General features: G+C 54.3%; 7 protein-coding genes and 1 pseudogene across 34 annotated transcripts; 4 read left to right on the top strand and 4 right to left on the bottom strand.

The window, feature by feature from the left end:
• Positions 1 to 4,275: 4,275 nt before the first annotated feature.
• BCL2L12 (BCL2 like 12) lies at positions 4,276 to 13,658 on the bottom strand. Of its 10 annotated transcripts, XR_008478485.2 has the most exons (8): positions 13,524 to 13,658; positions 12,812 to 12,926; positions 12,453 to 12,595; positions 10,638 to 10,724; positions 10,460 to 10,551; positions 9,141 to 9,413; positions 6,423 to 6,564; positions 4,359 to 4,574 (listed from the first exon to the last, which is right to left on the bottom strand). XR_008478485.2 is itself a non-coding variant. In XM_078359435.1 (7 exons), exons 3-7 carry the CDS (start codon positions 12,916 to 12,918, stop codon positions 4,291 to 4,293), a joined length of 894 nt encoding a protein of 297 aa, XP_078215561.1. In that variant the 5' UTR covers positions 12,919 to 12,926; positions 13,323 to 13,415; positions 13,524 to 13,658; the 3' UTR covers positions 4,276 to 4,290. The 10 variants fall into 10 exon arrangements, 8 of the variants coding, with proteins under 8 accessions (XP_078215561.1, XP_078215563.1, XP_078215560.1 ...); XM_078359435.1 differs by lacking the exons at positions 6,423 to 6,564; positions 10,460 to 10,551 and adding an exon at positions 13,323 to 13,415 and having other exon boundaries at positions 4,276 to 4,574; XM_078359437.1 differs by lacking the exons at positions 6,423 to 6,564; positions 10,460 to 10,551 and adding an exon at positions 13,323 to 13,415 and having other exon boundaries at positions 4,276 to 4,574; positions 12,453 to 12,592.
• Positions 13,659 to 13,735: 77 nt separating this feature from the next.
• IRF3 (interferon regulatory factor 3) lies at positions 13,736 to 19,550 on the top strand. Of its 10 annotated transcripts, none has more exons than XM_078359432.1 (8): positions 13,736 to 13,960; positions 14,732 to 14,904; positions 15,790 to 15,961; positions 16,049 to 16,116; positions 16,711 to 16,903; positions 17,005 to 17,385; positions 18,197 to 18,312; positions 19,287 to 19,550. In XM_078359432.1, exons 2-8 carry the CDS (start codon positions 14,740 to 14,742, stop codon positions 19,470 to 19,472), a joined length of 1,281 nt encoding a protein of 426 aa, XP_078215558.1. In that variant the 5' UTR covers positions 13,736 to 13,960; positions 14,732 to 14,739; the 3' UTR covers positions 19,473 to 19,550. The 10 variants fall into 10 exon arrangements, with proteins under 10 accessions (XP_078215558.1, XP_078215557.1, XP_008986667.1 ...); XM_078359431.1 differs by having other exon boundaries at positions 16,046 to 16,116; XM_008988419.5 differs by having other exon boundaries at positions 13,736 to 13,964.
• Positions 19,551 to 20,452: 902 nt separating this feature from the next.
• SCAF1 (SR-related CTD associated factor 1) lies at positions 20,453 to 37,100 on the bottom strand. Of its 4 annotated transcripts, none has more exons than XM_035287114.3 (11): positions 36,602 to 37,100; positions 33,898 to 34,011; positions 33,634 to 33,691; positions 32,849 to 32,943; positions 32,461 to 32,561; positions 32,257 to 32,372; positions 26,139 to 28,970; positions 25,090 to 25,172; positions 24,651 to 24,869; positions 21,193 to 21,321; positions 20,453 to 20,886 (listed from the first exon to the last, which is right to left on the bottom strand). In XM_035287114.3, the coding sequence occupies exons 2-11, from the start codon at positions 34,003 to 34,005 to the stop codon at positions 20,695 to 20,697; spliced, it is 3,933 nt and encodes a 1,310-aa protein (XP_035143005.1). In that variant the 5' UTR covers positions 34,006 to 34,011; positions 36,602 to 37,100; the 3' UTR covers positions 20,453 to 20,694. The 4 variants fall into 4 exon arrangements, with proteins under 4 accessions (XP_035143005.1, XP_035143006.1, XP_017823074.2 ...); XM_035287115.3 differs by having other exon boundaries at positions 32,845 to 32,943; positions 37,067 to 37,100; XM_017967585.3 differs by having other exon boundaries at positions 37,067 to 37,100.
• A 2,028-nt stretch (positions 37,101 to 39,128) lies between these two features.
• RRAS (RAS related) lies at positions 39,129 to 44,426 on the top strand. The gene is made up of 6 exons (XM_002762376.7): positions 39,129 to 39,326; positions 42,607 to 42,694; positions 42,809 to 42,911; positions 43,008 to 43,116; positions 43,866 to 43,984; positions 44,058 to 44,426. Exons 1-6 carry the CDS (start codon positions 39,174 to 39,176, stop codon positions 44,140 to 44,142), a joined length of 657 nt encoding a protein of 218 aa, XP_002762422.1. The 5' UTR covers positions 39,129 to 39,173; the 3' UTR covers positions 44,143 to 44,426.
• An 8,871-nt stretch (positions 44,427 to 53,297) lies between these two features.
• Positions 53,298 to 89,804, bottom strand: PRR12 (proline rich 12). The gene is made up of 14 exons (XM_035284003.3): positions 89,242 to 89,804; positions 87,586 to 87,698; positions 86,412 to 86,573; positions 83,023 to 86,330; positions 81,032 to 81,698; positions 77,920 to 78,359; positions 63,170 to 63,286; positions 62,811 to 62,944; positions 61,806 to 62,287; positions 58,680 to 58,805; positions 58,066 to 58,163; positions 54,736 to 54,882; positions 54,527 to 54,622; positions 53,298 to 54,267 (listed from the first exon to the last, which is right to left on the bottom strand). Exons 1-14 carry the CDS (start codon positions 89,325 to 89,327, stop codon positions 54,121 to 54,123), a joined length of 6,123 nt encoding a protein of 2,040 aa, XP_035139894.1. The 5' UTR covers positions 89,328 to 89,804; the 3' UTR covers positions 53,298 to 54,120.
• A 192-nt stretch (positions 89,805 to 89,996) lies between these two features.
• On the bottom strand, positions 89,997 to 99,201 carry PRRG2 (proline rich and Gla domain 2). 5 transcript variants are annotated; one of them, XM_035284277.3, is made up of 8 exons: positions 99,057 to 99,201; positions 98,330 to 98,395; positions 97,330 to 97,427; positions 96,913 to 97,088; positions 96,687 to 96,726; positions 92,277 to 92,412; positions 90,921 to 91,067; positions 89,997 to 90,610 (listed from the first exon to the last, which is right to left on the bottom strand). In XM_035284277.3, the coding sequence occupies exons 3-8, from the start codon at positions 97,412 to 97,414 to the stop codon at positions 90,592 to 90,594; spliced, it is 603 nt and encodes a 200-aa protein (XP_035140168.1). In that variant the 5' UTR covers positions 97,415 to 97,427; positions 98,330 to 98,395; positions 99,057 to 99,201; the 3' UTR covers positions 89,997 to 90,591. The 5 variants fall into 5 exon arrangements, with proteins under 5 accessions (XP_035140168.1, XP_008986661.1, XP_008986663.1 ...); XM_008988413.6 differs by having other exon boundaries at positions 99,116 to 99,201; XM_008988415.6 differs by having other exon boundaries at positions 96,913 to 97,085; positions 99,116 to 99,201.
• Positions 99,202 to 99,267: 66 nt separating this feature from the next.
• On the top strand, positions 99,268 to 122,513 carry NOSIP (nitric oxide synthase interacting protein). Of its 3 annotated transcripts, XM_054249516.2 has the most exons (10): positions 99,268 to 99,309; positions 115,119 to 115,265; positions 116,248 to 116,318; positions 116,828 to 116,933; positions 118,138 to 118,219; positions 119,846 to 120,005; positions 120,104 to 120,222; positions 120,364 to 120,551; positions 120,685 to 120,793; positions 121,051 to 122,513. In XM_054249516.2, the coding sequence occupies exons 3-10, from the start codon at positions 116,249 to 116,251 to the stop codon at positions 121,120 to 121,122; spliced, it is 906 nt and encodes a 301-aa protein (XP_054105491.2). In that variant the 5' UTR covers positions 99,268 to 99,309; positions 115,119 to 115,265; position 116,248; the 3' UTR covers positions 121,123 to 122,513. The 3 variants fall into 3 exon arrangements, with proteins under 3 accessions (XP_054105491.2, XP_008986660.2, XP_035140167.2); XM_008988412.5 differs by lacking the exon at positions 115,119 to 115,265; XM_035284276.3 differs by lacking the exon at positions 115,119 to 115,265 and having other exon boundaries at positions 99,268 to 99,502.
• Positions 122,514 to 128,054: 5,541 nt separating this feature from the next.
• Positions 128,055 to 128,460, top strand: LOC100413052 (coiled-coil-helix-coiled-coil-helix domain-containing protein 10, mitochondrial-like; annotated as a pseudogene).
• Positions 128,461 to 129,153: the final 693 nt, after the last annotated feature.

The following is a 129,153-nucleotide window of genomic DNA, read 5'->3' as shown; positions in this document are numbered from 1 at the left end:
CGCCCCTTTACCCCAGCACCGCCTCAAAGCTTCCCGGCGAGCCCCGCGCTAAAGGGGCGTCTCGAAATGCCTGTCCATCACCAAAACGACCCGCCTCCTCATCGCTCCCATTGATTTATCCTAACATGACGTCACGCAGCCCTTGGCCCACCCTCGCCAAGCGGCCGGCTTCAAGGAGAACACGACGATTGGCCCAAGGGTAGTGAAGGAGGCGGGGTTTCAGGCACCACCGATTGGCTCAAAGGAACTCCCACTCCTCGAACACTCGGTGGATTTTCCCAGGCCGGGGAGGGTCTGGAGGAAAAAGGGGGCTTGTGCCCATTCTGGGGGGAAAAAAACTGAATCAGTGAGAGGAAGGGCCTGTCTGGGGTCCCTAAGCAAGTGAGGAATAGGTGTCCGCCTCAACACATTAAATCCTTATATCCTAGCCTTTGACATAATCATTCCAAGTTTGTTTTTTGTTTTTGTTTTTCTTTTCTTTTTTTTTTTTTGAGACAGAGTTTCGCTCTTGTTACCCAGGCTGGAGTGCAATGGCGCGATCTCGGCTCACTGCAACCTCCGCCTCCTGGGTTCAGGCAATTCTGCTTCAGCCTCCCGAGTAGCTGGGATTACAGGCACGCACCACCATGCCCAGCTAATTTTTTATATTTTTAGTAGAGACGGGGTTTCACCATGTTGACCAGGATGGTCTCGATCTCTTGACCTCGTGATCCACCCGCCTCGGCCTCCCAAAGTGCTGGGATTACAGGCTTGAGCCACCGCGCCCGGTCCTGTTTTTCGTTTTTTTGTGATGGAGTCTTGCTCTGTATCTCAGGCTGGAATGCAGTGGTGCGATCTCGGCTCACTGCTGTCTCCGCCTCCCAGGTTGGTTGAAACGATTCTCCTGCCTTAGCCTCCCGAGTAGCTGGGACTACAGGCGCGTGCCACCACACCCACCTAATTTTTGTATTTTCAGTAGAGACCGGGTTTCATTGTGTTGGCCAGGCTTGTCTTGAACTCCTGACCTCACGATCCACCCGCCTCAGCCTCCCAAAGTGCTGGGATTACAGGCCTGAGCCACCACACCAGGCCCATTCCAAGTTTTTTAAGCCCATCAACCCCTCTCCAGACTCTTGGTTTTTGCCAAGTCCCTACCACTGCCAGGAACTCCCACCTCTCTTTGTCTGGCCAGCTTCTCAACGTCAATTAGGGCGCAGTTTAGACACCACCTCCTCCGGGAAGCTTTCCTTGATCTGCAGAAATGGTTCCTAGTTGAATGAAGCTGAATGCAGAGAGCTGAATTCGTGGATCCTGCCCCTCCTCTCCGATCCCACCACTTCCCTCCGCTCACACTTTTCTCCAATCCCGAAATGAACTTGCTCTTTGGTCTCTGGGTGTCAGCGCAGGTGTGCCACTGGCAAACGCCTGAGACTTTAAAATTTCCAATAGGCTTCGGGCGCGGTGGCTCAAGCCTGTAATCCCGGCACTTTGGAAGGTCCAGGCGAGCCGATGACTTGAGAGAAGGTGTTGAAGACCAACCTGGGCAACATAGTGAAACCCCGTCTCTATTAGAAATACAAAAATTAGGCCGGGCGCGGTGGCTCAAGCCTGTAATCCCAGCACTTTGGAGGCCGAGGCGGGTGGATCACGAGGTCAACAGATCGGAACCATCCTGGTCAACATGGTGAAACCCCGTCTCTACTAAAAATACAAAAAATTAGCTGGGCATGGTGGCGTGTGCCTGTAATCCCAGCTACTCAGGAGGCTGAGGCAGAATTGTCTGAACCCAGGAGGCGGAGATTGCGGTGAGCCAAGATCGTGCCATTGCACTCCAGTCTGGGTAACAACAGCGAAACTCCGTCTCAAAAAAAAAAAAAAAAGAAAAAAATTAGCCAAGAGTGGTGGCGCGTGCCTCTAATCCCATATACTCGGGAGGCTGAGACAGGAGAATCACTTGAATCCAGGAGGCGGAGGTTGCAGTGAGCCAAGATCATGCCATTGCACTCCAGCCTGGGCAACAGAGCGATATTCTGTCTCATAAAATAAATAAATAAATTAATTAATTTTAAAAATTGAAAAACGTGACACCAAAGAGACCAAGAAAAGGCCACTTGTGGCCGGGCGTGGTGGCTCAAGCCTGTAATCACAGCACTTTGGGAGGCCGAGGCGGGTAGATCACGAGGTCAAGAGATCGAGACCATCCAGGTCAACATGGTGAAACCCCGTCTCTACTAAAAATACAAAAAATTAGCTGGGCATGGTGGCGCGTGCCTGCAATCTTAGCTACTCAGGAGGCTGAGGCAGGAGAATTGCCTGAACCCGGGAGGCGGAGGTTGCAGTGAGCCGATCACGCCATTGCACTCCAGCCTGGGTAACAAGAGTGAAACTCTGTCTCAAAAAAAAAAAAAAAAAAAAAAAAAAAAAAAAAAAAGACACTTGTTTAACTGTATTTTGGCTGAAACAAGAGGAGTCCAGCTGGAAATGTGCATAACAGGTATTAAGATTTTTGCAGCTCTGCGCACAACCATGCCCTCCAAAACACCACAAAAGCACTGCCTTCATCTTGGGGGATATATCAGTACGTTTTAGCAAGGAGGCAAATTCGCAGATACGGAATCTACAAATACTGAGGATGGACTGTAATTGGTTCGGTTTGTAATCCCGTACATTTCTCTTTATGTTTACAGACATTACTCTGTGAAGTGGGATATAGCCTAAAAAGGAGACAAACCAAGCAGGGCGCGGCGGCTCATGCTTGTAATCCCAGCACTTTGGGAGGCCGAGGTGGGCGGATCACCTGAGGTCGGGAGTTGGAAACCAGCCTGACCAACATGGAGAAACCCCATTTCTATTTAAAAAAAAAAATTTTAAAAAGAGAGACAAAGTGACTCTTTTTTTTTTTTTTTTTTTTTGAGACGGAGTTTCGTTCTTGTTACCCAGGCTGGAGTGCAATGGCGCAATCTCGGCTCACCGCAACCTCCGCCTCCTGGGTTCAGGCAATTCTCCTGCCTCAGCCACCTGAGTAGCTGGGATTACAGGCACACGCCACTATGCCCAGCTTATAATAATTTTTTAAAAAATGAGTCACGGCCAGGCACAGTGACTCATGCCTGTGATCCCAGCACTTTGGGAGGCCAAAATGGGAGGATCACTTGAGCCCAGGAGGTGTAGACCAGCCTGGGCAACATAGTGAGACCCCATTTCTACAATTGTTTGTTTTTGAAGTGGAGTCTTGCTCTGTTGCCCATGCTGGAGTGCAGTGGCATGATCTCAGCTAACTGCAGTCTCTACCTCTTGGATTCAAGTGAGTCTGGTGCCTCAGCCTCCCCAGTAGCTGGGATTACAGTCACTCACCAACATGCCCAGCTAATTTTTGTATGTTTAGTAGAGACAAGGTTTCACTACGTTGGCCAAGCTGGTCTAAAACTCCTGACCTCAAGTGATCCACCCGCCTTGGCCTCCCACAAAAATTCTTTTTTAAAAATTAGTATGGTGTCACATGCCTTTATACTAGCTACTAGAGAGACTGAGGTGGGAGGGTCACTTGAGCCCAGGAAGTTGAGGCTCCAGTAAGCCATGATAGTGCTACTGTATTCCAGTCTAGGAAACAGAACAAGACTCTGTATCTCAAAAAAAAGAGGGGGGGGATTGGGGGGGTGCGTGTGACAAACCACTGGTCTGTAGGCAGATGAGAAACCAGCAAAAAAAGACCCAAAAGGAGAAATGGGAGAAAAACAAGAAGAGGGTGGTGTCCTAGACACAGGTGAAATTAGACTATCCCTTCCTATGGAAATCACTGGAAAGACTCCACGGCCATTACACAGCATCAGCTAGAACAACCAGATCGTGCAATAGGAGGAAAAATCCAAATTGCTGGAATATTTACAGATATTCTCTCAGATACATGACATGTCCCGGAGACAGACTCTTGTAGGTGCCCCAAATAAATATTTGTAGAATGAACGAAGTGGTTCCTTCCTCAATGAGTGTAAGCCACGGAAATCTGACCCAAATCTTCTCTACTTAGAACTTCAGTTCTCTTTTTTTTTTTTTAATTGAGACGGAGTTTCGCTCTTGTTACCCAGGCTGGAGTGCAATGGCGCGATCTTAGCTCACCGCAACCTCCGCCTCCTGGGTTCAGGCAATTCTCCTGCCTCAGCCTCCTGAGTAGCTGGGATTACAAGCACGCGCCACCATGCCCAGCTAATTTTTTACATTTTTAGTAGAGACGGGGTTTCACCAAATTGACCAGGATGGTCTTGATCTCTTGACCTCGTGATCCACCCGCCTCAGCCTCCCAAAGTGCTGGGATTACAGGCTTGAGCCACTGCGCCCGGCCAGAACTTCAGTTCTCAAGTGAAAGAACAGACAATTGAATATTTGTAAAGCTTTTAATACGAAAAGTTTTAAACAATTTATTTTTGGCAAAAATAGGAATGGCAACCACCACCCCACAGTCCTGAGTGGAACAGGAAGGCTTGGAAAAGCACAGGCAGAGGGAAGGGACATGAGGTGTAATCTTGTAGCAGCTTCTGAGGCAGAGCTCAGTCCAATGGCAAGTTCAAGTCCACAGGTGAAACAGCCAGGATGCCCTCCTGGAAGGGAAAAGTGGCAGAGCCCTGTGAGCAGGTGAGCAGGGCAGGCACCCCATGCCCATAGCAGTGTGCACATCAGCCCAGTGAGATTAGAGTCAGGAAGGCGAGGAACCAGAGAGCAGAGAGCAACAGACACCCAGAGAAAGGGGCAGAGACCCAGACAGAAAGTCATAGAAATGAGGGGGACAGAGTCCTAGTGAGAGGAGGAAAGGCTGAGCACGAGGAGGGTCAGGATACTGGAGTGGGGTTAGACAGAGACCAAGAGAGAGTGAAGAGTTGGGGGACAGCATCAGAAAAGGGGAAGAGAGGGCCGGGCACGGTGGCTCAAGCCTGTAATCCCAGCACTTTGGGAGGCCGAGGCCATCCTGGTCAACTGGGTGAAACCCCGTCTCTACTAAAAATATAAATAATTAGCTGGGCATGGTGGCACGTGCCTGTAGTCCCAGCTACTAGGGAGGCTGAGGCAGGAGAATTGCTTGAACCCAAGAGGCGGAGGTTGCGGTGAGCCGAGATCGTGCCATTGCACTCCAGTCTGGGTAACAACAGTGAAACTCCCGTCTCAAAAAAAAAGAAAAGAAAAGGGGAAGAGAGTCCTGGGATTTGAACAATTCAGAGCTTCCTGTTCGTGTATAAATCCAGATTCCAGACCGGGTGCGGTGGCTCACACCTATAATCCCAGCATGTTGGGAGGCCGAGGTAGGTGGCTCATGAGGTCAGGAGTTCGAGACCAGCCTGGCCAACATGGTGAAACCCTGTCTCTGCTAAAAATACAAAAATTAGCTGGCATGGTGGTGTATGCCCATAATGCCAGCTTTACAGGCTATTCGGGAGGCTGAGGCAGGAGAATCGCTTGAACCTGGGAGGCAGAGGTTGCGCTGAGCCAAGATCGCACCAGTGCACTCCGGCCTGGGTGACAGAGCAAGACTCTGTCTCAAAAAAAAAAAATTCCAGATTCCAATACTCTGCATGATGGGGACCTTCCTTCTGTGCCCCCACAAGAGGATAATAAGAGCCCCATGGGGTTGTAGTGGGTTTAAATGGGATCATTCTATGGAAATCCCTGGCAGAGAACCTGACCCACCCACTGAGAAAGCTCACCTGCTATCAAGCCCATTAAATTTTTTTTTTTTTTTTAAGAAATTAGCTGGCCTGGTGGCTCACACCTGTAATCCCAGCACTTTGGGAGGCTGAGGTGGGTGGATCACTTGAGGCCAAGAGTTCTAGACTAGCCTGGCCAACATAGCAAAACCCCATCTCTGCTAAAAACACAAAATTAGCCAGTCACGGTGGTATGCGCCTGTAATCCCAGCTACTTGGGAGGCTGAGGCAGGAGAATCGCTTGAACCCGGAAGACGGAGGTTGCAGTGAGCTGAGATCACACCACTGCACTCCAGCCTGGGCGACAGAGTGACTCTGTCTCAGAAATACCATAAAATAAACGAGCTTCTTTGCTGAGCCTAACACTTATATCCAGTCCCCTAAACATGTGCTCTGAATTCTGATCTTACTCTGGACTGGACCATGTCCAGTCCTGCTCCCCACCCCCACTGCCTCCATCCCCACACCCTCCCCATCTCAGGGAACTCGGATGTCGCTTTGCAGCTGTTCGGGTCATCATCTTTTAGTCTATCCCTACATCTGGCCCATTAGCCACATCTGTCAGCACCACCGCTAAATTAAACCCAGCATTCTGCACTGCCCCAAACTTGGGCCTCATCAACTTGCCTCCTCCCTGCGCCCCTACTCCCACCCTCCCCGCTGCAGTCTGTCCCCAAGCGGCCGCAAGAGGGCGCCCGTTAGCACCGAAATCAGCGTCTGTCCCTCCGCTGCTGGGAGACCTTGGCTTACCCAGTCAAAGTCCAAGTTCTTAACGTGACCACAGGGTCCTGGCTGGCCCGGTGTCTCTCCTGCTGTCACCTCTCGCCTGCTCACCCTGCTCCAGCCCTACTGGCCTCCTCCTCCGTGTTCCTCAAACACACTTGGCCAGCTCCTGCCAGGGAAACCGGTTCCATGGAGAGCCTGGCCTGGGTCCCTCTCTTCATGAATACCCACAGCGACCCCCAGGCAGGTAAATGAGACGGTGCCCACTGCACCAGCTGGGAGAGTGTCACTCAGGGAGACTGGACAGTCACCAAGCCACAGGGCCTGCACACTGGAGCCCAGCCCAACTCTGAAACAGGCACTGGAGATCAAGTCAAGTGAACAAAATGCGGGGGGAAGACCTCTGGGTCTTCTGTGTTACAGGTGGGAGACGCTCCAACAAAGAAAAATGAACGGCCCAGCACAGTGGCTCACAGCTGTAATCCCGGGTACTTTGGGAGGCCGAGGGGGGTGAATCACAAGGTCAGGAGTTCAAGACTAGCCTGGCCAAGATGGTGAAACCCCGTCTCTACTAAAAATACAAAAATTAGCCGGGCGTGGTGATGGGCACCTGTAATCCCAGCTACTTGGGAGGCTGAGGCAGAGAATTGCTTGAACCCGGGAGGCGGAGGTTGCAGTGAGCCTAGACCATGCCACTGCACTCCAGCCTGGGCAACAGAGTGAGACTCTGTCTCAAAAAAAATAAATAAATAAAATAAAAATGAACAAGAAGATAAATAAAACAAGTCAATTTCACCATCTGTTAGAAGGCACAGAGTGCTATGAAAGGGAGAGTAAAGCAGGAAGGGGGAAGGAGGGCAGTGGAGGGTGTGGAGGTGGCTGTGATTGTCACTGGGGACCTGGGAAGGCCTCGCTGGGCGTGAAACCAGAACCCACCAGAAGGAGCAGAGGGAGGAGGTGGGGGGTTCCGGCGGCGAGGGGGGCATCCTGGCAGGCACTGTTGGAAAGGCAGTGGGTAGCCATGTGATCACACCACCAAATGCCTGCAGCATGCCAGCCAGTGCACAGAGGACTGACCAGGGTGACCTGCAACCCTGTGAGGCAGCACGGACTACTCTCCCTACGTTCTTTTTTTTTTTGAGACTGAGTCTTTCTCTAGCTCCAGGCTGGAGGGCAGTGGTGCGATCTTGGCTCACTGCAACCTCTGCTGCCCAGGTTCAAGCAATTCTCCTGCCTCAGCCTCCCAAGTAGCTGGGATTACAGGCACCCACCACCAAGACCAACTAATTTTGTATTTTTAGTAGAGATGGGGTTTCACCATGGTCAGGCTGGTCCCAAACTCCTGACCTCAAGTGATCCATCTGTCTCAGCCTCGCAAAGTGCTGGGATTACAGGCATGAACCACTGCACCCACCTTTTATATTATTTTTTGTTTGTTTGTTTGTTTTGAGATGTAGTTTCGCTCTTGTTACCCAGGCTGGAGTGCAATGGCACGATCTCGGCTCACCGCAACCTCCGCCTCCTGGGTTCAGGCAATTCTCCTGCCTCAGCCTCCTGAGTAGCCAGGATTACAGGCACACGCTACCATGCCCAGCTAATTTTTTTGTATTTTTAGTAGAGACGGGGTTTCACCATGTTGACCAGGATGGTCTCGATCTGTTGACCTCATGATCCACCCACCTCGGCCTCCCAAAGTGCTGGGATTACAGGCATGAGCCACCGCACCCCGCCTGTTTGTTTTTTTTCAGACAGAGTCTCACACTGTCGCCAGGGATGGAGTGCAGTGATGCAGTCTCAGCTCTCTGCAACCTCTGCCTCCCAAGTAGCTGGGATTACAGGGGCCCGCCACCATACCCAGCTAATTTATTTTTATTTTTATTTTTAATAGAGACAGGTTTTAGTAGAGACATTTCACTATGTTGGCCAGTCTGGTCTTGAACTCCTGACCTCGTGATCTGTTGGCCAGTCTGGTCTTGAACTCCTGACCTCGTGATCTGCCTGCCTTAGCCTCCCAAAGTGCTGGGATTACAGGCATGAGCCACTGCGCCCAGCCTATTATATTATTTTTTTGAGATAGAGTCTTGCTCTGTTGCCCACGCTGGAGTGCAATGGCACAACCTCAGCTCATTGCAACCTCTGCTTCCCAGGTTCAAGTGATTCTCCCGCCTCAGCCTCCCAAGTAGCTGGGATTACAGGCAACCACCACCAAGCCCCGCTAATTTATGTACAGTTTTAGGAGAGACTGGGTTTCACCATGTTGGCCAGGCTGGTCTGAAACTCCTGACCTCAGGTTACCCACCTGCCTCCTCCTCCCTGTTCCTCAAACACACTTGGCCAGCTCCTCCCAAAGTGCTGTGATTACAGAAGCTGGCCCCAGCTAATTATTTTCAATTTTTGTAGAGACGGGGTCTTACAAGCTGGTCTTGAACTCCTGGCCTCCAATGATTCTCCCGCCTTGGCCTCTGAAAGTGCCAGGATTATAGGCGCGAGCCACCTAACCCAGCCTCTCCCTGAGGAGAGGTTTCACATTCACAACGTTAGCGCACCCAGTGGTTGATTCCAGGCATAGCATCCGCACTCATCACTGCAGTCCTGGCACACAGCGAGAGCTCAACACAGAACCAACACAGTGGAGCTGGGCGAATACCTGAGCTCTGAGAGGAAATCTAAGAAGCCCCCACCCCTCCTCTATCTCATGACAGTTGGGTAAAGCGAGGCCCAGAGAGAGAGGCTTCAGTGGCTCACCCAGCCCCCCTGGGCCTGGATCCAGGGCGTGAAGCTGTGCACGTGCTCCACGCTGAGTCCGGCCAGGGTGCCCCCCAGCCCGGCCACGCGCCGGCTCAGCTCCATGGCCAGGGCCAGGCGGGCCAGGGGCTCCGGAGAAGGAGGCGGGGGCCCAGGGCATGCTGGGCTTGGGCGAGATCGGTCCTCCCGGCTGCAGAACAGCTCCACCAGGCGAGTGAAAGAGCCGGAGGACAGGCGGACCAGCTTGCTGCGCAGGGCGGGGTCCGAGGCCAGCTGTGGGGTGGAAGAGGCAGGGTCAGCGTCAGCTGCGCCCCAGGGACCAGCCAACATGGAGCTGGGAGGCGTGGTTCCCCGGTTCAGGACACTTCTAGATGCTAAAACTCTAGGCCATCCCTCATTCATATCAGCCAATCACGTCAGACTCTAGGGTCTCGGCCAAACTACCCCCAGGATACGGGCCGGGAACCTGAGTTGCTAAGCCACGCCCCTTTCCTTGCCGCCACAGCCGATCAGGGTCAATCTCTGCTGTAACTGAGTTAATCTAGTCACGCCCCCAGTGCCCTTTCCCAGGGGCCAACCTAGTGTCTACAACAACCTTGCCCTCTACCATTCAATTAATACGAGAGGTTCATGTATCCTGCCCAAGCTCCCGAGCCAATAGATTTCAAGACACAGCCACAAGCCACGCCTCCTAAGCCAGGCCACATCCTATGCTCAGTGAGATTTTAGACACTCCCCCAATCCCCACATTCATTCTTTCCCGACTTGGCCAATCTCTTCCAGACCATGACCACACCCTCTGCATTTAGGCCACGCCCCTCTAACGATCAAAACCCCTAATTTACAGTACAGCACTATCCTAACCACACTGCTGTCATTCAACCATTCTTTTTTCTTTCTTTGTTTTTGAGACAGAGTCTTGCTCTGTCGCCCAGGCTGGAGTGCAGTGGCAGTATCTTGGCTCATTGCAACCTCTGCCTCCTGGGCTCAAGTGACTCTCTCGCCTCAGCCAGCTGGGATTACAGGTGTGAGCCACTGCACCCGGCTAATTTTTGTATTTTTAGAAGAGACAGGGTTTCACCGTGTTGGCCGGGCTGGTCTTAAACTCCTGATCTCAGGTGTTCCGCCTATCCTGGCCTCCCAAAGTGCTGGGATTACAGGCGTGAGCCACCTCTCCTGGCCTCAACCCTTCATTAAACGTTGTCCTACCCTCTCTCCACTTGACCATCCAAAGAAAATACAGATCTAGCTTCTGATCCCAGTGCCCCACCATTCCGTAACTCCTGTCCTTGCCAAGGGGTGGGACAGACGCCCATCACCTTTTGGTTAATGACTTCTGCCTCCTCCTCCAGCAGGGCCACCAGCCTCCGCAGTAGGGCTTCCTTCTCTGTGAGCGGGGGACCCTGTAACTCTGCAGGCAGAAGAGAATTTGGCTGGGGGCCAAACCCTGACTATCCTCCTACCCCCATCCTTCTCTGGGGCCCCTCTGCGCCTCACCTGGGCTAGATGGAGATTTTAGTTGCTCTTCAACCAACTGTTCTAGCCGCTGGGCCACCAAGGCATAAAAGTCTGGAGTAGCTGGGCCTGGGTAAAGAGAGTTCATGACAGGATTCCAGGACACTGGAAACATAGATTCTCTCCTTCCCCCGACTACTTTGGCAGGTGGCAATGATTCTCATTTTATAATGGGGTAAACTGAGGCCCAGTGAGAAAACTTGGTAAAAAATGTCAAAACCCTTGCACTTTTCACTTTATCATATCCTCAGACTGGACTTAGAACGTCAGAGTTGGCCGGGTGCAGTGGCTCATGCCTGCAATCCCAGCACTTTGGGAGGCCAACATGGGAGGGTCACTTCAGGCCAGGAGTTTGAGGCCAGCCTGGCCAACATGGGAAACCCTGTGTCTACTAAAAATGCAAAAATCAACTGGTATGCTGGTGTGCACCTGTAATCCCAGGCACTTGGGAGGCTGAGACACAAGAATCGCTGGAATCCAGGAGGTGGGGGTTGCAGTGAGTCGAGATTGTACCACTGCTCTCCAGCCTGGGTGACAGAGCAAGATTCTGTCTCCAAAAGATGGTCAGAGCTGAACTAGACCTCGAAGATGATCTCATCCAAGGAAGGCAAACACAAGACACTACTGTTAGTATCCCCTTCCCTCACCCACTTCAGACATCACCAATTGATCACAGCACTTCCTCTCCCTAGCTGTGAACCGCTTTCAAGCTAGCACTCCCAGCAGCCATAACTAGTGCATCCAGGTTCACACCTACGAGGAAGCTTGTTGGTTACTCTTGATCAAGTCCAGTGATCTCCTCTCAATTCCTACACTGTTATGGAAAAACAGGGGAGCCGGGCAGCAAGCATTTTCCCTAGAGTCACACAACTAAAACAGCCAGGGTGACGTGATGGAAAACCTCTCCTGCCTCTCTATCAGGGGTATTCCTGGCTACAAAAGTCCTAGGGCAGGGAAGTAGTTATAGAAGCAAAGAGACAACAGCCAGAGCGACCAAATGCTCTCTGAAAACCAACCCACAGAACTGGCAGAAATCTGACTAGGGAGGGGAGAGGACAGGTTCCGTCCTGAAGGCTGGTGTCAAAGACTCCACAAAGCCACTCACTAGCTGAGTGATCTTCTATTTTTTTTTTTTTTTTTTTTGAGACAGAGTTTCGCTCTTGTTACCCAGACTGGAGTGCAATGGCGCGATCTTGGCTCACCGCAACCTCCGCCTCCCGGGTTCAGGCAATTCTCCTGCCTCAGCCTCCCGAGTAGCTGGGATTACAGGCACGTGCCACCATGCCCAGCTAACTTTTTGTATTTTTAGTAGAGATGGGGGTCTCACCATGTTGACCAGGATGGTCTCGATCTCTTGACCTCATGATCCACCCGCCTCGGCCTCCCAAAGTGCTGGGATTACAGACTTGAGCCACCGCGCCTGGCCTATTTTTTTTTTTTGAGACAGTCTTGCTCTTGTTGCTCAGGCTGGAGTGCAGTGGCACAATCTTGGCTCACTGTAACCCCCGCCTCCTGGGTTCAAGTGATTCTCCTGCCTCAGACTCCTGAGTAGCTGGGATTTCAGGCACCTGCCACTATCGCCAGGCTAATTTTTGTACTTTTAGTAGAGATGGGGTTTCATCATGTTGGCCAGGCTGGTCTTGAACTCCTGACCGCCTGTGATCCGCCCACTTTGGCCTCCCGAAGTGCTGGGATTACAGGCATGAGCCACCGTGCCTGGTCATAGTTAAATAATCTTAAACTACTACCTTATCCCATGTTCTGCCACTTTCACAGATGATCATGGAAATCTCTTACCAGGCTCTGAACCGTAGCAGGGGCGGATGGGCAGAGAGCAAGGCCGAGGGGACTCAGGGGGGGCTGCTCCTCGCCCCAGGGAGCAGGGAAGACATCTTCGAAGGCGGCTCAGGAAGTCTGTTGGCTCTTCTGGGGCAGGGCTTCTGGGGAGGAGGACTTCAGAGAGTGACCCCACCAGAGATCCTCTGTAAGTCACTTTTCTCAACTCACTCCCTCCCCCACTGAGGACCTCTCTCCAAAACCCCAAAGACAGAGAATAGAGTCAGATATAAAGAGAGGAGAGAGACTGAGACCAGGAGCAAGAGTTAGGAGGGGGCCTCAAATCCTGGCCCCTCGGGGAGAAGCACAACTCCTGTTACCTGGGTGAAGTTGCAACAGGAGACCCGGCAGTCTCACCACGCCTGAGGAAGGCAGCTAGGACCCTCAGCGTGTCTTCCCGGAGACCCAGCTCTTCTGAGCCTGCCATGGAGGCACCTATGAGAGAGGGGGCTAGGGACTGAACTCCAAGGATTTATCGAGAAGTGGAGGCTTGAGGACCGGGAGTTGTGAGTCCCAAGGAAGGTGATGAGGGCCCGGACTCCTGGGTCCTTTGGAGAGTGTGGGTCTGGGCGCTTAGACTCTTGAGTCCTCAGACAGAAGAGGGAACAGGACAGACTCATTAATCCAAGGAAAGCTAGGGGGTGGGTGCCCAGATTCGTGGACCTAAAGGAGGAGGGAGCTAGGGTCCTAGATTCCTGAGTCTTAGAGAGAAAGGAACTGGAGCCCCTGACCCTTATGTCTCCCAGGGAGAAGGGGCTTAGCGCCCCAACTCCTGGATTCTGAAAGAGGTATATGCCGAACTACTCAAACTCTTAAAGCATCGGGAACTACCAATCCCAGCAGGCTTTACGGCAAATCTTCTCCTCGGTCCCCGCTTCTTCGCCGCACAGCCTGCTGGGAGGTGTATTTCCAAATCTCCTGCTCCTGGAATATACACTTGGATGTCGGAGAAGCGGGACTGGGTTCTCACTCCTGCATCCCGGCCGCCTCCTCTTCCCTCCACACCCCGACCCTCGGCAACACTCCGCTGACCTGGTCCGGGGCCCCACCGCCGCCACCTCCACTCAACTTGCCGCCTTCTTCACTCAACTCGTACAAAACTTTCTAGGTCAACTTTCCCGCCCCTGCGCACTGGGCCGGGTGGGTAACCGGCCCAACGTAGAAAAGGCGGAACGCTGGCTGCACGCTCAATTTGCATTTGACGCTCCCAGCATGCCTCTGGCCGGAAAGCCGAAAAAGGGCATGGGGGCGGGGACAGCCCGGGCCCTACGGCCTGTCCCTTCGGCTCTGGGTTCTGTCACTCAAAGAATGATAAAGTTGTTTTTATTTCAAGAAGTCGTTGGAAAAGAAAGTCCCAGCGCTCTAGAACTCAGCTGACGGGAAAGCGGGTGTTCAGCCTCGAGTTTGAGAGCTACCCGGAGCCCCAAGACGGGTGGGCTCCAGCTCCCCGCACGCCCCGACCTTCCATCGTAGGTAACGCGGAAGAGCCCGGGAGAGCGTTGGTGGCGTTCGAGAACGAGGAGCGGGAAAGATGATGGGTCTGTACGGAAAGTGGAAAGGCAGGCTGTATAATCTGGGGAAAGTGGAGAAAGGAGGGAGTGGCCGGCGCTGGAGGTCTGTTGCAGAAAAACTAGAAAAAGTAGGGAGGGAAGAGAAAGAGGAGGCGTCTACACTGAGGGAGATCTAGAGAGGGAGGGGTGGACTCCGCAGATGCGGGCAGTTCGCTCTCGAAAGCTGAGGCGTGCTCTGGAGGAGGGAGGCTGGCAGTCGAGGGAGCATTGTGGATGGAGGTTCTGCGTTGGAAGTAGGTAGGGGATCTTCTCTAGGGGGACTGTGGAAGGGGGTCTACACTGGGCTAAGTGCAGGCGGTAGAGGCTTACAAGTGAATCGATTCTGCACTGACATAGCTAGGGAAAGAGATGTTACCCTGAAAGTGGGGTTACTTGCTTTCGATATGGGGAAAGAGGGGGTCTACACTGGCAGAATTGAGGGAGTGGAGGGTCTGTACTGAAGTCGCTGGGGAAGGGTGTGCCATGGATAGGGGAAGGAACCCTAGCTGATTAGGGAGCCTCTCTGGCGGATGGGAGGATGGGAAGAGGAGGTTTCCTGTTTGTACCCCCGAAAACATGGGTGAAGGACCTGTGCCGTAGCCCATGACAGGGAGTTCTGGGCGCGGAAACTCCAGGCCAGGTGGGTCCAGGAGAGGCCGGCCGCGCCCAGGAAATGCCCTGTACGCGCAGGCCGGACCATGGGAACCCCAAAGCCACGGATCCTGCCCTGGCTGGAGTTGCAGCTGAATCTGGGGCAGCTGGAGGGTGTGGCCTGGGTGAATGAGAGCCGCACGCGCTTCCGCATCCCTTGGAAACACGGTCTACGGCATGATGCACAGCAGGAGGATTTCGGAATCTTCCAGGTGCGTGCGACCAGGGACGCTGGAAACCAGGAGCTGCGCGCTGGGCGGGAAAGACTCCGAGAGGCAGGGTTGAGAAGGCGGCGGTAGCGCGCGAGGGGCGGGCTCGTGTCAACGCTGGTGGGTGGGGCCAGAACGGGAGGGGCGGGGCTAGCCGGATCAGCTGACTGATGGGGGCGCCGGGAGGGTCGGAGTTGCCGGTTCCGGGAATAGAACTAGAACTGGGAGAGCCGGGTTAGTACGCAATGAAAATGCATCCTATGGGTTTGGAGCTCTCTAGGGGCCGGGGTTCCTAGTAGTAGGATCCTGGGGGATTGTTCTTGAAACATCAGAGGTGAGACTTGGAGCCCCAAATCTGGGGTTCCTAACCACCGAATTAGTATAAGCCAGACGTGGTAAACAGTGTGAGGGACGAGGTTATCACCGAGGGTGTCCTGAGGCAGGTGGTGCACGGGGTTAGTAGGACTTGAAAGCCTGGCTTAGAAAGAAAAGGTTTTTGGGGGGCGCGGTGGTTCACATAGAATCCCAGTACTTTGGCAAGGCCGAGGCTAGAGGATCGCTTGAGCCCCGGAGTTTGAGACCAGCCTGGGCAACACAGGCCCCGTCTCGTTAAAAACAAAAGAGGTTTCAAAGGCTTTTGAAGAGGCGGGGCGCGGTAACTCACGCCTGTAATCCCAGCACGTTGGGAGGCTGAGGCAGGCAGATCATTCTAGAAAACTAGAGGTGGGGATGGAGGTAGGTGGGATGGGGGGATTTGGGGATGGACCTTGCAGAGTTACAACTTGCCAGGGAAAGAGGGTGGTGTTAGGATGCCGGAGACAGGGTTGGGGCTCCGGGACAGGATCTAGGTCGTCCTCTCTCACTATCCTCACACCACTGTTGCCCCAGGCCTGGGCTGAGGCCACTGGTGCATACGTTCCCGGGAGAGATAAGCCAGACCCGCCAACCTGGAAGAGGAATTTCCGTTCTGCCCTCAACCGCAAAGATGGATTGCGTTTAGCAGATGACCGAAGCAAGGACCCTCACGACCCACATAAGATCTACGAGTTTGTGAACTCAGGTCTGCCAGATCGGGGTCAGTGTGGGAGGCTGGGGTCCCAAGGGTTCCTGGCACCCCTAGCCACTTCAACACCTTTCTCAACAGCAGTTGGGAACTTTGCCCAGCCAGACACATCTCCAGACACCAGTGGCGGAGGCAGTACTTTTGATACCCAGGTAAGAATGTGCCCAACCTTCACGCCCCCACTGTCTGTCCTGTTCCCATGGACTCATCCTCTCCCTGTGGACCAGTGCGCCTCCCTCACCTCGTCTGCCCCTCACCTGAGCCAGTGCTGGCCCTGTCTGTCCCATGCTCCAGTCTCCTCAGGAGAAAATTCAGTCTTCACTTGGCATTGAAGGCACTCAATTTGCATTTGACACGCCTTCCCGGGATTTCCTGTAGATCCTTGATTGGCGGGGGGAGGGGGGGAGTGGGGGGACGGCTGTCTGTCAGCCTCTTGGGAACTGAAAACCTCCCTCCCTCCCCTTGATCCTGCCGCTGTCAGAGCCAGGGGAGCATCCCCTCTGAAATTCTGCCCAGGCCTTGCCTGCAGAAAGCCAGATCCTGGGGTTGGAATGGTAGCATGTGGCATTCATTAGAGTGTCTATTTGGCTATTGATGCCCGTGGCTGCCACTGTCCCCAGACTGGAAGCCCTCTGAAAGCAGAGCTCAAGCCTGACCTCCCTGCACTGCTGAGAACAGACCTGGTCCACATTTAGTCTCCAGAAAAGGCTGTGGAAATGCCTAATTCTCTTTTTGTTTCCCTCTAGGAAGACATTCTGGATGAGTTACTGGGTAACATGGTCTTGGCCCCACTCCCAGATTCGGGACCACCAGGCCTGGCTGTAGCCCCTGAGCCCTACCCTCAGCCCCTGCTGAGCCCCAGCTTGGATAATCCCACGCCCTTCCCAAACCCGGAGCCCTCTGAGAATCCACTGAGGCGGCTGCTGGTGCCGGGGGAAGGTGAGGGTCAGCTGCCGGATAGGAGGGGCTGAGGTCTGGGTAGCAGTCCCTGACACTCTCTCAATCCTTCTCCCCTTCACGCTGCTACTGCCGCTGCTCAGAGTGGGAGTTCGAGGTGACAGCCTTCTACCGGGGCCGCCAAGTCTTCCAGCAGACCATCTCCTGCCCAGGGGGCCTGCGGCTGGTGGGGTCGGAAGTGGCAGACAGGACGCTGCCTGGATGGCCCATCACACTGCCAGACCCTGGCGCATCCCTGACAGACAAGGGCGTGATGACCTATGTGAGGCACGTGCTGAGCCGCCTGGGTGGGGGACTGGCTCTGTGGCAGGCCGGACAGCAGCTCTGGGCCCAGCGGCTGGGGCAGTGCCACACGTACTGGGCAGTGAGCGAGGAGTTGCTCCCCAACAGTGGGAATGGGCCTGATGGCGAGGTTCCCAAGGACAAGGAAGGAGGCGTGCTCGACCTGGGACCCTTCATTGTAGGTAAGTGAGATGGGGGCTTTGCCCTGCCCAGGAGGAAGCAGCCCATTAGTGGTTAAGATCTCAGGATTAGGACTGAATTCAGACCCTGGCTGTGCTCCTCCGACTGTATAACCCGAGGGAAAGGACTTTGCCCTGAGCCCACGGAATCCGAGGACGGTCTCTTCTCTCTACTTGCCTGCCAGCGCTGGGGTGAGACCCAGGCCGAGTACGTAGAGCGTGCTCAGGAATTAGCTCCCACTGTCACCATCATCGTAACTAATGATGGTGGATAGAGCAAACAGCAGGAAAGCTGCGTGCCTTAGGGAGTCGCTCTGCGGCGGAGCGCTCCACGATGATGGAAATGGCCACCTACGCTGCCTGGTACAGCAGCCACTAGCTACAGGGCCCAAGCACTCAGGTGAGGCCCGTGCCACCAGGACGTGGTTCGCTTTAATTAGTTACAGTTTAAACTTAAGTGACCTCACATTGCCGATGGCTGCAATTAGTGCAGCCTTGGAGGAGACTAAATGGCAACCAGCTTCTCCAGATTCACTGAGCATCCTTGGGGGAATGGGCCCCTACTCTGGACCTGTCATGAATGCTGAGGCTTGGGGGCTGGGGGGGTTCAACCTTCCAACAATCCCACCCTGACGGGAGGGAGGGATTAAGTACAAAAACAGGATCATGGGGACTTTCCCCAAACAAGCATTCCCTGGTGGAGGTAGCAGAGGGCCTCAGGTCGGGGGAGGTAGGGGGTGCTATTTTCAAGTTTATGGGGAAGCAGGGGTAGAGGGACCTCTTCTCACCCCTGACTAGGCTTCTGGGTTCCCAGATCTGATTACCTTCACTGAAGGAAGCGGACGCTCACCACGCTATACCCTCTGGTTCTGTGTTGGGGAGCCATGGCCCCAGGACCAGCCATGGACCAAGAGGCTCGTGATGGTCAAGGTGCCTGTAGCCCTGAGTCCCTGGGGCTGAGAGGGGTGGCCTTACAGAGGGAAGAGGCTGCTCCCAGGAACTGCAACTCCCAGAAGGCCCTCCAAAAAGCTGCAACTTCCAAGAGCCCTGCAGTAACCAGCTGTTCATCCCCAGGAGCTCCTTCCCATGGCCCCACCAGCAGAGCCTGTTTTCAACTTTCTAAACCAGCAGTCCCCGAGCATTTTGGCACCAGGGACCAGTCTCATGGAACATAATTTTTCCACAGAAAGGGAGGGGGTGGCTTTGGGAAGAAACTGCCCCACTGCAGATCATCAGGCATTAGATTCTCATAAGGAACAATCTAGGTCCCTCTTGTGCACAGTTCACAAAGAGTTTGTGCTCCTGTGAGAATCTAATGCCACCGATCTGAGAGAAGACCGAGTTCAGGCAGTAATGTTCCCTCACCCACTGCTCATGCCCTGCTGTGCCCTGGTTCCTAGCAGGTGATGGGGTTGGGGACCCCTGCTCTAAACCATGTAGAAGCTGGTGGACACCAAGTCCTAGCTGCCATTGTGAGGCCATGGCTGTGGCTCCAGGAGTCAGGATCATAGATTGCTCAGCCTTGACTCCTGGGAGCACTCTGGCCTGGCACACGCACACGCGTGTGTGTGTAAAGAGGGGAAACTTGGCCGGGCGCGGTGGCTCAAGCCTGTAATCCCAGCTACTCAGGAGGCTGAGGCAGGAGGATTGCCTGAACCCAGGAGGCGGAGGTTGCAGTGAGCTGAGATCGTGCCATTGCACTCCAGCCTGGGTAACAAGAGCAAAACTCCATCTCAAAAAACAAAAAAAAGGGGAAACTACAACTCCCAGCAGCCCAGGGCCTATGGTTCATCCTGGCTTACAGCGGGGGCTGAAGGGAGTTGTAGTTCTCCCAGCCCTGACTCCTACCTCGGTGGACACTGGCTGGGTGTTTTCCCTGACTCCTGTCCCCACTTCCCCCACAGGTTGTGCCCACATGCCTCAGGGCCTTGGTAGAGCTGGCCCGGGCAGGGGGTGCCTCCTCCCTGGAGAACACAGTGGAACTGCACATTTCCAACAGCCACCCACTCTCCCTCACCTCTGACCAGTACAAGGCCTACCTGAAGGACTTGGTGGAGGACATGGATTTCCAGGGCCCTGGGGAGGCCTGAGCCCTCACTCCTCATAGTGTGGCCTCTAGCCCCCCCTCCCCGCCCACCACCCCAACCAATAAACTGGTTCCTGCTGTAGTCACTGCTTGTGTGTCTGGTGTTGGGTGCCCTCTGACCCAAGCTGCTTGATATTCCTGGTCAGGGTCTCAGTTTACCCATCTGTGCAGCTGTGCACAACTCAGGTGCTCAATGCATGAGGACCAAGCACTGCAGGGGACAGCTGACCCTCCTCACCTCTTCCCAGGGACCTGCTGGGTGATGGCTGCCCCCATTTTGTAGACCAAGACACAGGCTTCGAGAGGCACAAAGTTGAGGAAACACAAAGGCCGGCCAGAACTGAGGTCCCTGCCGTGCTATGAAGTTTGGGCAAACAGCCCTTCTCCTTCCAGGCCTCACGCCCCCCGTGTGGGGCTGGAGGGGAGCAGTGCTAGAGAGGCTCTGCTGCCACTCTGGGGCCTGCGAAGCCTGCCTGCCCTCTGAACCTGGGCACTGTCGTCTCTCCTGGCTGGGCCTCAGTTCTGGGTGATGAAAGTGGCAGAAGCCAGTATAGCCCTACTGCTCTGTGCCTCAGTTTCCCTCTCGAGAGGGTGGCTGAGAACACTCCAGCTTCACAGGGGCTGCTGAAAAGAGAAGCCCACTCGATGGGGAACACAGATCCTGCTTTTGGGAGCAATCCCAAGGCGGGCACATGGCACCCAGGGGCCCTGAGCTGGGAGGATGCTGATCAGGTGTGGCCCCAACCCCGCTACTGTGAGCCACTTGCTCCCTGCCAGAGACGATGCTAAGCACTCCACCTGTGTCTTGTTCAATCCTCACAACACCCACTGTACAGATAAGGAAAATGAAGCCCAGGGGAGGCAGCTACCCCAAGTCAGTCTGGTCTGTCTGTCTCCCACCCTTAGCCTCCTGGGAGTCCCGCCCCAACCCTCTGGCAAATTTGTCCCTGAAAACTAAGGGTTAGAACCATGGTGCTCCGGGGAGATGTTTCATGAAATCTTTAATGAAACTGGGGAGAGGGGCACGAACAGAAGGGAGGGGCACTGGGGACAGGCTTTGGGGCAAGGGATGTGGGCATGGGGCAGGGCAGGGCAGGGGGCTCTCCTCTTCCCTGCAGCATCCCTCCCCCAATCATCCCACTGATGGGGGAGGGAAGTGGGGAGGTGGAGCCATAAATATGTCCAGAATTTCAAAGAGATGAGGGGCGAAGAGCTGGCCAGGGCTCTCAGAGAGGGGGCAGGGGCAGACCCGGGCCACCCTTGTCCGGGGGCCCTGGCTCCTTAGGTGGCCGTGGGGGCCCCGGGGGGTCCCCTGGCTTGCGACCGTGCTTGCGGAAGTAGCGGTAGCGCTGGACGTAGGCCCGCACCAGGTTGCTCACCTTCACCGGGTTGATCTCCCCGCTTTTGCTGTGGCAGATCTGGGGGACCGGGGACAGCCAGAGTCACCACAAGGCTCCCGGGGCCCCATCCACCAGGGCTGCTGGGCACAGCTTGGGACAGGAGCGCTTCCCCAATAACAGGCCAAGATCCCTCTGTCCCCATTGACAATGGGTCCCCCAGGGCCAGTGGACCAGGCCCAGGTGGCCTTGAGAAAATCTCATCATCCCTTCACCTCCCAGGCTGACCTCCTCCCCATCTCCCATCCGCACCCATCTGCACACATCTGTCCCTCCAGCTCGTCCTCTCCCCGTCCTGTGTCTGCCCCTCTCTCTCCAGGTGCCCACCTTGTGGACAGCCTTCCTCAGAATGTCCTTGTACTCCTCCTTGGTGATGTCCTTCTTCTGGTAGTATGGCTTAATGGCCAGCTTCACCTCCTCCACCGCCCGCTCCTGCGTGTGCAGCTTCTTCAGATACTGGGGGTGGTGACAGCAGGGAGGAAGGGATGGCAAGGGCCAGTGAGTACCGGAACCTCCGCCTCCGCTGGCCTCTGCAGCCAGCTTGGCCCTCTGGCCGCCCTGCTGTGCTTGGGCTAGAAGTCCTGCTGAGGGTCTGTCCCAAGCGCTCTCTGCTGCAGCATCCCTCCCCCAATCATCCCACTAATGGGGGAGGGAAGTGGGGAGGTGGAGCCATAAATATGTCCAGAATTTCAAAGAGATGAGGGGTGAAGAGCAGGGACCTGAGACCAAGGGCCAGCCCTGGGCCACTGAATGTCACTGGACATCTCTAGGCCGAACCCTGCATACCCCAGGCCTGGCCATGCCAGGTGTTACCTGCCCTCACAAAGTTCTGTTTGACAAGGCAGGCATTGGCCAAGCGATTACAGCTGGTTTTGAATCAGACTACAGGCAAGGCTACTTCTAAGGACAGCAGGAAAACTGCACAGTGCTTTTCACCGCAGGACGGGAGGACACAGTTTAGGTTTTGTTTTTTGTGATGGAGTCTTGCTCCGCTGCCCAGGCTGCAATGGGGTGGTGCAATCTTGGCTCACTGCAACCTCCACCGCCCCCCCCTCCCCGGGGTTCAAGCAATTCTGCTGCCTCAGCCTCCTGAGTAGCTGGGATTGTAGGTGCACACCATCACACCCAGCTAATTTTTGTATCTTTAGTAGAGACAGGGTTTCACCATGTTGGTCAGGCAGGTCTCAAACTCCTGACCTCATGATCCACCTACCTCGGCCTCCCAGAGAGCTGGGATTACAGGTGTGAGCCACCACGCCTGGCCTCCAGTTCATGTTTTTATAATACTGCTCTGGTCACCAAGGCGGTAGACAGAATGGCTAGGGCTGAGGGGCACTGGGGAGTGAGGGTGAGGACTGTCCTCAGACCCATTTGCATTGGAAGCCTGGTCTGCCACTCCCCGGCTCCAAGCCCTGGGATGATCAGCCACATCTTTCTGTGGCTCATTTTGTATTTCTTTGTTTTTGAGACAGGGTCTTTCCCTGTCACACAGGCTGGAGTGCAGTGGCACAACCATGGCTCACTGCAGCCCCACACTCCTGGCCTCAAGTGATCCTCCCACCTCAGCCTCCTGAGTAGCTGGGACTAGAGGTACCACCACAACATGCGGCTAATTCTTGGATTTTTTGTGGCCTCACTATGTTGCCCAAGCTGATCTTGAACTCCTGGGCTCAAGCGATCCACCTGCCTGGGCCTTGCAAAGTGTCGGAATTACAGGCAGGAGCCACTGCACCTGGCCACCTTTGTGGCTCATTTGTAAGACAGGGACAGCACCTATGGGGAGGACTACACCGACACACGTGGAGGACATGGCACAGGCCAGGCACAGGACTCAATCCAGGGGAGCTGAGCCTCTTCCCAGAGGAACGGCCAAGTGGATGAAAAGGAGAGGACAGGGGCTGGGCTCATGCCTGTAATCCCAGCACTTTGGGAGGCCGAGGGGGCGGATCACGAGGTCAAGAGATCAAGACCATCCTGGCTATGGTGAAACCCCATCTCTACTAAAAATACAAAAATTAGCCGGGCGTGGTGGCATGCGCCTTTGGTCCCCAGCTACTCGGGAGGCTGAGGCGGAAGAATTGCTTGAACCCAGGCGGAGGTTGCAGTGAGCCGAGATTGCGCCACTGCACTCCAGCCTGGCAACAGAGTAAGACTCCGTCTCAAAACAAAAAAAAAAAAAAGGAGAGGACAGGACGGGGCAGGGCAGAGAGCCTCTGAGGCAAGGCTCTTCCCACCTGTGGCCAGCAAGCTAGGAGATCCAGCAGCCGCAGCTCTGGCCTCAGGCAGAATCTTTGTCAAAGCAGACAGGAAACCTCTAGCCAGAGCCACGTGGGACCAGAGAACAAGCCCAAGCCTTCTGCAGGCACAAGGGATAGTCCCTTGGCACCACCCTTCGGGGGAGGCTGCCTTCCCAAGCCAGGTGATTATTCCCCATAACCCAGGGCCAAGCCAAGTGGGGGCAAGTAAGCTGAGTCCTGGGAAGGCAGGGCACAATGGCTAACAGAGTCCAGGGACACTGTCTGATGAGCTGAACTGTGAGGGCAACTCTGTGGCCAGGAGAGACACAGGCCACCGGGAGGGACTCCTCAGGCTTGCCTGCTGCCACAGTAGGAGGGTCTCTAGAGAGACACCGCTCCCCAGCACCCATCTCAGATGTGGCAAAAACGGGCAAAGGGCAGAGCACAGACCAGGGCAGAGTAAGGGCCACTGCAGATGAGAAGGTCCTCACCGTGTCACCCTGCGGCACAGGGCATGAGCCACGGACAAGTGACGGGCTAAGCTGCAGCCCCGCCTCTGCGGCTCACAGAGGGATGTTTCATGGGGTTTATCCAGCTTTATCTGGCACCGTGAACAACTGCGTGAAGGTATCACACCATCGTCTGGCTATGGGCTGCTGGACTATAAGAAAAACCGTCCAGGCTGGGCACGGTGGCTCACGTCTGGAATCCCAGCACGTTGGAAGGCTGCGGTGGGAAAATCACTTGAGCCCAGGAGTTTCAGACCAGTCTGGGCAACATAGCAAGACCCCGACTTTACACATAATTAAGAAATTAGCTCCACCATCAAATGGAAGTAGTATAAAAGGTATAAAAAAAAAAAAAGGAAAAGAAATTAGCTAGGCACGGTGGCGCATGTCTGTCCAGCTACACAGGAGGGTGAGGCAGGAGGATCCCTTGAGCCCAAGAGATCAAGGTTGAGGCTACAGTGAGCTGTGATTGTGCCACTGCATGCCAGTCTGGATGACAGAGGGAGACCCTGTCTCAAAAACCAATCAACCAAAAAAAAAAGCAGCAAACCACACACAAAACCCTTATCAAGACCTGACCAAGAGAGAAACAGGCCCAGAGCCCAGGACAGGAGCCAGCCAGAGCCACTGAAAAAGAACCCGAGTTACTGCCTGACTGGCATCCATTCTCCCTCCCTTCATCTAGACACAGGGGCTTAACTTTTCATTCAAAAACCACCCTCCCCCACTGACACAGAGAGGGAGAGAGCGTGAGCAACAGGTAATCAAGGGGTGGACTGCAGTGCAGTGTGTGTCTATGTGGGGTATATGCACACCCCCCACATGCACAGACACAGTTTTCCTTTGGCCCCGCCCATCGCGCTTCCTGCTCCTCCCTTCCAGGGGAAGTTTAGTTCCTGACACCTTCCTGACTTTGGCCTGGAAGGCCCTGTCTGCCTGCCTCAGTCTCCCTTTCTCCTTGAGCCCCTGAATCTCAGTTCCTGTCTGTATTTTCTACAGAACTGTCACCATCAACCCACCTCTCCCTAGGCCAGCTCACCTTATCTGTGTCCCCACGTCCCTCGGAGCTGCTGCTGCCCTCTCTCTTGTCAGAAGTGGCAGCCAGCCCGGTGGGGGTAGGAGGGGTCGAGCCGCAGCCCCCCAGGGGGAGGCTGCCAGGAAGCAGGTAGCTGGAGGGGCCAGGGGGCAGACCCAGAGAGGTGGGCACAGGAGCTGGGGTCACCCCCAGACTTGAGGGTGGCTTTCTGTGGCTGAGGATCTGTGGGAAGAGGATGGAGGGATGGTGAGTAAAGGGAGGTGACAGGGAAGAGGGGACGTGCACCCCACTGTTCCCACGCTGACTTCCCCACAGCCGAGGCAACAGGCTCCTCTTCAGGCCGATACCTTGCCCCAGAGCTGCCGGGCCTGCGGTTCCTCTCCTAACCCGAGGCAATGGACAAAAGAAGGGGCGGCAGGGACTCTCCCCCAGGGGAGCCCACCTGGTTGGTGGCCTGGATCAGCTCCTGGGCCTTCGCTCGGCTCGCCAGGTTGGCTTCTTCCATCTTGAAGAGAAGTGCAGTCACTGCAGGAGGCAGAGAGGTGACAACATGGAGATGGTAGGAGGTGACAGGACAGGAGCTGGTGAACCTCACCTGAACACTCGCTACCATCTCCTGCCCTGGGCCCCAGGACAGCCACAAGGCCCCACACTTAGAACTAGGAAAGGGGACCGGGCGAGGTGGCTCACGCATGTAATCCCAGCATTTTGGGAGGCTGAGACAGACAGATCACCAGAGGTCAGGAGTTCGAGACCAGCCTGGCCAACATGGTGAAACCTCATCTCTACTAAAAATTAAAAATTAGCCAGGTGTGGTAGTGCATGCCTGTAGTACCAGCTACTTGGGAGGCTGAAGCAGGAGAACAGCTTGAACCTGGGAGGCAGAAGTTGCAGTGAGCCAAGATTGCACCATTACACTCAAGCCTGGGTGACAGACTGAGACTCTGTCTCAAAAAAAAAAAAAAAAAAAAAAACTGGGAAAAAGGGGGCCTCAGTCAATGAGAATGACCCCCATCCCGAATGTTCTTGGGACTCCAGGTGTGTGGGTGGGGGGGGCTGGCCAGGGTCATGCGGTGAAGAGATGGTTGCAGGAGTGAGATTCTGTCTCCTGACCCCCTGGAAGCCAGTCCCATCCTCTCTCCCCACCTCTGTAGTCTGGTTGAGGCAACTGCCATCTGCAAGGAGCACAGTGCCCTGCGCAAGTCATTCTTTCTCGTCCCTCTATCCTAGTTCCCTTCTAAGGAAGCCCTGAACCTAGCCCAGCACTCCACTCTGGGCTGGCTGCCCCTGCTGTGGCCAGCCCCTCTCTCAGTCCACCAAGGCACCTGGAACCTCTGGCCAGACCTCAGCTGGCCTCACCCACCCCACCCTCCCAGTCCATGTCCCCACAAACCTCCTGATCCAGAGCACCCCACCGCCTCCAAGTCTGTACTCTCCGGTCCCCATCCCGTCTTGCTCACCCCAGCACCCTCCTCCCCAGGGGACACTCACAGGCCAGGACGCCGCTGGTGGTGCAGTCCACACCAGCTGGCAGGTTCCAGGGCATGGGCGGGGGCAGCGTGGGCAGCTGGGAGACACGGGAAGCCGGCCCGTCCTCCGCCCCCGAGTCACCGGCTGTGGACCCCGCGCTGGGGGCAGTGCTTGGGGCGGCCGCAGCAGTGCTGGTGGCCGTGGTGGTGGCAGGCTGCTGCTCCTCCTCCTCCTCTTCTTCCTCCTCCTCTTCTTCCTCTTCCTCCTCCTCCTCTGCACCCCCTCGGACCCCAGCCTCCTCAGTGGCCTCCTCAGGCAGGAAGGAGACCTCGGGTGTCTTGCAGCTGCTGTCCACAGTCTGTGAGTCTGGAGTGAGGGCAGGGGGTGGTGGGGCTACCTTGGGGGGTGGGGTGCTAGGGACCTTGGCTGCCCGTTCCTCTCCGGACCACGAAGTCTCCTCTGTCCCCTTGGTGCCTGCCGCCTGGCTGCAGCTATCCGCCTTGGACTTCTTCAGTGACACCGGGCCACCACTGCCCCCGCTACCGCCTCCACTGCGGACCTTTTTCCTGGTCTTGGATGGCTTGGTCTTTCCCTTGGTCCCCTTGGCTTTCTTGGCCCCTGCCTTGGCCTTGACCTTGGTCTTTTTGGGCTTGGTGCTGCCCGGAGCTGCTTTGGCCATCTCAGTCGGGGCCCGCTCGTCGGGCTTGAGGAAAGGGGAGCGACTCTCCCGGTCGCGGCTGAATTTGACGCCGATGGAGCCCAGGCCGGCCGACGCGGCGTCCTTGGCCGGAGTGGTGCTGCTGACACCCTCGCGGATCAGCACCGCCACCTTGGACTGCAGCTTCACCTTCCGGGACGAAGAGGAGGAGGACGAGGATGAAGAGCCTGAGCCGCTGCTGACCGGTGGCTTTGGCTGGGGCCCTGAGGAAGGCGCCGACTCCTTGGGGGGCCGGGCCTTCTTGGATGACCTGTCCCTGTCCCTATCTCTGTCCCTGTCCCGATCCCGGTCCCCCCCGTCCAGAGCCTTCCGACGAGACCCCTTCTCCCGGGAGGAGGAGGAGGAGGAAGCAGCCCCCGAGCGGCGCCGGTCCTTCTGGCTGCTCTTGCCGCCCCGCTCCTCGCCGCTCAGTCCCTCAGAGTCGTACAGGACCTCCCGCTTAGGTGACGAGGCCGGGGCGGGAGAGGGTCCTCGGGGGTCGGACTTGTCAAGCCGGCCCACCGTGATGGTCCGCTTGATGGCGAAGAGGTCGTGGTCCGTGAGGTCCTGGATGGAGGGCGGCACGGCCCCCCGGCGGCGGCTGTCGCGGTCACCACCAGAGGTGGAGCCGGAGGGCGGCGGAGCAGGTGCCGGGGCCTTCTCGCTGCCATCCCCAGACCGCTTCTCGCCCCGGGACCGTGACCGCTTCTTCTTCTTCTTGCTGCCGCCACCGTCCCGGTGTTTCCCGCGGTGCCGCTCACGCCTCGAAGACGACGATGAAGAGGTGGCTGGGGGTGGGGAAGCTGAGCGCCTCCGCCGCCGCCGCTTTTCCCGGGACCGCGACCTGCGGCTGCCTCCGCGGCGGCGGTCGGTACTGCGCGAGCGGCGGCGGGTGGAGCGGGAGCGGGAGCGGGAGCGGCGGCGGGCAGACGACGAGGTGTGGGAGCCGGGCTTGCGGTCCCGCGAGCGGTGCTTCTTGGAGTCCCAGGGCGAGGCTGGGGCGGGCGGCGCAGGCTGGGTACCCGACGAGGACGAAGCCGCCTCCTTGGCCTCACCGCTGCGCTTGCGCTCCCGCCGGGACTTCTTGCGCGTGGGGGGACCCACCGCGGCTGCCGGAGCTGGCGCAGGTGCCGGGGAGGGCGAGCGCTGGCGGTAGCGCTCCCGCCGCTGGGTCAGGATCTTGCGGCGCAGGTCCAGGCCGCCCCAGCGTGAGTCAGCAGCAGGCGGCGCCGGGGCTGGCTCCCCCAGGTCCACCTGCAGGGCGCCCTCGCCATCCGACTCCGCGTGCAGGGACAAGAAGTCATCCCCCTCGGGGGCCCGGGGAGCAGGAGGCTGGGGTAGGGGCTGGGCCGCAGGTGTGGCCGAGGCGGCGGGCGGAGGCCGGGTGGCCCGGCCGCTGGGGCGGAAAAGGGACAGTGCCACCCTGGGCTCCTCCTCTGGCTGGACAATCTCGCCCTCCTCAATCTCCGAGTCGCCAGGCGGCAGCAGGGGCGGCGGGAGGGCGGCTCCACCAGCGGTCACCACCTCCACAGAGACCTTGCCTTCCCGACAGGCCTCCGCCTCGGTCCCCACGACGAAGACCCGCCGGCGCATGGCTCCATCAGCCCGGGTGGAGTCCACCTGGGGCGGTGTTCCAGGGGCTGGAGTCGGCTGTGCGGGCTGTGGGTCCGGGCGGGGGCTCTCGTCACCTGGGAAGTCCTGGCTCAGGCTGTTGTCATCGTAGATGCCTGCCAGGGTCTCCGAGATGCGGCTGATGCTCTGGGACAGGCCCTCCTCCTCCTCCTCCTCCTCTTCCTCCTCTTCTTCCTCTTCCTCCTCCTCCTCTTCCTCCTCGGGTGAGGGGGTCCCGGCTGATGAGCTGGGGTTGGAGCCAGTGGGCTCGAAGGGGTCGTACTTTTGCTCCGGAGCAGGTGGTGGAGAGTAGGCCTCGTCGGTGGGGTGGAAGGGGTCATAGATGTCGAATCGGGGGGCAGGTGGGGCTGGGGGTGCAGGGGGCGGTGGGGGTGGGGGAGGGGAAGGGGAGGAAGATGAGGGAGAAGGGGAAGGGGAGGAGGACGCAGAGGAGGGGGCAGGAGGTGGGGCAGGGCCCCCATCTCCCGTGCCCAAGGTGAGGTGACGGGCACAGGTGGGCCGAGAAGTGTTCGACTGTGGAGAAACTGCAAAAGATCAGTAAGAGAGAGGCGATCAGGGCCTGTGCCTCCCTCCTGGCGCCCACTCCCTGGCCCGGCCATGGACACTCCTTCCAGGAAGCTCCAAGTACTTCCCAGGGGCCAGCCGTAGAATGCTCCCGACAATTGAATACCATGATTCTTAACCCGAGGGTCACTGGAGGAAACTGAGGCAGAGGGCTGCAGTATCCTCCCCAAGGGCACAAACAGAGACAGCAGTCAGGGTATAAACTCAATGTGGCCCTGAACCCGCACTCCCATATCCTGAGACACAGCACTGGCCTGGGCACTGTACCCTGGCCACGAAACTAGGAACTACCTCTACCAGTGCTGGCGAGCAATCCCATGAGGTGGAGGCTACAGTGAACTATGACCACAACACTGCACTCCAGCCTGGGCCAAGAAGAAACAGGAAACAGGCCGGGACAGCAGAGCTGGGGTTCAAACCTAAGCCCCCCTCCAAGACAAAAACAAGCTCCGGCCTGCAGCACCAGCTGCCTCTCGTGGGAGTTTCTCCCACGTGGTAGAGGAAGAATGGGAGGCTTACAGGGCGAGATTCCGGTGCAGAGCCAGGAAGTGGAAGAGCTGGGGAGCCCAGGAAGCCTGGTCCTCACCCCAAGGTCTTCACTCTGCTGAGTCCCCACCCAAGGGATTACACCTGCTCAGGACTCAGAGACACCACTGACCAGTGACGGTGGCGACGACAAAGGTTTGCCACCTCTGTGGCATGGGGATCCTATGTTACCTCGTTCACCCCTCAAGGGCCCCACTATGTTGTGCTAACTACTACCGTCAAAATGCCACAGTCACACGATGGAGACAGAGGCCACACCACAGGCAAGGATGCCAGCGCAGTGGTGTGAGGACAGCACCAGGAAAGCAAAGGGGTCTAGAGGGCAGCACCGGAGCGACCCCTTGATCCAGAGGCCCTGGATCAAGGCCCTCACCAGACACATGACCACAGGCAAGTGGATCCATGCATCTGCCTGTTTCCTCATCTATAAAATGGGGGTTTCTTCATTCATTCAACACCATTTATGGCAGGGCGGGGTGGCTCATGCCTGTAATACCAGCACTTTGGGAGGCCAAGGTGGGAGGATCACTAGAGGTCAGGAGTTCAAGACAAACCTGACCAACATGGTAAAACCCATATCTACTAAAAAAATACAAAAATTAGCCAGGAGTGGTGGCGTGTACCTGTAATCCTAGCTACTCAGGAGGCTGAGGCAGGAGAATTACTTGAGCCTAGGAGGCAGAGGTTGCAGTGAACTGAGATCCCGCTACTGCAGTCCAGCCTGGGCAACAAGAGTGAAACTGCTTCTTAAAAAAAAAAGAGGCCAGGCGCAGTGGCTCACGTCTATAATCCCAGCACTTTGGGAGACTAAGGCAGGTGGATCATGAGGTCAAGAGATCGAGACCATCCTGGTCAACATGGTGAAACCCCGTCTCTACTAAAAATACAAAAATTAGCTGGGCGTGGTGGCGCATGCCTGTGGTCCCAGCTACTAGGGAGGCTGAGGCAGGAGAATCGCTTGAACCCAGGAGGCAGAGGTTGTGGTGAGCAGAGATCGCACCACTGCACTCCAGCCTGGGTAACAAAAGTGAAACTCCATCTCAAAAAAAACAAGAAAAAACATAACCTCAGAGTCCCTCTGAGAACAACTAGTATTAGCTTCTGGATACACCTATGTCCCTTTAAGGCCCAGGGGCCAAATCCAGCATACCACCTGTTTTCCGATATCAAGTTTTATAGGAACACTGCCCTGCCCATTCATTTACTTATCCTCTACAGCTTCTGATTTTAAAGAAACTGAAACACTTTTGTGGGCCCCTAAGAATGTCACAGGTCCTAGGACCATGTCTCTGTATTTAATGGATAAATAGATTCCAGCTGTTAAAAAAATAAGGCAGTGGGTTGGCAGTGGGGCTCACGCCTGTGATCCCAGCACTTTGAGAGCGAAGGCAAAAGGATTGCTTCAGCTCTGGAGTTCAAGACCAGCCTGGGCAACACAGCAAGACTGTAATCCCACCACTTTGGGAGGTTGAGGCAGGCTGATCACTTGAGGTCAGAAGTTTGAGACCAGCATGGCCAACACAGTGAAAGCCCCTCTCTACTGAAAGTACAAAAATTAGCTGAACGTGGTGGCACACATCTATAATCCCAGCTACTTGGAAGGCTGAGGCAGGAGAATCACTCGAACCCAGGAGGCGGAGGTTGCAGTGAGCTGAGATCGTGCCACTGCACTCCAGCCTGGGTGACAGACTCCATCTCAAAAAACGAAAACAAAAAACTAGCCAAGCACAGTGGCATGCACCTGTAGTCCCAGCTACTCCAGAGGCTGAGGCAACAGGATGGCCTGAGCCCGGGAATTTGAGGCTGCAGAGAGCCATGACTGTGCCACTGCACTCCAGCCTGGAAGACATAGTGAGACCCCGTCACACACATAAAAAAAGAGAGAAGGTAAACGTGACCTGGCACAGAGGGGTGCCTGCTCTACCACAGAACCGGTGCTCATAGCTCATGGCTGGTGCCCATAGCTGACTGCACCTTCCTCTCCTCTCCCTCCACCCCCTCCTCCAAATAGGTATGTTCATGCAGAAGGCAGGCCTAAGCCCAGGGTTCTCAACAGAGTCCAGGGCTCAGCAGCCTGTACTGTTTAAAATGCAAATTCACAGGCCCCACCCCAGACCTGCAGAATCAGAACCCCTGGGAGTGGGCCCAGCGAGCTGCACGTGAACAAGTCCTCCTGGCAATTCAAGCTTGGCCTAAACTGCTCACAGAGTTACTACTGTGTGCAGGGCTGGAGGAGGAGCAGACTCCTCCTTGGGCAGCACATATCTCAGAAGTCAAAACCTTGGGCTTCAGACTCAGACACACCAGGACTTGAGGCCCAGGCCCCTCATGAAGCATCTGGCTGTACGCCCTAAGCAAGCACCTTCCCTTTTTCAGACTGTCTGCGCCTATGGAAGATAGAGACTCGAAGAGTCCCCCTCCTGGGGAGATGAGTTCCCGATGCAGTGACACTAACACTGAGCGTGCAGAAACCAAGTGTCTCACACACGCTAACTGCTCCCCCGCGGGCCCGGCACATTGGTTTTCACTTTATATACATCTGTTTGCACCTATAGCCCTGATCACATCTAATACGAAAAAAGTGAAAGGTTTTGTCTAAATGACATGATGAACACGACGTCACTACCATCACTGCCACGAACAGCCGATCCCCACACAAGTCCAAGGCCACCTGCCCAGCTCCGCCCTGACCCCACATACCCGTTTTGCCCGTCCTCCACGCCCTGAGCCGGGGCAGCAGGCTGGGCACAGGCAGAGGGATGGGATCTCTGTCCCCGATTCGAACCTCGGCCACCAGCTCCAGCATGTCCTCACTTCTGCAAGGTGGAAGAGGTGGGTGAGCCTCAGGGGTGCTTTTGGGATTCACACCAGGGCCTTTCCCACTCCAGGTGCCAAACTACTCACTCGCCAGGCCGCAGGTCCAGGCGGCTGGGAACCCAGGTATCCGGGGGATCCAGGACACTCACCAGCCCTGCGAGGAAGCTGTCCGCAGCCATGTCCAGCACCTAGAAGAGGCCAGAGAGGCTCTATGCCGTCCCTGCTCACATGAAGATTGGCAAATCCTACTGCCCCACTCCCTAAGAAAACTGAGGACCTAATTCCTGTAGCCTGACTGCCATCAGCACTCAAAGCTTAGGCCCACAGATCAGCCCCCAGACTCTCCCACGTTGCCTCGGTCAGCATCGCAGAGCCAGGAGTTCAGTCCCAAAACCCCACCCCCACAGACTCAGGGCCCCACCCCTTCCTCCCTGATGCCCTGAGTCCGGCCCCCAGCCCCCTCCTTCTTACTCACAGTAGCCGTGTCAGTCCCCCCTGATTCCTGGGAACGGGGCTCTGACCGTGGACTCCGGCAGCGCCGCCATCGAAGGCCATGACACCGAGAGCCATCTGGAGAGAGATTTGCATGGGGGATTGGACACAAGGGACTCGCCGCAGAGACTTGTGGGGGGAGAGGAAAGAGGAGCTTGATCTAGTTCCTGACAGTGGAACCAGCCTCCGCCTGCTCTCCCGGCCTCCACTCACCACCTCCCAGGAGGACTTCCCAGCACCCGTTCTGAGTCACCGACGCTCTCAGCTATTCGTCCTCCTATCTGCCCTCAGACACCTCAGCCTGGCATTCTGGCCTTGCTGGGATCTGGTCCCCACAGACCTCTCCTGCCTCCGCCCACCCCACTCACACCCTCCTGCATGCCAGCCCCAAGGAACCTCAGCGCAGCCCCTCATCGCTGATGGGCTCTTTCACCTCGTGCTGCAGGCCTACTGTGGCCAATCAGGCTTCCCTCTCATCCAAAAACTAGTAGGTCCTCAGAGACCCCGTTCACCTGTCCCCACTCTGGGAAGGTACCCTGACCCGTCCCCTACCATGCTAGCTCAGGTGGGCCTTCTTCCCCCTCACAGCACGTGCCTGTCTCCCTTCCCCCAGATGACGGGCCCTTCCAAGGCGGCCACGGGGTGTCTGCCCCATCTTTAACTCCCCATACCAGCACAAGGGTAGCACCCAGGAGCTTCAGAAAAGCTTACAGAATGACAGGATAAAGAATGGAGAGGGGGCGGGGCCAAAAGGAACTGGGGCCATACCTTTGTCATTGGGCAGGTCTCCCTGCAGGGAGCTTCCCACGGCCTGCTGGATAGCTCGCTGCGGAAGGGGGTAAGAACCAAGTGTCAGGGGACCCAGGCAGATGCTTTACGACCTCTGCCCCTTGGGAGACAGACACCCCAAACACTGACAGCCAGACTCATGAGCTTCATGGGAGCCAAGAGTCCAGGGCCTCTGCCTCGGGCTCCTGGAGTGTGGAGGCCCAGCTCCTCCATCCCTCAGCGCCAGGAGCCCAGCAGCCTCACCAGGATAAAGGCAGAAGGAGAAAGCGTGGGATCTCTGTCTGGCGGCCCATCTCCCCGGTCCTCGCCCGACTCCTCCGTCTTCCCTCGAGACTCATCTTCTTCCTCCATGGTCACCTGGAGGTCCAGGGGCGAGAGTTTGGAGTGGAGGTTCCAGGAGAAAGGATGGAAGTCGAGGATAGACATGAAGACCTCAAGGGCCCCACGCTACCTCTCTCACCATCCTCTCTGGCACCCCTCCTCTCCTCCACCTCATCCCACTCTACCCCATGCTTGGGCGAGTGCTGGGCCCAACACAGTCACCCCAGGGACTAGGAGCCATTCTCCTCCTTTTCTCTGGATTTCAGGTGCTCTTCTGTCAAAGGGAGGCAGGCCTCCCCGGCTTCCACTTTTACCATCTCATTCCTCAATTCCCACAGCTTCCCTCACAACCCATCCAAACTTCAAGACCTCGTTCCCTGGCCTCCTAAGATGCAAAGCCAACAGCGAGATTTTTGTGTGTGTGCTGCACTGTGATTTCAAAGAGTGCATTCCACAACAGGCTCCCAAAGCCGGTGTGCTGGGCACCAGTCAACGCCACGCCTATAACGCCACACAGCTTCCTAAAGCATCAGCTGTCCTCGATGACTACCCCTCAATCTTATTTATATACCTAAGTTGCAACCTTCATAGAGTAATCTGCAAAACCAGTAAGCCATTTTTTTTTTTTTTTTGAGACAGTCTTGCTCTGTCATCAGGCTGGAGTGCACTGGCACGATCTCCTTGCAACCTCTGCCTCCTGGTTCAAGCGATTCCCCGCCTCGGCCTCCCAAGTAGCTGGGACTACAGGCGCGAGCTACCACCCCCGGCTAATTTTTGTATTCCAGTAGATATGGGGTTTCACCATGTTAGCCAGGATGGTCTTGATATCCCGACCTCGAGATCTGCCTGTCTCGGCCTCCCAAACTGCTGGGATTACAGGCGGGAGCTACCGTGCCTGGCCCAGTATGCCATTTTTAAAATGAAATCACTAAACTTTAGAAAGGCATGATGAAGAAAAACTTCCTAGGCGGCATTTACCTACAGCCATCTGCCCAGAGCCTTTGCAATATCATGGAAATTCTTTGATATGATTCCCCAGTCAGGCGGTTGAAAGATCATCCATCAAACAGGTGGATGTCTTGATTAGGGCTTCAGAAAAATATGAATATTTCAGCTGTAAGATTCCCCATGACTGTCAAATCTGCTACTCCTAAAACAACATCCAATCTCAAGATTCCTAGAAAGCTTCAAAATCCCTAACCTACAACTCAGTAGGCTTAAATGTAAATGCACAAGATAGGAGTATCTATCTCAGAGAGTGACTGTGAATACTGAAAGCCTGACTTCTGCCACACATTTAGAGCACATCAAGTGCTCAATACAGATGAACAGGAAGGACACTATTGGCCCTTAAGGCCCATGTTTCCCCTTCATCTGTCTCCCGGCTTCCCCCACAGCATGCTAGCAAAGACAACACCTGGGTCCTGTTCTACGTCCCTCCATAGATTTTCAAGCCAGGCTAAGCTTCCACATTCAGCCTCCCACTCCACCTAGTTCCTCACCTCCTATGACACACCCAACCCTGATAGTCTGTTACATCCCAGCCTCTTTCACCAATACTCCATACGTTCAGCCCTGTGGACAATTCCTGGCCCTGGGACTGCTCTCCAGCACCTCCCAGGAAAGCACATGGCTACCTAGAACAGTGACTGTCACATATTAGAAGCTTAATCAACATCAGCTGCCTAGACTCAGGGATCCCCAAGCCCTCTGCAGTGCATAAAGATGCTTGCTTGCTCATTTAGACAGCACCAGGCTTTGCAGACACACCCTCAGCTACTCAGATCATTTGGACAGAAGAATGCTCTGCAGATACTGCCAGGTCCTGTCTGGATCGCTGGTTTCCCCAACTACAGGGTCATATAGCAGTCTAGTGCTTCATAAATAACTTGTTATAAAAAGGAAATAGAACAAAACAGCTCTTCACAGCACATCACAAGTAGTAAGTGGAAATGTCAATTCATGGAAGGTGAGTTAATGTTAACACATTATGTTACATAATGTTAAATATATTATGTTGGTCTGCACTAGGTCGCATTGAAAAAAATGTATCTTAATGCAAATCACCGTCAAAATAGCTTGAAAAATACTGTAACAGTGGGTCCAGATGACCCTACAGACTCTTCCAGACTAATGTAGATTAATTTTAACTCTCTCAATAACCCTAGGGTAATGTAGAATTTTAAAACATTTTTCATTTGAATTACTTTCTGAAGGGCAAGTACATCTAAGATGGGCAAAATTTCCTCATTCTCTTCCTGTATTTTTCACCACAAGTTTACCTGTCCCCAAAGACATTCGAATTTGCTCCAGGCATAAAAACTGCATTCCTGCAGTCACATTAACGCCATCTAGATGGTTCCAAGTCCTTCTATCTGCCCCCAGCCTCCTGTCACCCATTTATTAGACACTACCCAAACCTTGGAGACCCATCCAAGACCCTTGGTACATCTCAATATTTGGCTCCCACCCCTGGTGGGCATATCCCAACCCCCTAGGTGGCCCTAAAAGATTTCCTAGTCCTTGAACAGTTCTTCCAGGCCTGATAAAGGACTCCAGACCTATGCAGACCAGTTGCATCCTCAGACCAGCCCATGTAGACACTTTCCAGCCCTAACAGACATACCCCAGGCGCTCTAGATGGCTCTGAAGATACTCCTCGGGTCGTGTAGACCCTACTTCACCCCTGGGACATATCTCAAGATCTCAAGATGGCCCCAGAACCCTCTAAGCAGACCCTAGACTCCGGTCAGCCCATAAAGACGATCTACAGTGTCTACAAACACAATCCAGGCCAGCTATGTGATGGAGGGCAGGCGTTACGCTCGGTCCAGGCCCAGGGACGCCCCCAGTCCTCTCGGAGATGCCCCATAGACGCCTCCAGGAACCCACGGATACGTCCCGGGGCCCTGAGAAGGCCCCCCTCTCGGCACCAGGTTTCGCCGCAGCTGCCGGGCCCAAGACCGCCCCGTTAAGCCCTCCAAGCCCCGTGGCTTGTGGGGAGGACCCCGGGACAACTAGCGACCCGACTCCGCCCCGCCCACCCCAATAGGCCCGAGCCCCGCGGCCCGGACCGCCGCCGCCATCTTACCCCGCCGCTCGGGCTGCGGCTCCGGCCCCGGCGCGGGGCGGGGCGGGCTGGGGCGGGGCTCGTGAGCAAAGGAGGAGAGAGGCGGAGCTAAAGTGCCGCCGAGCTTGCCGGGATTTCAAGTACCGAGCACGGCGCCGTGAAGGCTCGTGGGAAGGCAGCTGAACTCGGTTTCCCAGAAGTCAAAGGAACACATGGGGCGGGGCACGCGCGATGCACGCCGGGCGACGTAGTCCGCGCACCGCCTCTGTCGCGCGGGGACAGCGAGAGGGTGAGAGGTGAAGTGGGCGGGGCCGCGGAAGCCCGCGATGACGCCCCACAGTGCCCTGCGCGCGCGCGGAAAGGGTGGCGAAACAGGAGGTGACGTAAGAGGGGCTAGACCGAACAGATACAAGGGAATTGTAGTTCAGCGGAGTGAACACGACTTGCTGGATGTTGTCCTGCCCACATTCTGGGACTCAGAATCCAGATCCTCCAGGCCTCCCTAAATTTAGAACCAGACGGGATGCAGCAGCGCACACCAGTAGTCCCACTCCCGAGACTGAGGAGGATGGATCGCTTGAGCCTAGAAGTTGGAAGCCAGCCTGGGCAACATAGGGAGGGCCCGTCTCTAAAAAAATAAAAAATAAGCCAAACGCGGTGGTTCACGCCTGTAATCCCAGCACTTTGGGAGGCTGAGGCGGGTGGATCACCTGAGGTCAGGAGTTCGAGACCAGCCTGACAAACATGGTAAAACCCCGTCTCTACTAAAAATACAAAAATTAACCGGACATGGTGGCTAACGCCTATAATCCCCAGCGTTACTTGGGAGGCTGAGGCAGGATATTCGCTTGAACCCGGCAGGCGGAGGTTGCAGTGAGCCGAGATCGCGCCATGGCACTCCAGCCTGTGCGACAAGAACTAAACTCCGTCTCAAAAAATAAATAAATAAAAATAAACTTAGAACCCAGGAGCCCGACCCCATAGCCTCCTCGTTCAGTACAGAGAAGTCCAAATTCGGAATCCTCTCACTCAGGGCAGAATCCAGACTCCTCCCTCGGACTCGGGAGTCTGATTTTTCCTTCCTCAGACCCAAGAGTCGGTCTCCCAGACTAGTCCTGGTCTCAAGCTCTCACATACGAATTCGGGTACCCCCAATACAGTACTCTCGCTCGGACCCATTATCCCGGGTCTCCAGCCTCTCCAACCCTTGGACCCAAGAGTCCTGGTCCCCGGCTCCCTCCTTTACCGAACTTAGTAATAAGGACCCAGACACCTTCCTCCCTGACACTCTCCTCCCCAGGGCCCAGGAGTCCACATTTCCAGCCCCATTTTCTCCTAGGGACCCAGGAGTCTGGGCCCCCGCCTTCCTCCTCCAAGACCCAGAAATCCTGGCTCCAGGCCCTTCATGACCCGGGCATCCCGACTTGGGCGAGCTGGCTCATGGATTAGGAATGCAGTGATCTCACGGCCCCTCCCTGCCCCGTTACCCCGCTGTCCCCCTTTAGGGCCCCACTCCCCTCCCAGTCTGCCTTCCGCTTGGCTGGGACAGCGGGAACCGGAAGCCTGGGTCCCTTAGCGGGCGGAGACTCCCGCTTCTAACCCAGACGCCCGGGTCGAAAGCTTGGCTAGGATCCCAGGAGGGAGGTGGAGCTTCTCCTCAAAACCTGCTGCTGCCTCGGAGCACCCTATATACGGCCGCGCGCGCGACTCTACGAGCCCCGCCTACCAGACTAAGGCTTCGGAGATGGTCCCAGGGGTCCTTATTTGCATATCCCCTCCCCTGACGAGCTTCCCGCCCTGACTGCTCAAAGAATTATTTGCATAGCCAAGCCCACATACCGCCCTCCCGCTGAGAGCGCGTGGCGGCTCTCAGGGCGAGCACAGGTTTCTCATTAGCATATGCCCGCCCCATTCGGAATTCCCCTTCGCAGCGAACCCCGTTCCCTTTCCCTTATTAACATAGCTCCTCCCTCTCCTTGGCCCGTCCCCCTCTTTAAGTGTCCGGAGACGCGAGCCCTCCTAGCCAGAGTTCATGATTATGCAGTAGCCTAATTAGCGTAGCCCGCCCCGCCGGGTCCCGCCCGGCTCCCCCGCAGGCGGTAGCGAAGGCAGCAGCAGCGGTGGCGACATGAGCAGCGGGGCGGCGTCCGGGACAGGGCGGGGGCGGCCCCGGGGCGGGGGGCCTGGGCCCGGGGACCCCCCGCCCAGCGAGACACACAAGCTGGTGGTCGTGGGCGGCGGCGGCGTGGGCAAGAGCGCGCTGACCATCCAGTTCATCCAGGTAGCGGGCCCTCACCCGGGAGGGTGCCCCCGGGAACCACAACTGAGCCCTTGGGGGGATCCCCGAGACTCCTGAGACCCTCTTATAAGACCCTCTAATCTTAAAAGATCCCCAGAGATTATAACCTAAACTCTTAGAGAGCCTCCGCCCCCTCCACGGGGGACCTTCCTTCTGCACTCGAATCCTGAGACCGCCCCCCCCATTCCCTCTCCCAATGCCTAGACCCCGCTTACCTGCTGACCTGGCTTTGAGTACGTCCTGGGAGCATGCTAAATATAGAACGCTCACCCCATTCAGACCCTAAGCAGTCCCAGGCCCTCCCACACACACCCCTCGGTGCCACCTTCAACCACCCTTAGCCCTATCTCCTCCAAATCCCAGAACGCCAGTGCCCAGCATCTTTGAGATTCCCCCACGCTCGATTTTTTTTTGAGACGGAGTCTCACTCTGTCACCCAGGCTGGAGTGCAGTGGTACGATCTCGGCTCACTGCAACCTCCGCCTCCCAGGTTCAAGCGATTCTCCTGACAGCCTCTCGAGTATCTGGGACTACAGCGCATGCCACCACACCCGGCTAATTTTTGTATTTTTTAGTAGAGATGGGGTTTCATCCATATTGGCCAGGCTGTTCTCGAACTCCTGACCTCGTGATCCGCCGGCCTCGGCCTCCCAAAGTGTTGGGATTACAGACGTGAGCCACCACGACTGGCCCTACATTAGATACTTAGCACCTTCCATGACCTCCCCCAGAATCTAGAAAGTCTACCTGACCCTGGCGCTGAGACTCTTCTTGGACTACCCAGTCCTGAGAGTCCTGCTCTCTGCCCCAATATTTAAAAAGAGATCTTGCCCCTTGGCCATTCCGGAAATCTTCAAGACCCCAAGTGCTGACAGTCTCCCATTCCTCGAGACCCAAACCTCCACTCTCCCAGCCACCCCCAAGGAAAACCAGCCCCTCATCTATCTTGTGTTTTCCTCCACTGACTCCCCGAGCCTCTCTCAGAAACCCTGGATAGCTCTCAAGTCATCTCCATGGAAGAAGCCCCCAGATTCTTTTTTTTTTTTTTTTTTTTTTTTTTTTTTGAGAAGGAGTTTTGCTCGTTGCCCAGGCTGGAGTGCAATGGTGTGATCTCAGCACACAGCAAACTCTGCCTCCCAGCTTCAAGTGATTCTCCTGCCTCAGTCTCCGGAGTAGCTAGGATTACAGGCATGTGCCACCATGCCCGGCTAATTTTGTATTTTTACAAAATTAGAGATGGGGTTTCACCATGTGCCCAGGCTGGTCTCGAACTCCTGACCTCAGGTGATCCACCTGCCTCAGCTTCCCAAAGTGCTGAGATTACAGGTATGAGCCACTGTGCCTAGCCAAAGCCCCCAGATTCTTGACACCCCCAGAAAGACCTACTCTTTGGGAGTTTCTCTGGCCCCAAAAATGCATCTCAATGTCTCTAAGGCTGTCTCTACTATAACCTCCCAAACGCCCCTGAGCCACCTCCAGGCTGGCCCCCAGTTCTCGGCCCTGAGCTTCTCTGGCAGTGCTCTAAAGTCACGCCCCTAACTACCTGCAGAGCCACAATCCCTCCCAGGGCCTGGTCCTTACTTCGCCCCTCCAGGACAAGCCCTCAACAAGCACCCTTATAAGTGACAGATGCAGTCTTCAGACTCCTAGCCTCCAAATCATCCTCTTTCCTGAAATTCCATCCCTGCCTGGGAAACCTCCTCCCTATTCCCGAGGGAGGTCCTCCCCACTTCAAAGAAATCCTAAAAAAGTGTCTGTGCCTGAGATGCTACTGCAGAGGCCCTGAGATCCCAGGATCCGCCCCCGCCCCGACCCAAGAGACTCCAGCAAGGGCCTGGGAGGGAGCCCTGCTTGTGTAGAGAAAGGCCCCCGCCCTGGGCCCCTTGCACCCAGAGGCAGTCCCAGAGCTGGCCAAAGGCCTGGCTGGAGGCGGGCAGGATCCAGGCAGGAAGGGAGGGGCCCGGGCCCGAGGGTGGGGCAGCCTCTCCGCAGCCGGATTGGAACCGGGACCTTCCCCTGGGAGGAGACACTGGAGGCCGCCTGAGGAGGAGGAGGGGCAGGGGAGAAGGAAGAGGACAGGGAGGAGGAGGAGGAGGCAGAGCAGGAGGGAGGGATATAGAGAGGCAGTCTGGACAGCAACGGCTCTCATAACTGATAACGTTCGGTGTTTAACCGGACTTGCTCCAAACCTCCCTGATGCTGGATGGGATATAGTACTGTTCTGAGCCTCCTTTTCCTTTTTTCTTATCTTTTCTTTTTCTTTCTTTTTTTTTTTTTTAAGACGGAGTTTCACTCTTGTTACCCAGGCTAGAGTGCAATGGGGCAATCTCAGCTCACCGCAACCTCTGCCTCCTGGGTTCCTGCCTCAGCCTCCTGAGTAGCTGGGATCACAGGCACGCGCCACCATGCCCAACTAATTTTTTGTATTTTTAGTAGAGACGGCGTTTCACCATGTTGACCAGGATGGTCTTGATCTCCTGACCTCGTGATCCACCCGCCTCGGCCTCCCAAAGTGCTGGGATTACAGGCTTGAGCCACCGCGCCCTGCTTTCTTATCTTTTCTTTTTGAGATGGAGTCTCACTTTGTCACCCAGCTGCCCAGGCTGGAGTGTAGTGGTGTGATCTTGGCTCACTGCAATGTCTGCCACCCAGGTTCAGGCGATTCTCCTGCCTCAGCCTCCCGAGTAGCTGGGATTACAGGTGCCTGCCACTGTACCTGGCTAATTGTTGTATTTTTAGTAGAGACGGGGTTTCACCATGTTGACCAGGATGGTCTTGATCTCCTGACCTCGTGATCCGCCAGCCTCGGCCTCCCAAAGTGCTAGGATTACAGGTGTGAGCCACCACGCCTGGCCATTAGCCTCCTTTTTCAAATGAGGAAACTGAGGCTCAGAGAGGGGAAGTGATTTGTTCAATGTCACACAGCTTGGATGTAATCACAATGTGGGACATGTACCTTATACTGGAAAGAGAACCAAGTGTGACTTCAGAGAGAAGACTAGTGTGAGGGGTGGGGGAGTGGGGAGAGTGGGGCAGGGGAGCAGATACCCAAAGAGAAGGGGACAGAGACCCAGAAAGAGGGTAATAAAGAGACAGAGGGTTCAGAGACCCAGAGAAAAGAGGGCAGAGACCCAGCAATCGGGACAGACACTTAGAGGGAGAGAGGGACAGAGACTTAGAGAGGCAGCCAAGGGCAGGGCTCTGTCCCGTCTGTCCCGCCTGCCGGGGCCCTGTAGTAACTTTCCTTTCCCCACCCTGCCAGTCCTACTTCGTGTCCGACTACGACCCCACTATTGAGGACTCCTACACAAAGATCTGCACTGTGGATGGCATCCCAGCCAGGCTGGACAGTGAGGCGGCAGGGGATGGATAATGGATGGGGGTGGTGCCAGCGGGGGCTGAGGGCTCTGGGGGCGACTAGGGGGAGCCTGGTCCCCACGATGGCCCCCTTCCTGTCTCTGCAGTCCTGGACACCGCGGGCCAGGAGGAGTTCGGGGCCATGAGAGAGCAGTACATGCGTGCCGGCCACGGCTTCCTGCTGGTGTTCGCCATTAACGACCGGCAGAGGTGACAGGGGTGGCTGGAGGCGGAGCAGCGGGGGGCTCGGGGGAGGACCTGGGCTCCGCAGCTGGCTGCACCTCTTGCCTCCGGCTTCACTCACAGTTTCAACGAGGTGGGCAAGCTCTTCACACAAATTCTCCGGGTCAAGGACCGCGACGACTTCCCCATCGTGCTCGTCGGAAACAAGGCAGATCTGGAGGCACAGCGCCAGGTTCGGGACACCCCTCTTTGTGGGGACCCCATCTTAGCCTGGGAGGCTCCTTCCACTGCACCCGTCCCCTGTCAGCATCCTCCTCTGTTCCTGCCACTGTCACAGGGCTCACCTAGATGGGTTACCCCCAAACTGGACCTTCAGGGTCCCCAGCATCACCGAGCAGAGAGCCTAGCACACTAGTGTCCTCAGGAGAGGCTGCTGGATGGAACAAAGGCCATTCAGCCCCGCATCTGCCGGCCCACTTTGCCCCATCCTCCATCCTCGAGTTCCTCCCAGCCAACCTCCCACCAGCCCAGCACCTCTCCTGCCCACAGCCAGGCCCCTCCACAGCTCCCCATTTCCTCCCCGGGTGCCAGATGCCCTGCACAGTTGTACCCCTCCGTCCCTGCTCCCACCACTTCCCCCATGACAGTGATTTCCACACAGAACTCAGTCATTTGGCCAAGGCTTTGGGGATTTCCAGCCTTTGGGCCTCCACTGGCCTCTACCAGGACACCCTGACTTCTCTGCCACTCCTGGTTATCTAAGGCACAAAGGGCAAGCCACGAAGCCCGCCCCCATCCCTCACTTAGAGGGCACCAAGCCCCTGCGGTATCTCCCTCCAGGATCTCTCAGGAGCTCTTCCTCTGAGTTCTCACAGTGGTTCACCTCCCCTAGAGGATCCAGCCTGCCTGTCTTGTCTCTCCAGCTGCAGTCACCCTGAGTGCAGGGACCTGACCCCCTATGTCCCTCCTCCGCACCCCCAGGTCCCCCGATCGGAAGCATCTACCTTTGGCGCCTCCCACCATGTGCCCTACTTTGAGGCCTCGGCCAAACTGCGTCTCAACGTGGACGAGGCTTTTGAGCAGCTGGTGCGGGCCGTCCGGTGAGCCTCGTCCCCTTCCCGTTGTCCTTGTCCCCAGCCTTTCCAATCCAAACTCACTGGCCTTTTCCCACAGGAAATACCAGGAACAAGAGCTCCCACCCACCCCTCCCAGTGCCCCCAGGAAGAAGGGCGGCGGCTGCCCCTGCGTCCTCCTGTAGCCCACACAAGAGAGAAGCAGCAGGCACAAGCTCTTGGGACCAGCTGCCTTCGCACCTTGCTGTGTGGCCCGAGGCCCTCACTGAGCCTCAATTTCCTCATCTGGGTCTCCCAGGACACATCACGCGCCCCACCCTTACTTCTGGCCAATTCTGGGCTACTGCCACTGTGTGCCTTCTGCCAATGCTGCCTGTCCCCACCTAAACCCGGTGGGGGTGAGGGGCTCCCGGTCACTGCTGTATATAACTCCCCTCCCACAGAAAAATAAACGTCGCTGCCAACGTCAGGAGTTGTTTTCTAAAGAGGTAATGAGGGTCGGGCACTGTGGCTCACTCCTGTAATCCCAGCACTTTGGGAGGCCAAAATGGGAGGACTGCTTGAGTCCAGGAGTTTTTTTATTTTTTTATTTTTATTTTTTTTGAGATGGAGTTTCGGTCTTGTTACCCAGGCTGGAGTGCAATGGCGCGATCGGCTCACCGCAACCTCCCCCTCCTGGGTTCAGGCAATTCTCCTGCCTCAGCCTCCCGAGTAGCTGGGATTACAGGCACGCGCCACCATGCCCAGCTAATTTTTTGTATTTTTAGCAGAGACGGGGTTTCACCATGTTGACCAGGATGGTCTCGATCTCTTGACCTCGTGATCCACCCGCCTCGGCCTCCCAAAATGCTGGGATTATAGGCGTGAGCCACTGCGCCTGGCCGAGTCCAGGAGTTTTAGACCAGCCTGGGCAGCATAGCAAGAACCCAATCTCTTTTTTTAAAAAGGGTGGGGAATGAGCTCTGGGGAGGTGAGTGAATTCAGGGCACACCTGCTATAAAGCCTCCCTCCACCTACAACCCTCAGATTTAGAACCCATTGCTTGGAAAGGAAAAGGAGAATTTTAAAAGCAGAACCAAGTGCCTGGACCCCTACTTCCCTGTCAACAGGGTGAGTCCACCCTTTTCGGTTTTTGAGGGTATTTTCTTAGGATAAACTTTGAATGTCTGATAAAGGAATTTTTTTCCTGTAAAGTTATAGAATGTGCTCTTCAGCCAGGCATGGTGGCTCACTCCTGTAATCCCAGACTTAGGGAGGCCGAGGTGGGCGGATCACAAGATCAGGAGTTTGAGACCAGCCTGGCTAACATGGTGAAACTCTGTCTCTACTACAAACACACAAATTAGCCGGACATGGTGGTGCATGCCTGTTGTCCCAGCTACTCGAAAGGCTGAGGCAGGAGCCAAGATCGCGACACTGCACTCCAGCCTGGGCAACAGAGCAAGACTTCATTTCGAGAAAAAATTAATAATGTGCTCTTTAATATAGTAGGCAGAATCTACATATGGCTATTTAAATTAAAATTAAATAAAATGTGGCTGCGTGCAGTGGCTTATGTCTGTAATCCCAGCATAGTGGGAAGCCCAGGTGGGCAGATCGCTTGAGCTCAGGAGTTCAAGACCAGCCTGGGCAACAAAGTGAGATCCCATCTCTACTAAAAATACAAAAATGAGCTGGGTGTGGTGGCACGTTCCTATAGTCCCAGCTACTCAGGAGGCTGAGGTAGGAGGATCACTTGAGTCTGGGATCCTCCTACCCAGTTTCTCCACTGCAGTTTCTAACTGCAGTGAGCCAAGGTCATGCCGCTGCACTCCAGGCTGGGTGACAGCAAGACTGTCTAAAAAAAATAAATTGAAAAACTTAAAAACTCAGATCCTCAGTCACATCAACATATCAAGAGCTCAGTTGTCACATGGGGCTAGTGGCTTTTTTTTTTTTTTTTTTTTGAGACAGAGTTTTGCTCTGTAGTCCAGGCTGGAAGTACAGTGGCAAGATCTCCACTCACTGCAACCTCTGTTTCCTGGGCACAAGCAATTCTTGTGCCTCAGCCTCCCAAGTAGCTGGGACTACAGGCGCCCACCACCATGCCTGGCTAATTTTTGTATTTTTGGTAGAGACGGGGTTTCACCATGTTGGCCAGACTGGTCTCTAACTCCTGGCCTCAAGTGATCTGCCCACATCGGCCTCCCAAAGTGCTGAGATTACAGGTGTGAGCCACTGCGCCCGGCCTCTAGTGGCCATCTTAATAGATGGCATAGCACTTTGGGAGGCCAAGGTGGGTGGATCACGAGGTCAAGAGATCGAGACCATCCTGGTCAACATGGTGGAACCCTGTCTCTACTAAAAATACAAAAATTAGCTGGGCATGGTGGCACACGCCTGTAGTCCTAGCTACTTGGGAGGCTGAGGCAGGAGAATTGTTTGAACCCAGGAGGCGGAGGTTGCGGTGAGCCAAGATCGCACCATTGCACTCCAGCCTGGGTAACAAGAGCGAAACTCTGTCTCAAAACCTGTCTTTGCTGAGTGGCCTGTTGGATAGTGCTTTCTAGAGTGTTCCAGGACACTGGAGATAGGAAGCAAATCAGCTAGGTATGGTGGCTGATACATGTAAGCCCAGTACTTTGGGAGACTGAGGTGGGTGGATCACTTGAGGCCAGGAGTCTGAGACCAGACTGGGCAAGAGCTAGACCCTGTCTACACAAATAGAGACAGGCAGTCACTGTTATAAACCCTGCCTGGCCCACTCCCACCTCCAACGTATATTGAGAAGGGGCTTTGGCTGGAGGAGGGAGAAGGGACACATGGGTGGAATGGTGTCAAAGCAGCCATCTGGCAAATCCTCAGTTCCAGAGAGTTCCCCAGTGGCACTGACATCCAAATCTAAATGCTGAATGCAACTTGGGGCTAGGGTAGACATCTGCTATCCAACCCCCCTATTCTGTCCTGGGAGGAGCAGAGGAGTTGGGTGTCTTAAGGCCACAATGGGAAAGCGGATGACACACTTCAGTCTGGAAGCCCAAAGCCCATCTCTGTCCTGGGAACACTTTATTTTTTACCTTTCATTTCATTTATTTATTTATTTAGAGATGGAGTCTCGCTCTGTTGCCCAGGCTGGGGTGCAATGGCGAGATCTCAGCTCACTGCAACCTCCACCTCCCAGGTTCAAGCGGTTTTCCTGCCTCAGCCTCCCAAGTAGCTGGGATTACAGGCGCCTGCCACCATACCTGGCTAATTTTTATATTTATAGTAGAGACAGGGTTTCATCATATTGGTCGGGCTGGTCTTGAACTCCTGACATCAGGTGATTGCCTGCATCAGCATCCCAAAATGCTGGCATCACAGGCATGAGCCACCGCACGCGGCCCGGCCCATTTTATTTGAGACAGGGTTTTGCTCTATTGCCCAGGCTGGAGTGCAGTAGCATGATCAAAACTCACTGCAGCCTCAACCTCCTGGGCTCAATAAATCCTGCCTCAGCCTGCCACGTGGCTGGGACTAAGAGCACACACCACCGCGCCTGGCTAATTTTTCATTTTGGATTTTTTTTTTGAGATGGAGTCTCACTCTGTTGCCCAGGCTGGAGTACAATGGCTGTGATCCTGGCTCACTGCAATCTCCACCTCCTGGGTTTAAGCAATTCTCTCTGCCTCAGCCTTCTGAGCAACAGGGATTGCAAGTGTGTGCCACTATACCCGGCTAATTTTTTGTATTTTTAGTACAGATGGGGTTTCACCATCTTGGCCAGGCTGGTCTTGAACTGCTAACCACAGCATGTACCCACCTTGGCCTTCCAAAGTGCTGGGATTACAGGCGTGAGCCACGGCGCCCGGCCCAATTCTCCTGCTCCATCTTCTCGAGTAGCTGGGACTAGAGGCGTGTGCTACCACACCCAGGTAAGTTTTTGTATTTTAAGTAGAGATGAGGTTTCACCATATTGGCCAGGCTGGTCTTAAACTCCTGATCTCGTGATCTGTCTGCCTCAGCCTCCCAAAGTGTTGGCATTACAGACGTGAGCCACCACGCCTAATTTTTCAGTTTGTTGTAGAGATGGGGTATCACTATGTTGCCCCAGCTGGTCTTCAACTCCTCCTTTTAAGCACCCTCCTGCCTTGGCCTCCCAAAGCTCTGGGATTACAGATGTGAGCTGCCACGCCTAGCCTGGGAACACTTAAACTCTCCGACATCTAACCTGAGCTCTGGTGGGTGTGAGGGGCGTCCTGCCCACTATTTGCTACTCTGGAAGGCTGGAGCCAACTGGAGACCACCATCCACCTGCCCTCAAGCTTGTGTGACTGGCCATCTTTTTTCTTTCTCCTAAGACGTAGTTTCACTCTTGTTGCCCAAGCCGGAGTGCAATGGTGAGATCTCGGCTCACTGCTACCTCCACCTCCCTGGTTTAAGCGATTCTCCTGCCTCTCATCCTCTCGAGTAGCTGGGATTACAGGTGCCCGCCACCACGCCAGGCTAATTTTTTTTTAAATTTTTAATAGAAACGGGGTTTCATCATGTTAGCCAGGCTGGTCTCAAACTCCTGACCTCAGATGATCCACCCGCCTTGGACTCCCAAAGTGCTGGGATTACAGGTGTGAGCCACTGCACCCAGCCATGACTGGCCATCTTTAAAGCCCCAAACCTACCCAACACACCAGGTTAAAAACCTCAACCGAGACGTTCCCATGCCCTGACCATCAGCTCCACCTGACACCTGTCAGCCATCAACCATCTGCTCCCTGACCCTGGGCCCCTGATTCCTGAATGCTCTACTCACACCCATCCTGGAACCTGCTTCCCGGTCCTCGGGTGGAGCATGACCTTTGCAAGGCTCCTGGTGCCAGGATGCCTGGATTCAAACCCAACTCTGCCACCTCAGTCTCATCTGTAAAATGGGGGCAAACACAAACCTACTTCACAGGGTGGGCACGAGGCGAACGGAGTCGATCGCAGAGAAGGAATGATCCTGGCGCATACTGAGCGCTCACCATCAAGGACTGTGGCCCACGGTTCTGCCTCAGAACCACAAATGTCCCTCTGTATCCTAGATTAGAACACTGATTAGTAATTACAGGGCCAGGCGTGGTGGCTCACCCCTGTAATCCCAGCACTTTGGGAGGCCAAGTCAGGCAGATCACTTGAGGTCAGGAGTTCCAGAACATCCTGGCCGACGTGGTGAACCCCTGTCTCTACTGAAAATACAAAAATTAGCTGGGTGTAGTGGTGCGTGCCTGTAATCCCAGCTACTCGGGAGGCTGAGGCAGGAGAATCACTTGAATCTGGGAGGTGGAGGTTGCAGTGAGCTGAGATCGAGCCATTGCACTTCAGCCTGGGCAACAAGAGCAAAACTCTGTCTCAAAAACAAACAAAAAACCCCACTGATTAGCTAAATATCCCTTTCCGGGTTCTATTACCACAGAATCTTTGGCCTGTTCTCAACCTTCCACCCCGGGGAAAAGCCGGGCTTGGATGTACTGTGTCACACATTGGCTCTCCCCTCCCTACGGACTGCTGCACACCGGAGGTGCACCCTCACTTGATGGGGAGTGATGGGGCAAGAGGGTGGGCAATGTTTCCAAATGCGCTCTGACACTTCCACCTAAGCCCCAGCTGTGGGTACTGAGCCCTCAACAGGAACGATTCCTGCCAGGCGAGGTGGCTCAGGCCTGTAATCCCAGCACTTTGGGAGGCCGAGGCGGGTGGATCACAAGGTCAAGAGATCGAGACCATCCTGGTCAACATGGTGAAACCCCGTCTCTACTAAAAATACAAAAATTAGCTGGGCATGGTGGCACGTGCCTGTAATCCCAGCTACTTGGGAGGCTGAGGCAGGAGAATTGCCTGAACCCAGGAGGCGGAGGTTGCGGTGAGCCGAGATCGCGCCATTGCACTCCAGCCTGGGTAACAAAAGCAAAACTCCGTCTCAAAAAAAAAAAAAGATTCCTATGCCAACATCTCTCTTCCCTGATCTCACCATCCACATGCCCCCTGCCAGAGTCTTGCCTGCACTGCCCATTGGGGCCAACTTCTGGGTCAGGGCACCCTGCTTCTTGCAGGACCAAGATGCATTTTGAGAAGGTGACAATAGTTACCTCGTGCCCCCAGGCAGGACAACTGGCAGACCATTTTTGGAAGGTTCACAGCCACTAGTGTCCCAAAGATCAACAGACAATGGCGAAAAGGCTGGCATCTCCCTAGGCACGTGTTCGTGCCAGAAATTACAAATTCAGTTCCTCCTCTCCCATGAGCTCTGACAGGCCCTAACAATTCTAAAGCTCTCCAGGTTTTGATGTCCCCATCTTTCCTTTTTTTTTTTGAGACGCAGTCTTGCTCTGTCACCCAGGCTGGAGTGCAATGGCGCGATCTCCGCTCATTGCAGCCTCTGCCTCCTGGGTTCAAGCAATTCTGCCTCAGTCTCCCAAGTAGCTGGGATTATAGGCACACACCACCATGCCCAGCTATTTTTTTAGTAGAGACAGGATTTCACCACATTGGCCAGGCTGGTCTCAAACTCCTGACCTTGTGACCCACCTGCCTCGGCCTCCCAAAGGGCTGGAATTATAGGCATGAGGTACCTCGCCTGGTCTTTTCTTTTTTTCCAAGATGCAATCTCACTTTGCCACTCAGACTGGAGTACAATGGCGCCATCTTGACTCACTGCAACCTCTGCCTCCTGCGTTCCAGTGATTCTCCTGCCTCAGCATCCCAAGTAGCTGGGATTATAGGCGCCTGCCAGCATGCCTGGCTAATTTTTGTATTTTTAGTAGAGGCAGGGTTTCACCATGGTGGCCAGACTTGTCTCGAACTCCTGACCTCCGGTGATCCAAAGTGCTGAGATTACAGGTGTAAGCCACGATGCTTGACTGATGTCCCATCTTCATCCATCCGACTCCCTTCCTTTTCTATCATGTCGTGGACCTCTGCAAGCTTCTCTAGGTCTCCTGCTACTGGTCACAGGAGCTTCAGGCCAGGTGCTCCAAGCTGGTTGTCTTCCTTTATTTTGACAAAAGCCCATTTAACGATAACAAAGATAAAGATGGGATCTGTTACCCAACATGCCTGGTTAGTGCTGCAACTGGGATTCTACGTTGGGCAGCTGCATTCAAAAGGCCAACCACAAGATGATTCTGTCCCTAGAGGGATGAATCCTGACCTCACTGACCACGCTCAGAACATGCCACTGCAGGCCAAATGCAATGGTTCGCACCTGTAATCAATCCCAGCTCTTCGGGAGGCTGAGGTGGGCAGATCACCTGAAATCAGGAGTTAAGAGACCAGCCTGGCTAACATGGTGAAACCCTTCTCTACTAAAAATGCAAAAATTAGCTGGGCGTGGTGGCATGTGCTTGTAGTCCTAGCTACTTGGGAAGCTGAGGCAGGAGAAGTGCTTGAACCCAGGAGGTGGAGGTTGCAGTGAGATGAGATCACACCACTGCATTCAAGCTTGGGTAACAAAGTGAGACTCAAGTCTCAAAAAAAAAGGGTCAGGAGCGGTGGCTCATGCCTGTAATCCCAGCACTTTGGGAGGCGAAGGTGGGCGGATCATGAGGTCAAGAGATCGAGACCATCCTGCCCAACATGGTGAAACCCCGTCTCTACTAAAAATACAAAAGCTAGCTGGGCGTGGCAGAGCACGCCTGTAGTCCCAGTTACTCAGGAGGCTGAGGCAGGAGAATGCCTTGAACCCAGGAGGCAGAGGTTGCGGTGAGCCAACATCGTACCACCGCAATCTAGCCTGGGCAACAGAGCAAGAGTCTGCCTCAAAAAACAAAACAAAACAAAAAACTCCAGCCGGGGCAAGAGTCCATCTCCAAAAAAAGAAAGGGTTTTGCCAGGCTGGTTTGGAACTCCTCACCTTAAGTGATCCACCCACCTTGGCCTCCCACAGCGCTGGGATTACAGGTGTGAGCCACCACACCCAGCCAATTTGCACAATTTTTTTTTTTTTTTTGCTCCCTCCCCTCCTCCCTCCCAACGTGCATATTTTTGACATTGTTGTTCGAGAACATTGTTCTTCAAACTTGAATGTGCTTGAGAATCCTCTAGGGATTTTACCAAAAAGTGGGTTCTGATCAAGTAGATCTGGGCAGCAGCTTGAGAGTCTACATCTTTTCCTTTAAGGGTGGGAGGAGGGAAAACAGCCCCCATTCAACCCGCCGTCTCCTGGTCTGCTGCCTGTGCTGATTCGACATTTCTACAAGCTCTTGGGGATCTCCAAGAGTGCTGTACCACGGACCACTCACTTGGACACGATAATACAGGACTCGAGGCCAACTGCAGTGTAATCCCTTTGGGAGGCTGAGGTTGGCGGATCACGAGGTCAGGAATTTGAGACCAGCCTGGCCAACATGGTGAAACCCGTCTCTACTAAAAATACAAAAATTAGCCAGTTGTGGTGGTGGACACCTGTAATCCCAACTACGCAGGAGGCTGAGGCAGGAGAATCGCTTTAACCTGGGAAGCAGAGGTTGCAGTGAGCCGAGATCACACCACTGCACTCCAGCCAGGGCAACAGAGCTAGACTCTGTCTCAAAAAAAAAACAAAAACAGGATTTGAGCTGGGTGTGGTGGCATGCACCTGTAATGCCTGTGACTTGAGCCTGCGGCAGGAGGGTCCTTTAAGGCAAGGGCAGCCTGAGCAACACAAGGAACATGGGGCCAGGCCTGGTGGCTCTTGTCTGTAACCCATCACTTTAGGAGGCTGAGGCAGGAGAACCGCTTGAGCCAGGGAGTTGGAGGCTGCAATGAGCTCATGCCACTGCACTCCAGCCTAGGTGACAGAGTGAGAACGTCCTTAGCTAAAAAACAAAAGAACACCCCACAATGGGCCGGGCAAGGTGGCTCACGCCTGTAATCCCAACACTTTGGGAGGTCAGGGCGGGTGGATCATGAGGTCAAGAGATTGAGACCATCCTGGCCAACACGATGGAACCCCGTCTCTACTAAAAATACAAAAATTGGGGGGTGGGGGGATTAAAAAAAATACATAAATGTGCCAGGCGTGGTATTGGGTACGTGTAATCCCAGCTACTTGGGAGACTGAGGCAGGAGCATCGCTTCAACCCAGGAGGCAGAAGTTTCAGTGGGCTGATACCTCGCCACCGCATTTCAGCCTGGGTGACCGAGCAAGACTCCATCTCAAAAACAAAAAGAAACCCCCCCCAATGATGTTTGTCTGAAGTCATTAAATTTTGGGATGGAACACTTTGCTGTGTGGGGACACAGGACGTACACCAGCTTCAGGCCCCCCACTGCCCGGGGCTCTAGGGAAGTCCCGTCCCAGACCCTCTGCCCGCCACCGCTGTCGCCCACCCCAGCGCCGCAGGACAGAGGCACTCCAGCCTGCCGGTAAAGTGTTTGCCGTTGGGTTTCGTTTGGCTGGTTGTGTGTACACAGTGTATACAAGTTGAGTTGTACAGAAGCCCAAGAAAGAGCAAGAGACAAAGGGTGGTGGGAATGGGGGGGGTGGGAAAGGGGAGGAGCAGGGAAGGAGACCGATAAAAAATAGAACCACATCCAGACGACAATTGGGGGGGCTGTGGGTGGGGGCCAGACACAGACAAATCGCCGTAGAAAAGGAGTGGGAGGGGCAGAGAGAGGGGACCCTCCTCCCCGCTCCACCTCCCCAGCCCCCTGCCCCCGGTATGTACAATAAATAAGATTAAAAATAATTAACAAGATGCGTGTCGCCTCCCACCCGACGCCGAACGCCTTGGGGAGGGAATGGCCTTTAGCAAAGATCTTGGCCTGCAGGGGGGACTTGGGGGGAAGGGGTCCCCCAGCTCTCTGAAGCCACCCCACCCCCCCAACCATACATAGACTTTTCCTATACATTATGTACAAGGTGGAGGGGGTGGGGCTGCGGCTGTGGAGGGGGGGTCGGGGCACGGGGAGAGGGAAACCGTTACTAAATAGACATTTATACATATATATAAATAATTTCTCTGTACACCGAACAGTGGGAGGAATGGGGAGGGAGTGGAGGGGGCTCGGGAGAGGGGGGGAGTTGGACTTTGAACCCTGCCCTTCGGGGGGCAGCACAGACACACCCTGACCCATCACCCCCTTTCCCCGGCGATGGAGCCCAGGGGTTAGCTCCTGAGGACACGGATCTGTCCCAATTCTTGGTTCGCGGAGGAGGCGCCCTCCTGATGGGCTGGGCTGGGCTGGGGTCACCCGCAGCGGCTGTGGGCCTGCGCTTGGGCCAGCAGGTCACTGAAGGAGTCAAAGAGCTGCTCCAGCCACGGCTGGTTCCGCATGCACTGCTGGACCACCTCCTCCTGGCCCAGGTCCTCGGCGCCGCCCTCAATGGCCAGGGTCTGCAGGGGTCAAACATGGCGCTGGAGAGGGTGGCACAGTGGCCTCTGGGGAGGGAAGGGGCTAGGGCCCGGGGTGTCGGACATCAGTGTCCCAGGGAAGCGAGGGCTGGGGCTGCCTTCTGAAGTCCAAGAGGGAAGGACTTGGGAGCCTGGACTCTTGGGTTGTAGGCAGGAGGGGCTGGGCTTGGACCCCCGGATCCCAGCAGGAGGTCATGGAGGCTGGAACCCCAGGACCCTGGGGGTAGCAGGTAGGGCTCACCTGGTCCCGGCAGCGCAGGAAGGTGTGGTATTTATAGTGGTGGAGCGAATGGTAGAGTGTGTAGTATCCCGACTTTTCCAGCTCGACCTTGAACTCCTGGGCAGGGTGGAGACGCCTCAGCCCCTCCGGCCTGGCGCTGGGCAGCCCCTCTCCTCCCGCCGCACACACCGCCAGCACTCCCCAGTCCCAGCCCCCGCCCCGGTGCCCACCTGGGCTCTGACCACGCTCCTCTTGAGCTTGCTGAGCGTCTTGCGGTTGTAGGGTTCTCCCGCTGGCCGCAGTCGCACAGCCCCCTCCTCCGGGGAGCCCTCCCCACTCTGCTCCACTTGTAGCTGTGGGAACGTGTGCAGGGCATCCTGCAGGAAGCCGATGGGTCAGCTGGACACCGCCCTGAATCCACACACCCTAAACCCAACAGCCAGGTCCCAGAGCTGTGACTCAGTTTCCCCCAGGCTACAGATCAGGAGACACAATTCGAGTCTTGGTCTCCTCAAAGGTCAGAGGAGGTTGGGCCTCACCAGTGATGCTTACATTGTGTTTTCCGGGCTGCCTCAAATTCTCAGTGTCACCCAAAATTCTACCCAAGAATTCTGAGCCCATCCTAACCATCTACCCAGGAATTCTCACCCCATCCTAACCATCTACCCAGGAATTCTCACCCCATCCTAACCATCTACCCAGGAATTCTCACCCCATCCTAACCATCTACCCAGGAATTCTCACCCCATCCCAACCACCTACCCCAGAATTATCAGCCTTATCCTAACCATCTACCCCAGAATTCTAATTCCTGACTAACAACACATACCTCTCAAACCTCCCCTAAAATCCTATTCCGGTATTACTCACTCTAGTGTAATGGAGTGCCATGTCTCGATCTTACCCACAATCCTCAGTGCCAGTAACAACACATCCCAGAATTTGTAGACTAGACTCGTTTCTTCCAGAGTTGTTTTTCTTTTTTGAGACAATCTCGCCCTGTTGCCCAGGCTGGAGTGCAGTGGCGCGATTTCAGCTCACTGTAATCTCCACCTCCTGGGTTCAAGCAATTCTATGCCTCAGCCTCCCAAGTAGCTTGGATTACAGGCGTCTGCCACCATGCTCGGCTAATTTTTTGTATTTTGAATACAGACAGGGTTCTCTGAACCTTGGTCAGGCTTGTCTTGAACTCCTGACCTTGTGATCCACCCACCTTGGCCTCCCAAACTGCTGGGATTACAGGCATGAGCCACTGCGCCTGGCCCCTCCTGAGTTTTTATAACCTAATGCTACCCAGAATTTTCCAACCCACCCATCACTACCCGCAAATGTTCAAAGCCAGCATAACATTCCAGCTAAGATTTCTCAACACTAGCCTAAGAATTTGTTTCAGAGTCAGACTAATACTTCCTGGCACATTTTCTGTTCTCTTTTTTTTTTTTTTGAGACAGCCTCACTCTGTCACCCAGGCTGGAGTGCAATGGCGCAATCTCCGCTCACTGCAACCTCCTCTCCCAGGTTCAAGCAATTCTCCTGCCTCAGCCTCCCGAGTAGCTGGGACTACAGGTGCATGCCACCATGCCCAGCTAATTTTTGTATTTTTTAGTAGAGATGGTTTGACCATGCTGGCCAGGATGGTCTCGATCTCTTGACCTCATGATCTGCCTGCCTCGGGCTCTCAAAGTGCTGGGATCACAGGCGTGAACCACTGCACCTGGCCTAACTGCTTCTTTTCTTTTCTTTCTTTTTTTTTTTTTGAGATGGAGTTTTGCTTTTGTTGCCCAGGCTGGAGTGCAGTGGCACGATCTTGGCTTACTACAACCTCCGCCTCCTAGGTTCAAGCGATTCTCATACCTTAGCCTCCCCAGTAGCTGGGATTACAGGCATGCACCACCATGCCCAGCTAATTTTGTATTTTAAGTAGAGACGGGGTTTCACCATGTTGAACAGGCTGGTTTCGAACTCCTGACCTTAAGTGATCCACCTGCCTCAGCCTTCCAAAGTGCTGGGATTACAGGCATGAGCCACCGCGCCCGGCCGAATTGCTTATTTTCTAAGACTAACTGCCCACCAGCCATCTCAGTGTCAGCCTAATAGCCTATCCCAGAATTCTCAGTGCCTGCCTAGAATCCATCCCAGAATTCTCAGTGCCTGCCTAGAATCCATCCCAGAATTCTCAGTCCCTGCCTAGAATCCATCCCAGAATTCTCAGTCCCTGCCTAGAATCCATCCCAGAATTCTCAGTCCCTGCCTAGAATCCATCCCAGAATTCTCAGTCCCTGCCTAGAATCCATCCCAGAATTCTCAGTCCCTGCCTAGAATCCATCCCAGAATTCTCAGTCCCTGCCTAGAATCCATCCCAGAATTCTCAGTCCCTGCCTAGAATCCATCCCAGAATTCTCAGTCCCTGCCTAGAATCCATCCCAGAATTCTCAGTCCCTGCCTAGAATCCATCCCAGAATTCTCAGTCCCTGCCTAGAATCCATCCCAGAATTCTCAGTGTCTGCCTAGAATCCAACCCAGAATTCTCAGACTCACTGCAAGTCTTGCAGAATGTTGAAAACCAGACTAACATTCTATCTCAGAAGTCTCAGTTCCCCAACAGTTTATCCTGAAATTCTCAGTGCCACACTCACATCCCAACCAGAAGCCTCTGGGGCCAGTTTAACGTTGGATTTCAGAGCCCTGATATTCCATCCCAGAATATCCAAGAAGGGGAATCATACAGATGACTTAAGACTGAAGCTTGGGATCCCAACAGCCTCCACTGGACCCATGAAGAGGCCGTCGGTCCATCGGCAGTCTTGGATGCTAGCCTAGTCTTTCTTTTTTGAGACGGTCTTGTTGTTTTACAGGCTGCAATGCAGTGGTGAGATCTCAGCTCATGAAAACCTCTGCCTCCTGGGTTCAAGTGATTCTCCTGCCTCAGCCTCCTGGGTAGCTGGGATTACAGGTGCCTGCCACCATGCTCAACTAATTTTTGTATTTTTTTTTTTGAGATGGAGTTTCGCTCTTGTTACCCAGGCTGGAGTGCAATGGCACGATCTCGGCTCATCGCAACCTCCGCCTCCTGGGTTCAGGCAATTCTCCTGCCTCAGCCTCCTGAGCAGCTGAGATTACAGGCACGCACCACTGTGTCCAGCTAACTTTTTGTATTTTTAGTAGAGACGGGGTTTCTCCATGTTGGCCAGGATGGTCTCGAACTCCTGACCTCAGGCGATCCGCCTGCCTTGGCCTCCTAATGTGCTGGGATTACAGGTGTGAGCCACCACGCCCAGCCAGGCCTAGTGTGTGTTTGGCTTCACACGGGTACTCCACACTGACAGCCCAGCCCTTCAGAACCACCCCTCCACCACCCCAAGGCTCACATCTCCTCCCCATGTGGGCTTCATGGCTATTGAGAACCCAGAGATCTCCTGACAGTCCTGTCCTCAACTGTTCTCCCATCCGAGCCCAGGAGGACGATCTCCTTCCAAGGATCAGCCCCCCCCACAGAGGCCGACATGTATGTGTGTTTTCCCCGTGGGCCCCGGCCACCCCCTGCCCCGACCCCCAGCCACCTGCAGGGCCGGGCTTAGCGACAGCCGCTTCAGGACTTTCTTCTTGTGCTCATTCAGCAGGCCATCTATCTTCCGCATGGGGGGCAGGTACAGCTCATCTGATGGACGAGGACAGGGTGTCAGGAAGGCACCGGGGCCAAGGTGGGGGTCACAGAGTCTGGGTCCTGAAATCCCTTCCCACTCAGAGACAAAAGTACAGGCCCAAGCCCCCTCCTCCTTCAGACCCAGGAGTCCAGGCCCCCAGCCTCCTCATCCCTCAGACCCTGGAGTCCACACCCCCAGCCCCTCCTCCCTCAGACCCTGGAGTCCAGACCCCCAGCCCCCTCCTCTCAGACCCAGGAGTCCAGGCCACCAGCCCCTCCTCCCTCAGACCCAGGAGTCCAGGCCCCCAGCCTCTCCTCCCCCAGACCCAGGAGTCCAGGCCCCCACCCCTTCCTCCCTCAGACACGGTGTCTAGGCCCCCAGCCCTTTCTCCCTAGGACCCAGGGACCTCCTCCATCAGACCCAGGACTCCAGGGCCCAGCCCCTCCTCTCTCAGACCAGGTCCAGGCCTCAGCTCCTCCTCCCTCAGACCAGCAAGTCAGCCCCACCCATCCTCCCCGGCCCCCGCTCACCATGCGTGTCCTCCAGGGCCTGGATCATGTCGGGGTCAAGTGCCGTGCTCACCAACATCTCCACGTAGCTCCGGTACATCTCCCGCATCGCCCGGGTTTTCAGCAGACGCCCAGGCACCGACCGCTCTGCAGGAAAGACAGGGCACAGGCTCATTATCCCAACTTCCCCTGAGACCTCCTGTGTGGCAGACGCTGTTCTCAACACTGGAGACCAGGAGAGAAATCCCTGCTTTAGGGAGGTCCAAGTCCGCCGGGAAAGACTGACAGGCAAGCGCCAGTACCACGTGCTCTCCTGGCAGAATCACAGGCACTGCAAGAAGCTTAGGTAAGGTGGGCTTGGTGGCTCATGCCTGTAATCCTAGCACTTTCGGAGGCTGAGTCAGACCACCTGAGGTCAGGAGATCGAGACGAGCCTGGCTAATGTGGTGAAACCCTGTCTCTAATAAAATTACAAAAATTAGCCGGGCGTGGTAGCGCACGCCTGTAATCCCAGCTACTCAGGAGGCTGAGGCCAAGAACTGCTTGAACCCAGGAGGTAGAGGTTGCAGTGAGCTGGGATCGCACCACTGTACTCCAGCCAGGGTGACAGAGCAAGACTCCATCTCAAAAAAAAAATCAGCTCACAGGAGGCATCAGCTTAAACAAAGGTTGAGTCGTGAGGGACAGCTCAGAGCACTTAACTGTGGCTTCACTTAAGTCTAAAGAAGCAGCATTGTTGGTTCCCAAAAGAGTGAATCCGGTCACAGAGGTCAGATCATAAAGGGGCAGGGCTGAGGGAGGAGTGGGAGCAGGGACTCCACAGGTCAGCGCAGGCCAGACTGTACCGGGCCTCCAACGCGAGGCAGAAAGGGCAAGGACTTTTTCTGGTGGGTACTAGGGAGCCATGGGAAAACTGAGAGCAGGGGAGGGGTGAGTACAAATGTAGACAGACCCTTCTAAATCCAAGTGGGGGACAGCTTGGAGGAGAGAGACTGAAGTCCATGCTGATGGACCAGGAAGGAAAGAAGAGAGGCAGAGCAGGGCTGGGAGCAGAGGACGAGGCTGAGCTGGGCAGGCCTGGGAAAGAGCAGACGGCATGGAGTGGGTAGAGCTAGGAACTGCCCAGCTTTGGGGTTGACAGGTAGAAAAGGCAAAGAGGAGGGCCGGGTGTGGTGGCTCACCCCTGTGATCCCAGCACTCTGGGAGGCTGAGGTGAGTGGATCGCCGGAGGTCAGGAGTTCGAGACCAGCCTGGCCAACATGGTGAAACCCCATCTCTACTAAAAACATAAAAATGAGCCAGGCATGGTAGTGCACATCTATAGTCCCAGCTACTCAGGACATTGAGGCAGGAGGATCATGTGAACCCAGGAGGTGGAGGTTTCAGTGAGTTGAAATTGTGCCACAGCACTTCAGCCTGGGTGACAGAGCAAGGGAAAGAAAGAAAGAGAGAGAAAGAGAGAGAAAGAGAGAGAGAGAAAGAGAAAGAAAGAGAGAGAGAGAGAGAGAGAGAAAGGAAGGCCGGGCGCAGTGGCTCATGCCCATAATCCCAGCACTTTGGAAGGCGAGGCAGGTGGATCACAATGTCAGGAGTTCGAGACCAGCCTGGCCAATATGGTGAAACCCCAACTTTACTAAAAATACAAAAATTAGCTGAGTGTGGTGGTGCACACCTGTAGTTCCAGCTACTCAGGAGGCTGAGGCAGGAGAACCACTTGAACCCAGGAGGCAGACGTTGCAGTGAGCCTAGATTGTGCCACTGCACTCCAGCCTGGGGGACACAGCAACTCTATCTCAAAAAAAAAAAAAAACCCCCAAAGAAAAGGAAAAGAGGTGAGGATCCCCCTGGGAGGCCTGGTAGCCAGAGGTCCAATCCCTAAGAGCCTTTTATTTTCCATATATCTCCCTGCTACATCACGGATTTTTTTTTTTTTAGATGGAGTCTTGCTCTGTTGCCCAGGCTGGAGTGCAATGGCGCGATCTCGGCTCACCGCAACCTCTGCCTCCCGGGTTTGAGCGATTCTCCTGCCTCAGCCTCCCAAGTAGCTAGGATTACAGGTGCCCACCACCACATCCAGCTAACTTTTGTTATTTTTTTTAGTACAGATGGGGTTTCACCATGTTGGCCAGGCTGGTCTTGACCTCCTGACCTCAGCTGATCCACCCTCCTCAGCCTCCCAAAGTGCTGGGATTACATGCGTGAGCCACCATACCCGGCCTCACCAGACATCATTGTAACTGCTGGGGATGTGGCAGTGTGCTGGGCAGCCGTGGAGTACACAGCAGTGTCTACTAGAGACCAGCACTGTCCTATGAGCTTCAGTCTCTTATGAACCCATTTGACAGGTGAGGTCACTAAGGCACAAGAGGTTATGCCTCTTTCTCAGGGTCACCCAGGGCCTCACAGGAAACCCCACCATCACAGAGCCTCCAAGGCAGACACCTAGTCCCACATCTTCCTCAGCCCCCAAATCCTGCCTTTTCCGAGGCAGAAGAACACAGCACTGGAGAACAGAGTCTAAGGCACCTTGGGCTCAACCGCCACCCTGGTGGGCACCCAATACAGACTGTGCTGTATTGAGAGAGGTCTCAGAGCCTCAGCTTCCTCATGTATCCACCTCCTCGGATGGTTGAAAATCACACAAATTAACATCCATTAGGTTCTTTGTTTATTTTTGAGACAGAGTCTAGCTCTGTTGCCCAGGCTGGAGTGCAGTGGTGTGATCTTGGCTCAATGCAACCTCTGTCTCCCGGGTTCAAGCGATTCCCCTGCCTCAGCCTCCTGAGTAGCTGGGACTACATACAGGTGCCTGCCACCATGCCTGGCTAATTTTTTCTATTTTAGTAGAGACGGGTTTTCACCATGGCCGTGATGGTCTCGATCTCCTGACCTCGTGATCCACCCGCCTCGGCCTCCCAAAGTGCTATGATGACAGGCGTGAGCCACAGCACCCGGCCCTCGCCAGGTTCTTAGGAGGCAGCCTGCTGTGTAGTTAGATGCCCCGTGACTGTCAGCTGTTGCCATTATCTGTAACATACTGGTTGTTGCTGTCCTGCTGAGGCTACCTGGAGGTCTCTGGACAGTCCTCACCTGTGTCCCCTTCATACCCATCCACCCCTGCAGCCCTAAGTCCGCCTAGAGCCTCACCGTCCTCGCTGGGGGCTCCGGGAGAGGACTCCGAGTCTGAGGAGCTGCCTGGTGGGGCCCCGCCTGCTGCAGCATTGCCCCCCGCCTCCTTCAGCCATTTCTTCCTCTTCTTAGGGGGCGGCTCAGCCTTCACCTTGGTGGGCCGGGCCTTAGGCAGCCGGGAGGTGGCAGGCTGTCCCTCCCGGGATGTGGCGAGACTCCGCTCTGGCCTCGTCTGCCGTCCGCTGGCGGCCCGCTCGCCCCGCAGTGGCCGCTCCCCACGTGTCACCTTCTCCTTCTCCTTCTCCTTCTCCACAGGCCGCAGGAGGGAGGGCTTCTCAGGGGCAGGGGGCTCAGGCATGGCCGTCTCAGGCGTCTGCTCTGGGGGCTTCTCAGATGTTGTCTTTTCAGGGGTTTCAGGCTTGGGAGGTGGTGCTGGGGCCTTAGGGGGAGGTGCGGAGCTACCCCCAGAAGATGTGGGGTTCTTGGCCTGCCCGGAGCGTCTAGAAGAGAACAGAGAAGGGACTACAGTCAGCGGCCCCCAAGAACCCAGATTCTTCTCCTCAGAGCCCTAAGCACGGAAACAGCTTCTCTCATATTATCCCCCACCCTCTCTGGGTCTCTGTCCCCCTCTCTGTGGGTCTCTGACCCCCTCTCTGTGGGTCTCTGTTCCCCCCCCCCCCGGGTCTCTGTCCTCCTCTCTCTGGGTCTGTCTCCCTCTCTCTCTGGGCCTCCATCCCTCTCTCCAGGTCTCTGTCCCCGTCTCTGGGTCTCTGTCCCCCTCTCCGGGTCTCTGGCCCCCTGTCTCTGGGTCTCTGTCCCCCCCTCTCTCTGGGTCTCTGTCCTTTCTCTCTGGGTGTCTGTCCCTCTCTCTCTGGGTCTCTGTCCCTCTTCTCTCTCTCTAGGCGTCTGTCCTCCCCTCTTTGGTCTCTGTCCCTACCCCCCCAGCCCCCTCTCTTGCATGCTCCATCCCCAGGCCCCTTGGTGCTGTGTGCTGCCTGCCCCTGTGTCCCCCATGATTGGTACCTGACGGGCACTGGGGGCCGATGCCAGGGTTTCCGAGCACAGACCCTCACGTAGTCCTTCTTATTGACATTTTCCAGGAACTTTACATAGAGGCGCTGGTACCGATTTTTTGCGTCCCCAAAATACCCCAAATACTACGGGGAGAAAGAGGAACATGAGGAGGTTCTCCACGCTGCCCAGATGGATGGACAACACTCCCCCGCCCTGGGCTACCTGGGCAGCCGCCCGGAGCCGGCCCGCAGCAGGGGGCCCCCTTCCAGGAAAACCGCGGAGCAAGTCACAGCCACGCTAAGGGAAACCCCAGCTCTAGATACCCCGCCCCAGGCCCCCCAAGCCCTCGGTCCCTTTTGCCAGCTTACATTACTAGTGGCACAAAACTGCCTCTGGCCGTCCTTGATCTCCGGAGTGAATTTCTGCAGAAGGGCCTTCTGGACTCGCCAGATGGGTGGGGGTTCGCGCCCCGTTTGCAACGCCAGCTGAGGAGGAGGGGTGTGGTGAGGCCGGCAGGGTCAGCCCCCATTCCTATAACTCTTGCCCCTACTCCCCAGCCCACTGGCCTCCCTCAACATCCCCTTTGAGAGAAGGCAGAGACAGGCCAGGTACGGTGGCTCACGCCTCTAATTCCACCACTTTGGGAGGCAGAGACGGGTGGATCATGAGGTCAGGAGATGGAGACCATCCTGGCCAACATGGTGAAACTCCATCTCTACTAAAGATAAAAAAATTAACTGGGTGTGGTGGCGCGTGCCTGTAGTCCCAGCTACTCGGGAGGCTGAGGCAGGAGAATCGCTTGAACCCGGGAGGCGGAGGTTGCAGCGAGCCAAGATTGCACCACTGCACTCCAGTCTGGTGACGGAGCGAGATTCCATCTCAAAAAGAAAAAAGAAAAGAGGCAGAGACACTCTTTCGCCCAGGCTGGAGTAGAGTGGCGCGATCTCGGCTCACTGCAACCTCCACCTCCCAGGTTCAAGCAATTCTCTGCCTCAGCCTCCTGAGTAGCTGGGATTACAGGCATGTGCCACCACACCCGGCTAAGTTTTGTATCTTTAGTAGAGATGGGGTTTCACCATCTTGGCCAGGCTGCTCTTGAACTCCTGACCTCAGATCCACCTGCCTCAACCTCCTAAAGTGCTGGGATTACAGGCATGAGCCACTGTGCCCGGCCACCAACAAAAATCTTCTAGCCCCAAGTGTGTTCAGCTCTGTGTGGAGCTTGAACTTGGCCCTGTCCCCTCCTGCCCACCCAGTAGCCTGGATAGGGCTGCTTGTTCTTAGGCTGTAGAGTTGGAGTCACTACTGAATTACAGTACGAAAGCCTAAAGCTTCCATGTGACTCAGAATAATGACAATCTCTGAGCACCGGCTGCCATGTACCATGCGGGACAAGAGGTTACAGTTGTGAGCCATATGCCCTGTGGGGGTCGATTGTGCCCCCCTGCCATTCTCTTTTTTTCTTTTCTGAAACAGAGTCTCACTCTGTTGCCCAGGCTGGAGTGCAATGGCACAATCATGCTTCGCAGCAGCCTCCAACCCCTGGGCTCAAGTGATCCTCCTGCCTCAGCCTCCCAAGTATCTGGGAACACAGGTGTGCACCACCACACCTGGCTAAATGTTTTTTGTAGAGATGGGATTTCCTCATGTTGACCAGCATGGTATTGATCTCCGGGGCTCAAATGATGCTCCTGCTTCGGCCTACCAAAGTGCTGGGATTACTATGAGCCATAGTGCCTGGCTGCCACATCAAATTCTTTTTTTTTTTGAGAGAGATTTTCACTCTTGTTACCCAGGCTGGAGTGCAATGGCGCGATCTCAGCTCACCGCAACCTCCGCCTCCTGGGTTCAGGCAATTCTCCTGCCTCAGCCTCCTGAGTAGCTGGGATTATAGGCACGCGCCACCATGCCCAGCTAATTTTTTGTATTTTTAGTAGAGACGGGGTTTCACCATGTTGACCAGGATGGTCTCGATATCTTGACCTCGTGATCCACCCACCTCGGCCTCCCAAAGTGCTGGGATTACAGGCTTGAGCCACCGCGCCCAGCCTGCCACATCAAATTCTTACCGTGAAACCTAATCCACAAAATGATGGTATTAGAAGCTGGGGACCTTTCAGAGGTGATTAGGTCATAAGAACAGAGCCTCATGAATGAAATTAGTGCCTTTAGAAAGCTGTCTGCAGGCCGGGCGCGGTGGCTCAAGCCTGTAATCCCAGCACTTTGGGAGGTCGACGTGGGCGGATCACGAGGTCAGTAGATCCAGAACATCCTGGCTAACACAGGGAAACCCCGTCTCTACTAAAAATACAAAAAATTAGCTGGGAGTGGTGGCGCACTCCTGTAGTCCCAGCTACTCGGGAGGCTGAGGCAGGAGAATCACTTGAATCCAAGAGGCGGAGGTTGTAGTGAGCTGAGATCGTGCCACTCACTGTGCTCCAGCCTGGGCAAGAGAGTGAGACTCCATCTCAAAAAGAAAGAAAGAAAAGAAGAGAAAACAAATAAATAAATTAATTAATGCCCTTATAAAACTGTCTCCAGTCCGGGGAAGGCGGCATGGCTCATGCCTGTAATCCCTACACTTTGGGAGGCCGAGGTGGGCGGATCACTTGAGGACAGGAGTTGGAGACCAGCCTGGCCAACATGGTGAAACACTGGTTCTACTGAAAAATACAAAAATTAGCTAGAGGCCGGACGCAGTGGCTCAAGCCTGTAATCCCAGCACTTTGGAAGGCTGAGGCAGGCGGATTGCCCGAGCTCAGGAGTTTAAGTCCAGCCTGGGCAACATGGGGAAACCCTGTCTTTATTAAAATACAAAAACTTAGCCGGGTGTGGTGGCATGGGCCTGTGGTCCCAGCTACTCGGCAACCAGCTACACCGCACCGTCGGCCTCCCGGGTTCAAGCAGCTCTCCTGTCTCAGCCTTCTGAGTAGCTGAGACTATAGGCACCTGCCACCATGTTCAGCTAATTTTTCTATTTTAGTAGAGATGGGGCTTTACCGCATTGGTCAGGCTGGTCTCAAACTGCTGACCTCAGGTGATCCACCTGTCTCGGGTTCCCAAAGTACCGGGATTACAGGCGTGGGCCACCAAGCCCTGCCACATCTCTGTTGCTTACAAGCCACCCAGTCTATGGTATTCTGACATAGCAGCCTGAAGGGTCTAAGACACCGAAAAAGCCTTCTCACAGAGGTTAGCAACAGAGGTAATGAGACAGACAGGCAAATAGACAAAACAGAGCTTGTGGCCTGTGCCAAGAACAGGCAGGTGAGGTAACCTGAGACCATTTCATCAGCATGTCCACAGCAGGGAAGACACAGTGACAGGAAGGCTCCCTATCTCTGCTCCCCCCGCCCCACAAACACCTGTGCACTGACCATCACCACCCTGCAGTCTGTGTGTGCCCTGGCTGGGCACTGATACAGACCCAAGAAACAGTACAAGTCATAAGAATCTTAATCCCAATTCCCTGGATACTTGAGAAGCCTGGAGGAGGGGCCTCAATTTCTTTTCTTTCTTTTTTTTTTCGACATGGAGTCTCACTCTATGGCCCAGGCTGGAGTCTGGAGTACAGCAGTGTGATCTTGGCTCACCATACCCTCTGCCTCCCGGGTTCAAGGAATTCTCCTGCCTCAGCCTCCCTAGTAGCCTGGGGTTACAGGTGCCCGCCACCACACTCAGCTAATTTTTGTATTTTTAGTAGAGACAGGGTTTCGCCATGTTGGCTGGACTGGTCTTGAACTCCTGACCTCAGGTGATCTTCGCACCTCAGCCCCACAAAGTGCTGGGATTACAGGCATGAACCATTGTGCTCGGCCTTGAATTTAAACTGAATCCAAGAATGCTTCCCGGAATAGGTGACGGATGTGAAGGAGTCCCTGAAAGGTACATGTCTTCAAAAGGGGTGCCAGGCTGAGCAGCATAGCTCATGACTATAATCCCAACACTTTGGGAGGCCAAGGTGGGCGGATCACTTGAGGTCAGACGTTTGAGAACAGCCCCGCCAACATGGAGTAACCCCACCTCCATAAAAACACAAAAATTGGCTGGGTGCAGCCATGCATGCCTGTAGCCCCAGCTACTTGGGAAGCTGAGGCAGGAGAATCGCTTGAATCCAGAAGGTGGAGGTTGCAGTGAGCTGAGATCACACCACTGCACTCCGGCCTGGGCAATACAGCGAGACCCTGTTTCAAAAAAACAAAAATAGCAGGCCATGCTCAGTGGCTCATACCTGTAATCCCAGCACTTTGGGAGGCCGAGGTCAGCAGATCATGAGGTCAGGAGACCGAGACCATTGTAGCCAACATGGTGAAACCCCGTCTCTACTAAAACACAAAAAATTAGCCGGGCCTGGTGTGGTGCATGCCTGTAGTCCCAGCTACTCGGGAGGCTGAGGCTGAGGAATCATTTGAACCCAGGAGGTGGAAGTTGCAGTGAGCTGAGATCGAACCACGAGATCTCACCACTGCAGTACAGCCTGGCGACGGAGCAAGACTCCATCTCAAAAAAAAAAAAAAAGATAAATAAAAAACAAAAAGTAACAGGTTGAGGAAGCCATCGGAGCATCTTGGCAGCACCGGGAGACAGCCCCTCCCTCTCCCCTCTTCCACTCCCCGTGTCAGCTTCCTCTGAGGAACCTGCTGTGGTAGCCGGAGTCAGGCCCTCTGGCTCAGCACATCCTCACTGGGCTTGGTCCCTTCCCTCCAATCACTTTTTTTGGTTTGTTTTTTGAGACGGTCTCATGCTGTCACCAGGCACCAGGCTGGAGTGAGTGGCGCGATTTCAGCTCACTGCAACCTCCTCCTCCCGAGTAATCACTTTTTTTTTTTTTTTTTTGAGATAAGAGTTTCACTTTTGCTGCCCAGGCTGGAGTGCAACGGCACGATCTCCGCTCACAGCAACCTCCGCCTCCCAGGTTCAAGCAGTTCTGCCTCAGCCTCCCGATTAGCTGGGACTACAGGCATGCACCACCATACCCGGCTAATTTTTGTATTTTCAGTAGAAATGGGGTTTCTCCATGTTGGTCAGGCTGGTCTCAAACTCCCCACCTCAGGTAATCCACCTGCCTCAGCTTCCCAAAGTGCTGGGATTACAAGTGCGAGCCACCGCGCCCGGCCCCTCAAACCACTTTTCCTCCCAGCATCCCCACCCACACCCAGTCATCAGGCCCGACCCTGGTTCACCCTTGCCTGTTCCCCAAAAAGGGCCAGTCAATCCCCAAGCCCCACCCATCCTGCCTCTCCCCATGTCACTCACGTCACTGACCACGCCCACTGCAGATTACTAGAAAAGTGGCCTGGGCCACAGCCTCCTACTCAGAGGAAACCACAGCAGATGGAGATTTGACCTGGGGAGCTAACCAGCAGGCAAATCACTGACCGACCTCTCTCTCTTTTTTTTTTTTGGATGGAGTTTCACTCTTGTTGCCCGGGCGGGAGTGCAGTGATGCAATCTCAGCTCACTGAAACCGCCTCCCGGGTTCAAGCAATTCTCCTGCCTCAGCCTCCCAAGTAGCTAGGATTACAACAGGCATTCGCCACTACTCCCAGCCAGTTTTTTGTATTCTTAGTAGACAGGGTTTCACCATGGTGGCATGGCTAGTCTCAAACTGCTGACCTCAGGTGATCCACCGGACTCAGCCTCTCAAAGTGTTGGATTTATAGGCATAAACCTGGCCTTTTTTTTTAAATTCTTTTGAGACAGGTATTACTCTGTCACCCAGGCTGGAGTGCAGTGGCACAATCGTGACCATAGCAACCTGTAGTCTCAACTTCCTAGGCTCCAGTGATCCTCCTGCCTCAGCCCCCTACCCACCAAGTAGCTGGGACTACAGGTACACACCACCACTTCTGGATAATTTTTGTATTTTTTGTAGAAATGGGGTTTCATGGCCAGGCGAGGTGGCTCATGCCTGTAATCCCAGCATTTTGGGAGGCTGAGGTGGGTGGATCACCTGAGGTCAGGAGTTTGGGACAAGCCTGACCAACACGGTGAAACCCCATCTCTACTAAAAATACAAAAATTAGCAGGGCGCGGTGGCAGGTACCTGTAATCCCAGCTACTCAGAAGGCTGAGGCCAGAGGATGGATCACTTGGACCCAGGAGGCAGAGGTTGCAGTGAGCCAAGAATGCACCATTTCACTCCAGCCTAGAGGACAAGAATGAGACTGAGTCTTTAAAAAAAAAAAGCTGGGTTGGGGGGGCCAGGCTCAGTGGCTCACACTTGTAATCTCAGCACTTTGGGAGGCTGAGGAGGGCAGATCACGAGTTCAGCAGCTGGAGACCAACCTGGCCAACATGGTGAAACCCCATCTCTATTAAAAATATAAAAATTAGCCTGGCATGGTGCAGGCTAATTTTTTTTTGAGACGGCGCTCACTCTGTTACCCATGCCGCATGGGTAACAGAGTGAGCGCCGTCTCAAAAAAAAAAAAAATTAGCCAGGCATGATGGCTTGTGCCTGTAATCCCAGCTACTCAGGAGGCTGAGGCAGAAGAATTGCTTGAACGTGGGAAGCGGAGGTTGCAGTGTGCCAAGATCACACCAGCACTCCAGCCTGGGCAACAGAGCAAGACTCCCTCTTAAAAAAAAAAAAAAAAAAAAAAAAAGAAACAGGGTTTACCATGGCAGGCCAAACTCCAAGGTTCAAGCAATCCTCCTATCTCAGGCCCCCAAAGTGTTAGGATTATAGGTGTGGGCCACCACACCCAGCCAGGGACCTCATCTTGGCCCTGCAGGCTGAGCAGAACCAACCAGATTTTCTCCTGAGAATCTGCACTGTGACAAGCTAAGACATGTGGCGCAAGCAATGGGGGTGTTAAGCCACTGAGCTAGAGATACTTGGACTCGATATTAATGAGAAAGCTGCAGGGTCCCATGAACAGGGAGTCAGTCCCAGGACAGAGGCTGTGGACAGAGTACCGTCCAGGCCTGAACAATTCCCCAGTCACCTCCCTGCTGGCCAGGGGCTCAAAATGGTGCAGAGCCTAATGTCTTCCAACAGCACCCATGGAACTCACCCCTGCATTCAAGTCCGACATGGCTGAGCCCTGCCCACCTGTCCAGCCCAGCCCCAGCGCTCTGTCCAGCCACACCTCAAACACAGCATGCCTTCCCTCACCACAGGACCTTTGCGCAGCTGTTTCCTCTGCTTGGACAGCCCCAACACCATAGTCTTCTCTACCCAATGAACTTTTTTTCTTTTTGAGACGGAGTCTTGCTCTGTCACCCAGGTTGGAGTGCAATGGCATGATCTCTGCTCATTGCATACTCTGCCTCCCAAGTTCACAGGCTGGTCTCAAACTCCTGACCTGTTATCAGCCCACTTCAGCTTCCCAAAGTGCTGGGATTACAGGTGTGAGCCACTGTGCTCAGCACAACTTTTTTTTTTTTTTGAGACACAGTCTCGCTCTGTCACCCAGGCTGGAGCACAGTGGAACCATCTTGGCTCACTGCAAACTCCGCCTCCTGAATTTAAGCCATTCTCCTGCCTCAGCCTCCTAAGTAGCTGGGATTACAGGGGCCTGCCACCACACCCAGCTAATTTTTGTATTTTTAGTAGAGATGAGATTGCACCATGTTGGCCAGGCTGGTCTTGAACTCCTGACCTCAAGTGATCCACCCACCTTGACCTCCCAAAGTGCTGGGTTTATAGATGTGAGCCACCATGCCCGCCCAACTTTCTTTTTTGAGACTGGGTTACCCAGTTACCCAGGTGGGAGTGCAATGGAGCAATCTCAGGTGATCCTCCTACCTCAGCCTCCTGCGTAGCTGGGAGTATAGACATGCGCCACCACACCTGGCTGTTGTTTTGTATTTTTAGTAGAGATGGGGTTTTGCCATGTTGACCAGGCTGGTGTTGAAACTCCTGAGCACAAGCAATCCACTGACCTCAGCCTCCCAAAGTGCTGGGATTCCAGGCAGGAGCCAGTGAGACAAGGTCTCACTATGTTGCCCAGGCTGATCTCAAACTCTTGGGCTCAAGTGATCTGCCCGCCTCAGCCTCCCAAAGTGCTGGGATTACAGGATTGAGCCACTGTGCCCGGGATGACAGACTTGAGCACTTGAAATGTGGCTGATCCAATGGATGTGTTCGATGTGTATAAAGTATCCACAGGATTGGGCCAGGCTTGGTGGCTCACACCTGTAATCCCAGCACACTGGGAGGCCGAGGCGGGCAGATCACGAGGTCAGGAGTTCGTGACCAGCCTGTCCAATGTAGTAAAACCTCGTGTCTACTAAAAACACAAAAATTAGCTGGGTGTGGTGGCACACGCCTGTAGTCCCAGCTGCTTGGGAAACTGGGGCAGTAGAATCACTTTAAACCAGGAGGTGGAAGTGGCAGTGAGCCAAGATCGCACCACTGCACTTCAGCCTGGGAGACAGAGTGAGACTAAGTCTTAAAAAAAAAAAAGTGATGGTATAAGAGAAAAAAAAAACGTCCAGACAGAGTGGCTCACACTGGTAGTCTCAGCACTTTGGGAGGCTGAGATGGGAGGACTGCTTGGGCCCAAGACTTCAAGACCAGCCTGGGCAACATAGTGAGACCCCAGTCTCTATTTAAGAAATAAAAAGGGCTGGGCGTGGTGGCTCAAGCCTGTAATTCCAGCACTTTGGGAGGCCGAGGCGGGTGGATCACGAGGTCAAGAGATCGAGATCATCCTGGTCAACATGGTGAAACCCCGTCTCTACTAAAAATACAAAAAATTAGCTGGGCATGGTGGCGCGTGCCTGTAATCCCAGCTACTCAGGAGGCTGAGGCAGGAGAATTGCCTGAACCCAGGAGGTGGAGGTTGTGGTGAGCCGAGATCGCGCCATTGCACTTCAGCCTGGGTAACAAGAGTGAAAATCCGTCTCAAAAAAAAAGGAAAAAAAAGAAATAAAAAAACTTGCCAGCATGGTGTTATATGCTTATAGTCCTAGTTACTTGGGATGCTAAGGGGGGAGGATTGCTTGAGTCCAGGAGTTTGAGATTGCAGTGAGCTATGATCATGCCACTGCTCTCCGGCCTCGGTGACAGAGACTCTGTCTCAAAAAAACAAAAAACAAAAATAAGAATAAATGGCATAGATTTGAGTTAGGTTAAATGAAAGCTGAGCTCTTAACTACACCAGCAGCCTGCCCTGTCTCCAGGCCCACAAATGAGTCCCCAAGGTCTGTATGTGTGACTCAGGCATGGGGCTTTGTCTCTCATTATAATGCACATTCAAGTTGTATTTTAAGCATCTGAGTCCTCGCCTGGCCCCTTCCCCTGCCCCATGCCAGCTGGAAGGTGGTGTCAGATGGCCCTGGCTCCAATCCCAGGTTGGTACCGGCCAGCCGATGGACTCCCTTTCTCTGAACGTGAATGTCTCCATCCGTAAAATGGGGATGGTCAAGCTCCCTGCCCCAGGGCCCTGTTCATGCGATCCAGTGCCGGGTCAGCTGCGTTTGACTAGAACGTACATGGTGCCCAGCTGAGTCAGGGGATAAGAAATATGTGTTCCTAGGCTGGGTGCGGTGGCTCACACCTGTAACCCCAGTACTTTGGGAGGCTGAGGCTGGCAGATCATGTCAGGAGATAGAGACCATCCTAGCTAACATGGTGAAAGCCCATCTCTACTAAAAATACCAAAAATTAGCCTGGTGTGGTGGCACACATCTGTAGTCCCAGCTACTCAGGAGGCTGAGGCAGCAGAATTGTTAGAACCTGGGACATGGAGGTTGTAGTGAGCTGAGATCACACCAGGTGACAGAGCAAGACTCTGTCTCAAAAAAAAAAGCTCTTCCGGTCCTAGGAGCTTCAGGAACCGCGGCTTGGGTGCAGACATGGCCAAGTCCAAGAACCACACCACACACAACCAGTCCCGAAAATGGCACAGAAATGGCATCAAGAAACCCCGATCACAAAGATATGAGTCTCTTAAGGGGGTGGACCCCAAGTTCCTGAGGAACATGCGCTTTGCCAAGAAGCACAACAAGAAGGGCCTAAAGAAGATGCAGGCCAACAATGCCAAGGTCATGAGTGCACGTGCCGAGGCCATCAAGGCCCTCGTAAAGCCCAAGGAGGTTAAGCCCAAGATCCCAAAGGGTGTCAGCCGCAAGCTCGATCGACTTGCCTACATTGCCCACCCCAAGCTTGGGAAGCGTGCTCGGGCACGCATTGCCAAGGGGCTCAGGCTCTGCCGGCCAAAGGTCAAGGTCAAGGTCAAGGCCAAGGCCAAGGATTAAACCAAGGCTCAGGCTTCAGCTCCAGTTTCAGTTCCAGCTCAGGCTCTCAAAGGTGCCCAGGCCCCTACAAAGGCTTCAGAATAGATATCTTTGTCTGCCAATGTGAGGACAGAAGGACTGGTGTGACTCCCCTGGGGCTGCCATCTGCATGGGGCTGGGGTCCTCCTGTGCTATTTGTACAAATAAACCTGAGGCAGGATTAAAAAAAAAAAAAAAAAAAAAAGAATATGGGTTCTTAGTACCAGCAGAGCTGGGTGTGGATTCCAAGCTGCAGAAGCCTGGGAAGACTACTTTACCTCTCTGTTTCCTTCTCTATAAAATGAGGACAATAGGCTGGGCACAGTGGCTCACTCCTGTAATCCCAGCATTTTGGGAAGCTGAGGCGGCAGGTCACTTGAGGCCAGGAGTTTGAGAACATCCTGGCCAACATGGTGAAACCCCGTCTCCACTAAAAATATAAAAATTAGTTGAGCGTTGGTGGGCTCCTCTGTAATCCCAGCTACTTGGGAGGCTGAGGCAAAGGAATCGCTTGAACCACGGAGGTGGAAGTTGCAGTGAGCTGAAATCACGCCACTACACTCCAGTCTGGGCAACAGAGGGAGACCTAACCCAGTCAGGAGGATGTTTTACCTGTGTGAGCCTCAGTTTCCATCCCTGTAAAACGCTGCTAGTAGTAGTCGCTATAATGATCTTTTTTTTTGATCAGACGGAGTTTTGCTCTTTTGCCCAGGCTGGAGTGCAGTGGCACGATCTCACCTCACCACAAGCTCTGCCTCCTGGGCTCAAGCGATTCTCTCGCCTCAGCCTCCTGAGTAGCCGGGATTACAGGCACCAGCCACCACACCCAGCTAATTTTTGTATTTTTAGTAGAGACGAGATTACACCATGTTGGCCAGCCTGGTCTCAAGCTCCTGACCTCAGGTGATCCACCTGCCTCAGCCTTCCAAAGTGCTGGGATTACAGGCACCTGCCACCATGCCCAGCCAAGTTTGTCTTTTTATATAAAAATATAAAACTTGGAGATGAATGATGGTGATGGTAGTTCAATGATGTCAATATTCTTTTTTTTTTTTTAAACAGAGTTTCACTTTTGTAGGCCAGCCCAGGCTGGAGTACAGTGGCACGATCTCAGCTCACTGCAACCTCTACCTCCCAGGTTCAAGCGATTCTCCTGCCTCAGCCTCCCGAGTAGCTGGGATTACAGGCACACACCACCATGCCCAGCTAATTTTCGTATTTTTAGTACAGACGGTATTTCACCATGTTGGCCAGGCTGGTCTCGGACTCCCGACCTCAGGCGATCTGCTGGCCTTGGCCTCCCAAAGTGCTGCAATCACAGGCGTGAGTCACTTCGCCTGGCATACGATGTTAACATCCTTAATGCCACTGAACTGTACACTTAGAAGTGGTTAAAATGGGCTGGGCGCAGTGGCTCATGCCTCTAATCCCAGTACTTTGGGAGGCCAAGGCACGCAGATCACCTGAGGACGGGAGTTTGGGACCAACCTGACCAACACAGAGAAACCTCATCTCTACTGAAAATAGAAAAGTAGCTGGGTGCAGTGGCTCATGCCTATAATCCCACCACTCTGGGAGGCCCAGGCGGGCAGATCACTTGAGGTCGGGAGTTTGAGACCAGCCTGACCAACATGGAGAAACCCTGTCTCTACTACAAACACAAAAAAATATTGGCCGGGTGTGGCGGCGCATGCCTGTAATCCCAGCTACTCGGGAGGCTGAGGCAGGAGAATCGCTTGAACCTGGGAGGCGGAGGTTGCAGTGAGCTGACATCTCGCCATTACACTCCAGCCTGTAGTTTTGCAGTAAAAGCAAAACTCCATCTCCAAATAAATAAATAAACACAAAAGTGGCCAGGTGTGGTGGCACATGCCTATAATGTCAGCTACTTGGGAGGCTGAGGCAGGAGAATCTCTTGAACCCCGTGAGGTGGAGGTTGCGATGAGCCAAGATCTCCCCATTGCACTCCACCCTGGGAAATAAGAGTGAAACTCTGTCTCAAAACATAAAAAAATGGTTAAAATAAACTTCATGGTACGTATGTGATCACGATTTAAAAACAACGAAAGATAAAACGAAATCCTGAGTGCGACGTGCCCAAAATCCTGTTCCTCAGGAGGTACTAGACATTTCTGTTTTTCTCTTTTTCAGAGACAGGGTCTCTCTCTGTCACCGAGCCTGTTGTGCTGTGATGCGATCACAGACAGGTCACCGGAGCCTCAAACTCCCGGGCTCAAGCGATCAAGCCACTTTAGCCTCCCAAGTAGCTGAGAGCACGCCTGGCTAATTTATTTACTGTTTTTGGTGGATGTGAGTGGTCTTGCTATTTGCACAGCTGGTCTCCAACTCCTGGCCTCAAGCGATCCTCCCACCTCAGCCTCTCCTTGATCTGGGATTACAGGGAGAGCCACCAAACCCAGCCAACGCTCCTGCCACTGTTGTTCACTCACCCCACTCCTCACCTATCCCAGGCTGACAGCTAAATTAACTTCCATGATTTAAAGAAATCACGCACATAAAGTGAAATAATATACACAGGGCACCAAGGGGACCAGGATGGCCATGGGATGCAGGTAGCATTTTCCTACATAACTTACAAATCTCTTAGGAATGTTCTTTTGGCTGGGCATGAGACCAGCCTGGCCAACATGGTGAAACCCAGGCTCTACTTAAAGACAAAAAAACTAGCTTGGCATGGTGGTGCACACCTGTAGTCCCAGCTACTTGGGAGGCTGAAGCAGGAGAATTGCTTGAACCTGGGAGGTGGAAGTCACAGCAAGCCGAGACTGCGCCACTACACTCCAGCCTGGTAACACAGTGAGACTGGGTGAAGAAAAGAAAAAGAAAAAGAAAGAAAAGAAAAGAAACCAGTTCTTTGGCCAGGTACGGTGGTGCATGCTTGTAATCCCAGCACTTTGGGAGGCCAAGGCAGAAGGATCACCTGAGCTCAGGAGTTCATGATGAACCTGGCCAAAAACAGTGAGGCCTTGTCACGAAAGAAAGAGGGAGGGAGGGAGGGAGGAAGAAAGGAAAGAAATGTTCTTTTGCAGGCATTACAAAGATAGTAAGGCACAAATGAGAAGATACGGCATCTGGGATGTGATGATGTTGGAATCTGAGTAATGGGTACACGGCTCTATTTTTTTTTTTTGAGATGAAGTCTCGTTCTGTCACCCAGGCTGGAGTACAGTGGCACAATCTCAGCTCATTGCAACCTCTGCCTCCCAGATTCAAGCAATTCTCCAGCCTCAGCCTCCCAAGTAGCTGGGACTACAGGTGCACACCACTGGACTCGGCTAAATTTTTTTTTTAATTTTTAGTAGAGACAGGGTTTCGCCACGTTGGCCAGGCTGGTCTCGAACTTCTAACCTCAGATGATCTGCCAATCCTCGGCCTACCAAAGTGCTACGATTACAGGTGTGAGCCACCACGCCTGGCCAAGATTAAAGTAAATGTCACACTGTACATGAAGGGCCAAATAATAATCTTGTCTCATCATCAGTAGAATCAATGACAGTGACTGACATGGAGAACGGCCTTGGCTTCGGTGCCACCATCAGGGTGAGAATGGGCTGACCCTCCGAGCACCTGCCCTGCCGCACGCCTGCGCAGAGTACTCCACGGGCAGCTGATAACACCTACCCCATCAAGCGCCTTGCACATTAATCCTCTGATCCAACTCTGTCAGTGACAGCAGAGACCAGTAAACCTTATTCATGATGAGCCAGAGCTATTTTTTGCCACTGAGGGCCAACTAACTACCCAGCTCTCTGCCATATGGGAAAAACAGCCATACACATGTAAATGAATGGGCATGGTTGTGTGCCAATAAAACTTTATTTGCAAAAACAAGCAGTGGGCTGGATTTGGCCTAGAGGCCACAGTTTTCCAACCCTTGCAGTAGAATAACTGGAAGCAGTAAATAGGCTGTTGGTCTGCATTTATGTATTGAACGATTTAAGATAATTATTTAAAATACAGCCATCTGGGCACAGTGGCTGACTCCTGTAATCCCTGCACTTGGGAAGGCTGAGGCGGGTAGATCACCTGAGGTCAGGAGTTTGAGACCAGCCTGGCCAACATGGTGAAAACCCGTTTCTACCAAAATACAGAAATTAGCTGGGCATGGTGGCATGCGCCTGTAATCCCAGCTACTCGGGAGGCTGAGGCAAGAGAATCGCTTGAACCCGGGAGGTGGAGTTTGTAGTGAGCCCAGGACTGAGCCACCGCACTCCAGCCTGAGTGACAAGAGCGAGACGCCATCTCAGAAAAAAAAAAAAAGATAAAGCCTGACACACAATAAGCATTCTGCAATGATTCACTTTTCTTGTTTGTTTGAGAGACGAGGTTTTGCTCTGTTGCCTAGGCTGGTCTCAAACTCCCAAAGTGCTGAGATTACAGGTATTAGCCGCGTCCGGCCCAATTCACTGTTACACTTACGGGTTACATGCGTGTGGACCTGCAGGTAGTCTAGGTCAGGACTCCCATTTCCACCTCTGTGCCGTAAATGGCAAAGCAGCCCGCCTCTCTTGGCTTGTCCATTAGACCAGAAGCTCCCTAAGGTCAGAACCTCATCTGCTTGTACATTACTGGTCTTTTATGCAAAGACCACCCCCAGCAGGGTATCTGCATAAACATTAACAATCGCTTTACCTTCTATACAGGTAACACATGTATAGACACATACGCAGACAACACCTCTGAGGCCGGCAGGTCCTCGCCATCCCTATGGCCTCGTAGCACTGTGAATTCCAGGGGCACCCAGCCATTCTGCCTCAGCCATGACTAGATCTGCAGGTCCCAACACAAGCCTGCCATTTAGCAGGCACTCAACAAACTCTCGAAAGACCCAACCCATCAGGCCGGGTTTCTGGAGAAGGCTGGGACTCACCTTGAGGGAAGGGATGTCCTCGGCGCGGATGACGAACTCGTCCCGCTCCCGGAAGATGCCCTCTCCACCACTCTCGCCGGCCTCCTCGTCGGTCTCCCCACACACTGCAGCCGTCTCCTGCTTCTTGGCCAGGTGTAAGGGCCGGGTGTCCGGCAGCTCAGGGTCTTCGGGGGATGGGGCGGCAGCTGGCTCCTCGGGAGGTGCAGCCGGTGGGGCCACGGCTGGCAGGGGTGGCGGTGGAGGCGAGGGCACGGCTGGTGGAGGTGGAGGTGGTGGTGGTGGCAGCGGCGGTGGCGAGCTGGGCGTGGGGGCCACCAGCGGGGGTGGCGACGGCAGGGCTGGCTGTGGCGGCGGAGGCGGTGGCGGAGGCTGAGGCTGAGGCTGAGGAGTTGGGGCAGGAGGCGGAGTGGGCGGGGGTTTCTCCTCCAGCAGCGGGGGCTCTGGGGGAGACAGGGGCATCAGGCCTGGACATTATTTATCATTCCTGGCACCTTTCCTCTTGTGCTTTAAACATCGCTTTCTGTACCAAGAGCCCCTCTGTTCGTATCTGCCACTGAGCTCCCAGTGGTCCTTCGACCCTATCAGAGTCTCTCCAGAGACCCACTCTGCCTCCAGTGGCTGTGAAGGAGACCTGTTTCCTATCCCTAATGCTCTTCTCAGTCTGGAAATGTCTTTGTGTTCTCAAATCCCTTTGTCTGGCTTTTTTGTTTTTCAAATGGAGTCTCACTGTTGCTCAGGCTGGAGTGCAGTGGCGCCATCTCAGCTCACTGCAACCTCCACCTCCAGGGTTCAAGCCATTTTCCTGCTTCAGCTTCCAAAGCAGCTGGGATTACAGTCACCTACCACCACACCCAGCAAATTTTTTTTTTTTTTTTTAGTAGATACTTGGTTTCACCATGCTTACCAGCCTGGTCTCGAACTCTTGACCTCAGGCGATCCACTCGTCTCAGTCTCCCAAGGTACTGGGATTATAAGAGTGAGTCACCATGCTGGGCCAACCTTGTCTGGCTCTTAACTTCTCTTCCTGAATGCCCTCCCAACTCGTAAATCATCACCTCCCTTCCTCTACTTTGTCACCTCCTCTTCCTCCAAGGCCTCGTCCCTCCAAGCCCATCTTTGCCCCTTCCCTGGTCAGCTCACCAGTGTGCAGACTACTAACCCCTTCCGTCTGTCAGCTCCCTTCTTTAGGCCTTTTAAGAACCTCACAGGGGCCAGGCACAGTGGCTCACACCTGTAATCCCAGCACTTTGGGAAGCCAAGGTGGGCAGATCACTTGAGGTCAGGAGTTTGAGACCAGCCTGGCCAACATGGTGAAACCGAGTCTCTCCCAAAAATATTTTAAAAAAACTAGCCAGGTGTTGTGGCACATGCCTGTAATCCCAGCTACTTGGGAGGCTGAGGCAGGAGAATAGTTTGAACCCAGAAGGAAGAGGTTGCAGTGAGCCAAGATTGTGCCACTGTAATCCAGCCTGGGCGACAGACTGAGACTCTGTCTTTAAAAAAAAAAAACTTCAGGCGTGGTGGCTCACACCTGTAATCCCAACACTTTGGGAGGCGGAGACAGGTGGATCACGAGATCAGGAGTTTGAGACCAGCCTGGCCAACATAGTGAAATCCCATCACTACTAAAAATATAAAAGTTAGCCAGGCATGGTGGCAACGCCTGTAGGCTGAGGCAGAAGAATTGCTTGAACCTGAGAGGCAGAGGCTGAGATGAGCCAAGACTGCACCACTGCGTTCCAGCCTGGGAAACAGAGTGAGACTCTGACTAAAAATAAAAAGAACCTCATAGGGTCTTTTTGTTTTGTGTTTTTTTGTTTGTTTGTTTGAGAAAGGATCTTGATCTGTCACCCAGGCTGGAGTACTGTGGCTTGACCATGGCTCACTGCAGCCTCAACCTCCTGGGTTCAAGTGATCCTCCTGCCTCAGCCTCCCAAAATGCTGGGATTACAGGTGTGACCCACTGTGCTCAGCTTGTCATGGATTTTTTTTGTTTTTGAACGTGCCCCTCTAACTCCCTGAAATCTCTCCTGACCCATGAAACATGCCTCTCTAGCCCTTTCCTCAGCCATGGCCCCTCCCAGCCCTTTGAAGACTCTCACAGCCTGGCTGTTCTCTCCTGCAATGACCCTGGCAGCTTCAGCCTCACCCCATCTCACCTCTCCACTCCCCATTCCCCACCTTTCTTTTCCTTTTTTTTTGTTTTTTTTTTTTTTGAGACGCAGTTTCGCTCTTGCTGCCCAGGCAGGAGTGCAGTGGCTCCCTGCAACCTCTGCCTCCCGGGTTCAAGTGATTCTCCTGCCTCAGCCTCCAAAGTAGCTGGGATTATAGGCACCTGCCACCACATCTGGCTAATTTTTATATTTTAGTGGAGAAGGGGTTTCACCATGTTGGCCAGGCTGGTCTGGAACTCCCGACCTCAGGTGACCCGCCCACCTCAGCCTCACAAAATGCTGGGATTACAGGTGTCAGCCACCATACCTGGCCCATTCCACACCATTCTATACCCCTCAAAAGCCCTCTCCATTCCCGAAGACCCCTCTCTGCCCTCCTGTAAGCCCCACCTCTCAACTCCCAATGGCTCTGTTTCCACTGTTAACACCCTTTAAACTGTGTCCAAAGCCAGAGCATAACCCAAACCCTGTGCCCCCAGCCTCCCCTTCCACCCCCACCCCCAAGACCCATCACCCTCCCCACATCTCTCTCTGTCCCCAGACACCTTTCTGCACCTTCACACACGGCTGACTCCGAGCCCTCCTCAGTCCCCACATCCCACCATTTTAGAACCTGGGTAGCCCTCTCCTTCCCTGTAATTTGTCACCTTCTCTGTCTCCCTGTACTCTCAAGGGTCTGCCTTGAGGCCCCTCGTACTCCACTTAGCACCTCTAAGTAATCAGAAAAAGATGCACCTTCCTCAAAACACTTGTGTACCCCCAATCTCCCTTCATAAACAGGCGAGCTTACTCCATCTATGTGAATGGTGTTTCTTTTTTTTTTTTTAAACGACCAAGCCTCAATTATAGATAGACCAGGAAATGGTGTCTCTTAAACACTGTGTAACCTGCAACCCTGAAGCTCCATCCCACTCCCAGACCACCGTGCCAGCACTCACCGGGAGTGCCACTGCTGTTCGCACTGGGGAGCCCCGGAAGAGGGGGCGGCGCTGGAACTGCAGCCGCAGCGGCCAAGGGCGGCCCCTCTGGAGTGGAGGTGTCCTTTGGCCCAGCAAGTGGGGGGTCATCCAGGGCAGAGATGGCCGAGGAGATGCTCTCCTGCAGGTCTCGGTTCTTGGCCACAGAGTCTTCCTCGTCCGAGGAGAAGGAAGGTAGCGTCTCAAGGTTCCGCTTCAGCTCCTCATCCAGCCGCTTGCAGGGTGAAGGGCAGCCCAGCCCAAGCCCCTCACTCTCCGCAGCCTCCAGGGCGCCCCCAAGCCCAAAGGCTCCTGAAGGTGGGGGGTGTGGCACAGCGGGGGTGGCAGGGGGCTGGGGCGGCAGGCCTCGGGCTGGCACAGAGGGTGGCACACTCTTGGGAGGGCTGAGCGGAGGCGTCAGGCCGGCCTGGTAGAGTGGTGGGTGGCGCTTGCCTGACTTGAGGAAGTCCAAGAAGGAAGCCATGAAACCCGACTTCATCTCCGGCTGCTTCTCCTCCACCTCCTTGATCTTGGCCTCGATCTTCTCGCGAGTCAGACTGGAGTCCAGGCTGTTGTGGTCCGTGCCTGATATGGCATCACCCGATGAGGCTCCCAGACCCTCGCCAGCCTTGGGCACAGACAGCTTGATCTAGACATGGGAGTGGCGGGCCGTGAGGGCCCAGGAGTCTGCGCCCCCAGTCCTATCCTCCCTCAGCCCCAAAAGTCCAAATTTACAGGTGCTCAGGCTGTGAATTTATTTATCTATTTTTTTTTCAGACAGAGTCTTGCTCTGTCACCCAGGCTGGAGTGCAATGTCACGATCCCAGCTCACTGCAACCTCCGCATCTGAGTTCAAGAGATTCTCCTGCCTCAGACTCCCAAGCAGTTGGGATTATAGGTGTGCGCCACCATGCCTGGATAATTTTTGTATTTTTAGTAGAGACAGGGTTTCACCATGTTGGCTAGGCTGGTCTTGAACTCCTGACCTCAGGTGATCCACCCGCCTCAGCCTCCCAAAGTGCTGGGATTACAGGCATGAACCACTGCGTCCGGTCCAGCCTGTAAATTTCTAGAATTCAAACCTGCAGACTCCTTCTTTTATATTCTAGAAGGACAAGACTGGAGTTCCTCCCTCAAAGGACCAGGAACTTAGACTCACTGAGCTCTTCGCTTCCAGCCCAGTTCGAGACCCAGGAATGTAGAATCCCTGGATCCCCAACCTTTGAGATATGGAAGTGAAAAGCAGGCAGCCTGGGTGAGGTAGCTTGTACCCATAATCCCAGCATTCTGGGAGGCCAAGGCGGGCGGATCACTTGAGGTCAGGAGTTTGAGACCCGCCTGATCAATGTAGTAAAACCCCATCTCTGCTAGAAATACAAAAATAAAAAAAAAAGGAGCCGAGCCTGGTGGCGGGCACCTGTAATCCCAGCTACTTAGGAGGCCAAGGCAGTAGAATCTCTTGAATCCAGGAGGCAGAGGTTGCAGAGAGCCAAGATCATGTCACTGCATTCCAGCCTGGGTGACAGAAACACTGCCTCAAAAAAAAAAAAAAAAAAAAAAGCAGGTAAAAGTCTAAGTCCCAACCTTCTACCTCATTCTAAACCCAGAATTTCCTTTGTTTCTTTTGTTTTTGGGAAGGAGTTTCGCTCTTGTCGCCCAGGCTGAAGTGTGGTGGTGTGATCTCAGCTCACTGCAACCTCCACCTTCTGGGTTCAAGTGATTCTCCTGCCTCAGCCTCCCAAAGGCTGAGATTACAGGCATGAACCACAGTGGCCAGCTCGGACCCAGAATTGCAATTCTTAGATCTGTCAGAGGGACCCAGAAATTCCTCAAACTCACTTCCTCACAGATTACAGCAATATAAACCTTATCCCCCGCCCCCAAAAGGCCAAGGTGCCCCTAACCCCTTTAAGACTCAAACACCCTGCCCAGCCCCTCCTCCCTTATCCCCTACAAGACGCCATCCCCCTCACCTTAAGCGGCTTCAGGGGCTCCAACCGGGTGCCCCCCGCCTCCTCAGCCTTCCTACCCCGGCCTCGGCCCCGTCCGCGGGGTTTCTTGGCGCCATCGGCAGGTGTGGAGGCCGAGGCGGGCCCCGCAGTGGTGGGGACCTCCAGCGGGCGGATCCGGGGCCTCCCACGGGGCCGGGGCGGCCCATCGCGCTTTGCCTTGGTGGGCTTGCGGCCACGGCGCCGGGGGCCATCGGGCCCCGGGTTGGGTGGACAGAAGTCGATGTCCCCCAGCGGGGAGAGGGCCGGGCGGGAACGGCAGCTGGAGACCAGGTCGGGCAGGCGCCGGGGGTTGAGGCGGATGTCGGCGGGCACGTCGGCCTTGTCCTCATCGGCCTCGAACTCGTACTCCTGGGCGTACAGCTTCTTGGGGGTCTGGAAGGGCGGGTCGCGGCGCCGCAGCAGGTGGAAGGAGGACGTCTTGAGCAGCTTCTTTGGCTTGGTAGAGCAGAAGATGGGCGAGGTGAGGCCGCCCTTGGGCTCGGAGGCTGGCGGCGGAGGCGGTGGCGGTGGAGGCGGGGGTGGCGGCGCCGCCTGGTGGGGGCCGCTCTGGATCAGGCCCAGCGGCTCAGCGTTGACTGTGGAGGGCAGCTCAGGGGGCTTGTTGGGGTCCAGGCCCAGGCCCGGCGTCTCGGGCCCAGCTCCGGACGCCCGGCCAGGACAGTAGGACCCATAGGGATCATAGGCAGGGGGACCCGTGGGGGGACCAGCGCCCGCCTTGGGGTCTCCTTCGTCCTCCGGCGGCCCGGCCTTGCCGTAGTCATCCGCAGCCCCTCCACCGAACATCTCCTCCATGGTAGGGAAGAAGCTGCGCTCCTCGTCTTGGAGCAAAGAGTCAGGGAAGCAGATGGAGGTGAGCGGCACGAAGCGGGGCGCCTTGGTGCCTTGCGGGCTGGGGCTGCGGTAGGCGCCTGCGGGATCCTTGCCCTCCGAGTTAGGCGGGCCCACGCCGGTGTCACCAGGCGCCGGGGGCAGCGGCTCCAAAGCCCCGAGCAATTCCTGCATGGCGCCTGGCGGTTCCAGGCTCTCGTCGGGTCGCAGGCGGGGGCTGGGGGCCGCGGGCTCCAGGCCGTGGCTCCGGAGGTGGGCCTCAAGCTGCAGGGGCATAGGTGGCGGAGGCGGGGGTGGTGGTGGAGGCGGCTGGGGTGCCCCATCGCGGGTGGCTGGCTCAAGGAGGTGGACGCCGACTTTGGAGGCGCTGGGAGAGGGGCTGGGGGCGTGGCTGAGAACCGAAGGGAGCAGCTGGGGGGGAGGCGGAGGCAGCACCAGTGGGAGGTCAGGGCCTCCGGCCTCCAGGAGGAGGCCATGGGGAGTGGCCTGGGTGGACTGGGCCGTGGGAGGTGGGGGAGGAGGGCTCTTCTGCAAGAAGGCGCCCAGCTCCTTGGCCCCTGCCCCGTAGTGGACAACAGAAGTGGCCAGGCCCTCGGGGGTCTCGCCGCCCCGCTCTGGCCCTTTTTTCTTCTCCTTCAGCCTCCCCAGGCCCAGCTCCAGTGCCGCAGTGGCACCCTCATCCAGGCTGGCACTGGTGCGAATGACGCTCTGCAGGTGGTACCTCTGGGGGTCTTCCTTGGCCAACTCGTAGGGTGTACCCGGCGGTCCCCCAGCCCCACCACTCCCCCCAAGTCCCTTAGAGGCATCTGCTGCCCCGTTCTCGCCCACCAAGCCGTCCGCCCCTGAGGTCCGAGGAGGGCTGGGCGCCTGCAAGAGGTGCTGGATGAGGAACTCCTCATCCTCTGTGCGCTCTGCGGGAGGCCCACCTGGGCCCGCCAGCAGCTCTGTGCCATCTCCCTTGCCCTTGTAGCCACCTGCTCCAGCTGCATAGCTGCCAGCTCCTGGAGGTGCCAGGAAAGGGGCTGAAGCCAAGACTGAGCTCAGGTATTTGCCAGGGGCCCCTGGAGAGCCAACGCCAGGTGGGCGACCGGTGGCAGGCGGTGACTGGAGTGGACGAATGATGTGAGATGGGCTGGCCTCGCCGCCGCCTCCCAGGGAACTGGGTCCCCAGCCACCTCCATGGCCCGAGAGTGCGGGGGAATGGCCGGTACTATAGCTGAGTGAGGGGCTGGCTGTGGGCAGCCCCTGGGAGTGGGCAGCTGGCCCTGGGTATGGCTCACCCTGTACCCCATACAGTTGCCCCTGCAGCTGGTCCGGGGAGTAGCTCTGACATGTGGCCAGGCCAGGAGGGGGGCCACTGGGGGGCTGTGGAGGGCCCCCTGAGTAGCTGGGGCCTTTGCTCAAGTCCTGTGCCTGCCCCCCTCCAAACCCTTGACCATAGGCCTGGGGTCCCAGAAGCCCTTGGGGCTGACCAGGGGAATAAGCCTGGCCCCCTGCCCCTCCAGCCCCAGAGGCCTTCCCAGTGGCATAGGCGGCTGCCGGCCCACCCAGGCTCTGGCATTTGGGGGTGGCGGTCGAACGGGGTGGTGGGGGCCTGGTGGCACCCCCGGCAGCTGCTCCATAACCACCTTTGCCCGTCTTGTACCCAGGCGACTGAATGATGGGGCGGTAACCTCCGCCACCACCCCCGGCCCCACCACCCCCTGCCGCCTCAGGGCCCGTAGCCCGGCCTGATGCCCCTGCCGTGGCTCCACTGGGACCAGCCTTACTAGGCTCCCCAGCACCCGGAGAGGGCTCCCCACCACCCAGGGGGCTGCAGGCCAGGTTGGCCCGGTGGCCCATGGAGGGGTAGCTGCCTCCACAGCTCAGGTAGTGCTGGAGGGCATGGGCTGGTGGCGGGGGCGGTGGGGGCTGGGCACTGGCCGGCCGCTGGTAGTGCTTGATGACCGTGTCCTGGCGGGGCAGGGCCCGCTCAGGCGGCGGGGGGCCTGGGGCAGCACCGGAGAAGCTGTAGAGCTGTGGGGAGGACTGCTCAGCGGCGGCGGCGGCAGAAGAGGAAGCCAGCAGGTTGAACTGAGTTGGGAGGTGGCGAGGAGGTGGTGGGTCTGGGGGACCAGGGCGGTAAGGGGGGGTCTGGGCTGGACCGAGACCAGCTGGCCCCAAGACACCGCCCCCTGCCAGGCGCTCAAAGCCCAACGAAGAGGGCACCGTGGGTGCCTGCGAGGGCTTCAGGTGCAGCACGTCATGGGGGGACAGGAGCCCGTTAGCTGGAGGGCTGAATGGGGGGTCCTGGAGGCTGAGGGATGAGGGCACTGGGAAGGGGCGGCTGCCGAAGGAAGCCGGGTGCTGGTAAGCCGACAGGGCGGAGGAGGATGGAAAGGTGCTGGAACCCGGCAGGGCGCCCGAGATGAAGAGCTCCGTGGGGCCTGGCGTGTGCATCGCTGGAGATGAGGAAGACGGAGGGTGAGAGAGGACAGCAAGCCAGCCCCACCCTGGCCCTGCAGGGACGGCGCTGGGCTTACCTGTTTGCCAGGAAGGACTGCGGAACTGGGAGAGGAGAGAGGAGGCGGAGGGGCCAGGCTGGGGGCCCCGGGATTCCAGGGCCGAGATGAGGTTCATGACGGAGGCGTCGGGCCCTGCTGAGCCCGCGTGGTGGAGGCCAGTGTCGAAGAGTCCAGAGAGGCCTGGCCGGGGACAGGGGGTAGAGTCAGCCAGGTTGGGATGCGTAGGGCAAGGTCAAGAGAGAAAGGGAAGAGGCCAAAGGCAAGGTGGATCAGGAAAAGGAGGGGAGGAAAGAGAAAAAGGACAAATTCAAAGAAGAGAAAATGGACAGAACCAAGCTAATGAGACAGGAATGAGGGGAGGGAAGGGGGAAAGGTGAGACAGCAAAGCAGGACAGCAGACAATCTAGTCAAAAGGGCAGGGGGCCCAGGTAGGAAATGGTAGACAAAAGCGTAGAAAAATCTAGAAGTGAAAGAGCCAGGGGCAAAAGAGCAGAGTCCTCAGTAAGGACAGGAGGGAAACCAAATTTGTGTATTTCCAGCAAGTTAAGAGCAAAGGACGGTACGACTGGAGTCTCAGAAAGACCAGAGGACGAATCAAAAGGGATTGCACCCCGTGGGACGATTCAGAGAAAAAGATGGGAAGACAAAAAGTGAAGGAGCCAATCAGGAGGGTCGAGGGTCAAACTGGACAGCATCACGTCATTGCCGGTACCCCGAGGAAGCGGGAACCAATCAGAAACCTTGGAGGCAAAGACAAGAGGGTAAAATAAGGCAAAGGGGCAAAATTTAAGAAAAAGAGGGCGGGCCAGATCATTGGAGCCAATCAGGAAGAAAGGGAATCAGGAAGAAAGAATTCAGAGTTGCAAGGAGCCAAAATAATAGGGCAAACCCAGAGGGAAAGAATTGGGGTGGGCTGGAGAGAGGCGGAAAAGCCTGGAAGAGAAGGTGGGATTTGGGGGCTGATGGGACGGGGCCAATTGGAGCGAAAGGGGCGGGACGAGGCAGGGGCGGACGAATCCGGCGAGAAATGAAGCAGGGACCAGCAGTCTCAAAGGCAACCAATCAGAGGAGACCCAGCAAGGGGCGGGCCACGGCAAGGGCCACGTCCAATTAGGAGGGGTGGAACTTTCAAGAGCCAATCAACTGCTTCGGGAGGAGGGCTAGCCCAAAAGGGGCGGGACGGGGGCCGTACCTGCCGGGTGGTGGTTGGTGGCATAGCTTTGCAGTGGGTGGGGGGCCGCGTAGGCCTGGCGGTGTAAGATGTCCGTCTCGGGGTGCGAGGTCCTGGAGCTGCCATAGACTAAGCTGGGGGGAAAGGGTAGACGTCAGGGGGTTCTCCTAAGCTGCCTTCTCAGAAGGGAGCTCAGGAAAACCCCCAGGAAGTTGGGGGGACACTTCCAGCTGACCGGGGTGGGGGGTGTTAAGCTTAGACCTTAAAGGGGAGAATCGGGGTGCCCAACTCAAAAGCCATAGAAATGGTCCACACTCCAGACCCCGGATAGTCGCGTTTACAAACAGGCATGCTCAGAGACGACACTGACACACAGAAGAGGGTCCAAGGCAGAGGAAGTGTCTTGAGGTGCAAATGTGAGCCCTCCCCCATCGACCCCACCGACCACCCACCCCAGCCCTCGTGCCGGCGACACAGGCCGTAGGGCCAACCCCAGAGGTGTGTACATGGGTGCCCCCTGTTCCGTAGACACATGGGAACACAGGCCTTGAACTTCGTGGGGTGGTGCAAAACAAGTTGTGAGCAGAAGGCAGATCGGTCCCCAAGCAGCAGCGGTGGCGGGGTGGAGAGAAGAGGGAATAAGACCCGGGGAAAGTACCAGGTACAAGTGTGAACAAGAACATCGTCCATCCCCGGGGGTTGAGGTTCAAATGCCTGGGCCCGTGCAATGCCAGGTATGTGTGCAAACGGGTATCCAACTCACCCGTGGGGAAGAAAAGATATAGACGGAGGAGTCCCACACGGAAAATCCTAACACACTTGGGGTTATGCCCTGGAGGGAAACCCAGGTGTGTCGGGGGGAGGTGCTTAGGGTCAGGTGAAGTGTGAAGTGTGAGGGCGCCACACCAAGAAGCAGCAGGAAAGGGGCAGATTCACAGGTGAACACGCTGCCAGCCCCGCACGCACAGGGCCCACGCTCATACACACAAACACCCGGGAAACATGAGACTCTTCTCATGCCCCAATCCGTGGCCGGACTCAAGAGGGCAAACCCTCCACTCCTTGCCATCAACTAGGATTCTCTGCCTTTGCGGGTGGGGGCATTAAAGGGGGCGTGTCCCAGATGTAAAGGGGGGGCGGACCCCCCCTTACACACAACCCCAGCTTAGGAAGGGGGCGGGGCTCCGTGCCCACTCTGCGCGCGGAATTTCTTGGGGGGCGCCTATCGGCGCGGCCTCGCACAATCCCGGAACAATAGGACCTGAGAGGGGGTTCGCGACCCCCAGATCTGCGTTCTAATTCTTCTCTTCTTCCCACCTTTGCAAGAGCAGTGCCTGGGGCGCGGGGGGGAGGGGTCACCAAGCCGGGAATCCAAGGATGGGGGGAAGTCCAGGCCTTGCTTCGCCAGTCCCTCCCACCTTCCCAAGGCCTTCCCGTCCGAAATTGTTTTGCACCCCCATTTTCCCGCTGCAATTCTCCCTTTGCATGCCGGAGCTGGCTTTGGCGGAGTTTGCAATTTGCAAACTGGGGCGGCGGCGTTGTTACAAACCAAGGAAGGCCGCTCCCTTGCAAGCCGGAGGGGAGTTTGCGATGCACGCGTCGCCGGGCGGGCCCGGCCCGGCCCGGCTGGGCTCCCACCCCTTGGCCCCTTTCTCCAGGCCACCCTCAGCTCCTTACCTAGCTTTCGCTGACCTCTCGTAACTCCATCCCGCCCCGGCGCCGAGCGGGTCCCCGAAGCCGGCGCTGGGGTAGTTCCTGTCCATGAATTGGCCGCGGTGGAAATTGGGGGGAGGGGGAGGGAGGGAGGGAGGGAGGGAGGGGGCGCGCGCGCGCTCTCCTCCGCCGCCGCTCCCTCCGCTGCTGCTTTTTTTTCCCCCCTTTTCTCTCTCTCTTTTTTTCTTTGCAGCCGCGGAAGGCCCGGGAAGGCCCCGGGCGGGGGAGGGAGGGGGCAGGGGCGGAGGGGCGGGCAAAGGAGGGGGTGCAGTCGCTGAGCCAAGGAAGGGGGAAGGGGGGGTTCCCCCTAGAGGAGGGAAGGGGGGAGGAGGGACCCCGCTGTCTCCGCCTTTGCCCCGGCGCTTGCGAGAGAAAAGGGGGGGCGCGCGCTTGGGAGGGGGCGTCCCGGGCGGCCCCGGGGTGGGTGCAGGCGATGGGTGCTCGCTCTCTCGCCGCCGCCGCCGCCGCCTCCTCCTCCTCTGCGCTCACGGTGCAGCCATCTTTGCACAAGGCGGCTGGGGGAGGGGGGAGGGGAAGGGGGGGCGGGCGGCGGGGTGTCTGGCTGCGCTCCGCTTCCTCCCACAATCCCGTGCAAATGCAAAAAAAAAAAAAAAAAAAAAGAGAGAGTGAGAGAGACTGAGCGGGGCCTGCGGGTGTAGCGCGCGTTTGCACAGAAAACCAGTTCTAATGCGCCCGAGATCGCGATTCATGTCATTAGATTTTTTTTTTTCATTGTTTCTGCTTTATTTGGTCTCCTTTCCGAAGGGTTTTTATTTAGGGGAACACCTCAACTCCAGCTCCTTGGGTGTAGTGCGAGCCTGCCCGCACCGAGCACACTTGCGAATGCGCCCCCACTCTTTCCCTGGATTATGAAGCGCCCCTGTACCACAAGGGGAGTGCACAAAGACACTCGTGTGCACAGGCAGGGCTCTGCGTGTGCGTACCCTGTGGCACTGGAGGGCATGGTCAGGTCATTTGCTCACACATAAGACGGCACAGCCGGGACTTCGCTCCTGGGTACGAGTTTCCCCGTGCGTCTGTCTACCACCGGGGCGGGATTTGATTGGTGCCCTCACGGTCAGGAGAGTGTGGGGGCCCGTGAGGGACCAGGACACAGGAACATATTGCTGAGAACATATGTATATCCATACGCGGCGGAAATGCGTGTGCCAGGGCAGGCCTCGGGCCGGACGACCCCTATTCCCACTATCCCCCCTTCCAAGTCCAGCTTCGGAGTCTACGAGGCGTAGGGGCTTCCGGAATCCGGTGTGAATCAGGGTCGCGGTTCGGAGAGCCGGGTCTGAAAGCAGCTCTTCAGTGAGGCCTCCTGAGGCTGCAAGAGGAGAGACACACTAGGGAGTCAAAGATCCGGCTGGTTTTTTCCCCCCTCAATCAGGACCACTCCGACCGCCCTTGGCGTTTCAGCCAATCCCGGACCCTCTGGGCACAGGCCCCACCCTCCTATACTGCTCCGCACACACAACGCTGGGCCACGCCCCTAGACAATTGCATGGGGCTCCGCCCCAAGCCCCGCCCTAGATAATAAGGCCCAAATTTCAAGTCCCGCCCCTGAGCCCAGGTTCCACCTCCAACAGTGCCTAACCCTCTGCGCCCCGCCCCCGGGCAGAAGCCACGCCCCATACCTGCTGTAGGGGGGTGGAGGTGCGTCGTGTACCCCAGAGGCTGCCAGCGCCTGCTCATAGGTGGGGAGGCCTGGGGGTGGGGGTGGAGGCAGGGGCGTCGGTGGGCCCAGAGGGCTCAAAGGACTCAGAGGGCTGCTGAGCCCGGCCCTGGGGACAGCAAAAGTGCCGTTAGCAGAGGCAACTTACAAAATACCTACACGGGAGAAAAAGAGGGGATCTAGAAGACAGAGACTTTGAGGCTGACGCTGGGACAGAGCTGGAAGGGAAGTGGACCTGAGAAAAGGAGGGTCACCTTTAGCCTAGCCCTACACACAGAAAAGCGCCTCAAATGACAGGCAGCTGAGCACAGGCAGGCGCAGAAATCATCAACCAAAGAGACACTGTTATTCAGACACACTCACGTGCACCAGATACAGGCAGAGCAATGGAGAAAAAGACAGCCCTGCCGAGTGCATGGCGCACACCTGTAGCTCTAGGTCCTCAGGAGGCTGAGGTGGGAGGATTTATTGAACCCAGGAAATTGAGGTTTCAGTGAGCTGTGAACGGCCACTGCACTCCAGCCTGGGCAACAGAGTGAGACCTTGTCTCTTAAAAACAACAACAACAACAACAAAACACGTGTGATGTCTCACACCAGTAATCCCAGCACTTTGGGAGGCCGAGATTACCTGAGGTCAGGAGTTCAAGACCAGCCTGACCAACATGGAGAAACCCCATCTCTACTAAAAATATAAAATTAGCTGGGTGTGTGGCACATGCCTGTAATCCCAGGTACTCGGGAGGCTGAGGCAGGAGAATCACTTGAATCCGGGAGGCAAAGTTTGCAGCGAGCAGAGAGCATGCCATTATATTCCAGCCAGGGCCACAAGAATCAAACTCCATCTCAAAAAGAAAAGCCCTTCAGAGAGGCAGGCCAACACACACAGTAACAGACAGAACTCAGCCCATCCATAGAGACAGGAACACAACACAGATGTACTCCTCATCAATTTCCCACCCCCACTCAGGTGCTGCACTTGTCACCACTGAAGCTGACATTCCACAGACGCCCAGAGACCACAGGCTGCACAGTCACAGCCCACCAGGTACAGCATCCAGAGATACTGGTAATCCCAGTACCATAAAGACAGGCCGGCAGCAAAAGCGGAGAGAGATCCTACTGCAGTCTAGACAGACAGAGCAACAGACAGATGCCAAAACCAGACAGAAGCCAGCTCACAGACTCACTCTCCAAATGACTGTGTCCTCATTCTTCAGTGCCCACCTGACCCCAATCCTTAGCACATCTCTATAGGTCGACCCTTCCTCCCTCCCCTACTCTCCACCACCACCCCCTCCTCACTGAAGCCCCCTTACTCTTGGGGACAAGGCTGGTGGCCTCGGCGCCGTCGCCAATGCAGATACCAAAAGGCTCCCAGGCCGGCAAGAACAATGACCAGGATGCTACATGTCAGCCCCACAGCCAGGCCTGCCACATCCACTCCTCCACGCCCTGCAGGGAAGCAGGGAAGGGGAGCCACTGTCTCAGGAACTGTCACCCACCCCAATATCAAAATTCCTTCCCACTGAGGGAATAGAATGGACTGTGAAGCAGGCAGAGCTGGGGTCCCTTCCTAGCCCTGTGACTTCAGGCAATTCACCTCATTCCTTTCTCTGAGCCTCCACTGCCGGTTCTGTAAAATGGGAACCATAAAACCGGGCGCGGTGGCTCACGCCTGTAATCCCAGCTCTTTGAGGGGCTGAGGTGGGCAGATCACAAGGTCAAGAGTTCAAGATCAGCCTGACCAATATAGTGAAACCCTGTCTCTAAAAAAAAAAGAAAAAAAAGGGAACCATAACTTCTACCCTACTGTGAAAACTTAATGAGATCAGGCCGGATGCAGTGGCTCATGCTTGTAATCCCAGCACTTGGGAGGCCAAGGCAGGTGGATCTCTTGAGGTCAGGAGCTCAAGACCAGCCTGGACAACATGGTGAAACCCTGTCTCTACTAAAAATACAAAAAATTAGCTGGGTGTGTGGGTGAGTGTTTGTGTGCCTGTAATCCCAACTACTCAGGAAGCTGAAGCAGGAGAATTACTTGAACCTGGAAGGTGGAGGTTTCATTGAGCTGAGACCTTGACACTGCCCTCTAGCCTGTGAAACAGAGAAAGACTCTGTCTCAAAAAAAAAAAAAAAAAAAAAAAAAGGTCAGGAGCAGTTGGTCATGCCTGCAATCCCAGCACTTTGGGAGGCCGATGCAGGTGGATCACGAGGTCAAGAGTTCAAGACCAGCCTGGCCGAGATGGTGAAACCCCATCTCTACTAAAAATACAAAAAAATTAGCTGGACATGGTGGCGGGTGCCTTGGGAGGCTAAGGCAGAAAATCGCTTGAACCAGGAAGTAGAGGTTGTGGTGAGCCGAGATCGCGCCACCGCACTCCAGCCTGGGTGACAGGGCAAAACTCCATTTCAGAAAAGAAAAAGGAAAATAAAAAACAAACACAAAAAATAAAATGCAAAAAACATTGCAAATTTAACTGGTAGCGGGGCTAGAAGGGGGAGGTTCCAGTGTTTTCTCTGGTAATTGTCTGCTCTGGAACGCAGTTCCTTTTTTTTGAGACTGAGTTTCGCTCGTTACCCAGGCTGGAGTGCAATGGCGCGATCTCGGCTCACCACAACCTCCGCCTCCTGGGTTCAGGCAATTCTCCTGCCTCAGCCTCCTGAGTAGCTGGGATTACAGGCACGCGCCACCATGCCCAGCTAATTTTTTGTATTTTTAGTAGATACAGGGTTTCACCATGTTGACCAGGATGGTCTCGATCTCTTGACCTCGTGATCCACCCGCCTCGGCCTCCCAAAGTGCTGGGATTACAGGATGCAGTTCCTTTTTACCAACCAGGCCATGGATCGGCAAGGCCTGAACTCTGAAGCAAGAACAGAATTGACAGGAACATTTCTGAGTTTACCAAAAAGCTGGAAAAAATTCACTTAACAATGGAAGAATCGGCAAGGCATAGGCCAGGCGCGGTGGCTCAAGCCTGTAATCCCAGCACTTTGGAAGGCTGAGGCAGGTGGATCACGAGGTCAAGAGATCGAGACCATCCTGGTCAACATGGTGAAACCCCATTTCTACTAAAAATACAAAAATTAGCTGGGCACAGTGGCGCATGCCTGTAGTCCCAGCTACTCAGGAGGCTGAGGCAGGAGAATTGCCTGAACCCAGGAGGCGGAGGTTGCGGTGAGCCGAGATCGCGCCATTGCACTCCAGCCTGGGTAACAAGAGCGAAACTCCATCTCAAAAAAAAAAAAAAAAAGATTGGCAAGGCATAGTGGCTCATGCCTGTAATCCAGCACTTTGGAGGCCAAGGCAGGAGGATCACTTGAGCTCAGGAGTTCGAGAGCAGCCTGGACAACACAGTGAGACCCCATCTTTACAAAAAAAATTTGTTTTAATTATCTGGGCATGGTGGTGCGTTCCTGTAATCCCAGCTATTCAGGAGGCTTAGGTGGAAGGATCACTTGAGCTGCAGTGAGCCGTCATTGTGCCACTGCACTCCAGCCTGGGCAATAGAGCAAGACCTCATTTCAAAAACAACAAAAAACAAATGAGGAATTTAGGGACCCCCCAAAAAAAACATAACTAAGAATCTAGAACTCCTGCTTGACCTGTTACTAAGGTGCAGCCCTGTTTGTAATCCCAGGCCTCCAGTCTAAGGGCAAGGGGGTACAGGGAGCCGCTGGGCTTGAGGAGGCCTTGCCACTGCTTGCTCCTGGGGAAATTTCAATGGGCACTAGGTAGGCGGGCTTTCCTCCAAAAGTAAACCCCAGTCTTTTTTTTTTTTTTTTGAGATTGAGTCTCGCTCTTTCCCCCAGGCTGGAGTGCAGTGATGCAATCTCAGCTCACTGCAAGCTCCACCTCCAGGGTTCAAGCAATTTTCCTGCCTCAGCCTCTCGAGTAGCTGAAATCACAGCACACATCACCAGGCCTGGCTAATTTTTGTATTTTGAGTAGAGATGGGGTTTCACTACGTTGGCCAGGCTGATCTCGAACTCCTGATCTCAGGTGATCCACTTGCCTCGGCCCCCCAAAGTGCTGGGATTACAGGCATGAACCACTGCATGCAGCCTCAGTAAACCCCTTTAGAAAAAAGCACAAGTGCGGCTTCAGAAGGCAGGTTCTCCTGATTTGGGTACCTTCAGGTGGATTCAAGGAGCCACCAGGCCTCGCGAGGCTTGTTGGGAAGGAGTTACCTCCCCTAGCAACCAGGCTCCAATGTGAGGCGCCAGTCCAGACCTAGGGCCTGTTGCTAAGGTGCATCTACCCCTAGCAACTGGGCCACAAGGGGGTGGGGCTTTGGGGGCCCACAGGGTGGTCCTCCAGTGGGCAGAAGGCCTTGGGTCCTGAAGCCTGGCTAGGTGTGGTTGCTAGGGAGAAGGCCTCCTTAGCAACCAGGCAGCTGCTGGGATGGGGCTGTGGGGGAGGGGAAACCAGTCAGGTACTGCTTCAGGCTTCTTCATCTGGTCTGGCCTGGCCAGGCCCCGTTGCTAAGGAGCAGCCCCCCTTAGCAACAAGGCTGCCAACAAGATAGGGCTTCAGAACGCAGAGGAGGGGTTGTGGGGGGCAAAATGGGCAGGTGAGGACGGGCAGGCTTCCTCCCTTGGTCCTGTTGCTAGAGGGCAGTGTCCCCAGCAAGCAAGCTGCGGAGGGGCTGGTCTTTCCACTTACTCTGGACTCAGGTGGGGCTGCCCACTCTGAGCCGAAGGCCTGACAGACCACACAGCTCTATCCTTTCCTTCCACTGACACTTTTCCCTTCCTAGGGACACGGGACCTGCATCCAGTAAGATGTGGTGGGGCCTGGCACCTGTCATCCCAGCACTTTGGGAGGCTGAAGCAGGAGGACTGCTTGAGACCAAGCATTCAAGACCAGCCTGGGCAACACAGACCCCGTCTCTACAAAAACTACAAAAATTGTCATTGTGGTGTGTGCCTGGAATCCCAGTTTTATTTATTTATTTATTTTTATTTTTTAAAGACGGGGTTTCACCATGTTGGTCAGGCTGGTCTTGAACTCCCAACCTCAGGTGATCCGCCCCCCTTGGCCTCCAAAGTGCTTGGATTACAGGCATGAGCCACCACACCCGGCCTCTGGAATCCCGGTTAATCAGGAGACTGAGGTGGGAGGATCGCTTGGGCCTGGGAGGTTAAGGTTGCTGTGAGCCAAGATTGTACCACAGCACCCAGCCTGGGTGACAGAGCGAGACCCTATCTCAAAAATAATTAAAAATAAAATAATAAGACGTGGGGGGCTCCTCAGACAAACTGGGATTTTTTTTTTTTTTTTGAGACGAAGTCTTGTACCATCACCTAGGCTGGAGTGCAATGGCATGATCTCAGCTCACTGCAACCTCTGGCTCCCGGATTCACACAATTCTCTTGCCTCAGCCTCCCGAGTAGCTGGGATTACAGGCGTGTACCATTACACCCGGCTAATTGTTTTGTATTTTTAGTCACTATGTTGGCCAGACTGGTCTTGAACTCCTGATTTTGTGATCCACCTGCCTCGGCCTCCCAAAGCGCTGGGATTACAGGTGTGAGCCGCCGTGCCCGGCGTCAAGCTGGGGTCTTAAGGGAGGGGACTCCTTTAGTAAGCAGCTTCAGGGAGCACAGAATTGGGGGGCAGACAATTCTTGTCCCTAATTTGGTGTGGGGGACATTGGTTTGTCCTCCCTGGGAAGGGGCTGCCTTAGCTGCACAGAACAAGATGGCTTCAGTCCCCGACTCACCTCCTTTCCCATTGTAGATGTAGCTCTCCCAAAAGTGCTCCTTGAGGGGAGACGAGTGGAAAAAAGAGGAAAGCGGCAATTCAGCTGGAATGTTCACCACCCAAATGAGCCCACCCTGATTTCTGAGATGGGGCGGAGGGAGTTGAGGGCCAGAACATCCCCGCGACCTCCCCGCAGGTATAGAGAAGACAGGGGGCCCTAACCTCCAGGGTCTCGAGGCCCTCACCGTGAGAGTGTCGTCTTCAAAATACTCCCTGGCCTCTTCCCAGGAACACTTCTCTTCCAGACACTCCCGTTCCAGGTTCCCCGGTGTGAACAGCTCCAGGTCCCAGTGATTGGCTCTTCGAATCCGGGTACGGCGACTCAGGAAGCTCTGGGCCTCTGGGGGACCCAGGAAGACTTCTGGGCCCAAAGACATGAGAGAGAGAAAAACGGAGGGTCCCTAGGGCCGGAGTCATAGGGGGATGGGGAGCAGTGGGGTCCTGGAGGAAGGAGGAGGGGCTGGGAATCCAGACTCCTGGGTCTGATGGAGGAAAGGGCCAGGCCGTGGATTCCTGGAAGAGGAGGGGACTAGAGGCAGGCCCTCCTGAGTCGGGGGAGGCCAAGGTCAAGTGCCTGGACACTACTTCCCCCAAACACTCACCTTGGTCTTTCTCCCCACTGGGTGAAGTATTGAGGCAGGTGGTAAATCCCATGTAGAGCAGCAGCAGAGAGGGGCGGCCCCTCATATTTTGTGGACACCTAGAAGCAGGTGTGTTACAGCTGACAAGGGCCTTAGTCCCTGGGTAATGAGGCAGTGTCTCTCTGACTGGCCTCTGTGGTCCATAATGATAATATAACAGTGGACAGCTACCCAACCAGACACTGTTTACCTATATACACTCATTTTACTTTTCTTTTCTTTTGAGACACAGTCTCCCTCTGCCATTCAGGCTGAAGTGCAGTGACGCTATCTCAGCTCACTGTGACCTCCGCCTCCTGGGTTCAAGCGATTCTCCTGCCTCAGCCTCCCGGGTAGCTGGGATTACAGGCGCGCAACACCACACCCAGCTAATTTGTGTAGTTTTAGTAGAGATGAGGTCTCACCATGTTGGCCAAGCTGGTCTCAAACTACTGACCTCAAGTGATCGGCCCGTCTCGACCTCCCAAAGTGTAGGGATTACAGGCATGAGCCACCACACATAGCCAGGAATCCTATTATCCTCAATTTTAGAGGAGAGAAAACTGAGGTGCAGAGAGGTAAATTAACTTGCCCAAGGTCACACAGTGTGCAAGTGTGAGGGCCAGGATTTCAGTGAAGGCAGTGTCCACCAGAGAATAGAGCAGGGAGCTTATCTTTTTCTCCACTGTGTCTACAGCACCCGACCCAGGTGCTCATAAACATGTCCACTGGTGATCTGGACTCTTCCCTTCCTGGTAATTTCCACTTGTGCTTCTGTGTTCATTGTCACATCCATGCACAGACAACAAAGATTATGACAGAGGCAGAGGCCAGGGATTAAATATATTCTTGGGGGACCTAAGGGGGCAGGGGCCCTGGACTCCTAAGCCTAGGAGCCCCAGACTTCTGGGTCTCAGAGGGGCGGGGAACCAGGATGCCTGGGTCCCCAAGCCAAGCTCTTCCTCTGGGAACATTCACTTACCTGCCCAGACCTGTGAGCACTGCCCCTTCCACTTCAATCCGGACCTCCTTGGCTAGCTACAGCCACCTGTGAAGGGGGACAGGGAAGAGGGGAGGGTGGAGGAGGGGCGCCCCACTCCCGGTAACCAGGCCCGATCCCGGTTTCTGGCAGAGGGGCGGAGCTTGTTATTACCTGTCCTGGGCGGGACTCAGGTAAGGGACAAAGTATTTAAAGGGACCTTGGGATAAAGGACTTAAAGGCCGGAGCTCCCTGGGGGAGCCAAGGTGTCTAATACCTTGGGGCACTTGGGAGATGGGATTCGACCCTCCTCCTTTTTCCTCCCGACCCCTAACCGCTCCGCCTCTCCCCTGGGTGTTCGCCTGGCCAAGCTAGAAAAATCAATGTCTCCAGATATCAAGGTCTCTAGATATGCAGAAACTGGCGGGAACGATGTGCCGTAGTTCCTGGGACAGCTGACCAGTGCTGCAGTAAATCCCTGTTTCCTGAGGGCGACTGAAACGGCTTTCCCTTTCCATTTCCAATGGTTCTGTCCATAAAATGGGAGTGCAGTTGTCCCTTCTCCATTGTGTTTTAAGATGCAGCAAGAAAAGTGGATGATATATTTGGGAAAGAGGGCTTCCTAATCTCTAGGGGAAGTGGTTAGTCCTCAAATTTGGGCTTGGAGAAACTCAAAGCCTGGGCATCAAACAAGAAAAAACTAGCTCCCTGGGAAATGCCTAGTACATACTAAGCGTTCCCCATAGTCCCACCAGTTTCAATAACCGGAACCTTCGATTTGCCACTCACGTTTCCGGAGGGAGAAAGAGGAGACGAGAGGACTTGAAGAAGCCGGGCGAGGCACTTCCGCAACTAGGGGCACCTCTGCTTCCTGTGCCTTCGGCAGGGCGGAAGTGGGCGGAGCGGAGAGGGTAACCGGTGCTCCTTTCCGGTGTCCGGGCACAGTTGAAGAGGCGACCCAGGAACTGAGAGTCGTTCTTGAGGTGAGTTCGAGACGGTGTAGGAAGAGTGTTGCTGGGATCGCTTTCCTGCGGGCTAGAGGTCTGGGGTCTTGAGGGAGACCTGGGCAAGATTTTGGATTCCCGACTCCCTGTCGATCATTATTAATAGAGCTGTACGGGCGCCCCAAGTTTGAAGCTGAACTACACTCCCCTGGAGGTGGCCAACCGTCCATTGGTCAGTTCTCTCTCTCACTGTCACTATAAACTCAGCCAAGTGGTAGCTAGCAACGGCCAGTTCTCCGAGAGTTACAGTTCCGCTGTAGATGGCTATTTGCCGGCGGTCCCAAGGGAAACAGTGGACTGGGATTGCTGGGGGTCTAAGGAGTGGGAGTTGAGGGAAGAGAGCTCCTTCTCTGGTCTCAGTTTCCCCGACTGTGGTGGCACGGCGGGCGATACTAGATTGTCCAGTCGTCCATCGCCACCTTCTCTTCACCTTTCTGACAGTCCCTTCCCTCTCGGGGTGGGTACAGGGCTTCACGTTTTCCTGCGTGGAGCTTCCACGGGGTCCGGCAATCATACATTCACATTCTGATCGTGTGCTAATTCTGTGAACTTGGGGCTTGAGGGGGCCTTGAGGCAGTTGGATGTTAATGTTTTCTTATGAAGATGTTCAAACTTATATAAAAGTGAGAGAAGACATAGGAATTCCTGTCATCCAAATTTACCAATTATTATTTTGGCACTACTTGCTGTTTTTGTTTTTGTTTTTTTTTTGAGAGGGAATCTGGCTCTGTCGCCTAAGCTGGAGTGCAGTGGCACGATCTCGGTTCACTGCACCTGGTTCAAGTGATTCTCCTGCCTCAGCCTCTAGAGAAGCTGGGACTACACGTGCACACCACCACGCCCAGCTAATTTTTGTATTTTTTAGTAGAGACGGGGTTTCACCGTGTTAGCCAGGATGGTCTCGATCTCCTGACCTCCTGATCCACCTACCTCAGGCTCCCAACGTGCTGGGATTACAGATGTGAGTTACGGCACCCGGCGTATTTTTATTTTTTAACTTAAAGGATTAAAACAAATCCTAGGCATCATGACACTTCAGGATTGTCAAAAGACAAAATTACAACACATTTAGTGAGAAGATCTTAGTTGGCATTTATTTGTGAATCTAGAATGGGACATCAATTCTGGAAAATAGCACGAGTGTTCTCGATAAGCTGAGCAGAGGAGGAGGTTGTTTTCAGAGACAAAGGGCTGAGAAAAGCAGAAACAGAAAATGAAAAGCTAGTTGGTTAAATTGATTAACTTGATTAAATTTCTTAGTTAAGCTGGGCAAGGTGGCTCATGCCTGTAATCCCAGCACTTTGGGAGCCTGAGGCGGGCGGAGCACTTGAGGTTGGGAGTTCGAGACCAGCCTGACCAACATGGAGAAACCCTGTCTCTACTAAAAATACAAAATCAGCTGGGTGTGGTGGTGCGTGCCTGTAATCCCAGCTACTCGGGAGGCTGAGGCAGGAGAATTGCTCGAACCCAGGAGGCGGAGGTTGCAGTGAGCCAAGATCGTGCCATTGCACTGCAGCCTGGGCACAAGAGTGAAACTCTGTCTCAAAAAAAAATTATAAGTTAAGGGTTAAAGTAGAGGGGACTTCCTTTATCAGGTGGGCTAAAACTGGCCTGTTTGGGGATTTGGCTATTATTTCTCTCCTGATGTCTCAGAAGATCAGATGACAACTGAGTTTTGGCTTGGAAGCATGGACCTTCAGCATGAGTGACTCGCATTTTTGTTTGGTCTATTGAAGCTAGTGCAGGAGTTCGGTCCAAACCAATGGCCTCCTGTGAATTTTATCTACCAGGGTGCGTGTGTGTAAAAACCGGAAACACTGTTGACATGACTGCAATACTTTATCACAATACTTTTTAATCACACTTTACAAAAACAACCGTAATTCTAGGCTCCTGTCCACGAGTTGGTGCATAGTCAATCCAGGGTAACTGTGGGTTTGTTGGAATCAGGATGTAGTTAAGTGATTGCTACTGTCTTTGAAATCTCTCTTAATTTAGAACTGTTCCCCCTTCTGGCCCAGTTTGGTGGCTTTCACCTATAATCCTAGCACTTTGGGAGGCCGAGGCCAAGGCGGGTGGATCACGAGGTCAGGAGTTCAAGAGCAGACTGGCCAACATGGTGAAAACCCCGTCTCTACTAAAAAGTAGAGAAATCTGCTGGGCATGGTGGCATGTGCCTGCAATCCCAGCTACTTGGGAGGCTGAGGTTGGAGAACTGCTTGAACCGGGACCCGGGAGGTGGAGATTGCCGTGAACCAAGATCGCATTACTTCAGCCTGAGCTACAGAGCGATACTCCATCTCAAAAGAAAAAAAAAAAAGAACTGTTCCCCCTTCCACTCCAGTTTGTTTTTTTCTTGGTGAAATCAATTCAGTGAAGAAACTTAAGTCTAGTTCTGTTGATCATCCCACCATCTGAATTTGTCCGTTTGCTTTTTTTGTGGTCTTATTTTACTTGTTTCTCTTTTTTTATTTTAAACTATTTAAAAATAGAGATAGGGTCTTGCTATATTACCCAGACTGGTCTTAACCTCCTGGGCTCAAGTGATCCTCCTGCCTTGGCCTCCCGAAGTACTGGGATTACAGGTGTGAGCCATCGGTGCCCAGCCAGCCACTTTATTCTTTTGATGGCTGAATAATGTTCCTCTTGTTGCCCAGGCTGGAGTGCAATGTTTTGCTCTCGGCTCACCGCAACCTCTGCCTCCCAGGTTCAAGCAGTTCTCCTGCCTCAGCCTCCCAAGTAGCTGGAATTACAGGCATGTGCCACCATGGCCAGCTAATTTTGTATTTTTAGAGATGGGGTTTCTCCATGTTGGTCAGGCTGGTCTTGAATTCCCAACCTCAGGGCCTCCCAAAGTGCTGGGATTACAGGCGTGAGCCACCGTGCCCGAACTTCCACTTTTTACCTTTTATAAGTAACACTGCTAGCAACATTTGTATACAAGTTTTTGTGTGGCGTGAGCCACCGTGCCCGAACTTCCACTTTTTACCTTTTATAAGTAACACTGCTAGCAACATTTGTATACAAGTTTTTGTGTGGCGTGAGCCACCGTGCCCGAACTTCCACTTTTTACCTTTTATAAGTAACACTGCTAGCAACATTTGTATACAAGTTTTTGTGTGGACGATCTCGGCTCACCGCAACCTCCGCCTCCTGGGTTCTATTTTTATTTCTATTGGCAGTGGAATTGGTGGCTCAAAAGGTGAGTCTGTTTAATCTTTTGAGAAACTGACTTTTCCAAAATGGCTATACCATTTAACATTCCTACCACCAATGTATGAGGGTTCCAGTTTCTCCATATCTATACCAGCACTTATTATTATCTGTCTTTTTGATTTTAGTCATTCTAATTGGTATGAACTGGTATCTTTTACGGTCTTTATTGGCCATTTGTAGAACTTTGGAGAAATTTTTTTTTTTTTTTGAGACGGAGTTTCGCTGTTGTTACCCAGGCTGGAGTGCCATGGCGCGATCTCGGCTCACCGCAACCTCCGCCTCCTGGGTTCAAGCAATTCTCCTGCCTCAGCCTCCTGAGTAGCTGGGACTACAGGCACGTGCCACCATGCCCAGCTAATTTTTTTGTATTTTTCAATAGAGACGGGTTTCACCATGTTGACCAGGATGGTCTCGATCTCTTGACCTCGTGATCCACCCACCTCAGCCTCCCAAAGTGCTGGGATTATAGGTGTGAGGCACCGCGCCCAGCCAAGGGGTGTAAGTTTTTAATATATTCTCACTGCAATTCCCTTATCAGATATCCTGATTTTTTAAGAGGCAATGTCACTCTGTCACTCAGGCTGGAGTGCAGTGGTGCAGTGGCACAGTCATGACTCACTGCAGTCTCAACCCCCTGGGATCAAGTGATCCTCCTGCCTCAGCCTTCCGAGTAGTCACAGGCGCATGCCACTTTGCCCCACTAAGTTTTTACAATGTTTTTTTGTAGAGATGGGATCTTGCTGTGTTGCCCACAGCAAGTCCAAATCTGGTCTCAAACTTCTGGCTGCTGCTGGTTTATTTATTTATTTTTTGTAAAGTCACAGTTTCGCCATATTGCCCAGGGTGGTCTGGAACTCATGGGTCCGAGTGATCCTTTTGCCTTGGCCTCCCAAAGTGCTGTGTCCAGGTGTGAGCCAGAACCACCAGCAGATATCTTTTCTTTTTTTTTGAGACGGAGTCTTTTTCTGTCACCCAGGCTGGAGTGCAGTGGCCCAATCTCAGCTCACTGCAACCTCCACCTCCTGGGTTCAAGCAATTCTCCTGCCTTAGCCTCCCAAGTAGCTGGGACTACAGACGTGCACCACTATACCCGGCTAATTTTTATAATTTTAGTGGAGATAGGGTTTCACCCTATTGGCCAGGCTGGTCTTGAACTCCTGACCTTGTGATCTGCCTGCATCAGCCTCCCAAAGTGATGGGATTGCAGGTGAGAGCCAAAGCACCCAACCAAGGTATCTGACTTTTTAACTGCTACCTGTTTTTGTTCAGCTTGCAAACTAAGAATGGCTTTTAACATTTTTACATAACTGGTAAAAATCAAAAGAATGGACTTGGTGACCCATGACAATTATATGTGATTTTTTGTCAGAGTCTATAAATACAGTTTATTTTTATTATTTATTATTTATTTATTTATTTATTTTTTTGAGACGGAGTTTCACTCTTGTTACCCAGGCTGGAGTGCAATGGCGTGATCTTGGCTCACCGCAACCTCCGCCTCCTGGGTTCAAGCAATTCTTCTGCCTCAGCCTCCCGAGTAGCTGGGATTACAGGCACTCGCCACCATGCCCAGCTAATTTTTTATATTTTTAGTACAGACAGGGTTTCACCATGTTGACCAAGATGGTCTTGATCTCCTGACCTCGTGATCCACCCGACTCAGCCTCCCAAAGTGCTGAGATTACAGGCTTGAGCCACCGTGCCCGGCCCTATTTTTTATTTATTTTTTTTAGATGGAGTTTCGCTCTTGTTACCCAGACTGGAGTGCAATGGCGCGATCTCGGCTCACCGCAACCTCCGCCTTCTGGGTTCAAGCAATTCTCCTGCCTCAGCCTCCCGAGTAGCTGGGACTACAGGCGCACACCACCATGCCCAGCTCTTTTTTGTATTTTTAGTAGAGACGGGGTTTCACCTTGTTGACCAGGATGGTCTTGATCTCCTGACCTCGTGATCCACCTGCCTCGGCCTCCCAAAGTGCTGAGATTACAGGCTTGAGCCACCGCGCCCGGCCTTAAATACAGTGTAATTGGAACACAGCCAGGCCTGTTTGTGTGTCTGTGGCTCCTTTTATGCTACAGGGGCAGAGTGGAGTATTTACAGGGGCTGTGACTCTCCGGCCCTTTTTTGTTATTCCCTCCTGTAGAATCCGGAAACTGAATGTAACGGCTTGATTAAGTTTCAGTTCCGCTGTTGGGTGACTCCTTCAGAGCTGGCCCCTTCATTGTTGTGTACTGCCTAGGTGTCCGGTTTCAGGGGTGGTGAAATTCATCCAAACTTCAGGGAACGTTATATACTGAATGCCCCCCAGATTCGTCTGGCCCCAACATGATTATATTTGGAGGTAGAGCCTTCATGGAAATAATGAAGGTGAATGGGTGGGGCCCTGATTCATTGCTGTTTTTATGAAAGGAGGAGGCTGGGCGCGGTGGCTCATGCTTGTAATCCCAGCACTTTGGGAGGCCGAGGCAGGTGGATCACCTGAGGTCAGGCATTCGAGACCAGTCTGGCCAACATGGCAGAACTGTCTCTACTAAAAATATAGAAATTAGCTGGGCCTGATGGTGGATACCTGTAATTCCAGCTACTTGGGAGGCTGAGGCAGGAGATCATTGAACTAGGGAGGTGATTACAGTGGGCGGAGGTGCCGCCGCACTCCAGCCTCGGTGACAGAGTGAGACTCCTCAGAAAAGAGGAGACACCAGAGAGGTGGTTCCTCTGCCACTGAAGGCAGCCTCCTGCAAACCGGGAAGAGGGCGTCACCAGAACCCCACCATGCTGGCAGCCTGAATGCAGACTTCCAGCCTCAGAAACTGGAGGAAATCAGTCTATGGTTTGAGCCACCCAGAGTGGTATTTTATGGCAGCCGGAGCAGACGGAGACAGGCGGCAGCCATCGAAAACCACATCGTAAAGCTCCAACTATGTCTCTTCCCGTAGCAAGAATTAGCATCCTGTGAATATCCGGCCCCACCAGCCTCTCCCTTAATGCCATCCATCAACGGTCAGTGCCCGAGTCAACTGTTTCACCAGAGGTTACAAAAGGCGCTTCTCCTGTTCTTTCATTCCTCTTACACTCATAGTCTGAACACAGTTTGGTTTTTGTCTTGAGTCACGTCCAAGAAGCAGTTGGAGAGAGTGACTTAATCAAACTTATATTCTGAAAAGCCTCCCAAGGCTGTGGTCTGTCAAGGAACAGACGAAGGAAGAGACCAGTTTGTCCAAGCCTCCATTTTCCTACCTGTTAAATGGGCAAGGCTGGGTGCAGTGGCTTCATGCCTGTAATCCCAGCCCTTTGGGAGGCGGAGGCAGGTGAATTACCTGAGGTCGGGAGTTCAAGACCAGCCTGGCCAACAAGGCGAAACCCCGTCTCTACTAAAAATATAAAAAATTAGCCAGGCATGGTGGTGGGCACCTGTAATTCCAGCTACTTGGGAGGCTGAGGTAGGAGAATCGCTTGAACCCAGGAGGCGAAGGTTGCAGTGAGCTGAGATTGGGCCCCTGCACTCCAGCCTGGGCGACAAGAGCGGAACTCCGTCTCAAAAAAAAAAAAAAATTAGCACCAGAATCACTGGAATTAGTGAGATGTGGTGAGAGAGAATATGCTCCGGATTGCAAAGCCTGCAAATAAAGGAATGGATAGGCCTTTCTGTCTGCGATTGTGAGTTTCCGGGGAGGACTGACAGTTGTCACAGAGTTAAGAGGAATGTCTCCAGAGCCTGGCTGCCTGGGTCTGAGTCCCAGCTCTGCCTTATCCCAGCTGGGAGACACTGAGTCTGTCTCCTGCCCTGGGAGGCGGGGATGATGCCAACATCCGTAGCTCCCGCTCTGTGCCCGTTTCCTCTGAAATGCCGGTGACAGCAGATGGCAGCAGTTCTGCTTTCTATTTTGAAATTGGACCTACCAAAGAGACAATATAGCATGGGAGAGCTTGTTCAGGAGTTTGTAAATCCTGAACCTGGCTGTTCTTCAACCCTGGGTTGGAGGCACTCATGCTTTCTGGTCTCAGGATCTTAAAAATCATTGAGTTTTAAAAATCAAAGAGTTTGCCGGGCGCAGTGGCTCACCCCTGTAATCCCAGCATTTTGGGAGGCCAAGGCAGGCAGATCACTTGAGGTCAGGAGCTCGAGACCAGCCTGGCCAACATGGTGAAACCCTGTTTCTACTAAAAATATGAAAAATTCGCCTCGGGATTATTCTTTATTATCACACAGCAAAGTAAAAAATTGCTCCCTTAGCCTGTGACCCAGTGGGTCACACCTTTAATCCCAGTAGTTTGGAAGCCTGAGGCAGGAGGATCACTTCAGGTCAGGGGTTTACCAGCCTAGGCAACATAGTGAGACCCCATCTCTACAAAAAAAAAAAATTAAATTAGCTTAGCTATTGGGAAGGCTGAAGTGGGAGGATCACTTGAGCCCAGGAGGTCAAGGCTGCAGTGAGCCACGATGACACCATTGCACTCCAGCCTGGGAGACAGAGCAAGGCACTGTCTCTAGAAAAATTAATTAAATTTTATGCTGGGTGCGGTGGCTTATGCCTGTAATCCTAGCACTTTTGGAGGCCTAGGTGGGTGGATCACCTGAGGTCGAGACCAGCCTGACAAACATGGAGAAACCCTGTCTCTACTAGGGTGTAGCCAGGTGTGGTTGTGCGTGCCTGTAATCCCAGCTACTCGGGAGGCTTGAGGCAGGAGGATCGCTTGGACCCAGGAGGTGGAGGTTGTGGTGAGCCGAGATCACGCCATCACACTCTAGTCAGGGCAACAAGAGTGAAACTCCGTCTTGGGAGAAAAAAAAAAAAAAAAAGAGTTTTAAATGCTCCCACTATAGTTTCTCTCATTTTGGAGGGAAAATGTCCTCATCTATGTAGAAACCCCAGTTCTTGGCCACAAAACAGCAAGCAAGCTCGTCTCTGGGAAAGCAGAGGTGCCAGAGCCAAATACCGCAGAGGGTCACGGCAGTTGACAACTAAGAATAGAGTGGGGAATGTGTCCGTGCAAAGGTCAACATGACCTTCATGAGTGGCAGTTGGGGGTGCTGGGGAGCGGGTGGCAGGTGAGCGAGGGGAGGCAACAGGTGCTGGACGCTCACTGAGAAGCTTGTGGGTCAGGGGAAGTCGGAGGAGGAGCCTGGCGGGTAGAGGGGAGCCTGGGTGAAGTTGGCGTGTTTGATCAAGGCCCCCTTCTGCCAGCAGCCCTGGTGGCCTCCAGGGGCACATTGATGGAGAAAGGGCATGTGGGAGCTATTTAGGGTGATAGGAAGGTTTTGTATCTCCACAGGGTCACGATCACAACGGTGTATACATTTGTCAAAACGCATCTAAGCTGTAAAGTCCTTGCGTTGTAAATATACTTAAAACCCTAAGAGTGGCTTCCGAGAAGACGCCAGTAGGGGGAGAGAGAGCTCCGTAGCTCCCAGAGGTTTGTGTGTTTCAAGTTGTGAATGGGAAAGGCAAGTTTTTCAAAGCAACCAGAAGGGGGCGATAGAGATGACATTGCTTTCTATAGAGGTGGGACCCTTGGTCGTGCTCTCCGCCCCAACTTCTGGATCCTACTTGCAGCCTACTTGAGAGGAGGAGACAATTGTTCCTGAATGCAACTAATGTGTGTTATGTGGAGCCTTCTGTCTGCAAGTGTTCTTTTTATTTATTTACTTATTTTTTGAGACGAGTCTCTATCACCCAGGCTGGAGTGCATTGGTAGAATCTTGGCTCACTCCAACCTCCACCTCCTGGGTTCAAGCGATTCTTGTGCCTCAGCCTCCCATGTAGCTGGGATTACAGGGGAGCACCACCATGCCTGGCTAATTTTTGTACTTTTGGTACAGACAGGGTTTCACCATGTTGGCCAGGCTGGTCTTGAACTCCTGACCTCAGGTGATCAGCTTACCTCAGGTGTGAGCCATGGTGCCCAGCCTGCAAGTGCTCTTTGGTTTGTTTGTTTGAGATGGAGTCTTGCTCTGTCTTCAGGCTGGAGTGCAGTGGTGTGATCTTGGCTCTCTGCAACTTCCATCTCCCAGGTTCAGGCAATTCTCCTGCCTCAGCCTCCCGAGTAACTGGGACTATAGGCTCATGCCACCACGCTCAGCTGATTTTTGTATTTTTAGTAGAGGTGGGGTTTTACCATGTTGGCCAGGATGGTCTCGATCTCTTGACCTTGTGATCTGCCTGCCTCGGCTTCCCAAAGTGCTGGGATTACAGGTGTGAGCCACGGTGCCTGGCCCAAGTGTTCTTTAAAATGTATCATTGTATGCACCTGTAGATTTCCTGTGCCTACATGGTATTGAGGTCTCAAGCATTATGATTTAAAGATCCTCACATGATGCTGGTCTGTTGCATCTGGGGGCTGTCAGTCACCCACCTTTGAGTACATTCGGCAGCCTTCGAGTCTCCTCTAGGATAAACAACACCGCTGTGAAAATCCTGGCCCATGCTCCCTGCAGATCTCTCTGGGAATGACTCTGGGGCACGTATACCCCAGTGCAGAATCACGTACACCTACATACACCTGCTTGCCAAAGTACTGCCAGCCTGTGTTCCATGTCCCCAGCATCATTGCCTAATGGTTCCTGTGATCCCCACAGGGCCACCAAGCTTTGATCTTACCCATCTTTCAAGATTTGGCTGGCCAGCCTGCTGATACGTGTAAACTATCACTGTAGATTTCATTACAGCATCTCTCCATATGTGTGTTGGGCTTTTGAGTTTCTTCTGCCTCTTCATAGCTTTCGCTCACTAAGTAATTTTGTCACCCAGGCTCCAGGGCAGTGGAGCAATCTCAACTCACTGCAGCCTCAACCTCCCCAGGCTCAGGCAATCCTGTAACCTCAGCCTCCTGAATAGCTGGGACTGTAGGCATGTGCCACCACACCTGGCTAAGTGACTTCTGTAGTTTTTGTAGAAATGGGGTTTTGCCATGTTGCCCGAGCTGGTGTCCATCTTCTGAGCTCAGGCGATCTGCCTGCCTTGGGCTCCCAAAGTGACAGGATTACAGACATGAGCCACCAAGGCTGAGGCAGGAGAACTGCTTGAACCTGGGAGGTGGAGGTTGCAGTGAGTCGAGACTGCACCACTGCACTCCAGCCTGGCGACAGAGCGAGTCTCCATCTCAAAAAAAATTTTTTTTTTATTTGTAGAGATGGCCGTCTAGCTATATTGCTTAGGCTGGTCTTGAACTCCCAGACTTATGCAGTGTTCCTGTCTTGGCCTCGCAAAGGGTTGAGATTCCAGGCATGAGCTACGGCCTCCGGCCTCTTTCACTCATCTTTCTGTTGCAGTGGCTGCTACTTTCTTCTTAATTTGCCAGAGTTCCGTGCACCATCAGTTCTGTTATAATGCTTATTTTGAAAATGTGAATTTATTCCAATGCAAGTGATATATTTGGGCACAATTTGAGCATAATGCCAATTTCACATTTGCTTACACACATCCAAGGTGAATCCAGGAAACTGCTGTAAGTGTGTGTGGGATACACAAAGCACCCATACGTGCCACTCCTACCAAATATCACCTCAGTTCCCCGGGTGTTAGAGCCGCACCCGTCCACATCTGGTAGTAGGACTTTCCATCAGATCTCAGATAACCCTGCTTCCACCACATCACAGTAATTCACACGGTGCTCACTCCACCCCACACCCATTGCCACAACAAACTTCAAGTTTTTGTTAAGGTCACGTGCTGTGTTTTTTGGAGTATGTTGGTATGTCTTAACCACCTCACCCGTGTGAAACTGTCCTCTCCTGGGCCGAGCGCGGTGGCCCACGCCTGTAATCCCAGCACTTTGGGAGGCCGAGGCAGGTGGATCACGAGGTCAAGAGATCGAGACCATCCTGGTCAACAGGGTGAAACCCCGTCCCTACTAAAAATACAAAAAATTAGCTGGGCACAGTGGTGCGTGCCTGTAATCCCAGCTACTCAGGAGGCGGAGGCAGGAGAATTGCTAGAACCTGGGAGGTGAGGGTTGCAGTGAGCTGAGATCGCGCCATTGCACTCCAGCCTGGGCAACAGAGCGAGACTCCGTCTCAAAAAAATTTTTTTTTTTTTTTTTTTTAAAGATGGGGTTTCACCATGTTGGCCAGGCTGGTCTTGAACGCCTGACCTCAGGTGATCCACCCACTTCGGCCTCCCAAAGTGCTAGGATCACAGGTGTGAGCCACCTAAATCACTTAAAAACATTTTTTAAGGCTGATCAAGTGAAGCAGTGGAAGTGGAGAAGTAACAAATCTGCAACTGGTTGTGATGGATTATGTGTAAACACCGCTGCGCTCAGCCCAGCCTCTAACCATGTTTTAAATGCACATACCCTTTTTTTTTTTTTGAGACGGAGTTTCGCTCTTGTTACCCAGGCTGGAGTGCAATGGCGCGATCTCGGCTCACCGCAACCTCCACCTCCTGGGTTCAGGCAATTCTCCTCCCTCAGCCTCCTGCGTAGCTGCGATTACAGGCACATGCCACCATGCCCAGCTAATTTTTTGTATTTTTAGTAGAGACAGGGTTTCACCATGTTGACCAGGATGGTCTCGATCCCTTGACCTCGTGGTCCACCCGCCTCAGCCTCCCAAAGTGCTGGGATTACAGGCGTGAGCCACCGCGCCCGGCCTGCACATACCCTTCGATCCAGTGATTCCACTTTTAAAATTTATCTTAAAAGCAGGGTTGGGTGCAGCGGCTCACACCTGTCATCCTAGCACTTTGGGAGGCCAAAGCAGGACCCCTTGAGTCGGGGAGTTCAAGACCAACCTGGACAACATAAAAGGACCCTGTCTGGGTAAAAAATTAGCTGGGCATGGTGGTGCATGCCTGCATTTCCAGCTACTTGGGAGGCTATGGTGGGAAGATCACTTGAGCCCAGGAGTTTGAGGCTGCAGTGAGCTCTGATTGTACCACTGCACTCAGCTTGAGTGGCAGAGTGAGACCCTGTCTTAAAAGGAAGAAAAAAATAATTTTTCTGAAAACATCCTTGTGTACATGCTAGACATTGCATACCAAGCTGCTTTGTCGTCATAATGGACAAGGATTTGACTTACTTCTGTCCCTCCCTCCCTCCTTCCACCTCGCTCCCTCCTTTCTTTCTCTCTGTTTCTTTCTTCCTCTAACCCCCGGGGAACTGTGGTGACATCCTTGTCCATATGACAAAGCAGGTTGGTATCCAGTGTCTAGCATGCATACCTGTCACAGGCATCAAGTCCAAGGCTTGCGTCCATGCAGGGGTGACTCTGTAGCAACACACAGACCGAGGACATACCTGCCAGACTGATGGGAACTGGTTGCTAAGAAGGACTGGGGATTCCTCACCATTATTCTTTTTTCCTTTTTTTTTTTTTTTTTTTTTTGAGACGGAGTCTCGCTCTGTTGCCAGGCTGGAGTGCAGTGGTGTGATCTCAGCTCACTGCAACCTCCACTTCCCAGGTCCAAGCGGTTCTCCTGCCTCTGCCTCCTGAGTAGCTGGGATTGCAGGCGCTCATCACACCAGGCTAATTTTTGTATTTTTTTTTTTTTGAGACGGAGTTTCGCTCTTGTTAGCCAGGCTGGAGTGCAATGGCGTGATCTCGGCTCACCGCAACCTCCACCTCCTGGGTTCGGGCAATTCTCCTGCCTCAGCCTCCTGAGTAGCTGGGATTACAGGCAGGCGCCACCATGCCCAGCTAATTTTTTGTATTTTTAGTAGAGACAGCGTTTCACCATGTTGACCAGGATGGTCTCGATCTCTTGACCTCGTGATCCACCCGCCTCGGCCTCCCAAAGTGCTAGGATTACAGGCTTGAGCCACCGCGCCCGGCCAATTTTTGTATTTTTAGTAGAGACAGGGTTTCACCATGTTGGTCAGGCGGGTCTCGAACTCCTGATCTTGTGATCTGCCCACCTCGGCCTCCCAAAGTGCTAGGATTACAGGCATGAGCCCCCGTGCCTGGCCTTCATTTCTTTTTTGCTTTATTTTCCTTCCTTCCCTCCCTCCCTCCCTTCTTCCCTCCTTCCCTCTCTCTCTTCTTCCTCCTCCCTCCCTCCTTCCTTTCTTTCTCTCTCCTTTCTTTCTTCCTTTTTTCTTTTGAGACAAGTTCTCACTCTGTTGCTTAGGCTGGAGGGCAGTGGCTCCATTTTGGCTCACTGCAGCCGTGACCTCCCAGGCTGAAGCCATTCTCTTGCCTCAGCCTTCTGAGTAGCTGGGATTACAGGTGTGCACCACTATACCTAGCTCATTTATGTATTTTGTGTGTGCGTGTGTGTGTGTGGAGACAGGGTCTCACTATGTTGCCTAGACTAGTTTCGAGCTCCTGAGCTCAAGTGATCTGCCAGTTTTGGCCTCCCAAAGTGCTGAGATTACAGGCGTGCACCATAGTGCCCAGCCAATTTGTTTTTATAAAACATGTATGGAGAAGTACAGAAAGCATAACGTCTAACCCAGTCAGTTTCAGAGCAAACACACCCATGTAACCAGTACCCAGATCAAGAAACATTCCCAGCCTCCCAGAGGCTACCCGTGCCCCTCCCAGTCACCCCACCTTCCGCCTCCCAAAGGCCTGACTTTTTTTTTTTTTTCTGAGACAGGGTCTCACTCTGACTCCCAGGCTGGAGTGCAATGGCCCAATCATGGCTCATTGCAGCCTCGACTTCCCTGGGCTCAGCCAAGTAGCTGTAGTACAGTCTTGAGCCACCGCGCCCGGCCAATTTTTTGTGTTTTGATAGAGACAGGGTTTTACCATGTTGGCCAGGCTGGTCTCAAACTCCTGACATCAAGTGATCTGCCTGCTTTGGCCTCCAAAAGTCTGGGATTACAGGTGTGAGCCGCCGTGACCTGCCCTCGGTGAAGTTTTAACGTGCGTTTCCCAGGTGACCATATTAGCTTCCTATCATTGCTGTCGCAAATTACTAATTTAGCTCCACAGTATCTCACCTCACGGAGCCTCTGGCGTACTCGTGGGAGAATGAGAATGACAAAGGCAAATAACGTCTTAGTATTAAGATAACAGTTTTGGCCGGGTGCAGTGGCTCACACCTGTAATCCCAGCAATTTTGGAGGCTGAGGCAGGTGGATGACCTGAGGTTAGGAGTTCGAGAACAGCCTGTCCTGACATGGTGAAACCCCATCTCTACTAAAAATATAAAAATTAGTCAGGAGTGGCGGTGGGTGTCTGTAAACCCCCCATCTATTCAGGAGGCTGAGGGAGGAGAATCATTTGAACCCAGAAGGCAGATGCTGCAGGAAGGCAAAATCATGCCACTACACTCCAGCTTGGGGCAACAGAGCAATACTCTTGTTTCATAAAAGTAAAAATAAAGAGACTGGGATCATATAGTGGTTCGTACTCTGCATTGTGACTGCAACAACCTCGGTTCGAATCCGAGTCATGGCACCAAAAGAAAAAAAAGTATTAAATAAATAAAAATAAATAAAGAAACAACCCAGGCCGGGTGTGGTGGCTCACGCCTGTAATCCTAGCCCTTTGGGAGGCTGAGGTAGGTGAATCACCTAAGTCAGGAGTTTGAGACCAACCTGGCCAACATAGTGAAACCCTGTCCCTACTAAAAATACAAAAATTAGCCAGGTATGGTGGTGCGCATGTGTAATCCCAGCTACTCGGGAAGCCGAGGCAGGAGAATGCTTGAACCTGTGAGGTGGAGGTTGCAATGAGCCAAGATCACGCCACTGCACTCCAGCCTGGGTGACAGAATGAGACTCTGTCTTAAAAAAAAAAAATTCCAGATGCAGCTGATGAATGGATGAGTAAAATGTGGCTTATCTACACAGTGGAATAGTAGCGATAAGACATAATGAAGTACTGACCAGCCTAGCCAGCATGGTGAAACCTCATCTCTACTAAAAATACAAAAAAATTAGCCAGGCGTGGTGGCATATGCCTGTAGTATTAGCTACCTGGGAGGCTGAGGCAGGAGAATGGCTTGAACCCAGAAGGTGGAGGTTGCCGTGAGCTGAGATCGCACCACTGCATTCCAGCCTGGATAATAAAGCAAGACTCCGTCTCTTTAAAAAAAAAAAAAAGAAGAAGAAGGAATGAAGTACTGACACATTCCACAAAGCAGATTACAGTTGAAAGCATGCTTAATTAAAGCCGCCAGACATAAAAGGACAGTCACCAGGCATCCTGGCGAGCACCTGTAACCCCAGCCGCTCCAGGCTGAGGTGAGAGGATCCCTTCCAGATTGAGAGGTCAGGGCTGTGGTGTCCTGTGATCACACTGCACTCCAGCCTGGGCAACAGAGCAAGACCTTGTCTCAAAAAAAAAAAAAGGGGGTCCAAAGTGGCTCCCGCCGGAGGTCATGGCGCTCGCGAAGGCGAGGTCATCAGTTCAAGGCTAACCTGAGCAACCTCATAAGCTCAAACTGATTGGCAAAAAAAAAAAAAAAAACAATCTAAAAGGACAAATATTGTGTGATTCAACTTATATAAAATGTTCCGAGTGCCAAGTCTAGAGAGAGACAAAATAGCTGAGTGGTTGCCCGGGGCTGGGGTTGGAGAGAGAACTGCCAGTGAGTCGCTTTCTTATGGGGGTGATGAAAATGTTCTGGAATTAGAGTTTTAAATACATTGAAACCACTTTATTTGTATTTATTTTTTTTTAGGTGAGCAGAGGCTTGCCCTGTCTCCCAGGCTGGAGTACAGTGGCATGATCTCAGCTCACTGCAACCTCCGCCTCCTGGGCTCAAGCAATTCTCGGTGCCTCAGCCTCCCTGGTAGCTGGGATTACAGGCAGGTGCCACCACACCCAGGTAATTTTTGTATTTTCAGTAGAGGCCCAGTTTTACCATGTTGGCCAGGCTGGTCTCAAACTCCTGACCTCAAGTGATCCACCTGCCTCGGCCTCCCAAAGTGCCGATTACAGGTGTGAGCCACCGCACCCAGCCTAACACCACTTTCATAGTGTGAATTTTACAGTATTTGAATTATGTCAATAAAGTCATTTAAAAGGCGGGGTTGCACTCGTGTGGGGAATGGTGGCCAGAGAGGCATCAAAGTAGGGTGGCAGAATGTTGACAGCCGCTGGACCCCAGGATACAGGTACACAGGGCTTCCTTACACTATTCTGGTTTTGTATGTGTTTGAAAACTTACAGAATAAAAAAGTTTTACTTTTTGAATTGAGCTCCAGGGTTCCGGGGCTTTTCTTCCTTTACCTGCAGTGGGAGTGGCAGTAGCTCTTCCCCTAGACACAGAGCCCTACTCTGACCTGCTCTCTGATTGGCTGATCTGAGATGCAATCAAAGCCACTATATCCAATCGCTAGTGGATGATTCAAGCTGGGCTAAGTGCCCAGTCTTGAGCCAATCACCGGGCTTGGCCACAATCAGAGCCTGCAGCTATGGGAGGGGAAGGGAAGGTGGAGTGGATTCATCAGTAGTGGCCCCCTTGGCGTCTTTTTTTTCCCTTCTCCATTAAATGGCACATCCACCACCCCAGCTATTCTGAAGTAGTGCCTAGAATTTGAATCCTGGTCTCCCGCCCTCTTACCTCCAAAGAGTTTTGTTGTTAAAGGTGCTATTTTAGTATCTAAATGAGTCTAGGTGAGTCTTCAAGGAGGACTTCCTGGAGGAGGCCTGTCGACCACATGCCCTCCCTCTCCTCCACCTCACCCCATCTCCGCCTCTTTCTCCATCTGATCGAGGAGGCAGATCAGCTCTGAGGGCTGTGGAGGTCTTCCCTGGGCTGCCTGCCTCGGGTCGCCACAATCCTGCAACTGTCCCCTCCTCCCCAGGATGACACGGCACGGCAAGAACTGTACCGCGGGGGCTGTCTACACCTACCACGAGAAGAAGAAGGACACAGGTGGGGACTGGGCGGGGTGCTTCCTCTGTGTCCCTGTCTCTCTCCTGCCCCCAACATACGTGGATGGCCCGGTGATCCCGCGCCCCCATGTGGCCCGGCGCTGTGTTCCCTGCCTTCTGCGCATGAACTCACTCCTCCCAACAGAGCATCAGGGAGGGCCCTGTTGTTACCCCATGTTCCAGAGGAAGAAACTGAGGCCCAAATAGGGACAGGCACTCGAGCTTGGTAACAGCCAGAAGAGTGGAGGGGAGTCAGCGGTCAGCCCCTCCACTGAGCTGCCACTCAGTGACCAGGCCTGTCTGCCTCTCACTTACGCTCCAGGGTTGACACCTCCCTGTGGGTTCAGCCTGTGGCCCCAGCACACAGACAACAGCTTCTGACTGCCTGTTTCTCTCTGTGCCCCCCACCCCCACCACTGTGTTGTCTCTGTGCCTCTCTCCCGGGCTTTGGAGAGGGGCAGGTCTCCTGTTGCTCTGCCCCTCCGTCACTCTGCCCATCTCTGTCCCCAGCGGCCTCAGGCTATGGGACCCAGAACATTCGACTGAGCCGAGATGCTGTGAAGGACTTTGACTGCTGCTGCCTCTCCCTGCAGCCCTGCCACGATCCTGTTGTCACGTGAGCTGGGATCAGGGGTGGGAGGGTCTGGGTGGGGAGGGCAAGGGAACCACCAGGAGGAGGCTTTGTGTGTGGGTCTGGCCACCAGCACAGGCAGGGAACCCTGGAGAAGTAATTTATCCTCAGAGCCTCCGTGTTCTCACCTGAGACGTGGGCATGATCCTACTGTCTGTTTTGTAGTGTGGAACATATGGAAAGGGACATGTTCCCAATGGGGTGCAGGGCTCTTGGAGCATTGCCGAGGCCACCACAGAAGGTCTTCGGGAGCACTTACCATGACCTTCCTCTGATAGCAGTGCAAAGGCTTAACAGGTGCTGAGTCCAGGCACTAAATATGTGCTCAATTAGTGGTATATTTTATAGAAGACTCTAATGATCAGTGCCCCCAAGGCCACCTTCAGGTCCTCCTTTTTTTTTTTCGAGATGAAGTCTTGCTATGTCACCCAGGCTGGAGTGCAGTGGTGCGATCTCAGCTCACTATAACCTCCGCCTCCCAGGTTGAAGTGATTCTCCTGCCTCAGCCTCCAGGGTAACTGGGATTACAGGTGCCCACCAACACACTTGGCTTATTTTTGTGTTTTTAGGAGAGACAGGGTTTCACCATGTTGGTCAGGCTAGTCTCAAATGCCTGACCTCATGATCCGCCTGCCTCGGCCTCTTTTTGAGACAGAGTCTCACTTTGTTGCCCAGGCTAGAGTGCAATGGTGATATCTTCGCTCACTGATCTGACAGGCTCAGGTGATCCTCCCACCTCAGCCCTTCCGGCGGCCCTCTCCCCCCCCCCCCCCCCCCCCGAGTAGCCGGGACCACAGGTGTGCACTACCTCACCTGGCTTTTTTTGTTTGCTTTTTGTAGCGAGGGGCTCTCATTTTGTTGCCCAGGCTGGTCTCGAACTCCTGGCTGCAGCAATACTTGGCTCACATTGTTGCTGGGAGAATGAAGCACTTTCCCTGCAACTCTATTGGGAGAGGACAGCTGGAGGCTCAAATCTGGTCTCTACTAGATTCTGCCCCATGTGCCTGTTTCCTTTGCTGATTTTAATCTCCATCCTTTCACCATGAGGATAACAGCTTTGCCGAGTTCTCAGTTCCAGCAGATGACTGGACCCGGGGCTGATTATGGTGGCTCCTGCCTAAAATCCCAGCAAGTTGGGAGGCTGAGGCGGGAGGGTCACTTTCTGTCTTATTGCACCCTTTCTTTGCAGCCCAGATGGCTACCTGTATGAGCGTGAAGCCATCCTGGAGTACATTCTGCATCAGAAGAAGGAGATCGCCCGGCAGATGAAGGTGACGAAGTTGGGGAGAGGGAGGCCCAGGCAGGCAGGAGCTTTGGAATCTGAGCTCACAGGCAGAACCATTCGGGGCCCTCCACTCTCAGTTCCTTTTTCCCTCTGGGCCTTTGCCCATGCTGTTACCTCTTCCTAGTGCACCGTTCCCCTCCGGCTGCCGCTAAATCCCCCTCGCCAGAGTGTGGCCAGGTGCTGCCTCCTCTGAGCTCCTGCCAGTCCCTTGGATCTGCCCCAGTCACCTCTTCTCTTGGCACTTGGCATAGCTGTAACTCTCCATGCGGCTGTCTGACACATGCCACTTCCCCCCAGACTGCGATTCTTCCCACCCTGTGGCCTAGGTTCTTAGTAAAGGTGAGCTAAACGGGCCGGCGCCATGGCTCACGCCTGTAACCCCAGCACTTTGGGAGACTGAAGTGGGTGAATCGCCTGAGGTCAGGAGTTGGAGACTGGCCTGACCAACAGGGAGAAACCCAGTCTCTACTAAAAATAAAAATTAGCTGGGCATGGTGGCGTGTGCCTGTAATCCCAGCTACTCGGGAGGCTGAGGCAGGAGAATCACTTGAGCCCAGGAGATGGAGGTTGCTGTGAGCCGAGATCACGCCACTGCACTCCAGCCTGGGCAAGAGTGAAACTCCCTCTCAAAGAAACAACAACAAAAGATGTGCTAAATGAATCGACATCACCTCATTTTTCTGGGCCTGTTTCATCATCTGTAAAACGGGCTGACAGGGCCAAATCAGAGGCCGCAGCAGGGCACCTGGGAGGGGCACGCAGGTGAACATTCTCAAGGTGTTTACTGGGAGTCTGGCCTGGCCTTCCATGTGCAAAGCCATTTGATGGGTAGGAGGGGCCCTGTTTACCCCCATGTTTGAGGCACAGTGCGTCTGTCCCCCTCTTCCCCTGCCTGGATTGCTGATGCTCAGGAGACACTACAGGTCATGTCCTTGTTGGGCTTTTTGTCCTGAGCAAGTGGCTCCCCCTGTGCCTATGTCCCCCCCACAACCTGGTGGCCCTGTCAGAGGCCCTCCTGCTCATCTGTCACCATCACCCCTCCTCACTCAGCTGCGTGGCTCAGGGTGGTCTCGCACTGCAGCACTGCCTGGGCACCTACTGTGTGCCAGGTAAGGCTGAGCACGGGACATGGCTTCACTCCTCACGTCCGCACTCACTGCCCCGCCGTAGGCGTGGGCTCCTCAGCATTCCCTTAGATCTGGAGTTGCTTCCGCTGTCCCACACGGGGTCTGGGGCATGCACTGTATAATTAACCTAATTGGCCAGCAGGTGGCATTCATTGAACACTCAGCTGAGTGCCAGGTGAGGCTCTCTGTGCTTTAAACACTCATCTTGTGTAACCCTTCAGTGAGCAACCGACGTAGGTCGCCATTGTTAGCCCGTTTTACAGATGAAGAAACTGAGGCCTGGAGAGGTCATAGTGCTCACTCAGGCCACAGAAGTGGGCTTTGAGTCCTGGCATTCTGGATGTACAGCGCAGTAAGGTTCCCGCCCAGGCGGTCATCACCTCTGACCGCCTCTGTCAGAGGGTCCCCTGTGTGGGCCTCAGTTAACCTACCTGTGAAATGGGAAGAAGTGAGCAGATGCTCAGCCCACTTTCCCCTCGCGGCAGGCCTATGAGAAGCAGCGGGGCGCCCGGCGGGAGGAGCAGAAGGAGCTTCAGCGGTCGGCCTCTCAGGATCACGTGCGGGGCTTCCTGGAGAAGGAATCGGCCATCGTGAGCCGGCCCCTCAATCCTTTCACAGCCAAAGCTCTCTCGGTCACCAGCCCAGGTGACTCGGAGTGGGCTTGCGGTGGGGTGGGGAGCGGAGAGCCGCGGGCTGGGCATCTGGGGGCTGGGCAGCATCTTAGTCCCTTCCTTCCCCCACAGATGATGCCCAACCGGGGCCCAGCGTGGGTCCCCCAAGTAAGGACAAGGACAGAGTGCTGCCCAGCTTCTGGATCCCGTCGCTGACGCCCGAAGCCAAGGCCACCAAGCTGGAGAAGCCGGTAAGCACCCACAGCAACCCCCGCACCCACTGTGCCAGAGCGCCAGGATCCTCCAGCGTGCTCCCCTTCCTCACGGAGACCGTGCACCCTCCACCTGCGACAGCCCTGCCTGCTGAGCCCTCCTGTCTCTGCCCCTTGCAGTCCCGTACGGTGACCTGCCCCATGTCGGGGAAGCCCCTGCGCATGTCTGACCTGACGCCCGTGCACTTCACGCCACTCGACAGCTCGGTGGACCGCGTGGGGCTCATCACACGCAGCGAGCGCTACGTGTGCGCTGTGACCCGCGACAGCCTGAGCAACGCCACCCCCTGCGCTGTGCTGCGGCCCTCGTGAGTCACCTGGGAGGGGAGGGGAGGGGAGGGAAGGGACCACCCAGGAACCTGTGGGGAGGGCCGGCCCTGGGGCCAGTGTGTCTCCGGGATGGCCTCTGATCGGAGTCTCCCGCCCTCGCCCTCACCGCAGTGGGGCTGTTGTCACCCTTGAATGCGTGGAGAAGCTAATTCGGAAGGACATGGTGGACCCTGTGAGTGGAGACAAACTCACCGACCGCGACATCATCGTGCTGCAGCGGGTGAGGGCCCCACCCCTCCCCTTCCCGGAGCTCTCCAAGGCCCCGCCCCCTTCCTCCTGCTCTCCTAGGCCCCGCCCCTCCCTGCCCCCAGCCTTCCTAGGCTCCACCTGCGATCGCCTTGCCTCCGCCCCAACTCCTACTCCTTAGCCGGCAACCCGCTTCACCTTGACCCACTTAGGGATCCCCACCACTTCCTGGAGCCCCGCCAGTCACCCCTGGGCGGGCCTCCACCTCCCACTTCTTTCTACCTCCCCCAGGGCGGTACAGGCTTCGCGGGCTCCGGAGTGAAGCTGCAAGCGGAGAAATCCCGGCCGGTGATGCAGGCCTGAGTGCGCACGGGAGACCAAATAAACCAGCTTGGGTGCGCAGAAACGTGGCGCCTTCATTCGCGGCATGGGCGCCCCGGGGACAGGGCAGGCGAGGAAGCCGGGCGGCGCAGGCAGCGCTCCAAACAGCACACGCTGGAGTTTGAAGAGGGGGCTAAGCATATTGAACGTGGTCCCTTTTTTTAAAAAGTATTTTTTTGAGATCGAGTTTCGCTGTTGTTACCCAGGCTGGAGTGCAATGGCGCGATCTCGGCTCACCGCAACCTCCGCCTTCTGGGTTCAAGCAATTCTCCTGCCTCAGCCTCCTGAGTAGCTGGAATTACAGGTATGCGCCACCATGCCCAGCTAATTTTTTGTATTTTTAGTAGAGAGGGTTTCACCATGTTGACCAGGATGGTCTCGATCTCTTGACTTCGTGATCCACCCGCCTCGGCCTCCCAAAGTGCTGGGATTACAGGCGTGAGCCACCGTGCCGGGCCAATTTTTTTTTTTTTTTTTTTAAAGACGGGGTTTCACCATGTTGGTCAGGCTGGTCTTGAACTCCCGACCTCAGGTAATCCGCCCGCCTTAGCCTCCAAAGTGCTTGGATTACAGGCATGGGCCACGGCGCCGGGCCTTGAACGTGGTCTCACGTCAAGAGCAAAATCTAGCCGGGCGCGGTGGTTCTCGCCTATAATCCCAGCACTTTGAGAGGCCGAGGCTGGTAGATCACTTGAGGTCAGGAGTTCGACACTAACCTGGCTAGCATGCTGAAACCGTCTCTACTAAAAATACAAAAATTAGCTGGGTGTGGTGGTGCATGTCTGTAATCCCAGCTACTCGGGAGGCTGAGGCAGGAGAATCTCTTGAATCTGCACTCTAGCCTGCTTAATGAGAGAGACTGTCTCAATCAATCAATTAATCAATCAATCCCTAGAGTCCTTTGTTAGGGCTCCTGGAGTTATGCCAAGTTTGAAGTACAGGAAATGCCCAGGAACGTGTCTTCCGGGCTGCCATGTGATTCGACCCACAGAGGAAATGAAGTTTTGTGAGAAAGCGCACAGCACCCTGACTGGGAAAGGTGGTCAGGAGCGCCGCCCTGCACCTGTGGCTGCTTGAAGGCGAAAGGAAGAGGAAACCGCAAGTGCAAAGGGCCAGAGGCAGCAACACACTTTGCAGATTTAAGGAGCAGAGGACGCGCAGGGGAGAGCGGGGGAGACAGGGCAGAGTGGAGACCAGGAACCGGCGCCAGCTGGTGGCGTCAGACTTCACTGGGAATGTAAGGGCTGCCCTTACGGCTTCGTTTTTAATGACCATCGAGTCACAAAAGCAGCAGCTGGACAGTGTGAAAAACAGCACAGAGACAGCAAATATGAAAGCAATAAAGAGCGTGCCTGCCTTGCTGAGTGATGCCACCTCGGTTCTGTCCTTCTTGGTCTTTATGTGAGCACACGAGGTGTCAACCAAAGCGAGATAGCAGCACACACAGCGGCCTGAGAGAGCAGTCCCCCACCCCCCCACCACCCCGAGGCTGCAGTGCAGCGGTGCAATCACAGCTCACTGCAGACCCCCAAATAGCTATGACACTTCTATTTTGAGACAGTCTTGCTCTGTTGCCCAGGCTGGAGTGCAGGGGCGTGAGCTTGACTCACTGCAACCTCCAACTCCCAGGCTCAAGCAGTTCTCCTGCCCCAGCCTCCCGAGTATCTGGGGGCCACCTGCCGCCACCACACCTGGCTAATTTTTGTATTTTTAGCGGAGACGGGGTTGTGCCATGTTGGCCAGGCTGCTCTCAACTCCTGACCTCAAGTGATCCACCTGCCTCGGCCTCCCAAAGTGCTGGCATTTCAGGTGTGAGCCGCTGCGTCAGGTCCAACAGTCTTCCTAGCTGATACCCAGGTGGGATTCAAAGGACTGGGATGTGGTCAAGGGCCGGGAAGTGTCCCATAACTGTTGTCTGACCGAGCCACAGCTCATGCATCTGGTTGCAGGAAAAGATTTGCCAGGATGGCGGTTTCTGTCATTCTTGCACACTGGGGAGCCCCGAAACCTGGTGTTTGCTCCCCCAGGTACTTCAAGAACATTCTCAATGTCCCTAAGAATGCTTATGCCCCATTCCTGAGCCCCACGTCTTTGGCAGCTGCCCAAGGTGCTATAGACGTTTCAAGAGCCCTCGCCACCTGGGCCTGTCAATCTTCAGGCCCCTTGAGTCCGTGCCACAGCCCTGTGGGAGGGATGCCCATACCCACTTCACAGGCCATGGGGGCTGATGGCACAACTTGAGCAAAGTCACACATGCTCGAGGGAGTGACAGAAACCAGGTTCACCCAGGAGCCACCTGACTCTGAGACCCCCCCAAACTTGGTCCTGGACTTCCCCCATCCTTCATACCCTCCCTCCCCCAGAGGCCCCCCCGCCTGTCCACCTCTGCAGGCTCCCACCCCACCTGTCCATACCCAGAGTGCCATGTCATGCCTTTTCCTTCAATATCCCAAATCCTCGTCCTCTTTCCCAAACCCCACAACCACCCGAGTCCTTCCAGCGTTCTCTCAGCCTTCTGTGAACCCCAATCTTGTTCACGTCGCACAGATCACCTTCGCCCCCAATAACAACTTGAAGGGTTTCTAATCTTGCACCTGTGTTTTCCCAAAGGAACCTAAATCCCACTCTGTTCACAGACCCTTTACAGGGTGGGGAAGTCAAGGTCCTGCTCCCATGTTTTTTTTCTGAGTTGGAGTCTCGCTCTGTTGCCAGGCTGGAGCACAGTGGCGTGAGCTCAGCTCCTGCCTCAGCCTCTTGAGTAGCTGGGACTACAGCAGCGCCACCATGCCTGGCTCTTTTTTTCTGTATCTTTAGTAGAGACAGGGTTTCGCCATGTTGGCTAGGCTGGTCTTGAACTCCCGACCTCAAGTGATCCACCTGCCTTGGTCTCCCAAAAGCACTTGGCCTCCCAAAGTGCTGGGATTACAGGCGTGAGTCACAAAGCTTCTAAGGGACTTGGAGAGGAAGCAGCAGAACCACAGCTTCAGTCATAACAGAAGAAAGAGATGGGAAGTAAGACAAACCTTGTCTTTGTTGAGCAGAGTTTGGTCTAAAGTTCAGAGCAAGACCTGGGCGTGGTGGTGCTGATGGCAGGCGGGCTCACCAAGGCTCCAGCTTTGAGAGGTTCACACACAGGGCTTCCAGAAAATTGCAGTTACTCATAAAGATGTAAAAACGAGCGGGGGCCCGGGCGCGGTCTCTACTAAAAACACAAAAATGAGCCAGGTGTGAGGACGCACCCCGTAATCCCAGCTACTCGGGAGGCTGAGGTGGGAGAATTGGTTGAATCTAGGAGGAGGCGGCTGCAGTGAGCAATGAGCAGAGATAGCACCACTGCCTTCCAGCCTGTACAACAGAGAGAGACCTCGTCTCAAAGAGATTAAAAAATAAAAACAGGAAGATTTATTCTGCCAGCCCACACGTGAAACTGTAGGAACCAGAAACAAAGCCTTGGTTGCCAGGGTAGGGGAAGGAATTGACCCCGAAGTGGGGAGTGTCGAGGGAGACTCGGGGGAGGGTAGAAGGAACAGTTCAGAGTCTGACTGCGGTGGTCACATGCCCCTGGTTTGTCAGAATTAGTAGAACTATTCACTAAAAGGAGTGGATTTTACTGTGTGAAGTTTTTAAATGTAAAAAAGGAGCTGGGAGAAGGAGATTTCATGTGAAAAAGTAGATTTCCGTTTCTCTCTTTTTTTTTTTTTTTTTTTTGAGACGAAGTTTCACTTTTGTTGCCCAGGCTGGAGTGCAATGGCACAATGTCGGCTCACCGCAACCTCCGCCTCCTGGGTTCAAGCAATTCTCCTGCCTCAGCCTCTTGCCAAGTAGCTGGGACTACAGGCATGCACCACCATGCCTGGCTAATTTTTGTATTTTTAGTAGAGATGGGGTTTTGCCATGTTGGTCAGGCTGGTCTTGAACTCCTGACCGCAGGTGATCTGCCTGCCGCCTTGGCCTCCCAAAATGCCGGGATTATGGGCATGAGCCACCATGCCTGGCCCTTCAGTTTCTTTTCTTTTTTCTTTTTTTTTTTTTTTTTTGAGATGGAGTTTCACTCTTGTTACCCAGACGGAGTGCAATGGCATGATCGCGGCTCACCACAACCTCTGCCTCCGGGGTTCAAGCAATTCTCCTGCCTCAACCTCCCGAGTAGCTAGGACTACAGGTGCACACCACCATGCCCAGCTAATTTTTGTATTTTTAGTGGAGATGGGTTTCACCTTGTTGACCAGGACGGTCTCGATCTTTTGACCTCGTGATCCACCCGCCTCAGCCTCCCAAAGTGCTGGGATTATAGGCATGAGCCACCGCGCCCGGCCCCAGTTTCTTTTTTTGAGATGGAGTCTCGCTCTGTTGCCCAGGCTGGAGTGCAGTGGCACAATCTCCCAGCTCACTGCAACCTCTACCTCCCCGGTTCAAGCGATTCTTCTGACTCAGCCTCCCAAGTGGCTGGGATTACAGGCACTCACCACCACACCTGGCTTTATTTTGTTTTGTTTTTTTTGAGATGGAGTCTCTGTTGCCAGGCTGGAGTGCAGTGGCAAAATCTCGGCTCACTGCAACCTCTGCCTCCCAGATTTAAGAGATTCTCCTGCCCCAGCCTCCCGAGTAGCTGGGATTACAGACATGTGCCACCACGCCTGGCCAAGGGTTAATTTTATGGCCTGTGAATTGTATCTCAGCTTTTAAAATATCAGAAGATCTGACATCAGTTAGAAGCTCCACCTGGCTGCCTGGCTCCCAGCGTGTTGTCAACAGCATGGGGATTTGATCTGCTGATCTGGAAGTGGGCAGGTCACCAACGGAAGAACTAAAAGCAAAGCCAGTTCAAAAGTTTCTTCTGACAAGCGTTGGTCAGGATGTTGAGAAACGGGAACTTGTCTACCAAGCTGGGGGGCAGGTCACCTGGGGAAATGAATTGGTAATATCTATCAACACTAACAAATGTGCCTAACGGGTGCTCTCTGACCTCACTCCTATGTACATACCCCGAAGACATGCAAAGATGCTCAGCAAAACGCCAGCTAGGATGGCCGGGCACAGTGGCTCATGCCCAAATTTTCATAAAAGGGTAGGATGATCGCTTGATTCCAGGAGTTTGAGATCAGTCTGGACAACATGGTGAAACCCCATCTCTATTAAAAATACAAAAAGTAGGCCGGGCGCGGTGGCTCCCACCTGTAATCCCAGCACTTTGGGAGGCCGAGGCGGGTGCATCACGAGGTCAAGAGATCGAGACCATCCTGGCCAACAAGGTGAAACCCCGTCTCTACTGAAAATACAAAAATTAGCTGGGCATGGTGGCGCGCGCCTGTAGTCCCAGCTACTCGGGAGGCTGAGGCAGGAGAATTGCTTGAACCCAGGAGGCGGAGGTTGCGGTGAGCCGAGATCGCGCCATTGCACTCCAGCCTGGGTAACAAGAGCGAAACTCCGTCTCAAAAAAATATAAATAAATAAATAAATAAATAAAAAGAATACTGTTGAGAGAAACAAGAAACATAAAAACATTGTCACCTGCTCTTATTCCCATTAAAAAGAAGAAAAACAGCTGGGCGCAGTGGCTCACGCCTGTAATCCCAGCACTCTGGGAGGCCAAGGTGGGCGGATCACCTGAGATCAGGAGTTTGAGACCAGCCTGGCCAACATGGCGAAACCCGTCTCTAGTGCAAATACAAAAATTAGCTGGGCATGGTGGCGCGTGCCTGTAATCCCAGCTACTCAGGAGGCTGAGGTGGGAGAATCGCTTGAACTCAGGAAGCAGAGGTTGCAGTGAGCCGAGATCGCGCCACTGCACTCCAGCCTGGGCAACAGAGTGAGACTCTGTCTAAAAAAAAAGAAGAAAGAAAAATAATTTGTACATATTTGCTTAAATCTGTAGATTCTCCCTGGCAGGAAACACTGGCTGTCTGTGAAGAGGCGAACTTGGTGGAAGGCGTTTTTAGCTTATAGCATCCTGTATATTTAGGGTTTTCTATCCTTTGAGTGTGTGGCCAATATTTCTAAATAAAATGTGCAAGAATATTTTAAAAGCAAAAAAATTCTGGAGATAGGCACTGTGACAAGGTTCTGGGCAGTTTTTCACCATAAAGCTGTTCTGTGCAAGTAATTTGTGGCTATGTGTGGGTATTGTTTGTGGCTATGTGTGGGTATTGTTTTCGATGAACAATGTTTTCCAACGTGCAGCCCTCAGAGATTTGCCAGTATGCCCTTCCTCCCACACAAACCAGTTTTCCACGTCCAACCACTAGGGGGCAGAATGTCATCATACTAAAAAGCTTGTAGCCAAGCGCACTTGGATTCAAATTCCAGCCCTTTCACACAGATAACAGTTATAAACTCTGGAAAAAATAGAAAACAGCTGGGCGCGGTGGCTCATGCCTGTAATCCCAGCACTCTGGGAGGCCGAGGCGGGCAGATCACCTGTGGTCAGGAGTTCAAGACCAGCCTGACCAAAATGGAGAAACCCTGTCTCTATAAAAAAACAAAGAAACAACCCAGCAGAGGAAAATCCAGTCTTCCTAGCTTGAGGAATTACAGCAAAAGATAGGTGATACATCCTGGAAAAGAGAAGATGGAGAGGGGGTACCCCGAACGGTTTATATAAACTCTGCTCAACTGTCTAGCTGACTCTGAACCACATCTGACTGCATGGTACACACCAAAAAAGCCCAGCTGAACCCCCCACACCCCCCCCAAAAAAGAGAAGTGAACTGAGATTTGAGCGACAAGTCTCACAGGGGAGACAGAGTTCAGGTAGAGTGCAGCCAAGTCAAAGGATTGCTTAGGGACAGAACCGCTGCGCCGCCGCCGTCTCTAGATCACCCGGGTCCCACCGCCCACCACGCCTCGGGGAAGCCGCAGTGCAGCCGCCCGCGCACCCACCGCCCTCGGCAGCAGCCCCGGCTCCCGCCCCTTCGGGCCTGCCGGGCCTCATGGCTCAGATGGCATCCACGGCCGCAGGGTTAGCCGTGGGCTGGGCTGTGGGACACGTCATGGGCAGCGCCCTGACCGGAGCCTTCAGCGGGGGGGAGCTCGGAGCTGGCCCAGCCTGCCGACCAGCAGGCTCCCACCCATGCTGCCTCCCAGCCCCTGCAGATGGGGCCCTGCGCCTATGAGATCAGGCAGTTCCTGGACTGTTCCACCACTCAGAGTGACCTGTCCCTGTGTGAGGGATTCAGCGAGGTCCTGAAGCAGTTCAAGTACAACCAAGGTCTGAGCTCCCTGCCCTAAGATGTCGCTGCACTCAGGGGCCAGCCCTGCATGACCTCGGCCCCTCGTCAACAGCTAGACCACAACACTAGATTGTATGCAGATAGCTGGGCTTGCAAGTGAGGAGGAGGTTTCTCACTCCACAGTTAACACAAGACACAAATGTGCGTGCAATTAGAAGAATTTATTTTAGACCACACACACACATACATACACACACACATACACATACACATACATATGCACACATACACACACATACACACATACACATACACACACATACACACACATACACACATACACATACACATACACACATACACATACACATACACACATACACATACACACACATACACACATACACACATACACATACACACATACACACACATACACACACATACACATACACGCATACACATACACATACACACATACACACATACACATACACATACACACATACATACACATACACACACTCATACACATACACATACACACATACACATACACACATACACATACACATACACACATACACACATACACATACATACACACACATACACACACATACATACACATACACATACACATACACACATACACACATACACATACACACATACACACACATACACACATACACATACACACATACACATACACACATACACACACATACACACATACACATATACACACATACACACATACACACACACACACACACACACGGGATTGCTTAGGAAGAATAAAATTCAATATTCTCCAGAGGGACAAAACAGATTCCAGAGT

Source organism: Callithrix jacchus, chromosome 22 (assembly GCF_049354715.1).
Source record: "Callithrix jacchus isolate 240 chromosome 22, calJac240_pri, whole genome shotgun sequence".
NCBI lineage: Eukaryota > Metazoa > Chordata > Mammalia > Primates > Cebidae > Callithrix > Callithrix jacchus.
Note: the sequence above shows the minus strand (reverse complement) of the source record. Positions and strands in the feature narration are given on the sequence as shown.

Coding starts and splice junctions, on each gene's coding strand:
- BCL2L12 (XM_078359435.1), bottom strand. CDS start 12,918: ATGGCAGGCTCAGAAGAGCTGGGTCTCCGGGAAGACACGCTGAGGGTC. Junction 10,725..12,452: donor CTGCTACGGTTCAGAGCCTG/GTAAGAGATTTC, acceptor CTCTTTACCCAG/GCCCAGCTACTCCAGACTTT. Junction 4,575..9,140: donor TCCAGGCCCAGGGGGGCTGG/GTGAGCCACTGA, acceptor TTTCCCTTCCAG/GAGGGCATCCTGGCTGTTTC.
- IRF3 (XM_035287116.3), top strand. CDS start 14,202: ATGCGGGCAGTTCGCTCTCGAAAGCTGAGGCGTGCTCTGGAGGAGGGA. Junction 15,962..16,045: donor CTACGAGTTTGTGAACTCAG/GTCTGCCAGATC, acceptor CTTTCTCAACAG/CAGTTGGGAACTTTGCCCAG. Junction 16,904..17,004: donor GCTGCTGGTGCCGGGGGAAG/GTGAGGGTCAGC, acceptor GCCGCTGCTCAG/AGTGGGAGTTCGAGGTGACA.
- SCAF1 (XM_035287114.3), bottom strand. CDS start 34,005: ATGGAGGAAGAAGATGAGTCTCGAGGGAAGACGGAGGAGTCGGGCGAG. Junction 32,373..32,460: donor CTGGACCTGCGGCCTGGCGA/GTGAGTAGTTTG, acceptor TCCACCTTGCAG/AAGTGAGGACATGCTGGAGC. Junction 20,887..21,192: donor TGAGGAAGGCTGTCCACAAG/GTGGGCACCTGG, acceptor CCGGTCCCCCAG/ATCTGCCACAGCAAAAGCGG.
- RRAS (XM_002762376.7), top strand. CDS start 39,174: ATGAGCAGCGGGGCGGCGTCCGGGACAGGGCGGGGGCGGCCCCGGGGC. Junction 39,327..42,606: donor TGACCATCCAGTTCATCCAG/GTAGCGGGCCCT, acceptor CCACCCTGCCAG/TCCTACTTCGTGTCCGACTA. Junction 42,912..43,007: donor GCCATTAACGACCGGCAGAG/GTGACAGGGGTG, acceptor CTTCACTCACAG/TTTCAACGAGGTGGGCAAGC.
- PRR12 (XM_035284003.3), bottom strand. CDS start 89,327: ATGGACAGGAACTACCCCAGCGCCGGCTTCGGGGACCCGCTCGGCGCC. Junction 63,287..77,919: donor AGGACATCCCTTCCCTCAAG/GTGAGTCCCAGC, acceptor CCTCCTCCTCAG/CTGGCGTTGCAAACGGGGCG. Junction 58,806..61,805: donor CGGAGCCCCCAGCGAGGACG/GTGAGGCTCTAG, acceptor TCTTTCCTGCAG/AGCGGTCGGTGCCTGGGCGT.
- PRRG2 (XM_035284277.3), bottom strand. CDS start 97,414: ATGAGGGGCCGCCCCTCTCTGCTGCTGCTCTACATGGGATTTACCACC. Junction 97,089..97,329: donor CAGTGGGGAGAAAGACCAAG/GTGAGTGTTTGG, acceptor CTTTGGGCCCAG/AAGTCTTCCTGGGTCCCCCA. Junction 91,068..92,276: donor CACCAGCCTTGTCCCCAAGA/GTAAGGGGGCTT, acceptor TGCTGTCCCCAG/GGCCGGGCTCAGCAGCCCTC.
- NOSIP (XM_008988412.5), top strand. CDS start 116,249: ATGACACGGCACGGCAAGAACTGTACCGCGGGGGCTGTCTACACCTAC. Junction 118,220..119,845: donor AGATCGCCCGGCAGATGAAG/GTGACGAAGTTG, acceptor CCCTCGCGGCAG/GCCTATGAGAAGCAGCGGGG. Junction 120,794..121,050: donor ACATCATCGTGCTGCAGCGG/GTGAGGGCCCCA, acceptor TACCTCCCCCAG/GGCGGTACAGGCTTCGCGGG.